Raw genomic sequence first — 144179 nt, 5'->3', positions numbered from 1 at the left:
TGTCAACTGTTACACAATGTTATCAATTGTAATCATTCCAGTCCACCAGAAAAGTGTGAGCCCCCTCCCCAACTTTCTTTTTTAGGTGGGGTCCTTCCTGGTCTACTGGGATGGGGTGTTTTCCAGATCCTGATTCGGGCTGTCCTAGTGGAACAGTAGATTGTCGGATGTGTAATTCTCAGAAAAATAAGTGTGGGCAGTGTTGGAGAAAGTGTTTGCACCCCTAGTATTCTGCTGCCCATCCTGATTTACTGCATTACTGTCATGTTGCTGGTTCTGGGAGAACAGATTTCTATTTGGCTCCTGCAAGCCATTGGGCCTCATTATGAGTGCGCCGGTCCAGAAGAAATGGTGCCGGTAAGCCTACCGGCACCATTGTTTCTGGACCGGCACACTATGACTCTGCAGGCGCCCGCTGAGTTTCATGGAAGCACCGGCACTGTTGTTAACTGTGTCAGTGCTTCTGTGTTCCCCATTTACATCGAGTCCTGGGGAATGACAAAATTACTGGCGCCTGACTTTGCGGCCTCCGGACTCGGAATAGCCAGGTGGCACCTGGAAGTCAGGCGCTGGTAATTCATTATGGGTCTGGCAGCAACCTGCCAGTTTTACCAGCATGGTTACCACCAGACCCGTAATGAGGCCCATTGATACATACTCTCGACCTTCTACTAAGCGTGCCACCAGATCTGCGGAAGCAGCGGAACCTGGCCTTCAACAGGCCGAAAGTCTGCTCAACGGTGCAGCGAGTACGGACATGGGCACGCTTGTACACCTGTTCTTGGATGTTGTGTGGTTGCCTGACGGGGGTCAATAACCATGGCTTCAGGGGATACCCTGCATTACCTGGATGGCAGCAACAGAAAATGTACATGTCAATTACCTGGTTATATTTTGTTGGCACAGGCTTTACAGTGTATATTTGAGACAAATAAAATGCACAAGCACAATTGAGTTTGGCTCGCATTATTTATATTTCGTCTACCAGATAGAGCACTTGGTCAGTATGCATGTGGGTGGTGTGTTGTGCAGTTGCATTGACATGAACCATTCATACACTACGTGAGCTACATCACTTCTCATGCAAGTGACACACATGGAATTGATGTATGTCAGTTATGGGTCACAAATGTAAATTTACTATATGTCCATGTATGTAGCACGGTGCCCTTAACATTACCATGATGTGCAGGTGTGATTTAGTGGTAAAGGGTATGCAGTCTTCATGACAAATTCTCTACATCGACTTGCCTATGTGTTGGGACTCACACATATGGATGTAATGTGTGAGTGTGGTGAGGTCTAGTATGTACAAAGGGTGGGGGAGAGTATTTAGGGGTGGGAGGCATTGGTTTGGGGCAACCATATATTGGAGATGATATATCTTTCAGTGATTTAACATTTTGCAAGTTTCAGTATGAATGCATTGATTTGTACAGTATCCTTAATGGAGACATGTATCCGGTATTAATAAGCTAACTGTACCATTCACATGTGTGTGCAGCAAGAAGATATTTTGGGGGTGGTAGCCTATGCATCCTGTGGCTGTACATCATGAGTTGTGTGTTTGCTTACTGCATTTTTGCTTGTTTTTGTAGTCACAATGGTGTGGTGCATTCTGGTAAATGTAGTCTTTAGTATTTTGGGGTACGGAACAGATGTAGTTATCTATGCACTGTATATGCATCATACATGGTGGCACGGCTGTAAAGGCCTTCCACTCTGGGATGGTACTACTTTGTTGCGCCTTGAGTTACACCTACACACTTGCACATTTCATGCACTCACAATGCTTAGTTGGGTCCTTTGCTGTTTACTAGTCTGACAATTATGAGTATGATTTCAACTTGCTATTATTGTTTGTCTACCTTCCCCATTTTACGCCCTGTGCAGCCTCTGTGCACCTTCACAGGAGTTTGCTAATTGATCCAGAAAATTGCAGTAGGAGTAATGATGGTTTAACGCATGCAGTGTGCACATCCACTGGTCATGGGTGTCATACTGGAACATGAGACAACACAGCACATGGCCTTGTATTTAGCCTCACCCAGCTGCCAGGTATGCTATGCTGGTTACTCCCCCCACCCCCTAATCTACACAGCACATGGTCTTGTAGTTAGCCTCATCCAGCTGCCAGACATGCTATGCTGGTTACCACACCCCCTAATTCTACAGAGCACATGGCCTTGTAGTTAGCCTCACCCAGCTGCCAGATATGCTATGCTGGTTGCTCCTCCCACCCCCAATTCTACACAGCACATGGCCTTGTAGTTAGCCTCATCCAGCTGCCAGGCATGCTATGCTGGTTACTGCACCCCCCCAATTCTACAGGGCACATGGCCTTGTAGTTAGCCTCACCCAGCTGTCAGGTATGCTATGCTGGTTACTCCCCCCCCAACTCTACACAGCACATGGCCTTGCATTTAGCCTCACACAGCTGCCAGGTATGCTATGCTGCTTACTGCCCCCCCATTCAACACAGCATATGCCCTTGTAGTTGGACTCACCAAGCATGTACGATGTCCAGCGTGTCGTGCCATGCACCGAGGCAGCGTGGAGTTCCGCAGCACTATCAAGTCATGTGTTGAGCCAGGAAATCTTGAACAGCAATGGGTGATGAGGTGGCGGTCATCACACGCCATCTGTATGTTGAGTGAATGGTACAGCTTCCTGTTGCAGTTCACTAACTACACAGCATGCCTGGCCACCTGCTCCACATGTGTGCAGTCCACCGCACCAATGACATTAGGCATGCCTGCAAGGGCAATGAATGCTATTTTTGTGACATTCACCTCGTCAGCAGTCCAGGGTAAGTTGATGTGGTCCCGTACGTGACACAGGAGTGCATCAAGCACCTGGAAGAGCACACAGCAGAAGCAGGTTGGGAGTTCCCATGCAGCTGCCCAACTGTGTGCTGATAAGTGCCTGTGGCAAGAAAGTGGAGCACAGACACTACCTTCTGCAAGGGGCTGGGGGATGGCTGCACGGATTTTTAGGAGGCTCACCAGGTCCTCATGTATCAGGTCCACTATAATGGTGATGGTGTCCCTGTCTAGCTGGTACAGGGTGTGAATCTGACCGGGGGTGCAGTTGAATGGGGCGGCCCCTAGGCGAGGGATTGGTGGCTGCCTGCGGGGTACAACCGGCTGCACATTGGGTATTTGCTAGGCCATGATTGCCCTCCTTCTCCTCTTGCGCTTCAGCTGCATCCTCCGCCTCAATGCCTGTTCAATCAATAGCTCTGCAGGCATGGCCTCCAGGTCCTGTACTGCTACAGCTATTGATAGCAATTCGGTTTTGGAAGGGGTGTTGCATGTGGGAGTGGTCCTTTTGTGCAGTGGCATCGCACATTGGGACCAGTTGTGCTTATTTTGAGCACCTGTGGCTTGTTTCTACACACCAAAATCTACTTAACACCTGGTCCATGATGCCGGTGTTTCCGGCATCATTTTCACATTGTTAACGGCATGTCCATGCCGGTGATTGTGTATCCGTGCAGCTCGGGATGTGCACTTACTTACGCCATGCTGGTATCTCAGGTACGGCTGCCGCACGTCTCTGCAGATACCGGCAACGGTGTTGCCAGATGCAGTGGGTAACTTTCGATGCCTGTGTTTCCAGCATCTTGACTCGGACTACGTCAGTCCAGAAAAAGGTGCCAGTACGGATATACCAGCCCCACTTTTTCTGGACCGGCATACTTGTAATGAGGCCCTATGTCCCATAAAGTGAAAACTGCAGAGTTCAAAACTAAATCCAGTGAGATTCTTTCCGATGTCGGGGATGGATTGTTTAGGAGTGTTAACTTCCTGCCTTGAGAAGGGGACATGTACAAATTGAGAGATATAATGTGCAGCGATAATCCTTGGCGGTCCTTCGCCCTCACCTGGTTCCTCTTTCTGTGGCACCAGAGTAGGGGTTACTTCTCTCATGGGTAATTGTGCTGGAGGATTCTCAAACCTATTATGCAGGAGCAAAGTTAGGTCGAGGGACAGTGAAGTCAGCGGGGTGCCATCAGGAAATTAGTGTTTGTATATTGTCATAATATCGGCTGGGCAGAACGATTTATTTTTAAGACATTCGTTTTGCAAATATTCAGCCATAACTTGCAACACTTTCCTTTGAATGGATGGGGAATAGTGAGTGAAAGTGTAGTGAATCTCCATTGCGGAGATAAAGGCATCTGAAATCCATCTGAGAGCATCTTTAGTGATGATGTGTATTTCCTCAGAGGGGAGAGTACTCTTTTGAACATATAGTGCATCTAATGCGGGGTGAGATCTATCTAGGTACAAATCATCCAATTAATTTTTCAGAGAGAATAAGCTGGACACGTGATGACATGCTTTTTTCAATGTAGTGAGGGTGCAAACTGAATAATTCAGTTGCTGCAAGTCACTGGGTACCGCGGTATCAGTGAGCTTTGTCCATAGGTGGGTGAGTGTGTCTCTCATGTGTCCTAATAAATGTCTCTGCTAATCATCAGAAAAGTCAGGCAAATCGTGGAAAACAGCCGCTTCATCCCCTTTCAACATATATGGCCTCATTATGAGTTGTGAATATACCAGCACCTGGCAATGGGGACTTACCAGGGCATTCCAGCCCTGGTGGACCTGGTAAATCCACATTGCTGGGTGCCGGTAATTATTACTCCCCATTCCCATTTGAGTCCCATTGGACTCAATGGGAATGGGGAGGCCAGATGCAGCGGCAATATTTATGAATGGTGCCAGTGCATCCGTCGAGGTCTTCTCGCGGGTGCCAGTCCGTCCACCAGGTCAGACCTGGTGGCCCGAAAGCCACCCATGAGCAGAACTCATAGTTTGCTGGTCCGTTAACAATGGTGCCGGTAGCTTACCAGCACCGTTGTTACTGGACCAGCAAATTTGTAATGAGAATAGTCTTCAGCTTTTGATTCTAAGTTTCCCTTTTCTCTCCTTGTTAGTGCGCTACAAAGCCCTGGCCTCTGGGTGCTGAGGGAGCGTGTATATTGCATAAGAGGAGTATCGGAAGTGGTAGGAGAGTTTGGGGGTGAAGTTTTAGGTGATTCCAGTGTGAAAGGGGGTGCGGGCCACAACCTAGGGTGTGCGTCAGGAGCTAGTGTATGTGGCTGTTCTGGTGCATGCGGTGGTGGAACATAGGGAGGAGGTGGTGCTGAAGGAGGTGCTCGCCTCTCAGTAGTTTGTCATTTAACTCATCAGATGCATGCACATCTTTTGATGGGTATATTTTGTGTACTTCTAATTGGAAGCCTCTTCCTGCGTTTGCTGGTCATGTGCTAAAACATTCTCTGCTTGGGTAATGTGCCTGCGTGCAAATTTCAAAGCAGCAGGTCTAGCCTTTTTCTGTAACAGCACTGACTCTGAGGGCCTCACTACGGGTCCGGCAGTAACCAGCAGGTAGCCATCAGACCTGTAATGACTTCCCGGGGGCACTGAGCTATTCCAAATTCAGTGGGCAGGAAGTCAGGCCCCGGTAATTTTGTTAGTCCCCATTCCCATGGAGTCCTATTGGACTCCATGGGAATGGGGACACGGGAGCACCAGCACCGTTAACAATGGTGCTGGTACTCCTGTGAGAACTCTGTGAGTGGGTGCCGTCCCGCCCAGCAAGTCTGTTACCAGACTGGCACAGTTGTAATGTGGCCCTAAGTGTTGTATTTTAGTCAATTCAAAAGAGCCCTCTTTTCGGCCACTGAAGTTATGGCATATTTCTGGTCAGGCGGTGCCAAATACTATTAAATACTATTGCTCCTAACCCATACTTTATGTACATATCATACACTGGGGAAACGTCCGACAGTGCCGGCTGACCATATTCTAACCCATTGGGCTGTTTTCTATTGCAGCAAAGTGCTGCCTAACAAGTGGGCATCTTACTGAAACCAGGCATTATACTGTACTTGAAAAATTATTTTAACTGGCAAAATATTTTGCAAAATATATAGGCCCTCATTACAACACCGGTGCTAAACAATGGTGCTATTAACAAGTCCGCCATGGTGAAATGGGGAAGTACCACCCCATTCCAAGGTTGGCGGGGCGGTACTTCCCCATTTCACCATGGACCATCCCCATTCCCATTTTTGCCCCATAGGGCATAATGGGAATGGGGAAAGGCGGTAATTCGGTACCGCAAATTGCGGTACCATAATTATCGCCAGGGTCCCTTTGCAGGTCCCTGCAATAACAGCCGCCATTATGGGAATTGGGCGCTAAGGGATTAACGGTACCGGTACCTTTACCAGTACCGGTAATCCCTTAGAGCCAGGGTCATAATGACATAGTTTTTTATATCCAAACAGTTTGAAAAGAATTAATCTAATTCAAAATAAAAATCCATCCCCCATCAAACGAACCCCACTCGTGGCTGGTGGCCTTCCAAGAAAGCAAAAACTCGATCCACGAGTAGCAGTCTGCGAGAAACTTTGTCTCCAATTCGGCAGGGGCTCCCGGTACTCCTTGATGGCAGCGCCCATTTACTCCATCCTTGATAAGCAATGTATCATCTTCAGAAGAGCCCGACGTCCTGGGAACCAATTGTGAATTCCAAATCTGGTACTGCAAATAGAATGAAGAGCCAACAGTCACGAGTCAAATATTGACAAAAGTTCATTTTCTTCAAGTGGACCCAGTTTCAACTATATCTGCGAACAGCCATAGAGAAATTGAACAATTTACATTGTGGTTTTCTTGGCTTATATGCAGTACTGATTTGCTTAGGTTGTCAATTTCGAGCTAGTTTACCGCTTCTTGCAATGTATACATTTTTCTGCAAAATACATACATCTCTTATCTACGTCAGGTTTGCACAAATGTATTGTTCACAGAGTCACAAGGTTTCGACCGTTCCCAGCGCAAAGAGACATTCTTGCGTACCTTATCTTATGTTTGCTTTAACCAAAGGTCATTGTGCATCTGTGGCTCGGCAGTTTGTTTAGAATCCCTCCTTCCTGGAATGTACAGAGCATGTAATGCGTTTGTTAATAATTGGTATGTACATCTGCAGATTTGTGCAATTAACTTTGGGAGACGGGGACTGGCAATTCAAGGTTTGAGGCCTGCACAAACACTGAGCTAATTATTCTTTGCAAAAACATGTTTTCTGAAGAGCTAAGCAACTTTCACGCTGTGATCACTTCAAGCTGATAATGGAAGAAACCACAAAATGGAGGTGAATGTGCAAAATGGAGTCTGAGAGTGAGCAACACATGTGAGAGCTTCAACAAACACAAAATGGATGCTGTTTGACAGCTGGAAACTTGTTTATTGTGCGTTTATAGATAAATTGAACTAACTATATAGCTGACCCGATTAGATATATGTTAAACAAGTCATGCCAATAAAACCTTCATCATGACTTAGTCAATATATAAAAATCAAAGTGCTCTCTTATCATTTTGTCTCGTAAACAAACTAGAATTCCTGGGAAACTAGTGTTGTGTTCCAGTGCAAGGGTGGCCATCAGGGTCAGGTACAGCGAGGTACATTATGGCACCTAAATTAAGAGGATTTATGACTTATTCGGTACACCAGCAGGAAACCTCGGGTAGAGACAGAGCAAACTAGCATGTCAATAGCATTATATAGCATTCTCTGGATTTCCCCGGCAGTACACTCTAGGGTGATGCCATCAAATTATATTAGGGCTCATTCCGACTATGCCAGTATCCTGGCGGTAGAGCTTCCAGGATACCAGCTTCTAGTGCTTACCTTTACTGGCACCCGGTCCGGTGGCATTGCTGCTGAATTACAGGTGCCAGCCAAGGGATGTAAATCCCCATTCATGGAGTCTGATAGCACTCCATGCAGGGAATTGCTGTAATTACTGCCCCTGGAAAGGACTGGTGGCAGTAACAAGGGCTTTTCTAACCTGTTGGATGCCTGGCTTACCTCCAGCATTTAGGTAACCCAGGTGTCCCACCCTCACTCCTGTAGTCAGGCAGACGGTAAAGTGCCAATATCCTCAGATATCAGCACTTTTTTCATCAGACCGCCTGACTCGGAATGAGGCCCATTGTAAGCTAATTTTAGGATTAAGACTCCTCTATACCCATCATCATTGATGCCAATTTTTCAAAACTCAAGCAACTCCTTGGGTGTTCCATCATAATCTTAACTAAGTGGTAAAATGACAGTTTCCAAATATGTGACAGTTATTTAAAGAAGGTAATCCTACAGAATTTCTAACATGCAAAATCATATTTAATGTTGGTGAATAAGACAGGTTTTGCTACATGCAAATCCGTTACTTGAGATCTCATCCAGTAATATGGATGGGCATTGTGTGGAAGACTCACCTACTGAGGTTTTCTTTGATTCACACCTGATTTGCAAATGATACTGTTGGTGATGACCAGCAGAGGGTGGGGGAGAGTAGTGAAATGAAAAGTACACAGCGGAGAAGAAGGCTGCAAAGGGACGAGGGTTAATTTGGTGGGCATCCAAAGATGTCAGTGGTTGAGAGACAAATGGCCATGAGTGATCACGCCTGGTTGATTGATGCAGTCAAGGAGGAGAATAGAAACAAAAGAAAAATCCCCAAACATCAGGGCAGCATGAAGGAAAGACAATTGGACAAGGTCAACCACAAATCATTACTATCTATGCAGTCAAGCAAGCACAGGCACCAGGACCACACTCCTCTCTGCCAGACCCATTCTGCCACCATAAAAATTGTATTCAGATGCACACATCACCCAATTAATTTACAATAGTTATCACAGTCCATGTGATCCCTAGGGAACATATTTTTAGATACATGCCTTAATTATTTCCATGTCAAAGAGAAGGTGGTGTTTAAGTGCCATGTGCAGGCATTAGTAGACATAGAAATAATGTGAGAGTTAAAGGATACCAACGACATAGAAAGAGGAGACATATAAATAATACTGCAAATATCATTAAATATTATTATAACAAATAAACTTCCATGACGGTATGTGGTACTGCATGTGTAATTTTTGCAATTTCATATTTAACCTACCATAAACAGGTTCCTACAAGGGAGAATGCCAATGCCTGCCTGGGGCAATATATGCCCTGCCAGAATTGTTGATTGGCCATATTTGTTTCTCTTTGAATTCACCTGTTTCAAAATGCCTTTGTGAAATTGGACTGAAAGCGTTTATGGCCGTTTATTTATCTATTTATATACAGGGAGGAACGATGCTCCTTTGATTACAAAAGAATGTACAATCGCAGTATTAGTGGCTGGAGATAGGTGGAGATGAATAAGAGATCCAAGCAGTTACCCAAGGTGTGGGTATATAGGTTATGGAGAGCGTGGTCACTAATACCTCTGAGAAGTGGTTAGAGAGGGAAGGTTAAAGTCACCTAAGAGAGGGTGGTGATGTTTAGTGGAAAGAGAATCAAGTTCATCAAAGAATTGTTCAGTGTAACAAGGAGGGCGACAGATGGTGATGATGTGAACCGAGTGAGGCTGAACAATAGTAGAGATGGTCAATTCAAAAGAGGTAGGATAGGACATGGCATTGGAGATTTGTGAGGCATTGTGGTGGCAAGTAGTTGTCCAACACCTCCCCTCTACCAGTCAGACGCGTAGTGTGTATGAAGGTTAGTTTGGAGTCATAAAGGTACCCAGAGTGGCAGTGGCAGATGGAGAAATTCAGGTTTCACTGATAACAAGGAGGTCTATGGGAGGAGACCTAGCGTGAAAGTAGTCAGTAATAAGGGACGTTTTACAGACTGAGCATTCCAGGGTGCTATATTCAGTTGATTTGGCAAGGAAGAGTACAGAAGTTGAGTCTCAGAGGAATAGAGGTGATGTAGATAGGTGATAAGGGAGGTATGGTTAGCTCATTGTATTTGCCTGTTGGAAACTGGTGAAAGAGAGATGGAGTAATGGGAGTTTTGAGATGTGAGCTTTATGATAGGATTAGGAAAGGAGGAAATTGTCAGCATGATTGGCAAAAGTGTAGGGAGAGGTGAAATAGAGGAACAGCAGTTATGAATGTATTGTAGCAGAGTACTGTATTGTGGATAGACATCACAATAATTAGCAAGCTTGTGGCACTCACATGTGCAACGGGGAGGAAGGCAAAGGCTCACAGGTGAAGAGGTAAAAGAGGTTAGTCAGCAGCTGTTCTTCACCCTTCACTGTTCAGCCATTTGGTGGGATGTTCCTAGGGAGTTGTGAAGTGATACCACAAGCTCTCATAACCAAGTCCATCAATGGTTGGTCTCTCTGATTTTGGTCCTGGTGTTGCCAGGATGAGTCGATTAATTCCTGATTGGTGTTCCCAGATGAGTCTCTCCAGATGGGCTTTGTTTAAGCATAATTATATTCAGGTTCTTGACTTATATTGTCTGTCAAAGAAGGCAAAATATCCACTGCGACTGATCATGTCATTGAATTTGATTGTAAATAATGGGCATATGTTGGGTCATTTTGAAACCCCCCCGCATATTATTGGCATTATTTGGCTTGATGATGATATCTTGCGTTCTGTATCTTCATAACCAAGGAACATTGCCTGGAGCTGTGCTGATCCATTTGTAAGGGAAGTAGTTAATTATTAGGGAATGTGCACGAAGATCCCTTCTCTATTGCCACATGCATGCCAATGCCTTGTTGTGGGTGCAACTTAAAAATGGGACAAATCCTAATGTGCATCAAGGCATGCCAGCATGCAAGTGAACAAATCCCATTTGCCTGTACACTCATGGCGGCATTACTAAACCATGTGCACAGGCAATGAGCCCTTGGTGGTGAGTGCTGAATTTACATCACTCAAAATGTACCAGACATTTCAAAGCACAACCCCAGTGTCAGAGACTGCGCTCCTGCCTTTGGCGGGCCAAAGGTTACTTTGGAAGGCCATGCAGATGTTCACAAGCATACAAATTGTCAGTATAATAGCAAATGATCATGCTGCATATAGGCCTTCAGGCGGCAGTCTGAGGACCCTCCTTGGGGTGGCATGTCTAAAAAGGTCTAGAGCCATCCACATATCCTGCTATGTCACTGTGAGAAACACTTTCCCATGTACAGCTCCATGGATGGGCAGAAGCATTACTTCTTTTTTTTCTTTTTCTTTTATTAATGCATTATTTTCAATTTCTCAAATATACAATATAATTCCAATAATTATGGATGATCACATCAAGTCTTAAAATTCAAATTCCAAAACTAGAAATAACATTCAATACCTACATTATAATACATTCTACAATTGCCTAACTATATACATCACAAACTGCAACAACAATCAAGTTTGCCCCTCTCCCAAATCACCCGCCCCATCCATCTGTACAATATAAATCCATTAATTTTCTCCAAATCTTCTGTAATAATGAATTCTTTTGTTCTCTACCATAGATTGTCCTCTCCGTCTCTGCTAGTCTGTCCAATCTTGCATTTTTGGGGACACCCTCGACTTCCATCCTCTCAATTTTAGTTTTTTTGCAACAGAAACCCCCCTAAATAACCATTTCTTTTGGCATGTGCTCAAGTCTTCCAGCAATTCATCGTCCCCTAGAATTAGTGTTTTAAAGTCATAAACGACTGTCTCACCTACGATTTCATTCATTATTTCACATACTTTCATCCAGAAATCATGACCTCTAATCTGGTGTATACAACCTCAGCAGTCCTTGAATCCAAAATACCCCTTTTTGTGTAAAGTTTCTGGGGTCCAGTAGACTATGTTTAAAATGTTGATTTGATGTGACCATTCACTCAAACTGATTGAACACAAGCTGCTGTGACGAAATTTCTCATTGAAGTCTTATACTCCAATCCTCCATCAATGACTCATTCTCCTTGGATCTTGAAACAATTAGCTTGTAAAAAATACTTGCCAAACCTCCCTCCCTCCTTTTCTCATTAAACAATATGGCATTAAAATCTAATAATTTCTCAAAATCTAGCACACCAACTGCTTTTTTTTTTAACCTTCTGTAGTCCATGCATGAGAAGTTATGTATTTCCCATTTGTTCCTTACTTCATTCACAGTAAGAGCTTTCTCATCCTTTTGCAAATTTCCAATACATCTAACCCCTCCCAAAAACCAATGCGGCCAAAATAAAATTATTACATTTTCTTTCATTTCTTGGTTATACCAAATGGAAGCATCTGGGCTCTTGAATGCATTTTCACCTAACCAACTCAAAAGCTCTTTCCATGAGCTCCTCTGAAATTCAGTGGTGGGATTCATCTTACTTCCCGGTCTTGATGTTGTTGACAAAATTGCCCTGGGCGTCACAGGTCCTACAAAACCAACCCCTGCTGTCGTCCAATCATTCAGTACTTTTTCTAAGAATAACTTTAGTCTCAGTGTTTTGTTATCCCAAGGAAAATTCTGTAGAAGCCCATCAAACTCCTCCCAATATCGTGTACCTATTTTCAATGGTAGCTGTAAGAGGATTCAATTCAACTCTACAGCTAAGTCAATGCCTAGTCTGGGATACTGAATGGAAACCCTTATTGATATATCTTTATGTCCAGTTCATGCGTTCTGGATGACTACCCCTATATAACACCCCTCTCTTGGAATCCCCCTGACCCCACTGAGCCAAGAAGTAGTTCTGTTTTGCAAGTTAAAAGGTTTATTTGAGAATTTAAACAATATATATATATATCACACTTTATAATAAATTAATAATTGAATATCACACTTAATCTGAGCAGTAATCAATAATGGATAGTCTGGCACTAGCACACTTGTGAATAGGAACAGAAGAATAAGGTGGTAGAGAATGCTTTATATAAGTTCAGATGGATGCAATGTTGAATGAAAATGCAATACAGAAAATACTCAATATGATTTCAACAAAACAATGTAATCACTTTTCTCTGACAATCCACTCCCCCCTTTATGCAATGCAAGGAAATGGAAGGAAAGCACACAGTTCTCAGAAATGCAATCAAATGTAATTCAGTTCACCCCAGCAAGCTTAGACTACAGAAGTTTGAAACACAGGCCCAAAATGCTTTTATATATGCTGGCAATGAAGTGAAAAATATGCTAAAATGCTTTTAATTCCCTCTAGAGGTTCAGGGTGAGTGGTATCAAGTTAATATTAGTCCAGGCTCACTCTAGCAATGATTCAGGGATGGTTCTTAAGAGGCAAACAAATTTTTAGCAAGGAAAGCAAGGAAGCTGCTGTTTTCACACGTGGAGAAATTTGCAAATCGTGGTAAAATTCGCGAGTGCGTTTTTCGCGATTGCGGCAAAAGTATAGGAAATAGGAATGTGGTTCTAGGTTCGTTGAAAAGCCAAGATTCCCAGCTTTCAGAGGAAAGTTACTGCAACTCTCTAAGACATACGGTCACGGAGATATGAGCGATATGGTGAAGGTCGTTTTTCAGATTGGAAATGTTAAAGTTCAAAGCGACAGGTTACAGCTTGCAACTAGAAAATGACAGGTGACAGCTTTGCAAATGACAGGTGACAGTTAGGAGACAGTTCTGGTTAGATTAAAATAGATTGAATTATATTATTTTAACTAAGAGATTGTTTTGCACAGTTCTGCTAGGTACTCACAATATATTTAGAAATAGAATGGGCCTCGCCACGGATCTGGTCAGGTTTTCTTCACTCGCCACGGACGGTCTCTGCACACAGCGTCGGGGTCAGCTCTACTCTGCTGGTCTGGTCTGGGTCTCTGGTTCTGATCAGGTCTGTGGGTCCGGATACAGCGCTCTCCGGTTCAGCTGGTCTCTCTCTGGATACAACACTGCTCTCTGGCAAATGGCAAGAGTTCTTGCAAAGAATTCAAACAGCTCGCCTGGCTGTGATAATGGCAATGATTTGAGGCCTGTTAAAGAGGGATTTAGCTTGTAGTTGACCTCTCTGCTACAAATTCTGAAGTAAAGTCTTGGTCTCTGAAGGTGGATAGATTGAAGTCTCTATGTTGGCTCTCTGGAGGTTGATGGAGGTAAAGTATGGATTTTCCCGGCAGAGCGTCCCGCAGCAAATGGAATAGAATGTCCCTATCTGTCCTGACTGTCTGCTTTTATGTGTTTTGAAAATGGGTGGAGAGGCTAGCTTCCTAGGCCCTACCCCTCTCCACTTGTCATTGGCCACTTCCTCCTCTTCCCCTTGATTGGGGGAATGAAATGAAGTGTCATCATGATGAGGTCTGTTTATGATACAGAGAACCCACCCCTGTCAACTTTACACACAATCTATATTTGATCAAAAAGACATATTTCATAGCTGCACAGTGGTTTGAAATTACATGCACCCATCATGCATACCACATGAGATATACCCTGTTCAAATCTGCTCTTCCTGGGGGCTTGCATTCAGAAATGGCAACATTTGCACTTTTTAACTGGTTTTGCAATATCGGACATTAACCCAAATTTACACACATGTGCGCAAGGAGTATGGACATTAATTGATGAAGTGTCAGATTTTTAACATGCATACATTTTAAGTAATACCCTCTTAACTGCTAGCTTGCCCCCAGATCATACCACCGGTTATAAAAACCTCTTAAAATGTGGGCAGAAAAATCACAAGAATTATGGTATCATTTAAATAATTATGACAAGTCTGTACTATGAGTTATTCATCTTTTTCTAAAATCATATTCTGGCTGCAGGGGTGTGGTTTCCCAAGTCACATGGTGTAGAAACCAGTTTGTCCAGTTTCTGCCAGGCTCAGAGGCCCTGCCCCTCCCAGCTTCTGCCAAGAGGAAGCTGTTTTACGGTCCCCCAATAAACCATCTGCCTGGGCCCTGGAAGGCCCATTGTTCAAGAGGAAGCCATTTATGGCCACTTCAATAAACCCTCTGCCTGGGTCCTATGTTTAGTCTCTAGCAGTCCCTTGGTAATTCAATCAGAGAAGTGTCATATCCCTTTTGGTGGGAACAGCAAAAGGCAGCTAGGCCTGGGAACACAACTGTTGTGCAAGTCTCAACTCCTGTCGGGGGTAGCTGGTGGGCAGAATTCAGTTCCTTAAGCCAGGCCCCAGCTAATGTCACTTTTAGTTACCTAGTTTTCTGCATTCAAATAAAACTAACCATTTTTACATATGCAGCTAGAATGCTGATTCTAAGTTTAAAGCTATGACATTTAAACAATTGCAACCTATGTGACACTCAAAGTAGGTCACTCATTTCTTTTAAACATTTAGTTTTTTAGTGTCTTTCAGTCCAAATTTACTTAAACTGCTGAAATCCACAGCTCAGCCAGTCTTGTTATAAACCTTCAAGTCACTTCAGAATATAACTTTACATTGTATCCACCCCTCAGTAAGTCTTTCTTTGGCCTGCTTTGGGTTCATTTATTCAGTTTTACACAACAAAAAAAATCTGGTGTTGTTTTAAAACGCCGGCTTTCTGATAGTGGTGAGTACTGGTAATGCACCCATTTTTGGGATCTTTCTTGGATTAATGCATTCTAAACAGGAATGGTTCTTACATGGTAGTAAATAATCCTTGCTTAACATTGTTTTGATGGGGCTCCTTACAGTAAGATGGTTATGTGGAACCCCACAAAAGGGTTGAATCTTTAAAGTGGTCCAATGAGTCACGATTTCAGCAACTTTTTGACATCAGTAACAGTGGATTTTGTTAACAAAGATCTTTCTTTACACTGGTGGGTGGCAAGTTAGGTAACCATTTTGGTGGGCGCACAAACTGCGTGGTTCTCCTGGATTCTGGCGCACTTGTGGGCTTTTTGGCCATCCTGGATTTTCTAAGCCCACACCACCAAATGTTGCAGCATGATAGCTCAAACGTGGGTCAGGGCACCCAACATAGCATATTGAGTACATAGGTTATTTTTGGCGTGGAATTCATTTTTAAAAGCGTTTACTTTCCCCCATAAGGAGAGGTTTAGTATTTTACATCTTTCTAAATTGTTGTCTTAAACCACCACTCAATTCTTTAATGTTTTCATGTACAATTTCCTCTATCCTTGGGGTTAACCAAACTCTTAAATCTCTCAATCTATCCGAGCACCATCTAAAACCAAGAGACGTAACCCACTGCTTATTACAAGTTATTGTCAATGGTAGCACCTCTGACTTTGCCCAATTAACCCTGTAACCCGAACATGATTTAAAATCTGAAAGAATCCTCATCAAATTGGGCAATGAATTCTCTAAATCCTTCAAGACCAACACTAGTCGTCAGCATAGAGCCATAGTTTTTGTTCTACACCCCAGAAACTCACCCCTTTTATAACACTCTCATGTCTAATTGCGATAGCCAGTGGTTCTATCATGATAACAAATAAAAGTGGGGACAAAGGACAGCCCTGTCTCGTTCCTCTTTCTAATTCTAATTTGCCAGATCTAAAGCCATTTGTATTTATATCAGCAGTAGGTTTGGAGAACAATAACTTTATCCAGGATATAACTCTCACAACTAGACCCATTTATTTAACACAGCATATAAATAATTCCAATGTATTTGATCGAATGCTATCTCAGCTTTTAAGGATAGTACCGCAATATTATCACAAGCATCTGAGGTGTGTGACATTGTTTGTACAAGTCTTCGCATGTTACTTGAAGCATGTCTTTTCTGGATAAATCCTGTTGGACTCTCGTTAATTAACTTTGGTAACAGTGTTTCCAATCTCATGGCCAAGATCTTAAATAACACCTTGGTGTCTTTATTTATCAAGCTGATCAGACAATAACTTGACAGTAAAGTCTTGTCTTTTCCTTTCTTTTTAATTGATGTTATCATGGCGTGCCTAGTCGTTTGAGGTAGGATACCATCCTTTAATGACAACATAAACATATCTTTCATTAGAATCAAGACCGTAATTGGCAAAATGTTATAACAGTCAGCTGGCACACCATCTGGTCCAGGTGATTTCCCAGTATTCAATTATTTAAACAATTTCCTTATTTCTTCAATTTTCAGCTCTTCTTCTAGAATCTTTCGCTCCTCCTCCAGTATTTTCGGTGTATCCAAATTTGCCACAAAATTGTCCAGGTTCCCTGTAACCTGCAATACATGTGTTTGTAATATTTCATGAAAACTCCATTGATCTCTGTCAGTTTAAACGTGACTGAACCATCTGGACCCTGTATTGATGGTATTGCCCTGTCTGACTCTAATTTCCTTAAGTGGTGCGCTAGTCAGTGGTTACATTTCTCTCCTTTCTGAAACTAGGTGCACTTTAACTGATATAAACGTCAGGCTTTCCAAATTATTGTACATTTCCAAGCAGACACTTGCCTCATTCTAATTACTGAAAGTTGCTGCTAAGAGGGGAAGAGCAAATGTTCCATCAGTAAAATAGAGAAACATTTTTCCTTCATTAACATGTTAGTAATCACAAATATCACTATTTTTAAATAGCTATTCTGAAAGTCACATATGTCAATCAAAGTATCATTACTCGTCATTTAAAAAATAAATATCGTCTTTTCAGTAAAATTTAAATACTTACAGTTTATGTTGTCAGAATCATAATGATTGTTTTGATGGACTGTGTCAAAGATCTAAAATTCATTTCAAAAGGAAAAAAAATATATTATAATTCATAAACAAGGAAAAAACTACAAAGGCAGAAAATCGGATGCATAAATGTCTATTATATTGCCAAACGAATGATGATGTGAGGGAAACACCTCTCAAAGGGAATAGAGTTAGGTTTTAGATGGAAGCATCAGAAAACCGAAACTATAAATTAACCCTTTGACTTCCCCCCAGAGCTAGCAGAATGCTAGATCCAAAAGAAAATGTTAAAAGTTTAACTTGCAACAAGCCTTTTCAAAAGGTGTATTCTGACACGTGGCCTGGGCACCTATATTCGTCCCCAAAAGATGATCCTGTATGAAATTTATTTTTCAGCTGATGGAATTACTGAGACCAGCACCTTGGCATATACTTAGGTTAGTAGTAAGGTGTCTGTATTAATGTTATGTCATCAATTAAATGCGTTTATACTGCGCCAAATAACCCCATATATTGTTGCAAAGTGCCTGTACGATCCCACCCATTGATATGCAGTCTGCGTCAAGACTTAAAATGAGCAAGGGGTAGATAAGAGAATGAGAAAGCGCAACATCGTCCCTATAGTGACCGTGAGGAAGGGATGCAGCAGGGTAAAGAATATGTTGTGATATCATGGGTGCATTCCAGTCTTCTTAGATGGGCCATAAATGCTCACTAGGGGTGAGAAGGAATGAGTGGGTATATCCTAAGTAGTGTGATAATTGGTCTTTGTTTCCAATTCAGATTTGGCAAACTGTAGTTCAGAACACAATGCAATGTTTAATACCTCAACACAAGCTTCATAATGTGCCAAGCCTAGTAGATGAATGGCATAGAACATATAGATTGTGTATAGCAGTGAAGGTTGTTGGTAACAGAAGGTCAAGGGATGGAATTGTGAAACTAGTACAGTAACATCAGAAAAGCCTGCCACCTTGATCCATAAAGGTTTTTATTAAGAGAGTGTTCCATGTCTTGTCATGCTATTCTTTATTTCAGTATAGAGTGAGACAGAGTGGTGCCTTACTTGTAGTGTACGTTATCCAAATATTGCAATACATATCCATCTGCAGTGTGCAAATGTACTCTGAGTTCCCTATGGAGGGGCTGTGTTCCTTAGAATGCATGAAAGGCATAGGTAGATAGGTAGTAAACAGGTTAGGTAGAGAGAGAAAGGACATACTTCTGCCCTTCTAAATACAGAAACCATATGTTATGTTACTATGATTTTGTACTGTTCTGAATCATCACCTAAGTTTTCAAAGTACCAGTCTTTGGCCTTAGTGGTTTGTGCCTCCATCTGTGGCAGCAAGATCTTGTCTACTGATAAGAAGAACAGAAATAAGAGGGAAGAAAGAGGGAGGGAAGGTGGGCAAGGAGGTTGCAAACACAGGGAGGGAGACAGGCAGGGGAAAATGCTTTATATTAGTGTGAATAACTGTTGTATCACTGTATGAACTATCTTGAAGAGAGATAAGACACAGACGAGTATTTTTTGGGTTAAATGCATTTGGTATTCCAAAGCACTTTTTAGAATGGATGCAGGATGTGTCCAAGGGCGTGTGGGCAATCAACAAGAAAGGCTTACAAACCATGTATTTGCAATCATCCTTCCATTGTTTTAGTAAATGTAATTATCATCACATATAAATACATAGATATGTTAATGTCACTTTCATTTCAACCGCCTGCAAAACCCATGTTTTGTATTACGTGGCATGTGATTCATGCCATTTCGTTGCCAGGTCTTTCCTTTTGTTTTCATTAAGCCTGGTATTCTTGACAATATTATACCCATAATGCAAAGAAAAACAAGAAATTCCAAAAAAGGGCTCAGATTTTGGAAAACTAAATCACCCCCTCCAATGCCCCCATAGAATGGTGTGGTGGGGCTAGGGATTATTGGAGAGGTAGGAGGAGGTTATGGTTGAGACCCTTCCCTTGCATGAAAAGTGAGGGGAGAAAGGACAAAAAAGTGGCCAACATGGCAAAAATAGGATTAGGAATCAAGGAAGTTCTTACAGCACCAAAGAAACGTTTTTTATATAAATCATTGTGAAAGTAAAAAACTAAGATCTACCTAGTTTCTAGTAATCATTGTTTCTGTAACGTCGTGTTGCTTATTTTGCTCTTGTGTGTTACACTGTTTGTAATGTTATTTTTATTTTATTGGTCATTTGTAAAATGGTCAATGAGGATGTGTTTCTTTCAAACACTGCATCAAAGCAGAAGGTTTGAAGCGAGGCGACTTGAGGGTGCTGGGCAAGGATTGCCATCTTGCAAGGATGCACTTGCTTTTTCGATTTTTATTAAATATAAGTTGATTCAGGTAATTCTGTCTCAGAGATGGGGATCTGCTGACCAGACCCCGTCTCCACAAATACCATGCCAAAAGCATAGTGTATACCTTTGCCCTGCTGTATCAGAACCCTGATCTGCTGCACCTGATCCCCTGTGGCACTGAGCAGGTCAAGTAAGCCCAAGTGCCCTCTGATAGCCAAGCCATTGTAGCACAGGGGCTGCATTTAAGGAATGCACTGCTGTTCCCCAAACCATATCATTATGAGAGTTTCTCTCCTGGTGGAAGTTGTACACTTTAAATAGAGAGGTATGTGGATGGGGTCAAGATCATTAACGGTCATTTTATACTTTGTGAGGTCTGGTAACATCTCTTTCCCATGAGCAGGAGCTGTCCTGCGATACTGGAACCAAAGGGGACACCCATCCCAAAAGGAATAGCCTCACACAAGGGTGCAGCAGACCAGAAGCACCTATAATGCCATTGACAAGGGAAAGAAGCAAGTTAGTGTTGACAGCGGGAGATCAGACCAACACATGGAATATTCCACTATCTTGTTTTCTCTTATTATCTCTCTTCCTGTCCCTGCCACTTCCTTCAAAACAAAGCACTTTGGGTATGATGTTGGAAGGCAAAGTCGATTTGTCCCAAGTGCAGGGATTGGACCCCTAAAGCAGGCTTGCTTTAGTCCAATCACCTGTAGACTTTTGCCTTTTAAAGAAGAGTTGAATTTCCAAAGCCCTCTGCCAGTGAGGTGAAGACTAGGTGTCCAAGGTAGAGGAAAGCTCTGATCCCTACCCATCCCCAGGGAACATTGGGGGTGATGAGCTGCTGGCATAATACCTGCATCTCTGCCAGCTACACTGCTGCCCAAGTCCTCATTGAGGTTAATGGATCTTTGAAGTGTGCACCACCCTTCATTGCATTGAAGAGCCTGAGAAGCCAGACTGCGCTTGAACGATTGAGACCCTACTGCGGGACAGCACCTGTGATCCAAGACAGTTGGGAATCCAGTATTTATTGCCATTGAACTGCTTTGAGCTGTGACTGAAGCCTGTTCGAACCAGTTTGGGCCAGGATCCTCCAGAGCTGTTTTTGGCACTCAGTTGACATGCAAACTACTATCTCAACACACTGTGCTGGCTGAACACATCATTGCCACGGCTCATACTTGGAAGTACATCATTTCATCTTCTGCATTTGAAACACATTTCGAACTGCCAATATCTTCATTGCAGATATTCATCGCAGTCACATCGACCCTGCTGGCCTCTCAAGCAGTGATCATGGAATGCTGCACTGACGGGCTAGACTTGAACTGAGATCCAGTGATGAGCATCTTTGCTGTTGAGCTGACCATTGAACTGACACTGTTGGGCTTAAGGATCCACACTTCCTCAAGTGCTTCTTCAGACCAACCATAGAACATTGAAATCAGTCACCAGCATCTTTACAGTTGAATCGACAGTAAACCTGACTCTAGTGGCCCTCATGATCCGTCCTCCTGAAGCACAGCTTTGAACCACAACATATTTCATTTCTTCCCTTGCGTGACACCATTACCTCTCTGAAACAATGCAACAACTGCATTTGAGCCACTTCAAACCACACACAAACCACAGAGAAGCCTGGTTTGCCATTGCCAAAACACAAATATGAGAGAAATGTACTATTGATGGGTAACTGTACCCTTGATCATTTGTTTGGCCCGTTGAACTGGCTATGCCACCATTTAATTATTTTTCCCTCATGTTCATACAATCCAAGTGCGGCAAGTGTGCTGCCGTTAAGCAGTTTTTACTTATTTGATAAACTATGTGGAGATACTGACCCGGTGTTACTTCATGGAAGCATCTGGCAGTGATTAACACTCCTGGGGGATCTGCACTTGCTTGGCTTAGGTTGGGAGCCTTGGCTCAGTGATTGAAGCCTCTTTTCTAGCTCTATTTTGAAATCTGCTGGGAGCGCGAAGCGCACACGGTCAAGTGTGGCAAGTGTGCTGCAGTTAAGTCCTTTTTACGAATTTGGCAAACTGTGTGGAGGTACTGACTGGGTGTTACTTCACAGGAGCATCTGGTGGTGATTAGCACTCCTGGGAGCTCTGCACATGCTTGGCTTAGCCTAGCAGCCATGGCTCGATGACTGAAGCCTCGCTTCTGGTTTCACTTCAAAAACTGCTCGGAGTGTAAAGCACGTGCTATCCAAGTGCGATAAGTGTGCTGCAGTTTAACTTATTTGGTGAACTGTGTGGAAATTGTGAGCGGGTGTTACTTCACAGGAGCATCTGGCAGTGGTTAAATATGCTGAGAGCTCTGTACCTGCTTGGCTTAGCCTGGGAGCAGTGGCTCAGCGTTTGCTGGGAGTGTGGGATGCATGCACGATCCAAGTGCGGCAAGTGTGCTGCAGTTAAGCATTTTTTACTTATTTGTCAAACTATGTGGTGATACTGACCAGGTGTTACTTCAAAGGAGCATCTGGCAGTGATTAACACTCCTGGGAGCTCTAAACTTACTTGGTTTAGCCTGGGAGCTGGGGCTAAGTGATTGAAGTCTTGCATCTAGCTCCACTTTAAAAACTGCTGGGAGTGCGAAGTGCGCTCGATCCAGGTGCGGCAAGTGTGCTGCCGTTAAGCAGTTTTGCAGGGTTGCCGGAGTGGTCAGTGACCCGCTCCTTGACAAGATATAGGAGAATCGCTGCAGAAAAAGCCCTTATAAGGAACAGTGAGTCATGCTTTTTTTAATAATCCATGGCTAGCCCTATGACTTATGTACTCTGTAGTCAAACCACCTGTCTGGTTAACATGGGTGATGGAGGTGGTGAGCGGGGTGGCCCTTCTATGGTGCATGAAGCGGTTTCAACCAAAATTAATGGAGGCGTTTCAGAGGAAGCACTTGTTTGCGAATGATTGCCGAATCTGAGAGATTCGAAATCACCAGGGGGCGGTAGTGATCTGCGGCTGGCTCACTTTTTTCAGGAAGTTATCAAACAAGATTCCATTCTTTAATCCATGAGAAAGTAATCACTCCTACAGTGAGTTTAATAACTTCGATAGCGGGCACATTAAAACTGATTTTCTTCTCACATCAGGGACAGGTGCTGAAATCAGGCCCATTAACTTTATTTATACAATTGCCTTACTGAGACTTCTCATGTAATTACCTTAGCATGATTGGGTGCTGAGAAAGTAGATCAAGTCCAGGCGTAGGACATTTGTATGGAGGCGATGAGGGGTTCTACGGACGGACGTTAACAAACAAAGTCTCCAGACCCAGCTCACCGACTGAGTTAACTGACTTCATTGAAAACAATTACACAGATTATAGGGCGGAAGATGAATCGTGTGAGGTAAGGTTCATGCATCATACTCTTCTGGATGTAGATGCCCGGATCCACCTCACTTCACAAACTATTTCTGCTCTAAATATGGTTTTAAGTTCCCTCATCAATTTACATGACAATATCCAGGATGAAGTGAAAGCTCACACAATACTGTTGAGCAAAATTAACCTGAAACTGGAGTTGTTGGGTAGAGGTTTCCATCAGCCTGCCACAAAGTCCTCAACACTTTTCCCTTGCAGTTTTCCTAACTAACAACCTGGGGAAACTCTTCTCTTATGCTGCTATGTTAATTGTACCTCAGATCAATAAATGAAAATACATAGTACAGAATTGTTATATCCTATTTTAACACTGATTTCCCTAACCAGTCAATATCAGATTTCATTTTTTTCTGTTCAAATCATAAAAGCAATACAAAAACTGTGATACATCGGTGGCAGTACCACAGTGCCTGAAGTGCAGACTTGGGTCGAATTCAATCTTAGACTACGGGCCTGATTTAAGGAATTTTTAGCGTGGTGCAAAGTGACTTTACATTGCTGCAAAGCGAAACATACACCCTGATTAATTTTTTCAATGCAGCAAAACATTGCAGACTAACACAGGTTCAAATCCTGGTCCCGCCAAGTGGATTATAAAAGATGAATTCATAAATATATAACAGGTGGCTGCTTGTGTTTAAGAAGTGTTAACATATGACATAACATTTACAAACTATTGCCATTATTCCATCAGATGAGCACGCTATTTTGGAAGGATTCCACTTATGTTTTTCCGGTCTTTGATATGCCCCTTTACTGACCACTAGTCCTGCCCAAATAGCTATTAAGATGGACTTTGCTAAAACAACAAGGGCACACAAGCAGATGCACACACACACACATATAGAGGGAATCACAGAGAACCTTTGTTTGGGTTATCGTCTAGACAAACTACACGCGAGATGAGACAGCTGTATTACACAGCAAATATGTTGTAGCTTAATAGAAACAAAGCAGTTCCCCCATTACAGAACATATCTTCTTGGATGCAAGCACAGCCAGATACATTAATGCTCTACAACACAGGCATCAACACATACTCACAAACATGTCCTTCTGCTTAGCAGTGATTGAAATGAATGTAAGAGTGAGTGATGCCACACACACAAACATGCCACACACACAAACACACACCTGGGACAGTGTCGGGACCTTTCAAAATGTTCAGTTGACATCAGCCCCGAACCTGGGAGGGGGCCCAAGTAGCTGCCCCGATGTTGGCACTCGTAATCCACAGCAACATATTTATTTATTTCATTACATTAAATGTGCGCTTTGCTACACACATAACAGGCTGTCTTTGCTGGCTGTTGTCACCTTCATTGAAAACTGTAAATATGTGTCTTGCAGCGAGCACATAACAGGGGGCCTTTGCTGGCACCCAGCATCCGCATTGTTGTTATCACCTCTCTGCTTTTGCTCCAGCTTCGTCTGTATTCGCCCTTTGCTGACGAAGAGCAATTACTAACGTTTCAACTCTCCAATGGCTGACTACCCTAAAATAATGTACAGCGATTAAAACCCTCGCCGCGTTCCTTTATATTCATTATTATAAAAGGAGCCCACGTGTGCCTCAGACTGTTTTCCTGAAATGTAGGCAAGGTGGCCCCCAAACATCATAAGAAAATGGTGCCACTCAAGCCCTGAGACCGAGAGAGAGGGGGAGGGAGGGAGAGAGAGGGGGAGGGAGGGAGGGAGAGAGAGGGGGAGGGAGGGAGGGAGAGAGAGAGAGAGAGAGAGAGAGAGAGAGAGAGAGAGAGAGAGAGAAAGAGAGAGAGAGAGAGAGAGAGAGAGAGAGAGAGAGAGAGAGAGAGAGAGAAAATAAATGCTACTAAAAAAAAACTTTGTTAAAGGGACGTTATGGTTCCAAGTAAAACCGAAAAACCCCTGAAATTCCCCAGTTATGGTAAGCTAAGCAACCATAACTCGCGCCACCACTGTGCACTGCTAAGGCTAACACACAGGACATCAAAGATCACATGTTTTACTCGCAGTTTTTTCCTTTAGTGATATATCTTAGACAGTAATAGCTAGGAACAAAAAAATCAAAAAGTACTATATTTGTAGACTTATACTTTAAATATATTCTTACAATAATTCTCTAAGGGTCCACTCACAGCATATAAAACATATACATAGGAAAAATACACAATCAGTAAGGTTATCAACACTTTCTTTTGGTTTTGCAGTTTTTTTTTTAATTACTGTACCTTCTCTGGATGTGCTCATATTCGTATTTGCATTAGTTTCTTTAGGGTGCAGTCACATCATGTGATATTTGTATATAGGGAAGTAGGTTTGAAGCAAATCAACCCTTTCTGTGCATAAAGATAATCAGTTAGGTTGTGAACTCTTTCTGCTTCTACTGCTGCTTTTGTGCATAGTTCACTTTCTCTATATATACTCATATTTGTATGTGTTGTTGTGTCTTTATGTTTTGTATGTAACAATGAAATTATGTAGTAAGTGGTTCCATTAGCTACTTATTACATGTTTCACAGTACAGAAAACTTTTAATAAAAACAGAATTTATCATTTCACTATACAACATTGTAAGATTATGAATATTGCACCTCTATCATGTATGCTGCACACAATGCTTATATTTATACATGAGAAGCTTAGTATAGTGTAAAGAACTTCATAATAGAATGCTACTTATATCAATGAATTGCCTAATGCACTACAGAGCTCAAGATATCTATTCCAGTTATCCATGACACTTTTCTGTCAACATTATAATAAGAATCCCTTGTACAGAGTTGTCATAAAAGTAAATGCACATATGATGTTATCAGTGATGCCAGACATTTGTGATGTCATCTTTGATGTCCTGTGTGTTAGTCGTAGCAGTGCACAGTCGTGGCGCGAGTTATGGTTGCTTAGTTTACCATAACTGGCGAATTTCAGGTTTTTTTTGGCTTTACTTGAAACCATAACGTTCCTTTAACAAAGATTTTTTACTGAATTTCATAGGTTTTTAGTAGCGCAACTTAACCATAACGTCCCTTTAACAAAGTTTTTTTTACTGAATATACATTTTCATGGTGTGAATTTGATAGATGTTTACTAGGATTCCCTTACTTCATACATGTAACATAGAACATACTGAGCCCCCTCTAATGATTTTGATGTCTGTGGACTGTGCGTACATCCGCGAACGGTCACAGATGACATCAACACTACCCAAACACTCGGGGGGTATCTTAAATTTTTCTATCATACCATATAAACACTGCACAAGTTCAAAAAGCAGCACATAAACACAATAATAAATAGGTAGTGGAACCTACATATCTAACACATCAACCATCCATTTAAATACCATATGTAATGAAATGGAATATACCAAAACAAAAAAGATATGCCTCCAACATAATTACCTCACGAAACTGCAGAGCTAGAAGCAACAGTAGACCTATACAACACTACGAATACAACTTACCAGAAACTAGTAAGTAAACTTCATTTTTCTTATATATTTCTAAACTTTTTATATTAGGTACACTAAAATTAATATATTTTTGTTTTTCACACAGAAATGTGCAGTACTTTGGAGTGGCTTGAGGAAAATTTTCCACGTGAGGAAATGTCTGAAGACAGTGATAATAATGGTAGACACTTCTCTATATAAGCAAATTAATAATCATTACTTTATGTGTACTTAACATATATATATGTTTATGTTTTACAGACCATACAAACATTGAAAATAATACACCAAAAGACACATTGGAAAAGACTCTGCAACGCATGGAACAGAAAATAGACAAGCTCAAGGAAAATTTAAATGGTTTGAAACAGTTTGTGGAGGACCACATAAAAGAAAAAAGTAAACACCATTGTCCCACATGCACCTGTTCCCCTTCTCCATGTCCCAGTGATCTATCCCCAAACCCTCAACACCAAGAAAAAAGTTTTGATGAGATTTCCATCCCTTCATCCCCTCCCATCTATCCTCTCCAAACCCCTATTCCCCTGTATTTGTATCAGTTTCTGCTTCCCCCTCTCTTTCATAAATTGTGTATATGTATATAATTAAAAAAAGTGTTTCTTTTAATGAAATTCTTTGTGTCTTATTTTTTTTTTAAAAGCAGTTAAAATGTCCATGGGCAGCGCGCCTGTCTGGGCTGTCCGTAATTAACAAAGTGGGGATGTCCTAAGGACACTACACCTGTCCGTACCATTCGCAGCAAAGATGGAACTGTTCTTAGAACACACACGGTGTCTGGCATGTACGTAAATGAGCAAAACGGGGGTGACCTAAGGACACTATACCTGTCCGTACCGTCCGCAGCCAAGTTGAAACTGTCCGAAGAACATGCGCGATGTCCGGGGTGTCCGTAGTAAAACAAAAGGGAGGTGTCCTAAGGACACTATACCTGTCCGTACAGTCTGCAGAACATCTACGCACATGCGCACCACACCAGTAAGTCCTGCGAACATCGTAACTGTCCGTCTCACTTGTGTCGCACTTTTAATTTGTTTGAGGTCCCGAACACTGTCTGTAGAACACCTGCACGCATGCGCACGACGTTCCCGTGCATTTGGTATCCTGCGGACACCCGTTCCCTTCGCAGATGTGTTCCCGACGTCATCATGTGACTGCACCCACGCTGAGCGTGTATCCTAATTTGAAAACACTGTCCGGTTCCCCAACATTTTAAAAGAACTTATTCAGATAATCCACATTATTTTAAAGTAAAAATTCACCATTGCACATGTCCCAGACAATGACCCTGGATTTCCACATATTTTTTGGAACTTTTTTAACCATTTTGGGTGTTCGATCTGTTCGTGAAGCGCACCCCTCCACCCCTATAAAAGGCCACACCCCAGAGCTGATCTTCATTGTACTTCTGCCTATTGCAGATTGACTTTTGCTGCCTTTGTTGCTCTTGCTGATATTATCTCATCAACCCTGATGGCATCCATAGCTTCTATTGCTACATCTGCCTCAGCACCACCCCCAAACCCTCCACCACAACCACCTCCCCAAGGGCCTGCAGAGGGGAACAGGCGTGAGGATGTAGAGAATGAGGATGAAGAGGATGAAGAGAATGTGGCCGAGGAACTCCCTACTAGCAGCACTCGCCGGGAGTCTTGGGTGTGGCGGTTGTTTATCATTCATGGTAACGTACCAAAAGCATGTGCAAACTAAGTCACCTGTAACCAGTGCAACATGGTGCTGAGTCGTGGGAGACGTGGTTCGTACAGCTTTGCTATGACATCCATGAAGCGACACCTAACATTGTTCCACAGTGCGGACATTCGCATGGTTGTACCTTGTGATAAACGTAGTAGATTGAGTTCCTCTACAGCATCCTCCATTTCCACTCCTCTCACCACAAGAGACACTCCTGTGGGAGAGTGCATCCCTCCAGCTGCTTCACAGGCCATTCACGATGCTGTTGACCCTTACCTTTCGAGGGTCACAATATTGTATATGTACTGAGATGCATTACTCTGCAGGGGGGAGAGTCTTCAAAGTGCTTTCGAGACTACGGTCAAGGAGCACCAGAAGACCTGCTACCCACTTAATTAAGGCCAACCCTACATCTTCCTCTCTCCACCTGCCCTTTCTTATCCCCGTGGTTGATGTCCCTTCCTTACCTTCCTTTCTACTCCTATCCTAGTGTCTCGTGTTTAAAAAAAAATATATATATATATAAAACAACAAAAATCCTCAAAAAAATTGCTCTTTTTAGAGCCGTCTTTCACAGTTTAAAAATAGAAGTGGCAAATAAACAGTGCAGGGCTGTGTGCATTTTTTGGAAGTCCGCGGACAGTCCTAGGACATATAAAATTTTAGGGTGCTGCCCTAGCAAAACCAATGCACTTTTCTCTGGGAGCAAGTGGTGGCTCTGAAAAGAGCCTTTTGGTGGTGTTTTTGTGTGTTTGAAAAACTTGAAATCGTCAACATCTACTGCAAAATAGGTGACTCTAATTCCAAAAAAGGTCACAATGCATTTTGTACATTTCTCAGAAAAATCTGATTGCTGGCATAAGTAAGATGGACTCCATCTCTGCAAAAAATGTATGTACTACGAAACATTATATTTTCATTGTGAAAAGAAGACATGCCAACATCTCTTAGAAAGGCACAAACATCCTTATTGACATTGTGCCTCACTTTTTCCATTTGTGGACCAAATAAAGAAGAACACAGCCACATTTGTCTTTGCGCAATACGAGAAAAGATTACTTGGGAATTTGGAAACATGTCCATGGCCTTCTCAAGTCCTTCTTTCATTGCAAATTGCAAAGAAATTCCAGACACATGTCCTAAACTTTTCCCTCCACAATGAATTATAATTATGTCTGGATGATGCTCTGTCTCTAAAGTAGCACAGAGAAGTGCCAAGTCCAGCCACTTCATTCCACGCACTCCATGCCAGTGCACTTCCACATGAGGGAATCCAAGATCTGCAGCTACTCCACAATGTTCTGCATGCACCTCCAACCAATGTATCTATGACTCTCACAAAATCCAGATAATCTGTTTTCGGAAACACACAGCCATAGCTATCTGTGCTTCTCTCAGGAAAAAGACATTCTGACAAAATCTCTCCTTACACAACACACCCGGTAAACTTTACTGACCAATCCCTAGCTCCGCTCATTCTCATTTGCATGCCTCTCCACCCCAGAATACCTGTATGTAATACACGCTGTTCGCAGACTACCGCCATGTCTTCGACATATCGAAAATCTGAGTGTGGTGAATGTACATTTAAATAGTGTGCCCCATTTCCCCTTTGAGGTGGGCTCTGAAAAGAGCATTTTTTTTGTTTTTTTTGCAGATGCCTGACAGACACCTGTTATTTTGTATTTTATTGGGGGTTTTTTCTTCTTACTTCTTCACATAACCTTCTCCAAAGCAAAACTTACATTCCAAAACAGCATGGAATTTCCCAAAAAAGACAAAGAAATGCCATCTTCTTCAAAATAAACAGCATTACTCGAATCAATATTCTCATTATTACAAAAAAACATACCAGCTCTAAGCACGAAAGCACACATGCTTCGACTGATTGCACACCTTGCAATGTTTTGCTGAGGACAAAAAACAGAACTATTGTCCCATATTGCCCTAGGTAGTAAGCCAGAAAAAAATTACTTTCACATTTGGAAGGATGTTTTTTACTGCTTGAACCAACTGTTCCAAATCTGCCAACAAAGTAGGGGCACTGATGTAGCTCAAATGGAAAGCACCATAGTGCCAAACACAAACTTGTAGAATTCCCTCTACATTGCAATCAGGCACAGCGCTCCACACCACCTTCACTCCTTTAACATTGAAATTGTTTGCCACATGCCTGCATTGAACATACTGCTGTAAACCATGGACAAACATATCTCCGAGCACCAATATCCTGACTTTCTCCACCTCTGCCATCTTCACTACACACACTCTCTTTCTACACAAATCCACAACATCAACATCTGATTGGCTGATTCCTACAGTCCCCTTTCCATACTGGATTTGCTGGAAAACCCCGGATGTGGCGCGGCCTATCCGCGGACAGCCGTGGTGTCTGCACGGCACGTAACTCTTAGCCAGCCCTTCTACCCTTTCCACATCACTCTCGGTGCCATTCGCTCATTGGATACATCTAAGCAGTCACACAACCATCCACCAATCACATCCAAGACCTCTACATCTAACTCCATCATCAGAGTTCCGCACTTCAAATGTACTGTTGATCACTACAAGTACAAGTCTCATATCATTGGAAAGCACCTACTACAAATACTACTGTACAAGTCTCCAAGATTTCTACTTACAGCTCCATGCATATCCACATGCATGAATACAAACTACAGGTATGCATATTTTATTCAGAGTACATGTACAAATCTTATGAATGCATATAAACAGAGTAATGCCACTAAACTTGTATAGCCTATAAATACATGCCATCCCTCCTGATTTAAGCGCGAGACTCCCAATTTTTCATTGAAAAATCACACTATTTTTTACTGTCTCCTGCCTAAATTAATGTTAATCCCAATGCAATCTTATGGGAAAAATAAATGTTCCCGATTGCTGTGGTGAAATCTCCCTCTCAGGTGCTCCCGATTGTTGGCATGTCTACCTATAAAATGAACTTATTGAAATGTTTCCCATCTACTATAATCAACTGTCACTTCCAAACCTGTCTGCTATCTACAACACACCTTTAAAAAACCAAGTGAATTTCATGCACTTAAAATTCTACTCATTTACAAAGCATGCTGAAATAACATATTGTAAATAAAATATAAAGGCTGCACATAGTCAAATGAAATGCATGCGTACACTATGTTTAGATATCAAACAAGAATACTACCACAAAAAACATAAAAATCAACGTCTACATTAACATCAGTGCTATAAACACACAAAATTACTAACTTCTTTCTTTTACAATTGAAGTGAAGACCACTCTCCTGAAAATCAGCAGCATCTGACCTACACACAACATATCCGAAGAAACCTGCTCATTCCACAAAAAAAAGAGTAAGTACAATACTACCAAAACCTGGAATGACCTACCTAAGAATTTACGGAATACAACAAACCACCTAGCATTCAGGAAACTCCTCAAATCATGGCTCTTCAAAGCGTAACCACAACAGAGACGCACTAGAATGCCCAGACATTAAAACAATGATGGAAATTGTTTTAATTTACATCTCAAATTGGACAAACGCTCAACCAAAGAACCAACCACTCGACAGAGCATAGGACATCATGGAAAATAGCCACAAAGGAAGGCTGCAGAGACTGACCACATACCTAGACCCAGCCGAAAGCCCTCAAGTGACTCTCCCACTCGTACGTACCGGACGAACATATCCAGACCGACAGACACACCTACATAGACGTTGGCCTGCGTCACATATGGATATGATTGACTGAAGGATAACATGCCCACGCCTAGAAAAAAAGTGAATGCTAGCATGTGCCACACTTAGAGTTGCGAACGCCAGCCTGCGTGGCATTCGGATGGAGTTGTGAATGTTAGCATGCCCACACCTGGACTGATCTCTAAACTCTAGCCTGCGCCGCATATAGATAAAAGTGCGAATGTTGGTATGACCACACCTGGATGGAGTCCTAGGCACTGGCCTGCGCCGCGTCTAGATGGGAGTGTGAAGGCCAGCAAGTGCCACAGTCAGACAGAACTGTGAATGTTAGCATGATAAAGGTCAGGTAACCCACTAACCAATATAAGCTCAAACTCTGCATACTTATCTCACTCAATAAACTCACACAACCATCTCTCGCACAACAAGCCGCACGCACTTCACAACACTGCAACAACACATAAGCCAGAACAACAGCACACGCGGACTGACTCCGATCCGATACCCGCACCAAAGCTCAGCACCCGGTGTATACTGAGTTGAAGCTGCCAAAAGAACACCACTCCTCTCACTATCCTACTCCCTTCTTCACCTTACTAACCCATCCCACCTTTATCATTTACAGATACGCCTGAGCGCCTGGGGACCAATTCCGTTGGTGACGGTGCACGGTACAAATACCTTTAATATTTAACATTTAACATTTAATATTCTTACTGTTCCTCAAACACACTGTCTGGTTCATTCATGTAATTTGCGTACCAAAAAAAACAGCGATTTCTGAACCATCTGCCCACAAATCCACATTTATTAAACAGAGATTAGCAGGCAGAATGGCACACAAATCCCCATTTTTTTGGAATACAAATAACATACTCAACCCTTAGAATGTTAGTACTACAAAACAAAGAACTGTTTTAATTTTATACCATTACATTTACTATTAATGCTTCTCCTCACCACTAGCTCACTTTCAACTATCATCTGAACCGCAGCTAGCGACACACAAATAGAAGAATAGCCTTCCCAACTAATTGTAACTGCCCAATGCACAATCACACATCACCAAATACATCTTTCCCATCATACTCAGACACTCATGCACACAGCACACATACATTGCAGAACAGCCCAACCCATACCTTCTTTTTTTTTTCAACAGACCCCAAAGAATGCCTACCAAAAAGCAAGTCCGTAGAAAGCAACGCAGAAATAGAGCAAATGAAAATAAAAGTGTCCAAAATAAGCATCCATCTCTTCCAGAGTTTGTACAAAACGTTCAAACAAAACAGCTAATACAGTAATTTAGCGAAACAAAACAAGCTTCTAGTACAGAAACTTTGCCTCCTCTATCAACATGTAAAACGAAACAAAAAATGCTTAACAAGAATTCAGCTAACACTACTGCTAAAACTGCTCTTATAAATCTTGATATACTAGCAAGTAACCATATCAAAAAAAGTATTTTAGCAAAAATGTTCCACCACAGAGTCCTTAACAATCTTATAAAAACAGGAGACAAATCATGCACAACCCTTCAAACCTACCGTAGAAAATTAATCTTAGAAGCTTTAATAGACACTACAATCCTTCTCAAAACAAAGTTATTCATTTTAGTTACTAACTAACTAACTAACTACTAAATTACAAAAAAATAAAACTTCTCAATAAACGGAATGTCAACAAAAATAACTTTTTTTTTTATTTGTATTTAGTTCAATTACAAAGAAAAGTTACTTTGTAGAACCTTTACAAAATCAATTACAAAAAAGGATAAAATATTTACATTTCAATTATCAATTACATTCATATTACAGCATAAAACTTTACGTCATATTGTACACAGATTACACCCAAAAATATAGGGTATTGTGTCATACACTATATATCCTCCAAGTATTAAAATTTAAGCAATTCTTTTTCGATATGCTTACAAAGACTGACTAATTCAAATATGATCGGTTTGTGGGTGCCTTGCATCATGCGTGTTCATAGAAATTGCAAGCAATCTTCAAAATCTGTGTTCACAAATTTCGAGAACCGATTAGTCCGCATTACACTAAAATGTGGATATTCTAGTATAAGATGTTTCATTGTCTCAATCGGTTCTTTGCACGATGGAAAGCGACACTTCATTACCGTAGGTTTCCCAGTTTTAGCCCAATTTGCAATACGTTCTCTTGTGTAGTATAGATTTAACCTGTACCTAATATAGGCTTCTCGGGTATGGTTGCATGGAAATAAAACCACGTGGTCATATCTGGGTATACGTCGTTTTAAGAACGCGCCATACTCCCTGTACATGTGATATGTTGATATATTATCAATTGTGTTCCTCCAATCTTGTTCAAAGAGTTTCTTTTTGGCAAGAGTGGGGCATTGATATACGTCTTCTATGGTTATACCTAAGGAGATCAAAATATGTTGCATGTTACTATTATATTAATTAAAGGAGGCAGAAGAGGAAGATTTCAGCATGCTATTCAAATCACTGTACAAGGAGTTTTTGGGTGCAAAATTAATCTTGTGTGCTCCGACCACAAGTCACTTGCGGTTCCTGTTAGGGGACCTCAGAATCGGGCGGTAGGGGATTTCCGGCACCGGTCTCCTTACCGGTGCCCAGTATCCCCTACCACCCGACTCGTAATGACTGTTTTATGGGACAATTGCCCAGAGCCCATGTGTCCGTACGCAGCACTAGCATTAGGAGTAACATAACATCTTTAATGGTGGTCTAGGCCCAAGTTCATGCCGACGCCCTGGAATTCACTGTGCGACCCAAGCAGTTCCTTTATCGAAAACAAACACTTTGTGTATGGGAAAAGAACAACGTGTGCCTCACGATTAACATTTTCGATCACGAGCGAAGAATCAAATTTGCAATTTGATTGAATATGGGAATAGTCGGATGTTCTCAGAGAGTTTATTGTGAAATAAAAGTACTTTACAAATTGTACAGTGTTATTGTTTCTTTTTAAAGACCGGTTTAATATTTTGAATTGTGACGTGCTATGTTGTTATTCGATGTGTGTTGATTTTCGGGTTCTGCGTCACGGCACGTAGGTGATTATGGGCGTATTTGGCTACGCTAAAGCGGAACGTCAGCGAGAAAGGGCATCAGGTAATAATATCCCCATATATATGGTCGCCGTAAATAATATCGCCGGGAAAATGTTGTGCCGATATTATTTGGGTGACCATATATATGGGGACAAGGGCAAAAAAAAAAAAGAAAAAAAAAGTTTGGGGGGTTGCGGGGGTGTCCCCCGCATGTTCCATGCATTAATGTCGCCACAAAAAACGGGCAATTTTCGGCAATATTTTTGCATGGCGAGATTTTTGTGGCGACATTATTACATGGAACCCGAGAAAGGTGTTGAATATCACTAGGGTTGGTTATGTGAGTGTCAGGGGCCGAGCATATGATTTAGTGACGTCAGGGTAATTTACTTTAGGCAGATGCAGCAATGGATAAGAATAGTACAAGATGGATGCGCCTTGCTGTCACATTTCGTATGTTTCTAAAAGAGGAAAAATTAGGTAAGCTGCATTGGAAATGTTTGCCATAGATCAACCTATGTACAAAAATACATGGTCGAACCCTCGGGACAGTAATATTTTCTGAGCGTTGCACTTGCGAAAATTTGTAATATTGTTTGGGGAGTTGAGGGTGATGATGATGGGTGGAATATTTCTGACGTGAATTCGAATGAGTTTACAAAGTTTGTTGGGATTTTGTGCACACCTTATATAACAAATCATTTGTGTATTCTTTTGACAGTTTTGAAAATATAAAACGTGGGTGGATTTCCAGCAAATTTGCGTAAGGCTCATTGCAACGATCGAAAAGCCTGCTTATGCTAATGTGGCAGTGTTTTCTTATTTGGCAAGTGTCATAATGTAGTTAAAAAAATAGCGGTATAGCTTTAGTGACGGAGGGGTAGGCTGTAGCCATGGGCAGTTGCCAGAATGTCAGGGTCATGGTATAAGGTCATGATCCAGACAATGTGGCTACTGGCCATGACCAGAAGGGACAAAACATAGGATTAAAGTGGCCATGTCCACCTGGGACTGGATTTGTGGTAAAATTATTCAAAATTTGGATACATTTGAAAGGGAAGAAAATTGTGCTTGTGGTAATATGGGCACAGGGTTTTGTTTTTGCCTTTTGCAGGCTGCCATGGAAAGCAAAGAGGGGCCCTGCATCGAAACCCCACCTTCCCTTTCCATGGTGGACATCTTGGAAAAGGAATTTCCTTCCTAAACCGGGACGCCTTTGGCGTCCCGGTATAGGACGAAAAATCCTCTTTTTTAGTAGCACGGGTTATCGCTTTGGAAACCTAGGCTGCTAATGGCATTCATCCCCCAATTTAGAGGCTGGAATGAGGGGTAATGGTCCAGAGACCTCGTTATCCACTCTCGCTTGAATTGGGCTAATAACTTGGGCTGCTGGCACTTTATCCACTGTTCCAGTCCCTGGAACGGAGGATGACCGCCACAATATTCCCATTAGCATAGCACAAAATGCAAAAAATTGAAATGTTGGAAAATCTTATTGCGTCTATGTACTTTACTGAGTAATATAAAGTAGATGGAGTCTATGTGGTTTTTTTATTTCTATTTTTTAACTGTGAAAGGTGGTTCCTAAAGGAACATTTATTTTGTTTTGGAATGGCTTTTTTTGGCAGGAGAGGTAAGAACGAAAGTTGGGGAGGGAACTAAGGGAAGAGGCACCAAACACTAATATGGAGGGCCAGGTGGATGGCGAGGAAATGTTGCGTGTGTGTTATTTCTAAGGTAGGGAGCAGTGTTTCTCATGCTCCTTTATTACAGCAGTGGTGGTGTCTCTTGGGGAGAAGGGATGGCCTTAGCTGATGTCATTTTAAGATAAATAACAGTTATGCTAAAAGTATGTACTGTGTACTAGATTGTTAATGGCTGAGTACGAATAGGTGTTGGAGCTGTGCAAGGGAAATGTTGAAGTTGCAAGTTCCTACATCAGTAGAAAATGTACTTGCACTTTGTCCACGAAGCACAGATTTTATTGTGAAGCGAGTACGGGTTCTCGGGTTCACATACAAAGCTCTCAACCACTTAGCCCCCCCCATCTTACCAATAAATTCACCTGGAAGCAGTCTAACAGGATTACTAGATCTTCCAACACCCTATGTCTCATGGTGCCCAGATTTATCTCTAAAAGAGCCGGAGGCTCTAGTTTCACAGTCCTCGCCGCCCAACGTTGGAACTCCCTGCCACTAAACATTAAGTCGGCCAGTTCCTTCCAGTCCTTCAGGAAACTTGCCATTGGGTGGCTATTGGCACAAAGTCAATTAGTATGCTAGACACAGCTACTATCTGTATATATTGTACATGTACCAGTTATGTCTTAATTTGGCCTTGGCCTGTACTCTCTGTATATAACTTTTGCTAAAAGTTTCACTGTTAATTACCATGTATTGTGATTTGTAACATGTACCAGCGCCCATTTACTCCCAGGTCCGGAGCGCTTTATAAATAAAATAAACAAACAAACAAACAAACGTCATCATGCTGTGCACCACCATATGGTCATGTGGCATTCTCCGGAAGGTGTGCAATGAAGTCAGATGTTGATAGAGATTATGGTTATGTTGCACTACTAAAAACCTATGAAATTCAGTAAAAAAACTTTGTCAAATGGACGTTATGGTTAAGTTGTGCTACTAAAAACCTATGAAATTCATTAAAAAACAACTTTGTTAAAGGGACGTTATGGTTAAGTTGCGCTATTTGTGATGTCATCTTTGATGTCCTGGGTGTTAGTCTTAGCAATGCACGTTGGTGCGCGAGTTATGGTTGCTTAGCTTACCATAACTGGCGAATTTCAATGGTTTTTCGGTTTTACTTGGAACCATAACGTCCCTTTAGAAATGGTTTTTTTACTGAATATATATATATATATATATATGAAGACATTTCTCACACAAACACACACACACACACGATATATATATATTTGAAGACATTTCTAGAGAGATGCATGTGATACATCTACGATTGTAATAACATGCTATTTTTAATCCAAGGCATACTTTTTTCTAATCAATTGAAAATCAGTTTCTCATGCAGCTCTTCAAACAAGAGTTCTTGCATGAGTTCAATCCATAAAGCACAGCAGGACAGCAATCACTCCTGCAGGATGCTGCGTTCTTTTAAAGTATGAGGGAACAATACAGATATTCTGGCTCCATGAGCAACACATCTGCTTAACATGTGACAGGTTTAGAGATGGAGGCATTATAGATAGTACATAATCGAGCTCCTTGCCACGCCGAAAGGGAGCTGTCTATTAAAGCCATCCCTTAGAGTGTTGCAGTGCATCACAATATCTCATTCTGAGATGGCATCTCATACTCTGTATTCTGAAAGAAGCTATTAAACCTTTCAAAGCGTTAAGCCTTTACGAAACCAGCAAACACGCAAAGGTCATATTAGATCGTGTTGATTAGCCTCGTTAGTTTCCATGCCCCTGGAAACATGCAATGCATTCTAGCACAGTAGATGTTTGCATGCATACATTACATGTATGAAAGGAAAATCTACAGAGAGCTTAGCAGTATGCAAACCGTGCATTAGATAGACTTCAAACACTGGTATTGTAATGAGCTTTGAAGCCGGACATAAATACTATTATGCACTTCATTTGTATTTCTTTCAAACGTAATTTTCTTGCAGAAGTCAATATTGAAATGACGTCACCAAAACTGAACATACTATTAGAAATGAATCATAGACTTCAGTCTCGATATCCATTAAAGAAATGAGTTTTGAAGTTTTTAGGCAGGAGTGTAGAGGGAAAACGCACGGTATCCTTGCAATAAAAAGATCTTTACACAGTGGATTAGATCTACAGGATTAGATTGATGCAAAAACATGCCATGCAAGGGTTTTTTGGGGCCACAGACAAATTCCCCCTCCATACCAACACAATAAAGAGAGTGCATATTACTAGTAACACGTCACCATTATGAAGGTTTCCAAGTTTGCTCTAGTTTGTTCAAATTTGCTCTGATTGCGGTCGGATGGCTTCAGGTAAATGTTTTCTCTCGTGCACCATTTTGCAATGAGGTCATTCCAAGGCCTGGTATATTGCAAGCCAAGACATTGAGAATCACTCTAGAACAACTATTCACAGGTTTATCGTACACTGTCCCTTCCATCTGGGTTGATGTGTTACAACTTTTCCTTTCAAAATGCATTTTAGACTATTTCACCTCAACTTGGTCCGATTTTAAAATTCCCCCGTTAGCAAATTGGTTCTCATGTCAGCTCTGTGTAAGTGTGAAAAGGTCTGATTTCCCTCCTGTAGTTTCTTTCTCAACATCTTTCAGAAAAGACCTTGTACCTCGACTAATGGTAGTCCTGAGCGTTTGGGGTTGGAAAAGATATTCTGTCATACGCAAACAACGTGGCTTTAGAATCTTTCCCACCTGTGGTGACCCCTTGAATATCATGTTTCTGTCTTATCATAGGAGCCAACTGTTCAGTTTCCAAGTTAAAGATGTATGGAGAGAGCCAGCAAAAAAATTGGCGCCTTTGTGCAAGTTCAAAGATTACATTGTTCTCACAGATTTTCTCAAAGACCTTCAAATAGGGTGTTCAGAGCAATCCAATAACTTCATCCTCGAAGCCAAATCTTTCCAATGTAGGGCCATGAACACAAAGCCTTTCTTTGCATGAAGGTGAGATGCAATTGTTCCAGACTTAGTTTTAGATCGGATGCTCATGTCTACATATAAAAGAGAGATTTCTCTATCGTTTTCATGCCAACTATGATTATGGAATATGGATTAGAGTAGTCCACTCATCCAAGTAGACTTCATCAATACGAAAATGAAAGATGGTACTTAAAATTGTGTCTCAAGGCATTGAACATGTTTGGTAAAATGCAATATCAAATCCAAGCCCAGGGACTTAACAAGTGTACATTATTTTACTGCAGGTTCTAGCTCAGGTGTTGAGAATGGTCCTTCAAAGTTATTCTTGTTACCCTGATCCAGCGCTGGCAACTCCATTGTTTACTTGCATTCTGGTTTACATAGATTCTCACTGAATTTAAAGAGATAATCATTGATAACCTTTGATGTGCACCCTTCCCCCCAGTACTTCTGGATAGTGGAAAAAGGTTTCTATAAGTGTGTAGGAAGATCATCAATTACATCCCAATTTACCAAGACTATGAAGGCATTTAACATCACTAAAATGCCAGAGTGATCTCAATCAATAATTTAATTAAGCATCATATTGAAGGGCCACACACAATACTAGTTGTTATAAGCAGAGAAGCCCAATGTTTGGGCCCACTAATTGTTTCAGGTCCTAATGTTGATTTTGAGAGGATCTCTGGTCTAACCCACCTTTCCACAGGAGAACGATAGTGACCCTTTAAGGGATCTTGTAAAATATAACCAAAGTGTTGGGAAACAGGGAAGACAAAAGAACTGCTAGAATGGTTCAACATCCTCTGCAGGCAGAGAATACATGATACAACACATACCGATTGAAATTTGAGAACGCTGACCACAGAAAAACCTATCAGCAAGCATTTGGATCACAACCTCAAAAAAATCTGCAAACCATCTTGGACGGGTCTGCAGAGAGGACACACGCATGAGCAAAGAATACATATCAGCTAGGGTTACAGAGCTGGGCAATGAGGGTCCGGAAACAACAATGCGAATGGACCTTCACCTGCACATTCAAACATAGCAAACACCCCCCTAAACAATTATCCCTCTCACCTTAAGAGCATTGTGGAAGGGAGAGACAAGTAACAGGGGCTAAGTTCCTAAAACATGGAAGACAGATGTAGTAGTAAGTAGACAGTGGGAGAGGAGAGAACAAGAGGCTGAAGGAGAGACAAGAGACAGAGAAGATGAGGTTGCCTTAGAGGTGTTTTATAATAAGGACATGGAAAAGCAAAGGTGGCTTGGAAGAGATAGTGAGGAGGAGCCAGGAAACAACTGGATTTGGAGGAAATGGAGACGGCATGGGAGAGGGGGTGACGGAATGGAAGGTGGAGTTAGAGGGCAGGAGGCGGTGGAGAGAGCAAAGACACAATGATGAGAGAACTGGAGGAGTTAAGGGAACAGGAGGAAGCTGTGAAAGTACAGGAAAGGGCAGTGAGAGAGCAGACGGGGCAGTGAGTGACAGGAGGAAGTGGAGAAAACATCAAAAGAAGGAGGGATGAAACAAAAAGTGATACATCAAAAAGTGGATTTGAGATATCAGGAGAGGTCCGAAAGGAGAGGGTAGTGAGGTGAGTAGAATAGATGGTGAGATGCACAGTAGAGTGGTGGAAATAACCAAATTGTGTAATGGTAGCCTGGAAAACCACAGATTTATGCAGTAGCTGTGTAGCATGTAAAAGTCAGACTCAATGATGGAAATAGTCAAAGTGAAATGCAAAATCCAGCTTTATTAACAATCAAAATAAAACAGCGACTTCATACAAGCCATTGGATTGCAGCTCTCAGAGCTCTCATACAAAACAATACCTTATAAACCAAAAACACATCATAATGATGACATCAGGCTAGAAAACCTACGGGACGGGGGGGGGGGTAGCTTAGGGGAATTGACTACATATATACTCTGTATGTTTTAAACATTTGATTGGGTTACACATATCTGAAAGCTCCACCTGCAACCACCTTTAAATTTATAATAATAAATACATGTCATCTCTAAATTAAATGTTTGGCACAACATATAATGAGCAGCCTAGCAATGTGGGTCCTGCTTGGTTGGCATTCTACTGACCAACCATGGGCAACTGACAGGTCATCAACAAATGAACCAAAACGGGAGTTGGGGTAGAGAGGTCCATGGACTGTCTTCCTTTAACAGCCTCTATCTAAATCTGCCTGCCTTTACTCTACGCCCCCTGCAACTTATCCAGAACAGGACTGCGAGACTTGTCCTTGGCCTCAAGCCCAGGGATCGTATCTCTCCAGGACTGAAATCCCTGCACTGGCTCCCAGTGGCTGCGAGGATTAAGTTCAAAACCCTCTGCATTGTACACAAGGCCTTCTGTTGTCTGGGGCTGAAATACCTTCAACTCTATCTTCCTAAATATCTTCCTTCTCGAGCTCTTCGCTCATCGGCCTCCAACTCCCTCAGTGTCAGTCGCTTCTCCAAGCAATGAGTTGGTGGCAGATTACTCTCTTCGGCTGTGGCCTCTCTCTGGAACAGCCTTCCTACCTCCCTGAAACTCGAGGAGAACCATCTCCAGTTCAGGAAGCACCTCAAAATCTTCCTCTTTGCCTCTGCTTTCTCTCCCCCTCTCCCCTGCTGATATCCTAAATTGAACTGCCCGGATTACCTGGCCACCCTTTCTGATTTCTGGCCCAGGCCCCGTCAATTGCCCACTTGCATTGCCTCCCTGGCAACCCCTGCACCTGGGGACCGTTGTTCTGTATCCCTACAGTCCCCCTACCAGCACTTTTATCTGCACTTCCTTGCACTTGCCACCAGCTGGCCGTTTATTTATTTTCTTATTTATTCCACTTTTTCCCATTTACTGAACTTTCCCCTCTCCCTTCCCCCGCACACTTTTTCTTTTCCCCCCTTCCCATGCACTTGCCCGATCTGAATAACACTTGTCCTAGTAGGATCATTGTCTGTCCTCCCTTTGTTTCCCCCCCCTTGCTTCGTCGCGCCTTGAAACACCTGTGTATAGGCACGTTATAAATGCCATATCATATCATATCATATCTTTCAATTAAAAAAGAGGTGTAGGTCTATTTGACTGAATTTATTTTGGTTACTTTTTTGTTTGAAAATGCAGGGGAGCGCCCCCAGCACCATCCCCACTTCCCCCACCTTAACCTATTCCTCACCCCACATCTATATTTAATTAAAATTGACCAAAATTCCCAAAGAATTCGAACAATAGAATTAGGTCAATTCGGAAAAGGTCAAGTATGTATATACCAAAAAAGATACCATCCCTTATTCCGAAGACATGAACCAGAGTTTTTCCTCTAAAAGTTGACTTGCATGGTGCCTTGGGTCTGAGACTATGCACAAGGAGTGAAAGCAGGTGCCCTATCTGTGTCTATTACTAATGAATGAATGTTGTTCTTTAAGTTGGCTCACATGTGATGAGACCACATTTGAATTATTTGAATTATTTCACCCTGCAAGACTGTTTGTTCTTTTAATTAATCTAAGAATATATGGCATGTGTTTTGAGAATGATAACCTTGTGTTCTCTCTGAGCCGTCGGGACCTTCCCTATTTTGACAGTAACCTTGACTTGGTGTGCATATCTATTTGTCTGATTCTGAGCGAATATATATTTTAGTGGAGTCACCATTTTGAGTTCTCGTGAAACCTTGAGGCCTTTCATTTACTTAAATCAAGCTGCGGCTTCCATTTTTAAAAAGAAAGCAGCTCAGTACTGTCATGTTTCTATGTTAGTAAACTATATAGTTCTGTCGTTTCTATTTCATTCAGCTTATATAAGTTGCCTGTGTTAGTATTCTTCATGTGTAAATGGATGCAATCAATATTCTTCGTGTTTAAATGCATTTTTGAACTAGTTTTCATTCTTCATGGTGAGTGCATATGTGCTTCATGTCTAATGCATGCATGTGTGCGGTTTTACTACACACTTGTTTACTCTTGCCATCTTTAGTTCAGATCACTGAGTTTCTATTCTGCTGTCTGTGATATGGGCGCTACGGCTGTCTTAGTGAGTAGTGTGTTTACTTGACGATATAGGTTTGGGGGAGGAGCAGTAGCTATTGATGATGTATTTACCTGTCTCTTAACAAGGGAATGGAGATAAACAATATCACCAGGAGGGAGAGCTGATGGCACCTGTGGTGATAGAACTATTTGGGGAAAGAGAGGAAAGGAATAGCAGATGGGGCAGACTTAGAGAGCGATGGTACCCCAGACAGTATGAATCTAGTGGACCTGTGTGGATGGATTAAGTTACCATTGCATTGTACAGTGACAAGGAGAATTGCAGGAACTCAACGCAAGAAACAACATGAGAGTAACAGTAGAAGGGAACCCAGGCATGTGTGTAGAAAGAAAAGGGAGTTGGGTGTTGGTAAGCAGAGGCTGTGAAGCATAAACTTTGTGCCATCTAATCTCATTCCAGTGGTCATCTAGATTGGGCATCAGATAGGTCCAACATCTGGAATCAAGTTCAGTGACAAGGAGAAGACGTAGAAGGCTCCAACTGCAAGCATTCCTTCTAACTCCATGATGATTGCCTGAAGGGACTCAGGCTTTTCAACTGTTGAATTTCCTGTGGTTTATTTAATTGGGCAGTAATAAGAACAAGAACATAAGAAATTAACTTGGGTCAAGGATTGTATCAGAGGAGGGTGTGCCCTGACTGTTCTTCACATTTACATCCTAATTATTATTTTTTCCCTATTTGGTTATAACAAATCCTGCATAAATGTCATGCACTCAAACAAGATATGTCTGGCTGATGATTGATTCATGATATATGGTGCAAAATGTGGGATCAATCCACATCAACATTAGGGCTAGCAAATGATAGGGATGCCTAAAGCCCAAACAGTGGAACCTGGAATGAATAACATGTGTTGCACCTCTCATAAAGAATTGCAAAGTGCCTTGACTAAGGTGTTCCTTTGAAGGCAGTTGTGTGTGATGCCTCCAATGGTCAATCAATTGTTTGGAGAATATAATGATAAAGTACCTTCACCTTGCATGGTTTGAGGTGGAAAACTCGAGGAACCTCCAAAAAGTTCTGTAATATTCAAGCATCAGTCATCATTGCAGTAAATAACAAACCACAATGCTGGTTAAAATGAAGAACAATTCACAACTCACTGATAGTGCTTCAAAACCTCTTTCTTACGGTATAATTCCTCACACTACACAAACAAATATTCCTGGGAAACGTGACATGATGTAGCTATTACTTCAAGGTCTTAGGGCCCTGATCGAACACTAAACCGTGTCCTTAAGATTACGCAAAAATGCCTGTGCCAACATTGTAATACATATTGCGTTTAATTATAGATATAGGCCTGATGTGTGACCTGGAAAGTAATACTTTAATAGTATGATTGATAAGACAGTGACTAAAGTATTAAATGCAGAGTTGATAATCTAGGCATACACATTAAACCCTGTCCAATAAATTATGCAATTTAGCGAATCATTTTCCAGTCTTTGATTTACTTCCAAAGAAAGTCCCATCTCTTTATGCCATAGCACCTTAAATGGAGCACACTTTCAACATAGTCCAAGGACCTTAAGTGCTATTAGAAGTTTGCTCTAACCCAATGTTCCAAAAACCCAAATTCTAAAGTCTTTCTACACCTTCTGTCTAACTAAAGGTAAATACATAACAACAACATTAAAAAAATTATAGAACCCAAGCATTAATAAAATAAATAGAAAGCTCCCTTATGTATCCTCTGCAAAACCTGATTCCTGGACTGCAGGAGATTTGCTGGATGCTTCTGGAGGCTGTTGTCAGTGCAGGCCTGCAAGGCTATGACAGCTTCATCAGGTAAATCTTCTGGCTTTGAAATGGTTCAGGTGGTAGCTTTGCATGTTGAGGAGATTCCAGGCACGGGACAGAAGGTTTTCTCATCATTTCTGAACCGACTACTTGATTCTTACTCTATGCCTGGCCTTTATTCATCAATGATTGCTCTTGATATGATGTCCTGTGGTGCCATATTTTGTTCTCTTATGATACTCACAGGAGGCCCAAGGTATTACAGAGGTGAAGACATGCCACAGTGCAGGGTCCTTTCCTCTTAGGGATTGTCTTTACTCTATAGAAAGGTTGGGACATATCTGGCTCGTTTCCACCTACTGGGACCACCTCTGAAGCAAAGGAAGGTCAGAAGGGACAAATGCACTGTCTTGTTAAGTCATACTGCAGCAGAATTGTTGAACACCAAACCTGTTATATATATTCACTTTTTAGAGGCAGTTTTACCTGACGAAACATTATTTAATTAGCCCTCTTGTGAGTATTGCGATGTACTCGTGAATTATTATTAACATAATTACTATCATTAATAGGGCTCCTACTCCCCATAGACCTAATTGCATTTCTTCATTGCACTTAAATTTTAATTTATAGGCCTATTTCTAACTTCGTTTCTTTTGGTCATTCTTCTCCTTTGTATTGTATTGCTCGCTGTTACTGTACGTAAGTTTACACTGTTTTATCAATTTTATGCTGTAATAATTCTCTTTTATATGTGACTCATTTTGAAAAGTTGATGTCTTCAGCTATATCAAAATAAAAAAAAAAAATAAAAAAAAAAAATATGAGATTAATTGCCAATGAAGTCCAGTTAGAATGCTAGCAGGGAAGATTTTACACCTTAACATCAAAGTACATTACAATTCAGTGTGTACATTTATATTCATATTTGCATGATTATTTTAGATACACAACACCCTGTGATAACATTATTTCTTTTTAAAGATGCTGAAAGAAACACAGTAAACCTTATTTTTAGGGGGATACACACATGTTCAAGACCATCCTCCAAAGACCACACAGAAAACTGAAGGCCTCTTTATTTGAGACTGTCAAAATTGAACATGCACAAGAGCCAGCCCTACAGTTATCTAGAGAAATGGTTTCTGGAATAAATTTCCAATACTCCCTGTGGCCGGATGAGTGCTCATTACCAAATGTAGTCTTTCAGTCTCCAGGCCTGATAAAGCAATCCCCATGTGCACTCCCACGTCCATGCAAGTGAGGCCACAACTATCTGATGGAGCTAGTGAAATCTAATGAGAATTCAGATGTTAGTGGAATTCGAAAAGACCCATCTAAGGGTGGGGAGATGGGGGGCGATTTCTTAGAACTCTGCAAAAAGTACCCCAGTGCAAGTGGGCCTAAAGGAAACCATGGAGCCTAAAGGTGGAGAATAAAAGAGCCTGGGATTATCTTCTCTTGAGAATATATTGGAAACGCTGGTAACAGGTCATCTAAGTCATTAAGCACTTAAAGACCACAGTCTCCAGCCCACCTGTATGTATGCCAATTTTGAGTGGATAGAAGAGGCAACCAAATTGGACATCGCTCTACTTCTTACAGTACACCTTCAAGCTGCACAGCTGCACTGCAGGCAAACATGTTGATTAAGAAAGACCATATGTGACTTTGTAAAATGGTATTTGAGATAGTCTAGTGTTTGACAAGGAAGATCACTTCCATTATCTGCAAGATGTCAGGCTGTTGCCCAGAGAAATTCCTGATCAAATGAGTAACTGGAATTGGTACATAATGAAGAAATGATTTGTGAAAGAAATCATGGAAGAGATAAGGGAAGGTTTGTCATTCCAGTTTGCATATGTTATGTTAAGTTATTCAGACTTTTACTGCACACCGCTGCCATTTTTCATGCTCTCCAGGTGCTCAGGCAGATCTGAAAAGGAAGGGGGTTGGGGTTGTTAGGATTGAGAGGGAACAGCGCTATATTGCTTTGATGTGCTGTTAGTATCTTCACGTGTGTGTTGTTTTGTGGGTGGTTGTATGCAGGTGGTTCAGATGTGTGTTGAGTGTTGTGGAGAGTTGGTAGAGTGTCTGTACTTTGAGAGTTTTGTGATAGAGGCTTGTGTCATTTAATTGTGTAATTGGTGGAGGGTATGCAGAGTGTTAGAGAGAGTTATTACCAGAGTTAGACTGGGTTGCTTTGTGATAGGTTAGCCCTTTGGCTTAGTCTTATTCCTGTCGGGTACCGGTTGATTTCAGGGGGTCCAGTCTAGTGGAGTTCTCATGCTTTGTGGTGGCTGGATTGTGTTGCTCCAAGATTCTCTTCAGCTTGGAGTGTTAAGGAGACATGTTTTAACAGCTTCCTGAAATTGACATGATCCTCTGTTGTTGGTATTTTCTTTGGGACGGAGTTCCAGAGTTTCACTGCTGTGTAAGAGAATGCTGATGCACCACATGTTTATTTTGAGTATTGTTTCAGGTCGAGGTGATTGCCGTTGTTGGATCTTAGCATTCGTGTTGGTTTATAGATGGAGATTTTCTCATGTATGAATTCCGCTCCTTGGCCCTGGATCGCCATGTAGGTTATGCAGAGAATTTGGAAGATTTGGTTTTTGATCGTTAGCTAATGCAGCATTCTTAGAGCTGATGTGAGTGTTCTCTTCTAGTGAGTTTATGGAGTAATTTTGTAGCTGCATTCTGCATTCGATGTTGCTTTCTCAAAGGTATTCTGGCATTCTGAGGTAGATACTGTTGGCGTAGTCTATATGTAACATGACAAGAGAGATGATGGTGAGTGTTCTGTGTGTGAAGGAAAATACAGGTAGTATATTCTTGATCGTGTGTAGGTGGAAGAAGAATTTCTTAACTAATGCGTTGTTTTGTGGTTCTAGTGTCAGCTCGTTGTCCATTAGGATTGCAAGATTTGAGACTACCATGGATAGGTCTGGTGAGTTTCCTAGCTCAGTGGGCCATGGAATGTGTAGACTGTTCATAAGGTCATTGGGTGTATTCATGATTTTGGTTTTGTCCGGGTTGAGTTTAAGGCTATTGGTGCTCATGCATTGGTTTATTTCGGTGAGGCAGTCTGTGAGTGTTTGGTTTTGTTCTTCACTGGCTTTGATTTTATTGATGATTTGAGTATCGTCTTTGTCATTGTAGCAGGTGAGGCCATGTATTTTTATGAGGTTATTTAGGGGTGTCATGTAGATGTTGAATAGTAGCTGAGACAGCAATGAGCCCTCTGGAACTCCACATGTTGTTTTTCGAGATGCTGATTTGATTGGCGCTAGCCAAGTTGTTTGTGTTCCTTCTGTCAAGAAGGATTTTAGACAGAGGAGAGCTATGTTGCTGATCCCAATATCTTCTAGTCTTTTGTTTAGATTGCTGTGGTGACTGTGTCAAACGCTGCTGAGAGATTGAGTAGTATTAGTGCTGAATTTATGTTGGAGTTGGCGTTGGTCTTAGATCATCCTATATAGATAGTAGAGCAGTTTCCGTTCCTCTCATGGGTCTGAAGCCTACATATGCCTGATCTAGCAGCATGTTGTTTTCTACATATCCCAAGATTTATACGTAGATGTTGCTTTCTAGTAGCTCAGCCAGGTATGGGATATTTGAAATTGGTCGGTAGTTGGGAAGGTCTTCCATGTTTCCTGATGCATCTTTAACGAGTGGCCTGATGTAAGCCGATTTGAAGGCTTGCTGTACTGTTCCTGTTGCCAGTGAGAAGTTGAAAAGGTTGATGTATTATTGTGCATGTGTTTTCTAGGTGAGGATGGTTTTGTAGATTTCTGTTGGGCAAAGGTTTGTTTGGGAACCTGCTCTGTTGAATGTATCTTTCGAGATCGGTGGGAGATCATTTAGGGGTCGATTCATGGAAATAATGTGCGCCGAAAATCCCAGCGCAGAGGTGCCAAAACGTGCAAATCGCAGTAAAAGTGCGAAAATCGCAGTGCAAGTGCGAAAATTGCAGGGAAACCAGCGCACATCGATTCATGGAAGTCCGTGCGCGAGAAAAACATTGGATGTGCGCTAAAAATGAGCGCCGCGCACGCCGGCGCACAGGTCATCCAACAGCGTGCGCCACGGCCACTGCGAAATCGCACATAGCGCGGCGCACATCACAAAAGTAGGCGGAACACGGGGCGTAACACTCGGAATGGGGAACAACGCGTGAAAATATGGGCGTCACGGGGGAAGTACAGGAGGCAAGTGCGCGGAACGCCCACACGCTCGCCTACAACCTGTATTCATGGAATCGAATAGGGCAAACCAGCGCACGGTCAAAGACGCGCACAGGGCCAAACAAGTACGCCACAAGAAAGCAGGCGGTAGCGCCCCTGCGACTGAAAAAAATGTGCGCCAAAATGTGCGCTAACAAAAAGCACCCATATACAGCCATGATGAATGGGCCATACAGTGGCCCCCTAGGACAAATGAGGTGCAAAGGGGCACCGACAAACACGGACACCCGCTGTGTGAAAAATAGCGTGTGTGCGTGTTCCTGGGTGCGCGGGAAGTTCCACACGCGATTGGCCTGGGTACGTGTACGTCGGGGTACGCGGGAAGTTCCACATGCGATTAGCCTGGGTACGTGTACTATGGGGTGCGCGGGAAGTTCAACACGCGATTGGCCTGGGTAGGTGTACTTCGGGGTGCGCGGGAAGTTCCACACGCGATTGGCCTGGGTACGTGTACTTCGGTGTGCGCGGGAAGTTCCACACGCGATTGGCCTGGGTACGTGTATTCCGAGGTGCGCGGGAAGATTCACACGCGATTTCAGCAGGGTACGTGTATTTCGGTGGTGCCGGGGAATGCTACACGTGATTTGGCCATGTGGGTCCTCCCAGGTGTTCCCTCTACACCCTCCACGGCCCCTGCAGGCAGCCCACACCACAGGGTACTACCCTGCACCCCTGCGCATGTCCCACAGGCAACCCATCCACCATGGCCATGCCCACCAGCCAACCCACATGTCACCTTGCACTACTGATCACCAACACATGTCTCCCATCACCCCCACCCCCCAGCCACCAGGCGCAGCCTCCACCAGGCCCCCACTCATATCTCCCACCACCCCCACCCCCCAGCAGTGCAGGGGCAGCCTCCACCAGGCCCCCACTCATGTCCCCTATCACCCCCACCCCCAGCCACCAGGGGCAGCCTCCACCAGGCCCCCACCCATGTCTACCACCACCCCCACCCCCCAGCAGTGCAGGGGCAGCCTCCACCAGGCCCCCACTATTGTCTCCCACCACTGCCACCCCCCAGCAGTGCAGGGGCAGCCTCCACCAGGCCCCCACTCATGTCTCCCATCACCCCCACCCCCCAGCAGTGCAAGGGCAGCCTCCACCAGGCTCCCACACATGTCCCCCTGCACCCCCACCCCCCAGCAGTGCAGGGGCAGCCTCCACCAGGCCACCACCCATGTCTACCACCACCCCCACCCCCCAGCCACCAGGGGCAGCCTCCACCAGGCCCCCACTCATGTCTCCCATCACCCCCACCCCCAAGCCACCAGGGGCAGCCTCCACCAGGCCCCCACCCATGTCTCCCATCACCCCAACCCCCAGCAGTGCAGGGGCAGCCTCCATCCGGCCCCCACTCATGTCTCCCATCACCCCCACGCCCCAGGCACCAGGGGCAGCCTCCACCAGGCTCCCACACATGTCCCCCTGCTCCCCCACCCCCCAGCCACCAGAGGCAGCCTCCACCAGGCCCCCACTCATGTCTCCCATCACCCTCACCCCCCAGCAGTGCAGGGACAGCCTCCACCAGGCCCCCACTCATATCTCCCATCACCCCCACCCCCAGCAGTGCAGGGGCAGCCTCCACCAGGCCCCCACCCATGTCTACCACCACCCCCACCCCCCAGCCACCAGGGGCGGCCTCCACCAGGCCCCCACTCATGTCTCCCATCACCCCCACCCCCCAGCAGTGCAGGGGCAGCCTCCACCAGGCTCCCACACATGTCCCCCTGCACCCCCACCCCCAGCCACCAGGGGCAGCCTCCACCAGGCCCCCACTCATGTCTCCCATCACCCCCACCCCCCAGCAGTGCATGGGCAGCCTCCACCAGGCCCCCACTCATGTCTCCCATCACCCCCACCCCCAGCCACCAGGGGCAGCCTCCACCAGGCCCCCACCCATGTCTACCCCCACCCCCACCCCCCAGCCACCAGGGGCAGCCTCCACCAGGCCCCCACTCATGTCTACCACCACCCCCACACCCCAGCTACCAGGGGCAGCCTCCACCAGGCCCTCACTCATATCTCCCATCACCCCACCCCCCAGCAGTGCAGGGGCAGCCTCCACCAGGCCCCCACTCATGTCTCCCATCACCCCCACCCCCCAGCAGTGCAGGGGCAGCCTCCACCAGGCCCCCACTCATGTCCCCCATCACCCCCACCCCCCAGCAGTGCAGGGGCAGCCTCCACCAGGCCCCCACCCATGTCTACCACCACCCCCACTCCCCAGCCACCAGGGGCAGCCTCCACCAGGCCCCCACTCATGTCTCCCATCACCCCCACCCCCCAGCAGTGCAGGGGCAGCCTCCACCAGGCCCCCACCCATGTCTACCACCACCCCCACCCCCCAGCCACCAGGGGCAGCCTCCACCAGGCCCCCACTCATATCTCCCATCACCCCCACCCCCCGGCAGTGCAGGGGCAGCCTCCACCAGGCCCCCACTCATGTCTCCCATCACCCCCACCCCCCAGCAGTGCAGGGGCAGCCTTCACCAGGCCCCCACTCATGTCTCCCATCACCCCCACCCCCCGGCAGTGCAGGGGCAGCCTCCACCAGGCTCCCACACATGTCCCCCTGCACCCCCACCCCCCAGCAGTGCAGGGGCAGCCTCCACCAGGCCCCCACCCATGTCTACCACCACCCCCACCCCCCGCCACCAGGGGCAGCCTCCACCAGGCCCCCACTCATGTCTCCCATCACCCCCACCCCCCAGCAGTGCAGGGGCAGCCTCCACCAGGCTCCCACACATGTCCCCCTGCACCCCCACCCCCCAGCCACCAGGGGGAGCCTCCACCAGGCCCCCACTCATGTCTCCCATCACACCCACCCCCCAGCCACCAGGGGCAGCCTCTACCAGGCTCCCACACATGTCCCCCTGCACCCCCACCCCCTGCCACCAGGGGCAGCCTCCACCAGGCCCCCACTCATGTCTCCCATCACCCCCACCCCCCAGCAGTGCAGGGGCAGCCTCCACCAGGCCCCCACTCATGTCTCCCATCACCCCCACCCCCCAGCAGTGCAGGGGCAGCCTCCACCAGGCCCCCACCCATGTCTACCACCACCCCCACCCCCCAGCCACCAGGGGCAGCCTCCACCAGGCCCCCACTCATGTCTCCCATCACCCCCACCCCACAGCAGTTTCCACCACACATAATACTGGACCTGGTCAGTGAGTGGGAGGATTACCTCACATCACCCACCCTGTGCTCCCAAGCACTCAGCCCCCTGGAGAAGGTCCTCAATGTACTGCACTTCTTGGACACAGGATCATTTCAGCGGACAAGTGCCATAGTGGGTGGGGTGTCACAGGCCACGCAGTCACGCTGCCTACACCAGGTCTTGAACATCATCACTGCACGTCCATCAGTCCGTAGGCACATATTCCTGCCCAGGACACCTGCAGAAAGGCATGCTGCCGCCCTCGATTTCTACGGTGTGGCACAATTCCCAAAAGTGCTAGATGCCATTGACTGCACCCATGTGGGACAACGTCCCCCCAGGGCATCTGAGCACATCTATAGGAACCGCAAGCACTGGCATTCCATCAACGTGCAGGTAGTATGTAATGCCAAGGGAATCATCACCTCAGTATATGCCAACTATCCAGTGTCCACCCACGACAGCTTCATTTACCGAATGTCTACCCTAAACCGGGACCTAGAAGCTGGGCGGCATGGCGATACATGGCTGCTTGGTGAGTATGAATGCCACTGCACATGCATGCATGTCAGATGCAGAGTTATGTCACTACCCCTCTAATGATACCCATCACCTCCTCACCAGGGGACAGTGCCTACCCTCTGAGCACCCACATGATGATGCCAATTTGGAACCCCATCATGCCTCCAGAGGTAAGATACAACACAGCCCATATTGCAACCCGGGGCATAGTGGAGCGCACATTCGGAGTGCTCAAGTCACGCTTTCGCTCCCTTGACCGTTCTGGCGGGCAGCTGTTATATGTGCCCCCAGTAGTGTGCAGGATCATAGTGGCAGCATGTGTCCTGCACATTGTTGCAACACACCGGGGCCTGGCTGTGGACATGGTGGTGCCCCCACATCCCCAACCACATGCACGCCCGCTGCGCATGGGAGGGGAGAGGGCACGGGGTGAGGCAGCCCGTACGCAGCTGGTGGCTAATTACTTCACATAGAAATCACACCCCAGTGGAGTGCACACAGGCCTGGCACATACCATCTGATAAGCAATGATGACTCGACCTGACAATTAAGACGAACAAAGGGACAGTCAACTGTCAGAACCATAGCAGCCTGAGATTGTTCATGTGGAAGTGTCACAATGTGTGCATCCCTACCTACACAAACACCACCAATGCAGTGTCATCAAAAGACACTTCCATGCTGCAGAAATGAATACCCACTCGCAAAATACTACATGAAAACAGTGCCATGTCACCCAACCACTCCCCGGCACGGCCACACAACACACCATGGCATGTCATGCAATGTGAGAGGAAATAAATTAATCCCCACAACATGCCCCAAGTGTCACCAGCTACAGTGTCCCTAATGGAAACATGTCCACACATGAAATGCAGACAGGAATGCAGGACTTACAACACACATTACCAAATACTTACCAAGAATACCAATCACCTACACAACCTCCAACCTACCTTAAATATGACATTACAGACTTAAAAATTTGCTAGCCTCACTACCTGATGATGCCAGCCCTCCCAACACTTCCAAGTATACAGTGTTAGCGCCACGCAAGAGTGTAGGTGCACTGCTTCAACATGGACTCCAGTTCCAAGGTGGACTGCATTGTGAAGACATGAGGAATGGACCTGCAAATTAGGAGGATGAGATGGATGCAGAGGCACATATCAATACACCATGCAGTGTACAATACAACAACAATATGCACTATGAATGTATACACAGTATTGACTACAGACTGCCCACACAGCTCATGGGAGTCCAATGTCACCATGTACGGCAATGTCACTTGGGCACACCCTTTGCAAGCCCATGGAAACGGGAAGCAGGAAGGGTGTTTGTCATAAAAACCCAAGCATCTGAACCAAATTCATGACAAGCCTGCATGTGCCCAGCCACAATGCAGTGTATGCCCACGGGAGCCTCACAAGGCAACACACTGTCCCAAAAAAAATAAAACAATAAAAAAATGGCCAATAATGGGCCCGGGGGGGTGGAGGAGGCCACCCAGGAGGTCCGAGGACAGGGTGCACACCAAAACCCACCTGTGTGGATCTTGCGGAAAAAAAACACCTCCATGGGCTCATGGCCTACACGGCTACCCTATTGTGGGAGTATCACTGCTGTCGCTCTCCTCACCCTCTGCAGCTGCATCAGGGGGTGGTGGCACTATGGGAGGTAGCCCACGCAAAGCCCTAGTCTGTTCCTCCATGGCTGCAAGCATGCGGGTGTGGTAGGTCTCGTTCTGGAGGATAAGTGTGCGGAGGTCCCCATGCAACAACTCACAGGATGCCCGGACCTCCGCCCTAGTTGCCTGCAACTCAGCTGCGAGCGTACATGTGAGACGCTCCAGATGCTGTTCTGTCCTTCTGTTTGTTGAAGCCTCAAGCTCAACAAGAGTCGTCCTGAGGTGAAGGAGTTCCACCCTCAGGGCTTCCCTGTGGCCCTGGGACTCTATGGAAATGGCTTCCTGCAGAGTGCCGCCCGCATGTCCCTGTCGGACGCCAACATGTCCTCCCTGTGTGACTGGCAGATGGAGTCGGTTGCCTGCTGTAGTCGCTCCATCAGCCTTTCGAGGAACAATGGAAGTCGCCACCCTATCCATGGCCTGAGCCATCATCTCTGATGATGCTGCCTGTTGGGTTGCCATACCGTATATGGATTGCTCCCATGCGGTATTGCCAGGTGGCTGACACATGCTGTGCCGGCACTGCCTGAGGCTGCAGGACTGCATTCCCCCTCTGATCTGCTGGCCCAGGAACAGGATCAGATGTCGCGGAGTGTGACCCTGCATCCGTAACCACCAAAGGCATACCTGCCAACACTGACATCCCCATTGAGGGTTCTAACCCTGGTGCAGGTGGGTCGGACAGAACAGAATCCCTCCCAGGAACACTCACCTGCGACGGCACATATGTCTCATCATCCGAATCGACACCTGAATACAGCTCGGGGGAGGTGCAGCCAGAGACACCCCTTGAGAGCACGACCTGCAGCAGTTGTGGGTTCTCACCCACCACCACACCACGACTGGTGGTCGGTCGGCCCTCAGACCCCTCCTGGGTCTGCACCATCTCCACAACCCCAGCAGTATCAAGTGCGTCATCCCCTGCAAAGACATAAAAGAAAACAAATGGAAACAGGCATTAGCACTATGGCACACAATTAGGGCTGAGAGGCTACAGAAACAGTACTTGATTGACACATGACTAAAACCCTTTCATGCATGCACCATCACTGCGTGTGATGGGGAGGCAGATGGCACACATTGATGACACCAAGATGGAAGATGAACGCATTTGCTGCATGCTGCCTAGCAGTGGCATCACACATTGGCCAGTGATTGGCAGGTCAAATACACATGCCATCACACAGATGGCATGTATCCTAGCCATGAAGTGAAGAGGGAGAGGAGGTCACCAATTGTTCATTCAGTCCAGTTTGCTCATATAATTGATTTTTTCATTGAAATGGTTCAAATGTTTAACCTGCAGCTGCCAGTCCAAAATGGTCCTATAGCACAGGGACATGTCTAAAATAATCATGTCCAGGAAACTAAGCCAGTCCACTGTACCATAGCCATGTCAGACATGTGACAATAGGACTGAGAAATCCCGAGTAAAAGTGGTGGTATGCAAACAATCTGCCTGAATAAACAGAGGTAAATAAGCAACAATGTTGTGGCAAGATGACACTCCAAGGGCAACTGGCGTGGTGTTGGGCTGGATGTCTAATGTTGGCAGAAGGGATGCTGCTATACCCAAATGCTGGTGCCAAGAATGTATAGGAAGAGGCACATGGGTGACACGAACCACTCAGGCACACACACCCTCACCTGGCACCCAAACAGAAGCCCTCCCACACACACCATGCACATGGATGACACACACATGCATGTGCACTCACCGGACAAGGCCTCGTAATCTGCCAGTTCTCCCACGCCTTGGATCTGTTCCTCCGGTGACGTAGGTCCCAGCAACCTGCTCATGTGGAGTGAGTTCTATGTCGTCTGCTGGAGACCCACCTCCAGTCACTAGAGTTGCGGCATGACTTGAGGCCAGCTTATTCTTTGCCCTGCGCTTCAGGTCATTCCAGTGCTTGTAGCATTCATTAGCTGTGCGCCTCACGATTCCAAGGGCACTTATGATGTCCGCAATGGTCTGCCAGTGTGCCTGACGTTGTGCAGGTGTGGTCTTGGATCCTGCAACAATCACCATTTCGCGGTCATGTGCGGACACATACTCTACAAGTGCATTCAGTTCGGCCTCATTGAAGCTGGGCTTCCTTGACGGGCCGGACTGTGTAGCTGTGTCTGGGGCATCACCCTCTACTGGACGAGCACTCTTCCTCTTCCGCTTGGAAGGTGGTGGGGATCCTCAGTGTCCTACGCCGCTCTGGACACTAGGGGCAGGAGCGTGGGATTGCACACTCAGCATGGGAGTTGGTGCAGGCATTAGCTCAAGTGTGATGGTGTCAGGGGGAATGTCAGCATGATGGACTTGGACCGACACTGTCCTGGCTGGGTGTGTGAGAGGTGGGGTGGATGGAGCCGCAGCTGCCCCTGCAGCCTCCCCAGCCTGCCTACGCGGGGCAGCAGATGACCTAGCTGCCCCTGATCCACGTGGCCTGATGACACCAACGTTAACCGGCGCACGTGGCCTAGACCTGCTGACCTGGGAGTCAGCCATGGAGTCACCCTGTGCCAGGTCTGGTTCCACAGTGGGCTGGTCCAACAAGGGCTGAGCATTGATGGTGTCATCCACGTTAACCTCAACCAGGGGGGGGGCATGGGTGTCCCTGACTGCTCCTCCACACATGGGGGGCTAGGGGTACCCTGCAAGTCACGGCCACGTCCCCTACTGGATCCACCACGGCCACCACTTGGGGCTCGGCCACCTTTGCCACCCTTACGGCTTGGTCGCCTCCCAGCCATGGCACTAATGTTATTGTGCGTATGGGAGTCGATGTGAACTATTGTCCTGGGCAATTGGGGGTCAAAGGGGTTGGGTACCAGATGGTAATCGTACCCTAGTGCTCTAGCAAGGCTGTATGTCACCCCTGGGGAAAGATGACGGGTCACGCAACACACAGGCACCCCAAAAAAGGGAAGTAAGGTGCACGCAACCCCTCCTAGACCACGTGCGTGTAAAAATAAACCTGCACTACGCTGTGGCACCCAGAAACACAAGAATGAACGTATGCGTGTCACACGAAGCCTAGAATGACCTCTGAAGCGGTACGCGACACACGGGGCAAGCACAGATGTTAAATACGTGCGCGACTCACCGTGTGCCAGGAACAAAAGCGTGAAAAATATGCGCGTGTGCGCGTTGGCAACACCCACGCCAAAAGAAGAATTGTACGCTGTCTGAGGAGACAAGACAACAGTAGAAGGGAACGCTGTTTGAGGAAACAGGCCCAGGAAAAAGAGGAAAAGAGAAAAAGCTGTCAGAGGTAACAGGGAGTACGAACTGGAAACGCCGTGAAGTAAATCGCGTGTGAACCGACAAGAAGTACAGATTTCACCCACTCGCTCTCCACGAAAAGCACGTACAAGGAAATGGCGTTCTATACGTACCTTTTATACACACGTCACAGACGCGCATACGCGATGAGGCCATTTCCACCAATTACGCGCTTTGACACTCGGACGTGTATCTCTTTATTTTTACACGCGCCATTCTCTACGGCCATGCGCGTGACGTCACGGCTGTGCATGGTGGCCTTTGGGCCAATGAAATCGCATATGCAAGCACACGTGGTAAAACTGCATGTCCGAGTGTCATCGAGTGTAATCGGAGGGAAGTGAGCGTACATGCGATTGGCCTGGGTACGTGTATTTCTGGGGTGCGCAGGAAGTTTCACACGCAATTGGTCGAAATCCACGTGTGCTCTGTCATCACGTGTAATGAGGGAAACACCCGCGCGCGTCACGTCACAGATGCACTTACGCGCTAAGGGCCTTTGGTCCAATGAAATCGCATATGCGTGCTGACGTGCATACGCGCTAAGGGCCTTTCCGCGATTTACACGCAGACGTGCAGGATTTTCACGTGCCAAATCACTCCGTATCAAGCTGGCCACGCGTAAGCACACGGAAGACCACGCTCCTGCCCACAAGGCCGAATTACTGCCCCTCAGAGCCCCGAGCACACTCCCATCTGCCATCTGCTGCTGCCTGACTGCCTGCTGCCCACGTGCCCTGCCATTTGCTGCCTGCACATCAGCCAGGGGTGCTGTTGCTGTGACCACCCCTGCTGGAACTGAAGACTCCCGACTGGGATTCCATCGCTCCACAGCCCAGCCCCAGGACCCAGTTGCCCACCCACTCCTGCCTCTGGGCTTGTCATGTCGGGCACTGCAACATCTGGCACCACTGACAACCCCCGGCCAGAGAGGCAGAGGGAAACCAGCTTCAGTGCCAGGGAAGTTGGTGTCCTGGTGGAGCAAGTCCTGGGGCAGTATGATGCCCTCTACGGAAGTGTGCGCGCCGACAAGGAAGGACGGACTCGGATCTGGATGGACATCGTGACTGCCATCAACGCGGAGGGGGTGGCAGTCCGCGACTTCCAACATGTCAAGAAGCGCTGGGAGGACTTCAGGTCCAGGACCCTGAACAAGGCCCTGCGCCTCTTGAAGGCAGCGGATGCTAAGGGGCGCCGGGGCCACTTGTCGGAAGATCAGATGAGGGTCCTGGAACGCATATCCCCAGGGCTCCACGTCCAGGTCCTTGAGAGGCAGACCCGTCTGGAGTCGAGCGGTAAGTGTACATGCATCATGATTGTGAGCTGTGCGTGTGGTGATGTGCCAGTAGTGTGCCGGTTGCACATCTGTTTGTATGGGGCCGAGTATGGGTGGGGGTGTACAGGACCGTGAGGCTAACACATGCGAGGGCTGTCATGTGTCAGACATGGATGGTGCTTGTGTGTGTAGGCTTGCATGCCAAATGCAGTTGTGTGGGCACACATGTTTGGATGAATGTGTATGTAAGTGGGCATGTTCGTGATGTCACGCATGTATGTTGTTTTCAGCTGCATGTATCAGCACTGTGTACATGTTCATGTGTGTGTGTATTTGACAAGGGTGCAACAGTGACGCAACATGGATGCATGTGACAGCGGGATGTGGAAGCGTGATTGGCAGATGTGACATGGATGCCCATCGGAACACTGCGACAGTTGGCTGAGGTGTACACATGCATGCAAGTGTGGTGGTGTGCGTGCATGTGTAGTGCACTCCCTGTGTTGCATGTGATGTCTGGCTCACCTTTGCCTGCTCATGCTGTTGTATGTGTATGGATGGTGCTGGCAGTTTCGATGTGGCTGTGGTATGGCTCATGTGTGCAAGTTGAAATGACATGTGTGTTTCCGATTGTGATGCCATGTCTGAGGTTTGCCAATGCCACTCATGTGCAACTGTCATGTGTGTATGTGTCCATTGTACAGTGCCCTGATGCCTGTGTTTTATTTCTCCCTGTCTGCAGCGTTAACTGATGAAGAGGGCGGAGAAGGTGCTGTGGAGCACAGCGGCGGGGATCACACCGCCAGCCGGAGACGCAAGGCCCGGCTCCCCTCCCAGGTTGTGATCTCGTCGGGGAGTGACGAGTCCGGTGCCGCATCCCAGGCCGCAGCTGCCGGGGGGAGGTCCAAGTGGCGGAGGTCGGAGTTGGACTCCTCGGCAGCAGAAGGGGCAGCTGGGACCCCACAGGGCCCAACGGGGGAAGATGGCACTGAGTCATCCAGGTTGGTGGGTGGTTTGGTGGAGGAAGAGGCCGTGCAAGCAACAGAGACGGGGTCTGGAGGTGGGGATTCCACTGATGCTAGTGGTGCAGTGCAGGACCAGGGACAGGAGGCAGCACAGGTCGCCGCGGAGATGCCTGTGTGCAATCCTGTCCCTGATCCTGTCACTGCATCATCTTGCACCAGCAGGGATGCCTACGTCCAGACCCGTTTTCAGGCAGGGGATGAGCTCACGACAACTGGCCTTCCTCTGCCTGCGGACGTGGCTATCCGGGTCCGGGTTGAGCCTGTCCTGACTGGTGTGGCGTTGCGTCAACGGGCCATGCGAGGTGACCTGCAGTCTTTTCATGAGGAGACTGCACGTCATCTCGAATGGCTTGTTGACCACGTCGGCCTACTGGGACAGGTCACCCAGGCCGGATTCCTCCGTTTGATGGGGCTTGCTACGACCCCCTCCTCAACTGAACCCCCTATGCGCCAGTCGTCCTCCGTGCCATCTTCCTACCCATCAGTCACCTGGGTGCCCTGTGGAGCTGCGTCTGACGGTGCGACCAGGCTGGTGGAGGAGGCATCCCTGCCACAGTCGGGAGTCGGACGTCCAGCAGGGTTGGCCACATCAACGACTGCACCCCAGCCAGCGGAGGATGTGCAGGCAGCAGGAGGCAGTGCACGTGCAGAGGCGCAGCAGCAGCAACATGGTGGGAGCCATGTTGGCTCGGGGCCTTCCACATTGGAGGGGCAGGCATCGGCCGGAGGGCAGGAGGACCCAGGACGGGAAGTGTCTTCTGTGTGGCAGCGGTTGGGCCACGCCATAGATGCGGAACGGCAGCGGGCGGAAGAGGCACGGCTCACGATGGTCAGGGCGGAGAACTCCATGCGGAGGGCCCTGAGGCGTGCCGAGTGCCTCGAGGCAATCCGCAGGGAGTTTGGGGGGAACATGTGGACGGCCCTGCGGACCCTCGGGGCCATGGAGGAGGAGCGCCTCCGGGACATTGAGCAGGAGTTCGATGATGCCCTGGCCCGGAACATCCCGAAGTGAGCCGTCAGACTAGCCTGCTGCCCTTGTAAATAGTTATATAGTTAGTGTTAGGTTTCCTTTGGTTTAGCATTTTTTTTGGACCTTTTGGACAATGGGCCACATTTTTGTATATAGTTATTTTTTTTAGGTAGTGTTATTAGATAGGTTTCATTTCTTCGGTTGCGCTCATGGACCCTGGATTGTTTATCTGTACATAGTTCACTTTTGGATTTTCAATTTTTATTATGATTTCGCCATGGAGCAATGGTTTTCGATTTTAATTTTCCATTGGATTTACTTTTGTGGACTGTGACTTTGGACACCTTTCCTTTGCATTATGATTTGTGGTTTTGCATTATTTCACGGACCTGCTGTTTTTTTTTTTTTAATTTCTATTATTGTTTGTTTATTTTTGATTCAATTTATGTTGCTTTTAATACATATTTGTTCTTCAAAGTTCAATGTGTAGTATCATCTCATTGGTTTCATGCATATCATGATGTGGGTTTTGACATTCACTGACACCCATTGGGTGTATGTGAGGGACATGTGTTCATTTCCAAACTTGCAATAGGGCTTCTATCATGTGTTTGCCATTTCTAAGTGGGTGGATGCAATACTCCGGTGGGTGTTTGCCATTTGGAGGCTGACCATAAGGGCCAGGGATCTACATTGTGGTGACATGTTGGCTGGGAGACATGAGTGGGGGCCTGGTGGAGGCTTCCCCTGCACTGCTGGGGGGTGGGGGTGGTGGTAGACATGGGCGGGGTCCTGGTGGAGGCTGCCTCTGCACTGCTGGGGGGTGGGGGTGATGGGAGACATGAGTGGGGGCCTGGTGGAGGCTGCCCCTGGCGGCTGGGGGGTGGGGGTGCAGGGAGACATGAGTTGGACATGAGTGGGGGCCTGGTGGAGGCTGCCCATGGTGGCTGGGGGGTGGGGGTGATGGGAGACATGAGTGGGGGCCTGGTGGAGGCTGCCCCTGGTGGCTGGGGGGTGGGGGTGATAGGGGACATGAGTGGGGGCCTGGTGGAGGCTGCCCCTGCACTGCTGGTGGGTGGGGGTGGTGGTGGACATGAGTGGGGGTCTGGTGGAGGCTGCCCCTGCACTCCTGGGGGGTGGGGGCGGTGGTAGACATGGGTGGGGGCCTGGTGGAGGCTGCCCCTGGTGGCTGGGGGGTGGGGGTGATAGGAGACATGAGTGGGGGCCTGGTGGAGGCTGCCCCTGGTGGCTGGGGGGGTGGGGGTGCAGTGAGACATGAGTGGGGGCCTGGTGGAGGCTGCCCCTGGTGGCTGGGGGGTGGGGGTGATGGGAGACATGGGTGGGGGCCTGGTGGAGGCTGCCCCTGGTGGCTGGGGTTGCAGGGGGACATGCGTTGGTGGGCAGTAGTGCAAGGTGACATGTGGGTTGGCTGGGGGGAATGGCCATGGTGGATGGGGTGCCTGCAGGACATGTGCAGGGTAGGCCCCTGTGGTGTGGGCCACCTGCAGGGGCCGTGGAGGGTGTAGAGGGAACACCTGGGAGGACCCACACGTGCAATTCACGTGTGGTGCTCCCCGCGCACCCCTGTAATACACGTACCCCGATGGAATCGCGTGTGATACTTCCCGCGCACCCCTGAAATACACGTACCCTGCTGATTTTGCGTGTGATACTTCCCGCGCACCCCTGAAATACACGTACCCTGCTGCTTTTGCGTGTGATACTTCCTGTGCACCCCTGGAATACACGTACCCTGATGGAATCGCGTGTGATACTTCCCACGCACCCCTAAGATACACGTACCCTGTTGCTTTTGCGTGTGATACTTCCCGCGCACCCCTGAAATACACATACCCTGCTGTTTTTGCGTGTGATACTTCCTGCGCACCCCTGGAATACACGTACCCTGATGGAATCGCGTGTGATACTTCCCGCGCACCCCTGAGATACACGTACCCTGCTGCTTGTGCGTGTGATACTTCCCGCGCACCCCTGAAATACACGTACCCTGCTGCTTTTGTGTGTGTTACTTCCCACGCACCCCTGATGCACACGTACACAGGACAATCGCGTGTGGAACTTCCCGCGAACCACTGAAATACACGTTCCCCGCTTGGCGTTTGCTGTTTGCCAGCCTTGTGAACTGGTCCAGGGTTAGCAAAGCCCTTTGCCATTATTTGGGGATTTTGAAGTCTTTTCCTTGCGCGAGGGCGTTCTTGGGGGCGTAACTGGCGCTGCTGCAGGGTCGCTGCGCCACGCTGCGCCACGGCTGGTTTTGGATGCGAAAATCTATGAATACGCTGTGCGTGGAAATCGATTTTAGCACACGCGGCTGGCGCAGAAATACGCACGGGCACGCTGTGCGCCAGCCGCGTGCGCCACTTTTGTGTGAATTTCTATGAATTACCCTGTTAGTCTATTCAGTGGTTCCGAAGTTGGCTGGTTGAGGTGGTCAATAGTGCATTTTGGCTTGCTTCCTATGGTTTGCTGGATGTTGGTGATTTTGTTCTTGAAGTGGTCAGCAAGGGCGTTCTATAATTTTTGTCTCGGGGCTGGTGTGCTGTTGCACTTGGATGGGTTTTTTATCTAGTTTATGATATCCAACATTTTTTTCCTGGGTGTTGCTTGCTTTTGTGACCCGTTCAGTGTAGTATCTCTTTGTTGCTTTGAGTAGTTGGTGTAATCTGTCTTTGGTATGTGTTTTTTTGTGTTTTTTTAAGCTTTTCCTCCATTCTTGTTCTAGTTTTATGTTGATTTATTTCAGAGCTTCCAGATTGGAAATGAACCATCTTTCCAGTGTTTTCTATAGTGATGGGGTGAAAGGTTCTTCTGGTGCAATGTCATCTATTGTTTTCATGGTCCATTTTAGGATTGGGTCTGTTCTTTTTTCTATAATGGCACCATCTAAGATGGTGAGTGATGGTTATAGATATTGGTAGCAATTGCACTAGCAATCTTCAGTGTTTGCCATTCAAAAGGCTCACAAGCACCAGAAGGCTCAGCAGTACAATCTGATGCAACCAGATACCATAACCAAAATTCAAAACCCCCCACTGGCTCATCCCAATTAGTTCTTGTGGCTACATTCAGATTCCAAGGTGCATTCCCATGTCTGCTGCAAAGCCCAACCTCCACACAAGTTCTATAGGTTACCCATCAAACACAGGAACCAGTAGCAATTGTAGACCCATAGAACCAATGGTTCAATGTGAAATGACCTTGTTTTAAAGGTCTCAAGAGAAAAAGAAGGATTTACTTTGACCGATTTTCTGTTTGATCATAAAACCCTAATTGAAAAGGTCTTTTTCTCTTTCATTAAAATGTGGTTTTCCCATTTTTTTTAAAATATTTGGCGTTTTCTCCCCCTGAGGCCCCCATTTATCCCCCCTCCCTCTCCTGTGGGATTTCAGCCCCAGCCACCTCCCTCACCCCTACCTGCTCACCCGCAGGGGTTCTGCCCCATCCCCACCCAACCCTCTAGCCCCACCCCCTAAACCAAAACACATACATACAACACACACACCAACACACACATGTACAAGCACACACTTACCCATTCCTCGCCCTCTGCTTCCTGGTCCAACAGAGACTGTCAGCTCCTGAGTGCACATGTCTGCAACAGTGGCATGACAGTACGCTTTAGACATACCGTTCCATGCAGTAAAGGAAGGGTCTTTCTGAAGTGACCTTTTAGTGAAAATATCTTTGTAAAAAGATCTTTTCGCTGGGAATGGAACCAATGGGTGCTAGCTACTGTGTCCGAACATTAAATGAAGTCCAAAATGTTCACACATTAGGATATCACCTATTCCCTTTTGACTAAGGGCAAGTGTATAGAAGAAGTACACAGGCCACTCAGGGTAAGGAGTCTAATGTGACTAAAACCCGTTTAAGTATGATATGATATCATAGGTTATTTATAATGTGCTTAATACCCAGAGGTTTCTAAGCATGGACCCGGGGATCGAACTTGTGTTGCTCCGTCTTGTCTTGCTTTCAAGTTGAGCACGTTGCCCCTGAACTATCCTCCTGAGACTATGAAGGGGCAAGGGGGTCTATCAGAGGTTACAAGGGACATAAAGGAAACAAATTGATGGGGGCTCACATTGTCATTAAGAGAGTCCATAATGCAATTGAGGGAGCTCAAGGGTCAACGTTAGCACTGATATTGGTTTGACTTCTGTATGCTGGAATGTTAGAGGATCTTCTTTCTTGTCTATGAATCCTGACCTCTGTCGCTATCTACAATTTTTCTCAATCATATTTTTACAGGAGGCTTGGTTTGTAGCTGCTCCCTTGTTTGATGGCTGTGAAATAACGTCAGAACCCGCAATTCAGGGTCCAAGGGGACGTCCTGCGGGAGGGTTGCTTATTGCAATTTGGAATGGTGGGGGCTTAATGGAAATGGAACATCACAAGGTCACTGAGGATATATTAGCTGTGGTGATGGAGCCAAATGAAATTGCCCACATCAGGCATATATTTTCAATAAATATTTATTGGATCCTCCTGGTAATCTGGCCCCCACAGTGAAAGAACTTAACATGATTTTGGAAGACTGGTTCATTACACCTCCAGCGGGCCAGGTCATTATTGCAGGGGATTTCAATGCTGATCGTAATTCTTTTAGCGCATCAGATCTTGAATATCTCCAGTGTGAGAATTCTGACGATCTGATGGACACTTCAGTAAATCCCCAAGCCCTGAGAAAGAAGGTGCATGTTTCTAGCAGAAAAGGATACAAGGACAAATATGGCACCATAATCCAGAGGGTTGGGGCTTGAACATGGTGAATGATCTGCATGAAAGCAGTACTATTAATATGCCAACTTGGTTCGGCAGGAGTGCATCATCCTCTAGAGATTTTATTTTTGCATCTAAAAAGGCTGTTCGATCTTGTAATTCATTTTAAAATCTTGGCCAACATATTTAGTGATCATGGTATGTTAAGTATGGTATTGGGCTTGAAGAGGAGGGAACAGGTTAGTCAATTTTATATCCCACCCTTATGTATTAATACTCAATGTAACTGATTAATCTTGCATGACGGGAATATAACTAAACTTAACATGGTCTTGTTAAAGGATTTTGAAAGTTTTCCATTTGAGTCCAAACGAACTGCATATACCCTTGGAACATATAATCCGTATTTACAAAATGTGATTTTAAAATTCTAGGAAATTGGATTAAAAGTTCAAAAAAGGTATACTCACATATGAATAAGTTTGACCCACTAGTACAAGACATGAAAATGTGTACTTGTCGACAGATACGATATGTTAATAAAGCTCCCATCAGCAATGTAAACAAAGTTTAAATAATGGGATGAAAATTAATCGATATTGCATGTACCAAAGGGATCCATAGTCTATGATGTTGACATTGAGATAATGTAGCTTTCATAAATTCTGGACCTTAATTAACAGACTAGAGACAAGTCAAATTTTGATACAAACCAATCTCATCTCTGTGACTACTTGGGGGTGTTACTTTTCAGACTTTTATAGGGCAGGAGTATTACCAGAAAGTGATTTGGTTATCCACAAGTCTCCTGCTTGGCCCATGAGTTTCAGTTGAAGACATAGAGAAGCAAATACTTAGAGCCAGTACCTCCAGGGCAAGTGGCCAAAATCAATTAATGAATGCAATATTTAAAAATAATATTGAACTCTGGTCAAGATAGTTATGGTTGTTGTTTACGTATACAGTGACCTCTATGTCATTTCCCAGTTCATGGAATACTCCTTATTTGATCCCCATTCATAAAAAGGGAAATATGTTGTCCCCATTGAATTATCACCCAATTGCCCTGATGGACGCTGACTCTAAAATATTTGCTTCACTGGTACTGGAGCACATTGGTGAATGGTGTGCCCATAATAATATTCTTGATATGTATCAGATGGGCTTTAGAAAAACATGGGTATGGACTGTGAGGGCCTTTTGTTGTGTACCCTTCAGCAACTAGCCTGGAAGGATAAATCTCAACCAATATATGTTGTCTCAATGGATCTGGCAATGGCTTTCGATTTGGGGAAACAGACAAAATGATGGTGCACACTTGATGAATTAGGTTTGCATGGTGGACTATTAAGTAAATTGATTCATCTACATGAGGGTTCCAGCATTCAAATTAAGTTATGCAGCGACAGATGGTTGACACAACCCATTTCTACTTTTAATGTACTTAGACAAGACTGTATGTTGGCACCCTGTTTGTTCAATTTGTATGTTTCGGATGTTGGCAAGGCTCTATCGAAAACTTCATTTGTCCCACCTAAAATAAGGGAATTGAAAATATCATGGGCAGCGTATGCAGATGATTTTAATTTTTTGACCACACCCCATTAGGACAAAATTTGGTAGTATGTCCCTACCCGACAACTGCATTCACCAGATAATAATTTGCTTCAGATTCCACGCACCAGGTGTGTGAGTAAAAGGGGACCAAAGATTTGGAGTTTACGGTCCAAGAGCATGGAACAAATTACCCAGAGAAATCTGCGAAATTACAAATCTTGCAGCATTCCGCAGGGCAGAAAAGACCTACCTGTTTTGCTAGACCGTATCTGAACCAGTAGCCAAGCATAAAGATTACATCTGCACCCATATACGATTGAATTCAAAAGGTGCGCGTTTACAAATGCTAAAAAAATCAAAAATAAATCAAATTAGGACTGCAAAGACTCCTAGAGGCTTTTAATCAATATATTGTGGCAAACAATCTGTGTATTAATTCGCAAAAGTTTGTAATTCTAAAGATGCACAAAAGAAAAAAGTTGAAGTCATACTCACGGTTTATTAATCAATCTAAACTTGAAGTGAAAAGGGGGATGACTTATCTAGGCTTTCCGATAATTACTTATCCCACAAAGTGTTTCTACAGGAATTACTTAAGAGAAAAAATGGTCAAGCTTAATGTTCAAATGAAAAAAATTGACAAGAAATACAGCGAATTGTCTTTACTTCGTGTCATGAACCTTTACACAGCTAAAGTGATTCCACACCTGTGTTATGGACTGGAAATGTTTCTGGTCTGGTGTACATCAGAATTAAGTAAATATGAATCTCTGATTTGGTGCGCAGTATTATACTTCATTCCCAAATGTGTTATTTATTCCACAATGAACTGGGGCTCCAGTCTCTACAAGGTTTTGTAGAATGGAGGAGACTGTCACTTTCCAGAAAATGTTATGTGAGTCCTTTTAATAGCCTATACTCTACAATAAGTAGAGAGGTCAGGCAGGGTAGATACACGTGGGGTTGGTTTATACTTTCATGTCTGATTGTTTTTGTCTGCTATATAAACTAGGAACCACTCTGGAAACCCTATTGCAGAATCCCCTGAAAGTGAAGAAGATAATGCAGTGGAATTATTGGGCTTTTACTAATTTTTACTAATAATACAGTCTGCAGATCTTGTCTATTTGCTCAGATTATTTCTACTCCAAAAGGTTTATGCATCATGGAACCCTACCTGAAACTCTTCCCAAATAAGAAAATGAGAAACAATTTTAAGCGTTTCAGGTTTAACGTTTTGCCTACTAATGAAATTCTATCTATTAGAGGTGGTCTGGCGGAATCCTCGGCTTGCTGCCAATTTCGCTACTGCGTGGATGAAATAGAAACACTTTTGCGTTTGATCACATGTTGACCAGTATTGAGAACGCAAAGGGTAGAGCATATTAGTAAACATGTAATTAGCATCCATTGGGTTTCCTTGGACTATCGCTAGTCGAATATTATGCACAGTAAATCTATTTCCAAGTATTTGGCAGTTCTTAGGTTTTTAAACGATGTGTGTAACCTTTGTTAGTATTATTCTGTTAAGGTTTTTATATGAAGTATTGTCTCTATGCATCATAATGTAATTGTATGTTTTCTTGAATGAAGGAGTCCTGTATTGTAATGAAATTAATGTGTCAGACATGATGTAGTTCTATTGTTTTTAAATGGAAATGTTCTTAATTTGAATTCTATTTTTGAAAAAGGTTTGGAAAATACCAATACAAATAAATAAAATAAAAACATAAATTAGAGGGGCGAAGAAGAGGAGGAGGAATGGTTGTTTACTCCCAAAATCTATGAATGTCCAGAAAACTTTGGTGAATGCGATATGTGGGCACAATGCGGTCGAGGTGGACTATTATGTTCCTCTAGCATTTGGGGTAAACTCAGTTTGGGGCCTCTTGGACTAAGGAAGGCAGTGGACTGTGGTAGGGACAGACCTCATACACCTGAAACAATGGCTCCCTATAAAGTCTGATCCAGTAACCTTGGTGAATGTCCAGGAAGGTGTTCCATACTTGAAATAGTTATTTCTGGTTTATTTGATTGAACAGTAATGGAAATTGGTTTGTTAGTAGGCAAACAAAAGAACACAACTTGAGTTTAGAACTGCATCAGAGAAGGTGTTATCCTGACTGTTCTTTCCATTTACCTCCAGTTTATTGATTTGGATCTTTTCTTTGAAACAAATCCTTATTTAACATTAAGCAACCTAACATCATATATCTGTGTAAGGATTGATCAATGCCCTCTTTGATACAAGAAGATGTGTTGTAGGTTGTTGATTGTGGGTACAGTGACATTGATAAGGTATTTTAGGGGGGAGGGGGCAGAGGGGAAGGTCAAGGATTAAACTTGGCCAGTAATCAAGTTTGCTGAGCAATGGGTCGAGATTATCATTTTTAGCGAGTGGTGAGTGGGCTGGGCCAGATTGTCCTCATACGAACCTGTAAGCAGTACTGTACTGTAGGCTTTGTTCTCTGTGACCCTTGTCTGAATGAGCGGGGAAGTCACAAGGCAATCAGATGGCAGATGCTACAGTGTGGTTGGCATTGAAGGCAGAGGAAAGGATTACCTTTGTCTAAAATCAATCAGGAATGTAAAGTCTTCTAGTTGTAGAAGGAGTAGATGCAGTTTGTTATTCATTCAAAGAAGGCAGGGGTGAAGGAGGTAAAATATACAAATATCTCAGTGTGGTCAGCAAAGAGGTGGCAGAATGGATGACCGTTCCCAGGGAGGAATTGCCTAGTTCTAACAAAATGACTACTGCTCTGCATGAGACCAGAGATGTGTAGTTGCTTACCTGCCTGCTCTGCCCCACACTACTATGTAACCAGCAGTGATATCAATCATAAAGAAGAAATATGAACAGGCCAAAGTGTATACCTCCTTTGCCCCTTTTGCTAGTGCAGTTTTAGGCTAGGCTAGATATTCAGGAGGGTTGTGATTGGATAACAGTAACAGTTTCAGTGCATCATTCAACATTTTTAAAAAAGTCCAATCAAGGTTCTATAAAATTATAAGAACTTTAATGAAACCATACATGCTACAAACTAACTAAAACATCTACAAATCCACCCTGCTAAAAGAAAGACATATATTGCTGAACTTGGTGTGAAAGGGCACTGTGGGTTGATTTTCAGGGGTGTTCTGGCAAGAGACCTGGCAACAATGGCAATACTTCAAGTATAGGAAACCCACAAAACCTGGCTGTTTCTCTCTGACTTCCAGATACCCCACCTCCCTGCATCCACTCCCTGCCTCTAGCAAACATGTTTCATCAAGCAGTCTGCACATCCCCATCCCCGCAAATCCCCCCTTCCTGCCCTTCTCAGTTATCAACCACTTTGCTTGGCCACACAACCTCCCTATAGGGAAGCCAAGCACACATGTAGGACTCATGTAATCACTCGAGCAACTTGCACCTGTAACAAATCCTGACAGTGGGCCAGGTAATGTACTCATATGGGCTTGGAGGGTGGGTAATGCATCGCACTTAAAATGCACCTTGGGACAATTCTGCGGATCATCCCATAGGAGGACAATCAGGCACCTCAGACCCCACGCTTGTGGTTGGCACTACAAAGCACAGAAGGGTTTGCATCCTCTCCGGCACCTACACAGCCAGCAGAATTCCAAGCCTCCACGAGACCATGAGGCATTTGAAACCTCAAGATCACTGTAGAACATCAAAGGTAAGTACAGCTGTGCTTTTTTTGAATGAATGTGGGCTTGCTTTGAAACAAAATATTTTGCTAAAACCATTTTGCAAAAGCCCTCGCAGGACAAGATTCCCTCATCCATTCCCCCATGCGTCCACTCCCTGCATGGATTCCCCGCAATTCCTGATCGCGTGCTCTCTCGTTGCTTCCATCCTTGCTTGTTCAGTCGGCGTGTCCTCAGTCCGTGTGGTCCCTCACAATTCTTGATCACGTGTGCTTCCGTGCCCTTCCACCCTTGGCTATGCTCATGTCTGCACGTCCTCAGCCTGCATGGTCTCTCGCATACCTTGATCGCTTGTACTTCTACGCCCTTTACATCCTTGGCTTTGCTTGCGCATGTGCGCCCTCAGCCAGTGCGGTCCCTTGCAATCCTTGACCACAAGTGCTTCCGCGCCCATCCATACTTGGCTATGTTCATGCCCGTGTGTCGCAGCCTGCATAGTCCCTCACAATCCTTGATCATGTGTGCTTCCGTGCCCCTTTCATCCTTGGCTTCGCTCCTGCCTGCACATCCTCAGCCCATGTGTTCCCTCGCAAACCTTGATCACGCGTGCTTCCGTGCCGCTGCTAGCACCCATGCGCCCTCTATGTGTTGTTGCCCCTGTGCAGGCCCCCTCTGCCTTCCTCCTCTTTCCCTCCCAGACCTTGTTGATACACTGTGCTGCTCTGTGTTTCTTCTTCTTGGCCCCTTGCTTATTGCACTGTTCCTGTTTCTGTTTTTGCTTTCTTGACTTCTGTTATGTGTACTGCCTACCTCAATTTATTTCTCTCACTCTTCGCCCTAGGTTCCCTTTGATCTCTGCTCAGATATCTAGTCCTAGCTCTTCCTGGTTGTTCCCTGCTGTGTCCTTCTCTTTCAGGTGCCCTTGTCTTAGCCACATATAGTACTGCCTACTTCTGTATGTTTATTCATACTTCTCCTTAAGTTCCTCTGACCTTTATTTTCCAGCCCCTGTTCTGCCTGGGTGTTCCCCTGCTGTGTCATTTTTACTTAGGACCCTTCATTCTTACTCTGTTAACTAGTTTGTGTTCAATTCTATTTGATTACTCTTCTCTTTGTCCCCATGAGCCCTTTGTTAATCAGCGTATTATTTATTACTTATTCTTGTCTTGTTCCGTCTCATCTGCTTACACCCCCTTGTGTCCTCATCCAGTGTCTCCCCCTTTCTGTTTTCCCTCTCCTTGCCTACCCCCACTTCTTCTCTCCTCTTTCCCCCACCTCTGCATCCTCTGTGGTGTTCTTTATTTCTCCTATATTCTCTAACTGCGTTTCTATTGACTATCCTGATCCTGCTCGTCTCACTAAGTCTGGTAGGAAGAAGTAAATATATAAGGATATCCTGCTCTCCAACCCAGGTCTCCCGATCGCTGATATCTATACCAGCACTTCTTCCAGGCAGACCTTCACTGACATCCTCTTTGTTGTTCCTTCACCAGACCTATGGACTCCTCATATGGTCTCTGTGCTCTCTCCTTTTTCTTCCTCTCCCATTAATGGTGGCACCCGGTGGTAGGCCCTCCTGGCCCCCTTCCACTCCTCTAAGGCCATCATTAATATTTACCTGAATGGCACCCTATTGGTCCAAGGCCCTCAGGCTAACCTCCTCCTCTTTCATGGATGCTTCCCGTGCCTTATCAATTTCCTTTCCTCTACCGCTGTCCCTTCACTACCTTCTTTGGCTCCCTTGCCTCCTCCCTCTGCAACCACTCTGGAACCCTCATGCTCCTCCTTGGCTATCTTGCCCTCTCCTCCTTCCTCTTCCACTGTTCCTCGTGCTCCTTCTAAACTTCTGCAGGGATTATTTCTGATTTCTGCCCTCCCCGGAAGTATTTTAAAGTTGGCAACCTTCTCCACCTTGCCACTCTCAGCTCTCACTCAGCTGTCAACACTCCTCTGACATCTGACATCTTCTGGAAGAAGATGTTCTTGGTCTCACCTTGACATGGGTCACGGCCAGCTTTGTCACGGCCAGCTCTTGACACTTTCCTCCCTGATGGCTACACGGTTCTCTCTGTGCCCAGACCTAACCGTTCTGATGGGGGTGTATCCTTGATCTTCCTGGAGTGGATTCCTGCCTCTATCATTCCTATGCAGGCCTACTCCTCCTTTGAATGCCTTGTCTGCAGGCTCTTTCTCTCCTGGTTACTCTATCACTGTGGCTACTATTTAGCAGTCACCCTGTCAGATAGACTTCTTCCTATCCAAGTGGGTGGATTGCTCCTCTTCCCTCCTGGCCTCAACCACTCAACTCCTATTCCTTAGAGACCTCAACACCCACCTGGATGCTGCCTGTCCTTCCTCCTTCACGACCTCTGCGACTCTCTCTCTCTCTCTCTCTATTCTTCCCTTTGGCACGACTCACTCTGCAGGGCACACTCTGGATGTTCTGATATTCTCAGACCTCCCCCTCTCTAACCCTATCACCACTCCTCTCTCCTGGAGTGACCACTTTCTCCTCTCCTCTTATGACTCTCTCCCTACCCCTCAGGCCGAGCCAAACCCCACACTGCCACCCACCTTCTCGGTCATTAAAACCATGAAGCGTGTGTCAGTTGAGGTTTTGCCACCACCTTCTCTCCTCCCCCTACATCTCTGGCTGACTCACATCCTGAATCAGCCCTTTCCAACCTCCACTCTTCTAACTCTGATACTCTTGATGTACTTGCCCCTGTCATGAGGATCCGTTTGAAGCCCAAAGACAAGTGAAACTCTTGGTACAACTCAGACCTTGTCACCCTTAAACTCAAGTGTAGCGTGGCTGAGAGGAAATGACTGGCCACCTCTGCAACCTCTGACAAACTGGCCTGCCGCCTGCTCAAAAGGCAATATCGACTCTGTCCTCACCGAGAAGAGAGCTCACATCCAAGCCTGCGTCTCTGCAGCATCTAACAACTCGGCCAAACACCTTTAAAATCTGCAAGGAGCTAGCCAATCTTGCTGCAGTCTCTACCTCTACTGACCCCCCCCCCCAAGGCCCTCTGCACAGCCCTGGCTTCTCATTTGATCTTTAAAACCGAGGACATCCTATCCAACCTCCCTTCCTCTCCTCCTTCTCCCTACAATTTCTCCTTTACCTCTAGCCTGCCTGCAGCTTCCTCCCTTCCTCGCTTCTTTGCCTTTCCTCTGTTCACCTCTGGCAAGGTTTCTAGACAAGTCCGATCTATAAAAGTCTTGTCAAAACAAGTTCTTCCCTGTTCTTCCAAACCCATCAAGGACCACATGACACCCTTGCTCCAGCCTTGGCCGACTTCTGCAACCACTCTCTCGTTACTGAAACCTCCCCTCCCCCTGAAGCACTCTTTTATGCAGCCTCTTCTCAAGAAACCCTCAGCCGACCCCTCCTGACTATTGCCTGATCTATATTACTCCTTTCCTGGGAAAACTCTTGGAAAAGTTGGCCATCCTCCAGCTTATTCTTCACACTGAATCTGTTGGTTGTCTCCATGACCATCAGTCAGCTTTGCTGCATCCTCCTGACTTTAACTCAATATATCACATTAAGCAGACAGCCTACTCTCCTGACTGACACAATCTTCACCTTTCCAAGGCCCTCCGACCCCTGCACCGATATCTTTCCTCCTCATTCTCCTTACTTTTGAAAGCTTCCTTTACTATGAATCCTGCGCTACTTGTAACTTGAACCCTACTGTGCACTAAACCTGCACACTGTTGTTTTTTGCTACTTTCTAGTGTTTAGCCATCCATTCTAATCTAGATGTGTCTCTAAACCTGCACACTGCTGTTTTTTTGCTGTTTTCTAGTGTTTAGCCAATCATTCAAATGTAGATGTGCCACTAAACCAGCACACTGTTGTTTTTTGCTTTTTTCTGGTGTGTTTAGCCAAATATTTGAATCTAGATGTCCCTCTACACTTGCACATTGTTTGTCTGTTTGGGTTCTTAAAACTCCTGTACCTTTATGCACATCTTGCTTAAAGCACCACCTTCACCTCTGCCTGACCGGTTATTACGCCACCTGGTGAGCCTATTTGCGCACTTTGCAGTGCCCCTGTCTGCTGTTGCTTTTCTTTCCCTGTTACTCCTATGGCACTATACATCTTTCCTGACTATTCTACCTGCTATTCTATCGCTTACCCTAGCTCTCTCACAAAGTCTGGAATAAAAAGCTTAAAAAATCTCTCCTGGTCTCTAACCCGGCCTACCTATTGCTGACACCCACATCAATGCTACTTCCAGGAAGACTATTACCGATATCCCCTTTACTGTCCCCTCCACAGACTTCTGAACTTCTCACCTGATCTCTACTCTCTCCCCCTTTTCCTCATCACCCATCAATTGTGGCACTAGATGGGAAGTACTCTTGGCATACTTAACATCCTCTAGGTGCATCTTTAATGTCTATCACAATGGCACTATCATGGCCCAAGGCTCTCAACTTATTCTCATCCTACTTGACCGGCGCCTGCCCTCTCTCGTCAACGTCCTCCCTTTTCCTGCTACTACTCCTTCCTCCTCTCCTCTAACTTCTCCACCACCACTGATGGGAGTATCACCTCCCTGTACCCACACTTTCAAAGCTGGTAATCAGCTTTATGTAGCTACCCTGAATGCTTCTTCTGCTGTCAAACACTTTTCTGACATCTTCCTCCTTTTTGAAGACTTTGACCTTGTCGTCTTCACCCTTACTGAGATGTGGTTCAGTGCCAGCTCTGTCACTGCTCTTGACAGTTTCATTCCTGAGGGCTACAAAATCCTCTCCAAACCTAGACCCAACAGGCCCGGAGGTGGAGAGGTCCAGATTTTCCCTGAGTGGGTCCCTGCTTCTATTACCCCTACTCAATCCTATTCCTCTGTTGAATTCCTCATCTCTAGGCTCTGGGTCTAGCCTACTCTCTCTCTCACCCTTGCTACCATCTACAGGCCCATGGGCCCTATTTATCTCTTCCTGTCTGAATGGGCTGACCCTGCCTCCTCCTTCTCAACCTCCTCTTTCAAACTCCTCCTCCTTGGTGACTTCAACATCCACCTTGACTCCCCTGAAACAGCCACCTCCGTGTCCCCTGTGACTCCTTCTCTCTCACTATTCTTCCTTTTGGTCCGACCCATTCAGCCGGAAACACTCTGGATGCCCTCATCAATGGGGACATCCCTTTTTCTAACCTGGTAACCACCCCTCTTTCATGGTCTTACCACTCTCTCCTCTTCTCTGGCCTGGGGCCCCTTGGCCCTCTATCAGAGCCACACCAGCACTGCCTGCCTCCTTCGTTGTCATTCGACAGATGAAGTGAGTTCCAGTCAAAGCTTTTGGTTCCAACTTCATCCCCCCACCCACGTTTGCCTCTGACTCTTCCTCTGACTCTGTCCTTGGTAATGTGCACCTGTCCATCTCTAACAGACTTGAAATCCATGCCTTTGTAATGAGGATTCACATATATCCTGCCTCCAAGCGCAATGGCTGGTATTATGTACCATCTCTGAAATATAACTGCAGAGTTGCTGAAAGGAAGTGGCAGACCTCTGGTTCATCTTCTGACAAACGGGCCTGTCGACTGCTTCAAAGGGAATATCCTTCCTCTATCTGCTCCAAAAAGAGGGCCCACATCCAAGCCCACATCTCTGGAGCCACTAACAACATGGCTGAACTCTTCAAAATCTGCCAGGAACTTGCCAATCCAAAGGCAGTTTCTACTCCTCTCCTTCCTGCCCAGGCTCTCTGTTCTGCTCTAGCCTGCCATTTCTCATCTAAAACGCAAGACATCTTGTCCTCACTATCCTCCCCCTATCTCAGCTGGCTGTCCTCTTTCCTCACAAACCACCCTTCCCAGTTGCAACTGGGCCCTTTCTCCCCCACCACCGCACTCTCTACCTGCAGTGTCCCCCAGGGCTCTATCCTATCATCGTGGCTCTTCAATATCTATCATGCCCCCCTTGCCCACCTTGGTGCCTTACCCCACTCTTCTATTTCCCACCTCCATTGCCCTGTTGAATTTGGCAGCAATCAATATTAAAATCACAGGCTACCACCACCACCCCTCCCGGGTGCCTTGCTCTTCATGCTCTTAGGATTCTCGTCATAGTATCCATGATTTCTGAGGTCAAAGCTCCACCAGGGGGGTCATAGAGGGTCACCATTAACATTGGTAGAGAACTGTCGATAGGGTTCACAATGGCTGCTGCCAGGAAATTTATGTGTAGCGGACCCGGAGTAAATTACACCATATTGAGCATAACTTTAACCCCTAAACATAGGCCACCTTTTGGTCTGTCCATTACAGGAGGCTTTGCCAGGTGAAAAACGAATGTGTATCCGTCCAGTGCAAAAGTGTCACAAAGCCACGTTTCCTGGAGTCTTCATTGAGTCAGCATTACATAAAAATGACCCATACCCTCTGGAATTCCAAGATAAAATTGACATCCCGTTAGAACGTGACACATACTTCTGTTAATGGAAGCATGTGGGGATGTCTTCCCAAAGACGCTGTTGCCTCCTAGGATTTACCTTTGAAGGAATATTCTCAGTGCTGAGCCTCCATTCCCTCAGAGATGTTTCTTTATGGTTGGTCAGTTTATGGGCTGCAGGGATAAATATTTGTGTCTCAAACCCAAGCTGTTTTAAAGTATTCTTACAAATCCTATCCACAACTATTGGGGAAGTACAGGTCATCACCACCCAGTTGTCCATGCTATCAAATTTGGGCAGTTCTAGTTTTACAAAATCTTAAGAGGTAATCAAGGCCAGGTGTGGTATCATATGAAGTAATTCCAAGAGACACTTTGTATTTAAGAACGGGTTATTTGTTGTCACATTTTTCTCAAGCAGTTAAAATAGGTTAAGTCTGTACAACACCAATGATCCTTCATATGGGGCTCCTTGATCGCAGCTCTTGGTCTTAGTTGATCCACCCATCCTGTCCATGTAGTGGGTGGTCCTGTCTCCTGGACTCTTCAGCCGGGGGTTTGGGCAACCATTGACCATTGGGGCTTTAAGCCTGTCACTGTTGTTCCTGCACTTGGCCCCAAAAGAGCAGTTTTCCCCAAGGTCAGATCGATAGACGCAATGACATTTGTGATATCATCTTTGATTTCCTGGGTGTTAGTGTTAGCAGTGCACGGTGGCGCGAGTTATGGTTGCTTATCTTACCATAACTGCCAAATTTCAGGGGTTTGTTGGTTTTACTTTGAACCATAAAATCCCTTTAACAAAGTTATTTTACTGCATTTGATAGGTTTTTAGTAGCGCAACTTAACCATAACGTCCCTTTTAACAAAGTTTTTTCACTGAATATATATATGTATATACACGTGGGGGTTTGTAATATAATGGTAATATGGGAGGGTGCGGGGGCTCTCCCCCACATAAGTATGTGGTGTAAGGGGATTAAAAAAATGGACACAAAAGAAGTCAGCATTTTCGGCTGTCATAATAATAGCGGTCGCAAAAATCACATAGATCCTCCATAGGACTTCTTAATAGGACTTTTCTAGTATCATCACCTTCCAGGTATATGGTTGTAATTCTGGTTAGGGATTTTCCCTTGAGTTCGATTTTCTATTTAAGACTAGCTTCCGACTTGGCTTTCTTCTGTGTCGATCTTGACTTGGTTCTTTGTCTGCTCGAGTTCTTTATACATCGATACTTTCTAGGTGGTGATTCGGGAGCATTCAATGAGGATAGTTCTGCAGAGATTGCTTCTAGTGCCCCACTATCAGACTAAGCCACCACATATACCCTTTCTTGCAGAGAATCATGCTTTCTGGGTGAAGATGTAATTGTCCTTATATGGTTGTTCTTTTGGTTACCCGGCTCCTCAATAACAGGTGCCTTGAGGTTTTTCAGTAGGAAAACTATTTCCACCATTTCCTCCATTGCAGATGTTTGTTTGGATGCCATATTGGCACATAGCTGAAAATGGGCTTCAATCTTGGACTCAAGGGCATCCAATCCTCTCATCCTGTAAGCAGAGCATCTCTCCTTGGCATGCTTTTCACTTCCCCCCACTGCCCCCATTTCCCACTCCAAGTTTGCCCCCTCACCATTAGTTTCATCCAGTGCTATTTAGAAGAAGTCATGAAATTTTCCAGGTCAGGAGTGCCGGATAAATTAGGGGATAGTAAGTTATCAGGCTCTAAGTCCCTGGCATCATAGAGTTCCATCTGGACACTTAACATAATTTGAAAAGTGACCCATTGTTATCTATGGAGATTATAGAGTCTTGTTCAGCTGTGCCAGGACAGGATCCCAGCAGCTTTTTTCAGTGTAAAAAAGACTTTATTTTTTGTTGTGAAGTCAACGCTGGTATAGAGCTAATGCTAACCGCCTTTTTTCCAGGGAGCTATATTTGCCCCTGCTTTGTTCATGTTTGGGCTCCTGTCCCTTTTCCTCTGTGTTTTCATGGTTTGAGTGTTGAGTAGTTGCAACCAACCCTTGTTTTCCCCTTTTCAAACACCAGGCAGTTGACAAACTCAAAGATGTTTCGTCCACAAACGCTCGGCTGGGTCCGCCTTATTATGTGTATGTAAGCAAGATGTCAACTGGGACTACTGATCCCATAAAGTGGAACAGACAATTACACATATCTAGGAAACCTTTATCAGCGTATTGATTAAGGCGGTGGCTCGATCCACTTCAACCGCTTGCATTGGAATGTGGCTACAAGCCCCTCCCACGGTGGATTCAGCTATACTGCAGTACTCATCGTCCCGGGATATCAGCTAATAAACATGAGCTGTAGTCAAATACTGTTATGTATGCCAGCTATTCTCAATGCTACGCACAGTTCATATATATCAATACTGGAGGACTTACTTGGCTTGCACTCGTCTGCTCGACCACTGTACACCCGAACATATCCAAACACTTCTGCCACACTTCCGCTACGCTGCGTGTAGCACAGAGGTTTTTAAAGTAGGCAAGTAGGCAGGTGTCTATTTCATTAAAGGAGCTACTTTGCTTTTCCACCAAGGCTCACAATGCAGTAGAAAAAAACAATATTATAGCACCAAATAGCAGGAGTCTTGTGCAGCCAGGAAGAAATTATTTGAGCCAACAGCCAGCAGCCTCACATCGAAACACTCCTGCCACAATTCCAACAGGCCCCTGGACCCTATTTCTCTCTTCTTCTCTGAATGCACTGACCCTGCCTCCTCCCTTTCAACCTCTTCTTGCAAACTCCTCCTCCTTGGTGACTTCAACATCCACCTTGACTCCCCTGAAACAGCCACCTCACAGTTCCGTGTCCCCTGTGACTCCCTCTCTCTCACTATTCTTCCTTTCGGTCCGACCCATTCAGCCAGACACACTCTGTATGGCCTAATCTCTGGTGACATAACTATCTCTAAGCCAGTCACCACTCCCCTCTCACGGTCTGACCACGCCCTTCTCTCCTCTGGCCTGGGGACCCTTGGCCCTTTATCACAGCTGCCCCCCCCAACACTGCCTGTCTCCTTCACAGTCATTTGACCGACAAAGCGAGTTTCAGTCACAGCTTTTGGTTCCATCTTCATTCCCCCACCCACCTTTGCCTCTGACTCTGACTCTGTCCTTGCTAATGTGCACCTCTCCATCTTTAACAGCCTTGACATCCATGCCTTTGTAATGAGGATTCACCTAAAGCCTGCCTGCAAGCACAATGGCTGGTATTATGTACCATCTCTGAAACATAAGTGCAGAGTTGCTGAAAGGAAGTGTCAGACCTCAGGTTCAACTTCTAACGAATGGGCCTCTCGACTGCTTCAAAGGGAATATCGTTCCTCTATCCACTCCAAAAAGAGGGCCCACATCCTGCCCACGTCTCTGGAGCCACTAACAACATGCTGTGCCACTGGTTGTACAAAGAAACCTTTCAATGGTTTTATTTGTTTAGATTCTTTGTGGCCCTTTGTGAGACACGTGTTTTGGCACGTCATGTGCCTTTTTCAAATTAGGGCAATATATGTATATTGATATTGGAGAGCCGACGTCTAGGATCAAGAACCTGACACTTTTCAGGAGGCATTTAACCCTGGAAATATGACAGCCTGATGACCATAAACTCAAGAACTCGTGTGACATGCTAAGAAGAGAAAAAGGAATATGTGAAAATGTAACATATATTGCCCTGATTCGAAAAAGGCACATGACGTGCCAAAACACGTGTCTCACAAAGGGCCACTAACAATCTAAACAAATAAAATCTTTGAAAGGTTGCTTTGTATAACCAGTGGCAAAATATTTTGTGTGAAAGCCTTGTTTTGACTGAACTATTACGAAGTTGGGGACTCGATTCTCTGTTCTCTTTCTCGAGCATGCGACACAGCAAAAACCAAATGATTAGAAGAAGGCGCAGAGCAATTCAAGCTGATATTCTTCACCCCACCCAACAAAACCCACTAACAATGTGGCTGAACTCTTCAAAATCTGCAAGGAACTAGCCAATCCAAACACAGTCTCTACTCCTCTTCTTCCCTCCCAGGCTCTCTGTTCTGCTCTGGCTTGCCATTTCTCATCTAAAACTCAGGACATCCACTCCACAGCCTCCCTCTCCCCCTCTTTCCATCCCCCTCACTCTGCTCCCTCCTGCCCATAGCACTGGATGAGGTCTCTAAAGTTGTCCGCTCTGTGAAGGTCTCCTCCAAACAGTTGCTGTCCTGCCTTTCCAGAACCATTAAGAATAACCTCTCCTCCCTCACCTCAGCTCTTTCTGACGTCTGTACGCACTCCTTCACCACCGGCTCTTTCCCTCTATCCCTCAAGCACTCCATTGGGTACCATCTCCTAAAAAAGCTGTCTGCTGACCCCTCCTGCCCAGCTAACTATCACCATGACTATAACCCTTCCTGGGTTAATTCCTGGAGAAGTTGGTCCTCCCTCAACTTACCTACCACACTGAACTTGTTGGTTGACTCCATGACCATCAATCTAGATTCCGGGCATCCAGAGGCACAGAAACTGCTCTCCTCTACATCTGTGAAGGCATATTTGCAAATCATGATTCTAACTCTCCTACTGTTGTCATTCTGCTTGATCTCTCCACAGCCTTTGACATGGTCAAACACTCTATCCTCATAAAATTACTCTGTGATACCCTCGTCATCATGGACCAGGCACTGGAATGGCTGACCCCTTTACTCACTAACTGCCCTTCCCAGTTGCAGCTGGGCCCTTTCTCCTCCACCACCACACTCTCTACATACCGTGTCCGCCAGGGGTCTATCCTATCATCGTGGATCTTTAATATCTACCATGCCCCCTGGCCAACTGATCTCCTCCTTCTCTCTTAATTTCCAGTGCTATGCTGATGACACACAGCTTTCCTTCAAACTTCCTTCTATTTGTGTTGTATTTTATAAAGCCCTCTAAACCAAAGCGCTGTACAATGATTCTTAAAAACTGTACAATAAAATGAGAATACAAGCAAGAATAGAACAACAATCAGCCTTGTAAATCAATTTGCAGTAAATAGGTCTTCAATGAGGAACGGAATAAAGATTATGAAGAGGTAGAGTGAAGAGAGAGTGGGAGAGAATTCCAGTGAAAACGTGCAAATAAAGTGAAGGAAAGAAAACGAGAATGAGCACAGGGAGGACGGGAGACTGCAAGAAGAAATTGTGACTGAGAATGGAGAGAACAAGTAGGGATATGAAAAGAAACAAGAAAAGAAATATAAGTATGCGCAAGACTATAAAGAGATTTAAAGACTAGACACAGCAAATCAAATTTAAGACGAGAATGAAAAGAAAGCCAACTGTAGTCTAGAAAGAAGAGACAATTGAATCACCATGAGAGAGAAGATCAAAAAGACACATAGGAGCATTGACAACATATTTCAGTGGAGCAACATAAAACAGGGGGAGATGAAATAAAGTGACTGAAAAATAAAAAAGAAGAGCAAAAATGAGTCAAGATCAGATCAGACATTTTGTTGCATCGAACGTTAAGAAGGGACAAGCTTTACAGATAAATTACAAATGATAATGACTGGCCCGGGAAGATAAAGAGATGTGATGAACAAAAGATAAATCAGAATCAATGTAAAGTCCCAAGTTACAAGCCATAGAAGAAACATGAAGAAGAGAAGGAGGAAAAGAAATGCAGGAGGGAGAGGATATGGAATAGTATTTGCAGGGAAAATGAGTACGTGAGTTGTAGCAGCATTTAATACCAAGAAATGTTCCGTCATCCAATAGTTGATGACAATGAGACATGTAGAATGTTTATTATGAAACTCAGAAGTGAAAGAAGAGAAAGGCAAGAAACGTTGAGTATTGTCTGCATAAAAGTGGTAGAGAAGACCGAACAAAGAAATAAACTTGAGCCAAGGGAGAAGTGTAGAGAGAGAAAAGAAATCGGCCAAGGACAGAGTCCTGGGGAAATCAATGGACCAGCGGAAGTCTGTTAGAGGTTGATCCAGCCCAAGAGATGGATAGTTATGAGTAAAACCACGAGAACCCTAAAGAAGAAAGATAAGAAAGTAAGAGAGAGTGATCAACATTATCAAAAGCCGCAGACAAGTCTAACAGAATAAGCAAAGATGATTGTCTGCAATAACGTACAGTAAGTAAATAGTTAGAGGCAGAAAAGAGAGCAGTTTCAGTGTAATGAAGAGGCTGGAACCCCAACTGAAAGCGGGGAAGAATTGAATGATCTGAGACAAAAGTGGAGACTTGAGAATAAACAGGACGTTCAAGTAATTTAGAAAGATTGGGCAGAAGAGAAATAGTATGAAAATTGGAAGCCAAAGTAGGATTAGAAGAAGGTTTATTTTGAATAGGATGGACAGAAGCATTTTTAAAAAAGGCAGGTAAAACAGAAGTTGAAAGACAAATGTTGAAAAAAGAGGTTAGATAAGAGACAAGGGAAGAATTGATTTTAGGATTAAGCACTGATGGGATATGGTCAAGTGGAGATGCAGTAGTATGAACCTTAGTTAACACAAGAGAAGGCTCATCAATCAAGGCAAATGAAAATCAAGCGATAGTAGTATTAAGAGGCAATGTTGAAACAATATTGCCAATAGTAGAAATAGAAAACTCAATGTCGGTGTGTAGAGAGGCCACCTTGAGGAGAAAAATAAAGCAAGATAAGAGGCTGATAGAGTAGAGTTACAGGATTAATCAGGGGTGGCAGGAGAAAGAAGACATGTAAAAGTTGGAAATAAACCTTTAGGGTTAGATGACTTAGGATGTAAGAGATCAGAAAATAAGAACGTTTAGCAGAAAGCAAAAGACTGTCATAAAGTTCACGGTAAGAAGAATAAGACAAATAATCCACTTCAGAACTGGACTTGTGCCAATGATGCTGGTAAAGGCGTAGTACACATCACATTGTGCGGAGGTGAGATGAAACCCAGGATTGAGGGGGTTTATGGGAAGAATGGAATGTTATTGTTGGGTACAGTGTATTCAGTGAAGAAATACAAGAAGATGACAAAGTAGTAGCTGCCTCATCAGCAGATAAGTTAGCAAAAGAAGTGTGAGAGGGAAGAAGAGTAGTGCATGATGAAACAAACAGGGGAGTATTGAAGCTGCACATATCCCATCTAGAATAAAATGTTGTAGTGGGCGGAAGAGAATCAGATACCAGTGGTGCAGAAAAAATAGAAAAAGAAAGAAGATGATGATCAGAGTGATAGACCAGAAGTGCGCTCTACTACGTCCTCTTCCTCTTCTCCCTTCCCAGATTGTCTGACCGCCATCCAGCAATGGTGTGTGACTAATGATCTCTGTCTTAATGCTATTAAGTTGGAGATCCTTCTCATTTGGACACCTGCACCCGGTTTTCCTCCTACCCTGTGGCCACCCTCCTTGGGCCCTCTTCCCTCAACACCCTTCGAGGCCAAAAACCTCTGGGTCATCTTCAACTCTGCTCTCTCCTTCACCCCTCACATCTTGGACCTTGCCAAGAAGGCACACTTCCAGCTTCACCTCCTTAGTGGCATTGTCCCTTTCCTCAGCTTCCCCCAAAAGCTCAATGGGCATCATTACGAATTTGGAGGTATCAATGCAATTTTTTTCAGCCACATGGCTACCCCCAAATTCGGGTCCGGGACCCGCAAAAGGGGACTTACCGGGTCATTGCGATCTTGGAGGGCCCGGTAATTCCCTTTCGTGGGACCCTGACCCGGTGGGTCCCCATTCCCATTTGAGCCCCTGTAGGGCTCAACGGGAATGGGGAGGATGCTAACAACAGGCCCGTTAATGACGGGCCCGTTGTTAGCATCCTGTACTGCTAGCAGGTCCCGCTCTGCACGTCTGGTCTGGCCAGGCGGCCAGAGAGGGACCCGCTGCAGACCTCGTAATATGGCAGCCTGGAATGAACAGTGCCAGTCCCTTACCGGCACCGTTCATTCCGCAGCTGCCAGCCTCGCAATGAGGCCCATGTCTCCAGAGTTCTGGTCGTCTGGAAATAGATTACTGAAACAGCCTCTTCCACAATCTTCCCCTTTCCTCGCTAGGTCCGCTTCAGCTAATCCAGAATAGGGCGTCAATACTTATCCTTGGCATCAAGCCCAGGGACCGTCTCTCTTCAGCCCTAAAATTTCTCCACTGGCTCTTGGTGGTAGCAAGGATCAAATTCAAGACCCTCTCATCATCTACAAGGTTTTCTGGGGCCTGGGACCACGCTATATCCAAGTTTTGCTCCCTAAACACTCCCCTGCTACAGCCCTCTGCTCCTCTAACTCCAACTCTGAGCCTGTTAATTGTTTGGGACAGGCAGACAATGTCATAGTCAATTTAGCTCAAGTGTTTTGGATAGCCCACCTTGAGATTTACCTTGAGGGGGTGGGGCTTGTCTCAAGCTCCTAACACGAGACCATGATAACCTATGGGGGCATGATGTGGTTGGCCAGATGATCCTCTCCAAACCACCCTCAGCCTGTGATTGGGTAAATTAGATTACAGTAATAGCCAATACATGGGACTATCTAAATATGAAAGTTGTACAAAATAGATCAGCAAAACTAATTCATGCCATCTATATGTTTGTCCTACCATCCCAGCTGCAAACACTGTAAAATGGTTACCGATGGTGGAATCATACTCAAAACTCTACGTGCTACTCACAAAGGAGCCAGAATACCCATCCTATCATTCAACCATTTCAACCCAATTAGAACACCTAAGACCTCACCAGAAAATAAACTGTAATCAAAAAATGTGCAACCAACAGAATATTTATTTATCAAGGCCCCCTTCTCTGGTACAACATCACAGCTTGTTTAGGACAATAACAACTCATTAAACATTCAAATGAGTCCCTAAATGGAATAAGGTCAAAGAAAAGTACAAAAAGGCTTTGTGTATCCAACCTTCAGAAACCTTTAGTTGATATGAGGAAGGCATTGGCTCTACGTGTTGTCACCCTAAGGATTGCCTGTAACCTCAATGTATTTCTTTGCATTCTGTTTTAAATATCTGTAAATGTACTGAAATGAAGAACATTTTCATGTTGCACTTTCTATAAATCACAATAAATAAATATATAAATAATATATTGTATGCCACGCTACATGCTCATGGCAGTCCAGCACTATTACACTCGAGTGCAGTCATCTTCAGAGCTCAAGCAGCATCCTGTGCAGCAACAATGGTCTCTGAGCTGTAATTATTGCTGCTCCGGTAGACCCATATGCTACTGGTGGCATTTAAAAATAAATGCTTCCAGTTACATGACTCATGCTAATGTTATTAGACTTTTAGGCACTTTTGTTTTTTTCTTTGCTTGTTGACAAAATTGGATAATCCTCCAATGCGTTTCGATGACAACACCAACCGCTTATTATAAACCACATTTCTCCCCATGTCATAGCTCGCTTATTTACCAGCTCTTCAAATGCCTCATCAAAATATATAGTAAAACCATATATCAAACTCGATAGGTCATGCCGTTCCCGAGATAACAAACTTTTTTGATTTTTCGGCATAACATTTTTTTGGTTTTCTGCGTGCCATCTACAGGTCATTTGTAGAAAGTGTTCATCTGTGCACTGTCTGTGCTGAACTGGACTTGCGTTTTTTTAGTTTTCTAATTCAGTGAGTGTGTCTTTCTTTCATTGATATCTTTTGCAATAATCTCAATATCTCAATACATGTTAATTTCACTAATTAATTCAACACCACATTTTAATTTAACTCTGATTAAAATTCTGACATGAATATCATATTTGTATGATTATTTGCAGTGTGTGTTTAGCAGCGAAAATGGCCACCACTGTACACAATACAGCAAATAATCATATCAAGCATACAAATATGATATTCGTGCTATTCATGTGAGAAATTATGTGAGAATTTATGTGAATGTATGATATTCATGTGATATTCATGTGAGAATTTAAATCGGAGATGAATGAAAATGTGCTGTTCAATTAATAATGAAATTAACATGTATCATGTTTTCCCTTTGTGGCAAACAACAATATTTGTTCATCTTGTTCAGTGGAATATGAAAATAATCTGAGAAAGGACATCCCGGGTAAAGCCGGGCACTTAAGGTAGTCATATTATAAAGATAACTGTTATGAACGTACTCTTAAATACTTTAAGTATGTTCTAACCTTGCCCAACACTACACAACACAAGTATATAATAGGGACACTCATGAAGACCCAGAATTCTTGGAAACAGAAGGAAACGTGCATCTTATTTTGGATTAATTCTTTCTGCACTGATTTCCAGGATCTTGTAAATCTGCCCACATGGGCCATTTCACTGCATCTGTTTGTGGTATGTTTACAGAATGGGGAAATCTCTATACTCTATTTATACTGTCCCGTCATCCCAGAAGCCTCAATCTCCCTCTTGCACTACTCCTTTACCCTGTATACCATCGAAGGATACAGCAACAACATGTTCGAAAATGCCTCTTTGTCAGATGTGGTAAAATGATGTGGCTAGATGAGAGGATACTAAATTCCAGTGTCTGTAGTTTTATTCTGGTAAATTCATTTTCATGGGATCATGCTTTGTGAGATAAGCTTCTGCTGTTAAGGGCACATCATACGTGTAACTTAAATAGCAGAGAATGTCATTCTTTCATGTTTACCTGTCCAGCCTTCTCCTTTGTCTTGGCAAACAGTTTATGCTTATCATTGCTAAACTCAATAAAAGCATGTTCCTGTACCAATGACACCAGGGAACCTGTCATATTTCTTGTAGCGATGCACTCATGATTCCTTTCTCCAGAATCTATTTTTTCATTTTTTATTTATTTAAAGTCATTTTGGTTGTCTAGCAACCTTTTCACTCTGACATGTATAAAAACACAATTACACTTGTAATAGCATACACATAAAAACGTAAAAAATGCCTTTCATGGCATTAACACCATATAAAAACAGAATATCAAATCAGTATTATATTCCATCATCATTTGTTATCATAACTTTCTTACATACTTCTTCCCAAACATACATTGCCACTGTTGACAGCACTGAGGAATCGGCTCCAAAGAAGCTACTCCAAAATACATCTGAGGCAGGGTTTTGGTACTTATCATCCGTCCGTAAGTGCTTTCCAGCATTTCACATTGGGTTAGCACGTGGCAAGCTGATTTGATCACTTTAATAGTCTGCACAACCTATTAAGGTATCGGATGCCTCTCCATGCCCCCGTATTTTCAAGCACCTTTTATTGTCTGGAGCCTGATTGCGAGGATAAACCTAATCGTCACATGGTAACATCTTCTTATCAGATAAGGCTTGGGGCTACCTATGACAAAGTATTGTCTAGCATATTCGCAGAACTTCTTCAAGGAGCTGAGATGTGTCAGGGCCATCTCTGTATCATGGGCCCTAGCTTTTGCAGGGATCTTTGCTAGATTGAATCCCAACTATGTATCAGGAATTTGAGTGACAGCAATATCGACCAAATAGTCTGTTACTCTAGACGACGAGAGGGCCAATCGATTCCTCCTCTGCAGCCTGCACTTTACCAACGATATGTACAAACAATCAAAGTAGATGAAAAAGCGTTGACTCAATTTCGGCACACGATGGCTCAAGTGAGTAGTGGACGATGAATTTATTATGTTTGTTGGTATGTAGGATGATGGTCTGCATAAATAAGTATTCTCTCGATTTATTTACAGTAGTGTATTGAAAAGGTTTCTTCATGAATGGTTTTGAGCTTTTGGTGTTTGTTTACATCAAAGTTGTATTACTCCAGTTTCTATAGTTACCAGATTCAACAGAATGTTCAAATGTTTCACCTTAATATACTTCATCTATGCCCACTTTCTGGAGCCTCTAATAAATCAGTGAAATGTGACCCTTAGTAAAAAACATCCATAGTTGCATAAAGTTTTCGAAATGTGTTGGTTGACATATCCTTCTTTACTTAGAGAACACTGATGGAAGCACAGACCGTCATCAGTGACAAAACCACTGACACATCTAGTATCCCAAAGGTGAGCCCTACCAATTTGCACAAAGTGATATTTTAGAGCGTTGGATGTGGCCATATTTCTAATTCTAAGTTACCTTTCCCATTGTACTATTTTCTGACAATGTGCTGAAAATGAAGGAGCAAGATTCTGCATCAATTACTTTTCCAGAGTCAACATCAACCTCACTCGCCTATCAAGTAATTATATTGTAATAGTCCTTTATATCCGATTGAACTACATGCATGTGTTAACGCTTGATTATGTATGAAATTGGTTATTTACACAAAGTGGCATGTATGGGTGTCTCTCTGTAGGTACCATCATCTGCATCTCATTTTGTCTGTTTCATTTCACTTTTTCATCCATATTAAAACAAGTCCTGTGTTATAGGGGGATGCTTGAACTTCGACTACAATCACTTCTTCCTTTGCAACAGGACCACAGTATGAGGTATGTGTCCTTACAGTTCCCTTGCTAGAATGAAAGTCAATCCTACAAATTATATACTTTGAGACTGAAATGCATGTAACCTTGCACTGTTTCAAACTTGTATGATTTTGGTTCTAATGTTCTAACTTCCTCCCTAATGCAGAATAGATTACAAAGGAAACATTACAAAGCAAACTACATTTGAAGGCAACATTATAATCACTATGTTTTGCAGGGTGATCTCAGATCACGCCCATGTGTCATCTTGGAAGGTTGTCAGATGAAATCTAAAATGTCTAATATGATAAAATCATGTACACTGTTTTCGAGTTTGCATACAATGAACATGCATTGCAATTGCTTGCAGACCCTTTGACACAATCTACATCGCCTGAACATTTTCCACCCAACAAACATTCAATGTTACCTGTTTCTCCAATCTGTGTGGAAATATCACAGCTTGAACTAACAGAGGCTGAAGCTTCAACGCAATTGACTGAGGAATTTGCTCAAGATCTCAACTTCAGTTTGCCTACTTTGGGGGAATTGTCCACCACCGTCGAGTCACAAAACACAGTACTGCCGGACGATTGGCTATTAAAGGAGCAAAAATACTTTGTATTCGACAGCTGCTAGCTAGATATTGTACAAATGCTGAAATGTGGTCATACATTAAGAGTTAACTTATGAAGGGAGCCATTGGTCAAGGTGTCTTGTGTATTACAAGGCACCAACCTGAAAACCCGGCCAGCTGTGTCCACATCCATAATACATTTTCAGGGTCTGATCAACCGATGCTCGTCAAAGTGCCTGCTGGAAATCTATTTTGTTGAACAGCTTTACTCTTCAGCGGATCGACTTTCAGTAAGATTTGCAGTTTATGTCAATTTGTGGTACTTGAGTTCGTTGCTAAAACCCAGTACTACAAATATCAAAGAGAATTCTTATTCCCCGCTATTAGTCATGCCTGGAAAGTCGAGCAGAAGTCAATGCACACTACATTCTCTGGCAAACATTTCAGGCTATCAGGTGACGGACAGTGTGACAGTCCAGGAGTTTGGGGATCGTGCAGGTGTCTCAATGTACATCGTCTGTGGCCATGGAGAAACATAGTTTCATTAAATCCATTGAACATCTGGTATTCAGGGGAATGCACATAGGCCTGATAGCCACTGACAGGCACGTTTCAATAGCCAAGGCCACGCGAGAGCAGTTTTCACACATTTGGCATCAATTTGATGTATGGCACATTGCCAAATCAATCAATAATGAAATTAAAGCTGCTGGTTAAAAACAAGATTTCCGAAAATATTTTAAAGTGGTGTCAGTCTATCAGCAACCATCTTTGGTGAGCTCCAAAACTTGTGATGGATCTTTTGAAATTCTAGTTGAAAAATGGCATTCATTGGTGCACCATTGTTTCAACGTACACTCATGGACAGAAAACCAACATTTCCACAAATGTGCACACAGACCTTTATCGAAGGAGCAGGAACGCAAGAAAAAGTGGTTGGTGCCATGTTCCCCTCCACAAAAAACACTTGAGAAGATTGTGTGTAATAAACACTTTCAAGAGACCTGAATGGACTCACAGAATTCTGTCATACTTGGGATTTGGAGGTGTTCCATAATATTTGCCTAAAGTACAGGCCCAAAAGGTTGCATTTCGGCATAGACATTATGTAGGCCAGAACAAGGCTAGCTGTACTTGCGAACAACTAGAACGTCGGTAGGGAACTAGTGAAAACTGCAGGAACATTTGTGATACTTTGTTACCTCATTGCCTTTACAAATGGGGCAAATAATGGGTGGCCAAGCCCATATACTAGGAAATGGATTTTGAATTGTTATAGGGGGTTGCTTGAACTTCGACTACAAGCACTTCTTCCTTTGCAACAGGACCACAGTATGAGGTATGTGTCCTTACAGTTCCCTTGCTAGAATGAAAGTCAATCCTACAAATTATATACTTTGAGACTGAAATGCATGTAACCTTGCACTGTTTCAAACTTGTATGATTTTAATATCTAATGTTACACTTCCTCCCTAATGCAGAATAGATTACAAAGGAAACAATACAAAGCAAACTACTTTTGAAGGCAACATTATAATCACTATGTTTTGCAGGGTGATCTCAGATCACGCCCATGTGTCATCTTGGAAGGTTGTCAGATGAAATCTAAAATGTCTAATATGATAAAATCATGTACACTGTTTTCGAGGGTATGCTCATACAAATGTTCTATTTGTGTTGCAACACCAATCCTTATAGTATATGGTTTTTAATCATTTTAAAGTACTTTGTGCGGAAGTGCTTTGTGTGATGAACAATCTAAATTTTCAGTAGGATTGACTTTTTTTTAATGATTATTCTATTCAAGGAATGGGTTCAAGATGTGGAATTAGAGGAGTCACATGGACCAGAGGTGTGCATAACCTAATATGAGATTCAATTGGGCATCACATTGTATTAGGAATACAACTTTATAATTTTGTAATGTTTTCAAGTCCATCAAGTTGGTTCTGTTTGTAGATATGTACATATGTGTACATATGTGTGTTTGCGTGGAAATTAAATTTGCTTGATTTAAACCATATAAAATGCCTTTTTTTTTAGCTTGATGTTGCGGTTGGTAAAGTGGCTGGAAAATGAATAGAATCTCAGCTGCGATCCGTACAAAGATACCATGGACCATTACTATTTTGTGCAAACTCGACCAGATGAAACTGAAGTCAATGAAAATGCATACAATGAACATGCATTGCAATTGCTTGCAGACCCTTTGACACAATCTACATCGCCTGAACATTTTCCACCCAACAAACATTCAATGTTACCTGTTTCTCCAATCTGTGTGGAAATATCACAACCTGAACTAACAGAGGCTGAAGCTTCAACGCAATTGACTGAGGAATTTGCTCAAGATCTCAACTTCAGTTTGCCTACTTTGGGGGAATTGTCCACCACCGTCGAGTCACAAAACACAGTACTGCCGGACGATTGGCTATTAAAGGAGCAAAAATACTTTGTATTCGACAGCTGCTAGCTAGATATTGTACAAATGCTGAAATGTGGTCATACATTAAGAGTTAACTTATGAAGGGAGCCATTGGTCAAGGTGTCTTGTGTATTACAAGGCACCAACCTGAAAACCCGGCCAGCTGTGTCCACATCCATAATACATTTTCAGGGTCTGATCAACCGATGCTCGTCAAAGTGCCTGCTGGAAATCTACTTTGTTGAACAGCTTCACTCTTCAGCGGATCGACTTTCAGTAAGATTTGCAGTTTATGTCAATTTGTGGTACTTGAGTTCCTTGCTAAAACCCAGTACTACAAATATCAAAGAGAATTCTTATTCCCCGCTATTAGTCATGCCTGGAAAGTCGAGCAGAAGTCAATGCACACTACATTCTCTGGCAAACATTTCAGGCTATCAGGTGACGGACAGTGTGACAGTCCAGGAGTTTGGGGATGGTGCAGGTGTCTCAATGTACATCGTCTGTGGCCATGGAGAAACATAGTTTCATTAAATCCATTGAACATCTGGTATTCAGGGGAATGCACATAGACCTGATAGCCACTGACAGGCACGTTTCAATAGCCAAGGCCATGCGAGAGCAGTTTTCACACATTTGGCATCAATTTGATGTATGGCACATTGCCAAATCAATCAATAATGAAATTAAAGCTGCTGGTTAAAAACAAGATTTCCGAAAATATTTTAAAGTGGTGTCAGTCTATCAGCAACCATCTTTGGTGAGCTCCAAAACTTGTGATGGATCTTTTGAAATTCTAGTTGAAAAATGGCATTCATTGGTGCACCATTGTTTCAACGTACACTCATGGACAGAAAACCAACATTTCCACAAATGTGCACACAGACCTTTATCGAAGGAGCAGGAACGCAAGAAAAAGTGGTTGGTGCCATGTTCCCCTCCACAAAAAACACTTGAGAAGATTGTGTGTAATAAACACTTTCAAGAGACCTGAATGGACTCACAGAATTCTGTCATACTGGGGATTTGGAGGTGTTCCATAATATTTGCCTAAAGTACAGGCCCAAAAGGTTGCATTTCGGCATAGACATTATGTAGGCCAGAACAAGGCTAGCTGTACTTGCGAACAACTAGAACGTCGGTAGGGTACTAGTGAAAACTGCAGGAACATTTGTGATACTTTGTTACCTCATTGCCTTTACAAAATGGGGCAAATAATGGGTGGCCAAGCCCATATACTAGGAAATGGATTTTGAATTTGTGAAATATCTGACATTGACAGTGTTGGACATGCATACTCATGGAATGGATTCTGATTGTGTTGGTCATGAGGAGATTGTCTTGGCGCATTCTGTCAAGTATTTGTGGTATGATGAGAGACTTGGGCAATGCATTGCTCACAATGAAGTTGATTTATTGGTTGGTTTGATGTATTGGCTTTCTTCTTTGTCTGGCAGTGGATATCTGGACAGGAAATCGTCTGGGTTGCTGTCCTTACGTGGTTGATGAATTATGGTGTAGGAATATTCGTACAGGCGGAGTCCCCATTGCGCAATGCAAGGCAGCATTTTGGCTGTAGGTTTTCCATAGATGGTCGTGAAGGCTTGGTGGTCAGTGATGACAGTGAAAGGCGTCCATAAAGGAACAGGTGGTAGTGTTCACATGCCCACACTACTGTGAGACTTTCCTTCTCTGGTTGCGAGTATGGACACTCAGTTGCTGATAAGCTATGGCTTGCATAGGTAACTATGCGACGTGCAGATGAGGGTGGGGCTCCCGGCTTTACTTGTACTAGAATTGCCCCTAGGTTGACAGGGCTAGCGTCAACTATTAGCTCAGTTTCTAGGTCAGGATCATAGAAGGCTATACATGAGGCAGATGCAATGAGCTTCTTGATTTCTTGGAACGCACCTTCACACTCAGTGGACCACACACAATCTTGTCCTTGAGTAAAAGGAGGGGCATTACAGAGGCAAAAGTAAGTACACATTAGGTTTTAGGAATTCTAGCACTTCCAGTTAGTCTGCTCAAAGCACCTATGTTGATCCAGACTGCCAGCTTAACGCCGTGAGAAAACCGCTGCGTATGAGACGCTAAGCGGCAAGACTGAAGAATAAAACCAAGAGTATCCCAGGTGCATTAATAAGAAAATCGTTATACCAGAAGAGGTCTACTTCCTTGAAATGAGACAACCATAGCAGAGGCCAGATCAAGGATCAACATAGGTTCTTTGAGCAAACTAAGTGGAAGTGCTAGAATTCCTAAAACCTAATGTGCTACGTTATTGCACACAAAACAGATGAACAGGTACGATTATCAGTACCTGAAATGAAATAATGTCGTACACTCAATGGTGGTGGGGTGTGGTGAAATAGCCCCTCTTTAATGTCACAAATTGATCTCTCTTTAAAAATCAAAAAATGAATTATTCTACACATGAAAAACAGTATAAAATGCCATACACTCTACCACAAATGTGAGAGAAGTCACCCTGACTTTCTCTTATTTTGCCCCACAGAACATGTTGAATCTCCCTCTCTGAGAGGCATGGAGATTGGGTCTAAGAAAGAAAATAATGGGACCTGAGGAAGATGATATACGAAAAAGACAATCATTGAAACTGGTCGACCAGAAATGTAGATGTCACCTGACTAAGAGTGACTTGTGCAGTTTGAAAATGTTGAATTGATGTTGTAGATATTGCAATTTATTTTATGTATGAATTATGCGCTCTCGCACAATTTAACTGTGTATGTACTCCAAAGAAAGAGCCTAATAGTGGGTGCATTTTCACTTGTCGAGAGTGTGATTTTGACATTTATATTCTTAAAATGTTTTAGACATTACACTTGGGACAACCAGACACACCTCACGGAGGGCAAATAAATTGTTTGAAACTCTGACGTCCAGTCCCACGTGAACTGTCTGTTTGACCAAAGTGTGCAGCCGGGAAACTTGTTTTCCCGTAACTGCAACTTTTAACTTGTTTGTGCCAAAATAAAAATGGGTTGAATGTAATCTTTGTGAAAAATTATACTTTGAAATTCATCTCATTGCATGTAGGAACAGGGTGAGCACTGCCCGCATGTACCCCCCACTCTTAGTCGGTGCACCAGCGCTGTCTAGGGTGAGGAGCATCATAAAGGGCTAGGATAGTGTGTCCTTTTTAGGGAGAGTGTTAGGGCTGCATTGATGGCGCAATAAAGAAATTAGCTCAAGTGAAGCTTTCTGTCCTTCTTCTGTTTTGTGTGTTACATACCATGACCCAACATGAGTGACCACTGACGGATGCCTGCATTACCCACCCATGTAGCAAGCAATGTGATTGTCCAAACTCAACTGCCTATTACCCTCTAATGTGTAGATGAGCAATTATACAAATGTATGCATGATGCTTCTCAAACCATCACTCATCCCGTCCCTCTCTTCGACCCTCACAGGATCTGACCATGACAACGAGGTGCGGGACTCACCCCCACAGCCAACCACACCCCGGAAGAGGGCCTGGGATGAGGTCAACAGGCCTTCCACCTCAAAGGCCCAACCCAAGGCCTGCCATGCACCACCACGGAAAGCACCTACAGATGCCACGGCACTGCTGCCGCCAAGGGCAGTCGAGATGGAAGCCACAACCCCTTTCCCACTGCCACAGGACACAGCTGATGCTCCACACTCAGCTGAGTCCAGCTCAGTGGGGGAGGTGGCAGCCACAGCACTCCTGGCTCAGGAGGAGGTGCATGAAGAGGTGTGGGTGCCTGTGGAGGATGAATCCTCTGAACAGCCCTGCACACCAAGTCCTTCACCATCCCCCCAAATCACATTATTGGAGTCATACCAAGCCACCACCCCGGAGCAGTCTGGGGGGGAGGGTTACCAAGGAGCCATGAGCCCCAAAGTGGAGCCCATCCAAGTCCACCATGACACCCAAGCACCCTCCATCGGTGTACCGGCAGGGGTGCAGCATCATGAGGAGCTGACTGCTCTTGTGTGTCAGTTGGTGATGACAATGCCCAGGCAAGGCAGGAGTGGCGGGAAAACATCGCCTCTCTGGGCAAGACAATTACTGATAACACCACCTCCCTAGGCAAGATTTTTGCAGACAATACAAGCCGACTGTGTGAGGCGGTATCTGCCCTGTGGCAGGTCCTCAGCCGCATCGCCGATGCCATGGAGGCAGAATGTCCGGCACCCTAGATTGAGCAGGCGGCCACACCATCGTCCTCAAGCTCACCCCAGACCACCCCATTCCGCAGGTCATCGCGCACCCTGTGCCGGCCAGACATACCGCCACCTGGTCCAGGGAGTGCAAAAAAGTAGACTGGCCAGCCTGATGAAGGCATTAGACACTTGTTGGGACATGTTTGGGGGAGTTGTGGGGGAGTTGTGGGGGAGGGGAGGGTGGTGAGGGTGGTGGGAGGTTAGTGCACTTTCGTTTACATTGCATATTTCAATACACCCGTTGTGTTAAAAGAAAAACTTGAGTGGACATTCATCATTGCGAATGTGTCATTTATTCATATACAGTGCATAGTGTACATGTACCCCCACACCTAGTGCCCTCTGTCCAACTATCATGTCACCCTCTGCATTTATGTGTGTCAGAAATATTGTGCAATCACTGACTGACGCACAGCACATCCCTCCTGTGCATTGGCACTGCGATGATGGGCAGCCACTTCTTCTTCATCCCCTTCATCATCACCAGGTGGTTGCAGTTCAATGTCAGGGGGCAGGGGCATGTTGCATCAGATAAACAAGTTGTGCAGCATGAAACATGCCATGATGATCTTGGCCACCTTTTCATGCCTGTAGAGGAGTGCCCCACCCGACGGGCTAAGGCAGCGAAACCATGCCTTCAACAGGCCAAATGTCTGCTCAGTGCCCACACGGGTACGGGTGTGGGATCGATAGTAGTCCTCCTCGTGCCTGTTCTGTGGGTTATCGGACAGGGGTGAGGAGCCACGGCATCAAGGGATAGCCACTGTCACCTGCATGGGAGGCAATAAAAGGTATATGTCAGTCGATTGATGATGGACAGCTGTACTAGTCACGCATGCCGGCAGATTATCATTGGTCACATGCACATGTCCCTGGTTGTATGGATGCCATTTTTATGCCCTCAATGTGTCCTGTGCCATGGAATAATGGTGTGGGTTGCATCTTTAAGATGATACACGGTGTGCTCTGCCGTCTTGTGGCTCATGCATTGTGTACGCATACAGCTGTGTCCGTGACAATTTAGTGATGTGTTGTGTTCTGTAGGATTTTCTGATTGGGAGCATTGGCAGTAGGCTCTGCATATTGGGCATTCAGCGCTGATTTTTCCCATGGTGACATGCAGCATTCCTGTGGTTGTGGCAGCCCTGTGACAGACAGTGGATTCCCTTGGTGGTTGAGTCCAATGCTCTCCCATGGATGCTTTTCCTGTGTGGTGATTTGCTGGAGACAGCAACATAGTGCATATACACTGCATGTTGCTGGATGGTGTTATGGAGGGTGAGGTCCACTGATGAGTGGTGCACATGTTGAGGGATGTGGGCTGGTTTACTGTTAGTCATGTTGTGATAGGGGTCGACCTTACTTCATTCCTATGGGATTTGGGTGTCATGTTCTGTTTGGGATGCTTTGGGGCACAGTGTTTAGCGATGTGCACATCGTGCTGACACATAAACATTGACACCATGGTGGTGTGTGCATCTCTCCCCCCATTTCACTGCCATGTGCCTATCATGCAAATTACCAAGCACCCAGTCACGTCATGCAGCATGTTGCTCTGAGAAGCATGGTGGCATGGAGTTCCGCAGGACCATTGAGTCACGAGTTGTTCCGGGATATCGGGCACAACAATGTGTAATGATCTTGCTGGAATCGCATACCATCTGCACTTTGATGGAGTGGTATTGCTTGCGGTTGCAGTACACTACTTCCATGGCATGCGGGACCAACTACTCCACGTGGGTGCAGTCGAGGGCCCCTATACAATTGGGCATGCCTGCCAGTGCATGGAAGCCAACTTTGGTATCAATAATCTCCTGGGGAGTCCATGGTAGGGTTATGTAGTCCCTTATGTGCTTGAGGAGGTCATCCAGCACTTGGTTCAGATTGCGAGACAATAAGGGTTGTGATATGCCATGCATGTACCCCACTGTGTGCTGTTAGGTGCCTGTGGCAGGGAAGTGGAGCACCGACACCACCTTCAGTAGAGGGGGGATGGCGGTGCGTATTTCAATGAGGCTGACAATGTCGTCATGTATCATGTGCACGATGGTGGTGATGGTGTCCCGGTCCAGACGGTGCAGGGTGTGGTTCTTCTCCGGGGTTAGGTTGAAAGGACTGGCTCTGATGTGGGGGCTGCCTGCGTGGTGCTGCTGGCTGCACTGGTGGGGCATGCTGGGCCTGTCTCATCCTCCTTCTCTTCCTGCATCTCCTCTGTGGTGCCTGCTGTTGCTGTTTTTGTTGTTGCTGGTGTTGCAATGCAAGCATGTCCTCCAGCTCCAGTATTGCTACTACTATTGGATTGATCTTGGTGTGGGAAGGGGTGTCGTGTGTGGGTGTGCTCCTTTTGTACTGGCCCAGACTCCATTGCCTCCACCTGTGCTGATTGTGTTCATCTGTTGCAGTTGGGACCACTGCACATAGCATTTTATGGTTGGTTCGAGATGACGGTATTACCGCCATGCCGGTATGCTCTATTTGCACCTTCATGATGCCGGTATGTACTTGTCCGTCTGACTTGTGATTTCCTCCGAATTGCGGCATGCCGGTATTACCGGTATAGTGGGCCGCGTGCCCGCGCCCATGCCGCCTTTAGAGGCACCGTTATTTACGGTGCCGCTAATAGCGAATTGGCAGGTCGGAATAGCCCAGAGCGGTAAGCGATGCCGGTAATCCTTTACCGGCACCGTTTTTCCCTCACCTCCAACCTCGGAATGACCCCCATTTTCCGAAACTCAGACCACTACCTGCTGCATCAAAACAGAACGGCTCCAATTTGCAATCACAATTCAAATAAAGCAGGAGTTGAATCAGATGCTTTTTTAAATTCCCCTCATGCATGCACACCTTCTCTGATATCGGGTCTTTCAATCCAAAAGAAACGATGTAGGACTCGGAGGATAAATGCCGTACAAAGAGGAATTGTTCATACATTCACTTCCGGCCCCAACTACAAGAGGACTGGAAGTGAACCTGACCAGGGGTCGTGCCAGTGGGCTTACTGCTGGGAATCAGACATCCAAACAATGTTTGCAATATCAATTACGCTGCAAGAATATATTAATGCATACCTGCAGTGTAATGTTTGATTTATTGTATCCAGTCATCGTTTTTTTTGTTGCATTTTGGGAATTGCAGTCCTGGATTTATCCTGGGAAAAACAAAACTACAAGTTCCATAATGCAAATAAATATCGAGAACTGGATGAGCATCTCTAACATGAAGGGGTACATTGGTATGTAGACACAAAGCATTCTTAGAATCTAAGTCAGATAGCTCAGTGAGGAACAGCACTTGGTGCTACAGTCAGAGACTGTAAACCTGCTTAGTTTGACTCAGATTTACATCCTTCTGAGGTTGACAAATTGAGTGTCATTACATGTGGTAATAGTAACATATTTTTGGACCACTAGAAGATGACAAATGCATGGCTATATATAGAAACGCTGACAAAGCCAGTAGGTCTAGCTTACTTTTATTGTGAAAAGGTTTTGTAGTTTTACTGTGAAAATGTCCTAAGCAAGAGCCAGGCTCTGCTCTTTATTTGTTCCCAAAAAGGACATTTGGAGTACCAGTTTTGGACTTTTTAGGATCAACATACACGACAGGCATTTCTTTGGAAGGGCACACGAAGGTCTCATTAAAAGCAAAACATATCTGGCATGGTAGTGAGGTGTATTTTATCTCCAAATGGCTGCTCATTTAAAGATACATTTATTTGCTGTTGTTGGATGTAATGGAGGTTCCAAATCAGGGATTCTAAAGATATATGATTTGCTTCACATTCAGCTAATGATTTAATAATAAGAGATGTACGTGTCATCCAGTGAGAATCATATATCTAAATGAGACCCCACTGGTTGGTTCAAAAAAAGAAACATTGCCTATTACAAATAGTGCATTTATTGAATAAAGGAGCGGCACTAAGGGTACAAATGGTGAAGAAACAAAGCAAAATGAAGGACACACATGAGGAACAGTGACTCACACAAGAAAAGGCAAAGAGGGTGATACAAAACTAAACCATGCAGGGTAATAAATGAGAGATAATTATGTCACAAATGGACATAGACCAATTAAGGCCATTGAGGGACAACTAAGTTCATACATGAGTGATACTGAGGGTGCACATGAAGGACAACGGATGTGGTATATTGATGACTTTAAATGTTGAAACAAGGAATGCTAAGAAACAAAAGACTAACGCTAAGGTTACACATACGGGAGTCTAGTGCACATAAGAAGGACCTGGAAGGGAACACAAGTTCAGGCATAGGCAAGAGACACCAATCCTATCCGTATGGCCAGACTGGGTCAAAATCCTTCAGCAGGTAAGCAGACCTGCTCACCGTCCAATAATCCAGCTCAACTGAGTGTAGGAACAGGGTTATTATCATTATTATTAGTATTATTATTATTATTACTAATAATGATAATAATAATATTATATTAATAATGAGTAGTTACTGAGTGTAGGAAGCAATGGAGCTCTTTACAAGTCATAGGGGGAAGTTAATGCAGTTGGAAGCTTCCAATAAACCTTCCCAAACTTTTTCATCCTCTAATTTCATTAATCAACTCATCCAGTTAATTACATCAATATAGAGGAACCCTTTACAAAGGCTAATTTATATCAAAATGTACAAACCCATAATCTGCATACAGATATCTACTGTAAAAAATATCACTGCTTCTGCTATTCTCATGGTTAGACATGTTCAAATGTCCAACTGATGAGGGAGATATAAAATAACAAAATTGACAAGTCTAAAATGACAAAGCACCATGGCTACCCCCTTACCGCATACCGGGTCCGGGTTCCCTGAATGGGGAATTACCAGGCCATTCCAACCTTGGATGACCTGGTATTTCCCCATTCTGGGAACCCATCCCCATTCCCATTCGAACCCCCATAGGGCTACATGGGAATGGGGACCATGCTAACAACGGGCCCCGTTGTTAGAATGCTGGTCCTTTAGCGGATCCCACTAAGGGCGCCTGGTAAAGCCAGCCGCCCTTAGCGGAACCCGCTAAAGGACCTCGTAATGCGGTGGTAAGGGGTTAATGGCACCAGCACCCTTGCCGGCGCCATTAACCCCATACCGCCAGGGTCATAAAGAGGCCCAATGCCACAAAATATAAACAATGGGCACAGGGGCATTAGCTAACACAATAATTCCCATCTGGCACAGAGCTTTTTGTCAAATAATAATTTTCTGCAACACAGATGTGCAATTTATTGCACACTTAGACTGAAGAGACAGTAGTTCCCCAAACCCATGTGTAAATTCATTTCTTTACATGCTTTTCTTCTTGAAAAGTAATATGTGTAAAACATATAAGTGTTTACAGATTTAGATATTCTTAAATCTGCAAATAGAAATCTGTAAGAGGGTAAACAATACTTTATCAAAAAGCAAGCTCTAAATAACACAACAAATGCACTCTCTCAGAGTTTCCGCTGCAAATAAAGCTGTTAATAAACTAACACTTACTATCTGCTTATCCAAAACATACACAGATGTTCAGAGTAAGCATATGCACACTGTGACTTCTGCAAACATACCTACATTTTTATTAAGACATTCAAATGTCTTATAACCACACATATAAATTATATTACATCTAATGCCATACGTGTTTCATCTATGTATCTATGTAAACATAATAATTTTGTTTTTTAACCCCTTCACTGCCCATGGTTTTCCTTTCCAGTGCCAAGCCCTTTTTTGGTGATTATGGTATGTCGCCATTCAATCCCTTTTAACTTTTATGTTACACATAATATCTCAGCCAAATGTAGCCCCTCATCTTCTGACTAACCAAGAAGAGAGAACGTTTTGTGTTTTTTAAAATAAATGCCAATACAATGATGTACAATGAAGCCTGTGGTTTTTTTCCTTGTAAGATTTAGGAACACATGGTTTGCTGGTCTGAATTTGCCATTATTCAGGCATTCAAGAACAGGTTGAATGGAAACAAAAAAAAGATATTTTTATACAGCTACCTTTTTCCAATAGGACATGCGTGGATGGAATGGAAGAGGAGGGCAGGAAAGCTGAATGGGAAGACAGAAAGGCATGCATTTCTGAAGAGTAGACAGAATTCCAAATTTAGGAAGGGGTCCTTTGCCCGGGTCAGGCAACAACTATGTAGGTAAAATTCTCATAGTTTGGGGAAAAATTGGAAAAATTACAGAAAAAAAGGTATGTGCTGGACATTGTTGGACCTGTAAGGTAATGGCTTCTGTGAATATTGAGAAAAGCAATGCATAGCTACATTCCACCGACTCTTCTAGTTAGGAAATAACACATGTTTTGTAATGTTTCACAAACCAAGCATTACCACAAGCCAGAAACTGAGCCATGGTAGACAGGATGTTTATGCTGATGGCCTAAACAGACCTACTAAGCATGTGTAAATAAGGTATACAAATGTGGTGAGGAATGGCAAGCATACATATTTTGAAAGAGCAGAGGCTGACCTTTTGAATGGTAAGTGGCTTGTGCAGGTTACAAAAGAGTACAGTGCCTAAAGTAGCTACTAAATGTAGGTTACATTTGGGGAATTAAAGGGTTGTGTAACAAAGTGCAGTAGCAAATGTATGAAAACAACAAATGTCCTACCTTATATTTCTGAAAAGAATATACCCATGGGAATCCACAGAGGCATGACTTACGTGAATCGCCCTAGAAGGTATTACCCACAAGTCTCAGCAAAGTCCAACATTTAGGAAATTTCAGACATTTCCAACTGCAGAAACACACCGCCAACAACACATGTCCTTCCTTCCCGCCCTCCCACTCATTTCCCGACAAAAATGGTACCTCACATGTATGGGTGTACCTACCTCGGTGCAAGGGGAAAAGGCTAAACCACTGGTAACCCCAAGTGCTTTTGGGGAGTAGATTATTCAGGAATTTGCTCTTGTGGACAACCTACAGATTTGGGCCTGGGGTGTCGCAGCCTCCAAGGAAAACAGGGAACAGCATGCATTTCTGTTCACTATGTTAAATAGATTGGCCTTGAGATCAAGCAAGGCCATCTCCATGCCATGACGGGCTCTGAAGCCAGACTGGTGAGTCCCTAGGGCCTAGGATGTCGTTCTGTTCTAAGAAACACTGGAATTGGGAATAGGCTACTTTATCCAGGATCTTAAGGAGAAACTGGAAATTAGTAATGGGGCGATACATTTCTGTCCCTAAGGGGTCAAGATTGTCCTTCTTCAAGAGAAGGGTGATCCAACCCTCTTTCAGAAGTGGAGGGACAGATGCCTCTGCGAATGAGAGGTTAATAAATGTGGTGTCCCGCACTCCAGGTACCCGAAGGCTTAAGGGCGCAAACATGAGACAAACAGAAAAAAAAAAGGGAGGGGCACGTGGCTTCAAGCTCATGGGCGGGGTGGATCACAAGTTCCAACATTCTATCAAAATAGGAGTGTTTTCAGATTCTTCTTAAACAGGTCTCTGAACTTGGTATTCCTAAGGTCTGGGGGACAGACATTCCATGCCAGTGGAGCTGCTATGTTAAAAGCTCCCTTGAGGGCTTTGGTTGTTTTGCAGCATACTGTTTTTAGACGATTGGTATTGTTGGATCGTAAGGATCTGGGGGTCTGTTTTTTCACAATAGCTTCTGATAAGTAGGCTGGCATGTGGCCCGTGAGACATTTATGTGTGATGAGTAGCATCCTAAAGTGTGCTCTGGCTTTAACGGGAAGCCAGTGTAGGCTGTGTCTTGCCTTTGACACATGGCGGTCATTACAAGGTTGGCGGTAAGGGGTTAACGGCACTGCTAATGGTGCCAGAGCCGTCAACCCCTTACCACCCCATTACGAGTCTTCTTGTGGGACCCGCAAAGGGTGCCTGGTAAAACCAGGTGCCCTTAGCGGGTCCCGCTAGCAGACTGGGGAGCTAACAACGGGCCTGTTATTAACGGGCCCGTTGTTAGCTCCCTCCCCATTACCATTGCGCCCTATGGGGTCTCGAATGGGAATGGGGATGTACCGGGTCTGGGTTCCTCGAATGAGGAATTACCGGGTCCTCCTAGGTTGGAATGGCCCGGTAATTCCTCATTTAAGGAACCCGGAACCGGTAACCGGTAAGGGGGTAACCATGCCGCAAATTGCGGCATGGTTACCTCCAACCTTGTAATGACCCCCTTCTGTCTCAGACCTTTCACCACCCTCACTGCAACATTCCGAATGACATGGAGGCATTGAAATCTACTTGTGTGATGCCGACTAGGAGGTTACAACAATAGTCAATTTTTGATCCAATATTAGCCCTGGCTATGGTCTTAGTATTTGCTTCTGATATAAGTGGACAGAGGTGCCTGAGTAACTTGATTTAATATGATGAAGTGGAGAACAAGTTGCTCAATGGAGCTTTCATGTTCAAGTTCCTATCCAGAGTACCACCCACTTTTTTTACTTTTTTCTTTACCTCGATGTTACAGTTATCAATAGCAAAGCTATTGAAAATTGGGCCTAATTTAGCAAGCTTAGTTTTCTTGCTTATCAATGCCAGGCCATTCAGTACCATCCAAGTGTGGATAGAGTGATATACTTTATTGATGTTATTTTTGTCATTACAATGTGACCCTGAAATAGGGATGACACTTATTGTGTGTCATCTGCATAGTTGGCGAATGGGATGCCCTCTTGTTCTAGCATATTAAAAAATGGTACCATGAAAATGTTATAAAGACACAGTGATACAAATGCCACTGAGGTTCCCATACAACAAAGGAACCGGTTCGCCTCTGCTTCTCCACTAGCAACCCTCCCCTGTCTTCTGTTCAGGAAAGAGGTGATCCATTGCGTAGTCTGGTCCGAGATGTGGGCAATGTCCTGTAACCTGGTGATCAAGATGGAATGATCCACCAGCACAAAGGCCATAGAGAGATCTAAAATCATGAGCAAAGATGTTTGACCATTGTCCGTGGATTGAAGCAGTTGGAATTTCAGGGCAGGAAGAGCTGTCTCTGTCCCATGAATTTGCCTGAAACGGATTGGTATTTGTGCAGGATCTATGAACTATTGAGATGAAATGAAATCTGATTATAGGCGAATTTTTAGAAGAAACACAGTGTTGGTGATAGGTCTGTAATTTGTCAGGGTCAGAGGGCATAGATTGTTTTTTTTTAGCAAAGGAGTGATCCAAGCGCTTTTGAAAACTTTTGGGATGCAATTTTGGGAAAGGGAGGTGTTGAAACATTTCGTGAGAGCTGGGATGGGAATGGGAATGGAGAAACACTCCTTAATAATCATGGCGGAACATGGATCCCCCTTGCAGCTAGATGTTTTAAGCTGTGAGATCAGTTTGGTTAAATCTGCTTTGGAAATGGGTGAGGAATTAAATGGCTGTTGCGCCTCGACTTCGACTGGGGTGTGGCAGACCCTGCCACATAGTCTTTCTTGAGGGAAAGTTTTTTTTTTCTTCAATGATCTCTTTGATCCATTCTAGTTTACCAATCATGGCTGTCTGGATATTGGTGCACAATATCTCATTTGTTGTATTGTGTCTTTATTAGGACTTTTCGGCTGTTCCTGTTCCTTTAGGATTTTGAATAGCTCCTTGTTATCCGAGGTTGCGTATAAGATTCTGTCATTAAGCAATTCCTTCTTAGCTGCTGGATGTGCTAATTTATAGGTCCTAGCTGTTTTTTTGTAGGCATCCAAGCTGAACGGGCCTTGGCTCTTTCTCCATGCATAAAAGGTTTATATTTTGTTGGCTTTAAGTTCCACAAGACTAGCATTAAACCAGGTATTACATCAAAGATTCTCCTGAAAGGGTTTTCTTTCAATGGTGCTAGTTCCTCTGTGATGTCCCTGAAGGATTCTACAAGAGTGTTGGTAATGTCTTGTAGTCATGTAGTCTTCCTGAGTTGAGAATCTCTGAAGCAAGGGTCAATGCCCTTGGTTTTAGGTTCTCTAATTTAAATGTTGTAAGGTTTCTAACTAGTCTTGATACCTTGGTGTCATCAGATTGTTTAGTAAAGTAAACCATACAGGTCTGGAAATAGATGCACAAGTGGTCCGACCAGGGGCAAGGCAAAATTTCAATGAACTTGAAACAGAATTCCATTATATCAGTACTTGAGACACATTTGCTGTAATTATATGCTGATATAGCAAAGCATCAAAAGCTATTCACAATAAGACGGGAAGCCATTGTTTATGTAGATCAAACAACATCACACTGTTCTAACAATGTAAAGGTCAGGCAATTAATCAAATAAGAAACCTCTTCTTCAAACCTGTTATCCTCACACATTCTCATTTTCAACACGATGGACGTTTGTACATCTCAAACTCCAGGGCGAATTCATGTGCATACATTCGTTTTGAATTTTGGAAAGGAAGGTTATAAGTTCATCTGCACATTATATTGTGTCATGAAACATATTTTCTGGAAAACGTCATTAAGTAATGCGGTTGGTGGCAGAGTCCAGTACATTCATTTTTTGTAAGATCCTGACAGTAAGTCCATCAGATGAAAACCCTCGTTCATAAGAACCTTTTATTTCATGAAAATGTAGATTCTGAAACAGCAATACCTGATATATTTGTAAAAATCAACATTCTGATGTGTTACTCTAGTATAAAAACAACACTTCTGTAGACAGTGTGAAAATTACCCATACAGGAAATAAAATAATGTGTTTCGTTTTCCAGTTTTGTTTTCTCGCAGCCTGTGATAAACATTCAAAGAGAAACCACATTCGCCATTTTATAGCTTCTAGAGGTATCCCAGTAGACCCATAAAAGACTGTGTCGCAGGTAGAAAATCCATTATCATGCATGCTAAATGAATCTTTCTGATGAGTGCCTTTCCCTTCATTATGCTGGACAAGTTCATCCAAGCGACAGCCTGAAATCATGTCTCGTCAGCATTTGAAGTCAGTCACAAAGAATCATTTCCCAGCAGGTTACTGGAATTATTCATACATTATACTTGGCAGCATTATCTCCATTTGCTTTGTAGTCCCAACTCTGCATTCTTAAGTGTATCGCCTGCACATTTCTCAATAATTTTAAGTTTCCAGTTGTTATGGCTTTTTCACATAGTGTTAGCTTTGCATTGCTCCTGTGAGAGCATTTATGTTGCAGAGACGCATTTTTAATTACGTTATTGTTGCCCCTCTAAAAATACATTACGAATTGGCCTTAGATGTGATTGTGTTATTAATATTTCTGTAGATTTTTGTTTGGAACTTTTTTTTATTTATTTGAGCTTCAATCACAACTTTAGTTCAAGCAGATGTATTTAATGTTGTTCTGTGGCAACACATTTTTTGCCTTTTTCTCATAAATAGTGATCTGTTCACCTAAATGTTTCTTACATTGGAAGATTGAATGACCGAACAGGCTGCATCTTCAGACTGCTGGAACTCTCAGTAAATCTCCTTTTCCAAATGTGAACACACAAACTTCTCAGTCCCCAACAAAGTCAGAACCTTTGGAACAGCCAATTCAAATATAATGATGCCATCTATACATTAATACCCATAGTCAAAAAAGGGACTGATGCTGAATGTGAAATTGTTTAGAAAATTATGCCCTGTTTAGTAAATACTGGAGAACATCTCTCAGCAGTAAGATCCATCAATATAAAAATGTGACAATTTCCTCTAATGCCATTAAAGCGGTTGGCATTTCTAATAATCCTGGCATTCATCCTGCTACTGTCCCATTGTAAGTTAATTTGGGTCCCATAGAATAAAAACAAGAATTTCCCCTGAGGCCGCTCTTCCCAGTGAATTTACTGGGGCATCGCCTATAGCTTAAATATGGGTGTGTTATGTATTGTATCTCAGAAGGAGCATTTCGAGATATTCCAAATTAACTTAAAATGAAATCCTAGTTATGTTACAAGCAGAAATTAAAACAGCACACACTAATGAAAAGTCAAATTGGGATTTGAATGTGTTGATGTCCAAGGAACAGAGTACGTTGTGATTTCAAAATGTGAAAAAAGCGGGGATCCAATCAGGAATGCTGACCTAGTTCGAATTCTGGTTAAACAAATGAGGCCCTTAACACAAAAACCCCAATATCATTTCAAACTAAAAGCTTAAAAGGGCAACTACATAGTTATAGAATCATTATTACAGCAGGGAATGATTGCTCTTATGACTAACCCATGTAATACAACAATGTTTAAAATTGTCTTTAAAATCTGCAAGGAGCTGGCCCATCCTGCTGCAGTCTCTACCTCTACTGTCCCCTCCCCGGCACTTTGCATGGCCCTGGCTTCTCATTTCATCTCTAAAACTCAGGACATCCCGTCCCCTTCCTCTTCTCTGCCCCCTCCACCCTTTACTCCGTGCTCTTCCACTGGCCCTTCCTCAGCCACCTCACCTCCCTCCTTTTCTGCCTTTCCCCTGTTCTCCCCAGACAAGGTTTCTAGACAAGTCTGATCTATCAAAGTCTTGTCAAAACAGGTTCACCCCTGCTCCTCCAAAACCATCAAGGACCAAACTGACACCTTGGCTCCTGCTCTGGCTGACTTCTGCAACCACTCCTTCACCACTGGAGTCTGCCCTTCCCTTCTGAAGCACTCCCTTGTGCACCCTCTTCTGAAGAAACCCACTGCCGACCCCTCCTGCCCGGGTAACTATATCCCAATCTCCATCACTCCTTTCCTGGGCAAACTCCTGGAAAACCTGGCCATCAACCCAGATTAATCTTCACACTGAATCTGTTGGTTGTCTCCATGACCATCAATCTGGCTTCAGAGCTTCCAGAAGCACGCAAACTGCTCTCCTGAACATCCGGGAAGACCTGCTCTCCAGCCTTGATTCCAACATCCGCTGTGTCCTCATCTTACTTGATCTCGCTTCTGCCTTTGATACGGTCAACCATGCTATCCTGCTCAACAATCTCCGTAATAATCTGGGTATAACTGATCAGGGCCTGGCTTGGCTGACTTTCTTCTCCGGTCGACCCTCCAAGATCCAACTTCGGTCCTTCCTCTCCTCTAACTCTATCTCTACCTGTGGTGTTCCCCACGGGTCTAACCTCTCTCCCTGGCTGTTCAACCAATACCTGGCACTTCTTGGCCACCGCATTGCCACTCTCTGCCCCAACTTTCAGTGCTATGCAGATGCCACTCAACTCATTTTCAGGCTCCCGGCTGCCACCTTGTCTCCTTCTCTCATCTCTGACTGTATGTCTGCTGTCCAGGGGTGGCCAGCAATGATCTCTGCCTTAATGCCAGTAAGATCGAGATTCTCCTAATCGGCACACATGCTCCCTCCTTTCCTGTCACTTTCTGGCCGGCCTCTCTTGGCCCTCTTCCTGCTCCCACCTGTGAGGCTAAACACCTCTGGGTCATCTTCGACTCCACACTCTACTCACATCTCTGACATCTCTAAGAAGTCACACTACCAGCTGTACCTTCTCAGAGTTTTTCGTCCTTTCCGCTCCTTCCCCCAGAAGCTCACTCTCTCCAGAGCTCTTGTTCTCTCTAGGCTGACTACTGCAACAGCCTCTCTCTAAATCTGCCTGCCTCTACTCTCCGCCCTCTCCAACTCATCCAAAACAGGACTGCGAGACTTGTCCTTGGCCTCAAGCCCAGGGATTGTATCTCTCCAGGACTGAAATCTCTGCACTGGCTCCCAGTGGCGGCGAGGATTAAGTTCAAAACCCTCTGCACTGTCCAGACCGCCTTCTGGGGCATGGGGCCTCAATACCTTCAAATCTCTCTTCCTAAATATCTTCCTTCTCGAGCTCTGAGCTCATCTGCCTCCATCTTGCTCAGGGTCAGTTGCTCCTCCAAGCAACAGGTTAGTGGTAGATCTCTTTCTTCTGCTGGGGCCTTCCTCTGGAACAGTCTCCCTGCCTCTCTGAAACTTTAGGAGAACCATCACTGGTTCCGGAAGCACCTCAAGACCTTCCTCTTTGTTTCTGCCTTCTCTCCCCCTCTTCCCTACTGATGTCCTGGCTAAAACTGAAACTGAACTGGTTACCTGGTTACCCTCTTATCTCGGGCCCAAGGCCCTTCCCCAGCAGTTACACACATTCAATGCCCCCCTGGCAACCCTTGCAGACTGTTTTCTGTATCCATATAGCCCCTTACCTGCACTTGACACCTGATGTGTGCACTTACCCTTGCACTTGCCACTTGCTGGCCACACTTTTAGTTTTGTCTTCTGTATTTTACTGTTTATACTATGCACTGGCCTGCCCCCTCCCCCTTCCCCATGCACTTTTCCCCTTCCCCCCTACCCTAACTAGGATGTACTGACCAAAGACTTGGTTACCTCCCAATATCTAGCACACCTTGGAAACAACAACTAGGATGTACTTGTGCAGACTAGCTTCAGTTCACTGTTTATAAATTCACTCTCTAAGTGCTAACTAGGATGTACCTTAGTTAATTGTTTATAAATTTGCTTTCTAAGTGTTATGTGATCATAGGGTGGCTTTTCTACAGAAACATGGTTTAAATGTGACTTGTATAGAGGCTACCCCCATTAGCATTTATTGCGGAACTACTGCCCTGCATCTATATATATGTATTGGCATCCCTATGTTCACTTATGAGTAATTTGGATTGATTTCTATGTCTGTTCTTTCTGTTTTTCAATATGTCTGCCAAATATTAGCCAGGTGTTGTCCCAAAAAAACAAAAAAACTATAAAATATTATGGGAAACCAAACCCATGTTAATTTGACATCAGCTAAATAAATAGGCTAATGGTCACTATATATATATGTGTTCTTGCTTAACACCTTCTTAGCTTAAGTATACAGCATCTTTGATGCTTGGCATGTTAAATGGTACAATCTTTGCAGTAAATGTGAATGTAGAGTAATAATCATAAGAATTTGTGTGGCAGGACACCACTGCCTATAGTCTTTGTCATCCCTAAAGAATTTACGGCATTTTTGAAGTTTAATTTCATCCTTATACTCCTCCAATATTTCATGCATTTTTTTGAAATTTTTCTTTTTTGTGGCTTCTGGATTGGGCATTTTAGCTATTTCTTCTTTGAGTGTGTCAATTAGTTCAATAACTCTTTTATGTTCCCTCTCAGCATGTGTAATTAGAAGTTGTAACATGTTTTTAGAACTAAGATTCAAATTGGCTTCCCATTGGTCTGCTAAATCTAATTCAAGTTGGTTTGTGTTTAGCGCACGCATCGGACTTTGGTCTGTCACTCTCATTTCCTTTTGACATCATAAGATATAACACACTTGTACAAAGACCAAATTCGCAGGCAGTCAAGGTTGCATTTCTAGATGTAAAATGGCACTTGTCAGCAGGCCAGATCATGTGCTGCCTGATTACAAAAAGCCTTTTGTACTGTCATGAAACTAATGATACACATATAACCAAATGCAGCAAAGAAACAGTGTGCTCAGAAAACTGTTAGTTGGCAGTATGCCCGTGCCAAGGAGCAAGGGAATAAGAAGGAGATTTACATAGTGCAGTGTTTTTATTGTGGGAAGATGTTATGGAGGGGACCTTCTCATAAGCCATCTCAAAGTTTGGGAACCTTGACTTTGATCCAGCAGCTTGTTCTGGCCCATTGGGATGAGGTGGAGGAACCCTATAGGAAGGCTCATTTTCAACACAAGGTGAGGTTCCATGGTCTACAATCTGCAAGCTGGTATCTGCCATCTGTGCCACTGCCATGCACTTCTATTGCTTCTTATTTTTTTCCCAACCACCTCCCAACATCATCCTATCCTGCCTGCACCCGATCTACTGGAATGCTTGGTTAATGTGTAAAAGATGCCACAATTGGATGGTGGTGGGAGATTTCAGCCTAGATAGTTGGGGAAGGGCCATTTCAGAACACCAGGCCAATTGCCACCACTAGGAGTATATATTTAAGTGGCCATTTTTGTAGCCCTTTTTAAATAAAGAAAAACACCAAAAAATTACAAAACATAAAATGTAAAAAAATACCCTTTGTCATATGTGTGAATCCTAATGTTTTTCCTTCCCAGTTCCTTTTCTGAGCCAACTTTTCAGTTATAAAAGCAGACAATAAAAACACAGACTGTATAAATGCATCAATGATCCTTAATTTATCCTTTTAATACAGTGTGTGTTAAAAAGAGGCACATTTGTTTATATATTTTATTATAGCCGTGGCTATCCGTCATGGTACCCGTGGGTACAACCTCTAGTCATTGCTGTGATAACCTGTGCCTGTAGTTTAACCAATTGCCTCCTTTATCATAGCTGTGGGTAGAACCTCCAATCATTTCTGTGATTAATCACACCTGGATTTCAACCAATCTCATCGTTCATGGTAGCCGTGCGTACAATTGAAGTGAAGACAGTAGTCACAGCTACAATGATTGTCTCTGGGCCCAGGGAGCCTATTCTATATCATCTCATGTGCCATGACTGTAAAACATGTTTTATACATATGTAGATATATGTGGGGTAGGTAGTCCTGCAAAGTTCTATTTTAAGATATAATATAACTGTAAATATTGTAAAAAGTTAAATAAGTATGCAAACAAAGCTGAATTGGCAAAATAGACTCCTAAGGGAAGACGAGATTCTGCAATAGGAAGTCAAAATGTCTTAGGCGAGCCAGTTATTCAAACTGATGTTGAGCTCGCCATGGAAGAAGTAGAATGTGCAATGCAACAAACTAAAGTTGTAGATGGAAATTATGATACATTAGTAAGTAAATTCAATGCAAAGAAGAAGGTTGTTTATTGTAAAATCACAGATAGGTGCTTACATGGTTTACAACATGATAAGCATGCATGCGCTTGTGTCCAATACACATGTCTATTGATGTATGTTAGTGGACAAGCAGGAACAGGGAATTCTTTTTTTTATTCATGCATTGAGAACCAATTGCTTTCTGTCATGTATTGTAACAGCTCCAACAGGTCTGGCAACATTCAACATAGGAGTTGTTACTTTTCTTCGATTGTTGATGTTACCAGTGGAGCATTACAATAAAATAGATTGCTGAAATCTTGTATGAACTGCAGCACAAGAAGTAGGAAAAGATCAAGAAAATGAAATACCTTGATTGTAGATGAAGTAAGCATGGTGTCTAACGTGATGCTACCTTTCAATCACTTGCGAATGCAAAAGGTCTTGAAGACTGAAAATTACATGTTGTTTTTCAGGTAAACAAGTCCTTGTTTTCAGAGATTTGTTACAATTAACTCCTGTGAAAGGACAGCCAGTTTACAAGATGCTGCAATCAAAGGATAGTCAAACAACTATAAGTAGCATTAGTCATTTTAAACTTTGGAATTGTTTTGAACTCCAGGAAATTGCCATTCGTATGAGGCAATCTACAGAAATGCATAATAAGATTTGTATAGGTATACTTGAGGAGTATATGAAAGCAGCCTTAAAAGGGAGACTGTGTTCTATCATGTTGTTTCATGCAGGTTGCACTGTGCTTGATGTCATGCTTACTGTTCAAGGAAAACATTTATTGTGTTGCTTCGATGTGCAAACTTGGAGAGTGTAATAAGTTCACTCTACAATGCTGCTCTCTAAGAAGCAAGACATGGTGCAATTTTTTAGATGCCAATCTTATTTCAATAGAGTTAGATAAAAGAGCAAGGATTGATTAATTCATTTAGACAATTATATTTCTAAAGCAGCAAGTCTAGAATCATTTTAAAAATGTGCATTACGGTATAAGTAATGTTAAAGAGGAACTTGAATGTGGAAATTGTTCTAGGTAATACAGCAATATGAAGAGTGGTCGATGTTCGCAATTTTAGTCACAGTACAAATATTTAACATATTCGTAACATTTGATCATGTAGAGGAAGCTTATTTGACTTCTGTGCATGCTTCATGCTTTTTAAGCATACCTTTGTGAAAAGAGGAAAGGCATATGCAATTTCTATTCATAAATCACAAGGGTTGACTTTGGATGCAGCACTTATTGACAATGGTCATACAGTGTTAAGAGAAGGAATGTCAATTGTAGCCCTGTCACATGTAAAACATATTGAAGGTTTATTTATCTTAAACTATTATTACTAATTATTTATTTATTTTTAATACACATTGATGAAACAAAAGTGATATCTGACATTTCTTGCATTGAAAAATATAATAGATTACTCTGAGATCTGGAATCAGAATATCCTAAGTTTACAAAAAGATTGCTTTCATAGCTTTGAGAAATCAATGGCACAAAAAGAGGATTTTACAAAGCAAACACATATTTATTATAACCTATAACAGTCAATAAGCCCTCATAACAATCCTTCTAAAGAATATTTTGTAGAACATGTACTAGTACAATTAAATAAACCAATTATTTTATTTAAATTGTTAAATTACATAACCACAGCTATAACTCTGGTTACACTGAGAAGACCCTCCCATAGCTGCAGGTATACATACATTTCTCAAATGCACTGAAAACCACATATTGCAAAGTTTTCAAATTTAAATCACACATACCTTGAGGTGAGAACATCCCAACAGAAAGGTAAGGAAAAATATGTGTTTAAACATCCATAAAATAATATGATGACTGCACCAAAATACAAGCAGCTATAACCACAGGTAAAATTAGTGGGTTTATACCCACAGCTGCCAAAGTCTGCCACAAAGTATGACATCCAATTGGATCATGGGTAGCCATGGTTCCAGTCAACTGCTAGAAGATGTGGCTATCCATGATATTTTCCAAGATTCAAAAAGACACATTAACCAAGTGTGAAAATGTAAACAACAAAAAAGGTACACATGAGGGCATCGAACCAAAAACACATGCAGAATTGTGTAATGTAAAATCCATTAAAAATCATGATCAATGCACAAGAATTGGTACTGTTGTACCCGTGGTTAAGGCAATAGTTACAGCTGCAGCTGCAACTGCCAAAAATATATGATCCCATTTGCTCGGTGGTACCCGTGGCTATAACCCCTCTGACAGGGCAAACTGTTTCATTGGCTGCTGCCTTAACCACAGCTATTAAAAAAAGGCATTAAGGGTATTTTCTTTTTCCAATATGCTTAAAAGGTTCTCTGGGTGGCTCTTAAAAAAGCCTTTGGATTCTTTTCAAATAAATAACCAAAACATATATTTTCAATCAGAGAAATAATCTTTACCTCTATTATAATTTCAAAAATCTTGAAAACATTTTCTGTGTTCTTTCTTTAAATTATTAATTCATTTTCTTTTCCGGACGATAAAAGACCTGTTCTCCCTGTCAAAAACATTTCTCCACAATTGCAGCATAAACCTCTAATATGTCTAAAATAATATTATGGAACCAAAAAAAAGTTGTAAGCCAATGCTTTGACAACACATCACCTATGTCCTCAACATCACTATGAACCCCATTCTCAGAATTCTCAAATTCTCCAGTCTTGTGAACAATGAAATTCCTCTCCTTCTGAAATTGGATCCATGTTTCAAATATCCAATGAAACAATAAATATACCTCAATAATAGCACAATATATTCAAACTACAGTTCACTCTCAAGCAATAACAATGTAGAAACACTCTTAATATAATGAAACAATATAATGTACACTTTTATTGGCATATACAAACATCACTCAAAAAAGTACATTCTCTGGGTTCAACAGCTGAACAGCATCTGAGGTACTTGACATCCTATTAGCAGCCATCCACCACACAAGCAATGGTAAGCAAAATTGGAGAGCAAGAGAATATAGGGTGCAATAATAAAATGTGGAATCTGAGCTTCTGTGAGTGACTTCAGCTTTATCTCCATAAAAAAGCTAGGTGTGAGCAGTGGTTGTGCAGAATCAAACTACACACATTAAAGGTGTCATCAACAGCCAGAGACTTGAAATACCTGCAGCAGTGGACTCCATTTTAAGAATCATCAGACATGCTAGAGAGGTTCACAAAGAAGGCTTTTCATGAACTATCTACATATGTGCTGCTCCCATCTCCAGCAATACCACCATGTTTTGAATATAGGCTGTACATTTAGGGAAGTTAACTGTACAACATCTGGTACAAGTCCACTGGGATGATGACAATGATGAAGCTACAACCAAAAACTAAAATAAAACATGAATATAATGAACTTCAAAAACACCATCATTGTACTACCTCAAAGAAAACTCAAAACAGCTGAAACTACTGCATAGCTAAACGTGCATTAGAATGACAACAAATACAATCAAACAAAGGTTTAACCTCAGTATAACGAATACAAAAACAAAATGCCTGCATATAAATGCCATTGATTCACAAATCTAATTGTGTAGGACCATGTTAGTGAAAGTTAAAAAAAGACAATAACAACATACTTGCCACAAAATCACAGCAGATAAAAAAAACTATCATGAACACCATCTGATACCAGTGTTTAATATAACTAACACACACAACACTGTAAATAAACCTTCAAATATGTAAATATTAATACTTACTTTCACATCAGCCACCCTCCTGCCATGTGCACAGTGAGAGTTCTGCCATCAAAAGGATGCAACTGCAGAAAACGTTAGCTTTTATACTTTCCAAAATAAATACCAAAAAAGGACTATATACAAATAAAACTACTAAAATGGATGACCCATTTGACCACAACCTGTCACAGACATGTACACAAATAGAAAAGTAACTACAACCAATAACGAACAATGAAACTTACAGACATCTATTTTTGCCCCACCCCGACGACGTGGCTGCAAAGCTTGCTTTGTATCCGCGGCTACATGTAAATATTTTTTCAAGCCCAAAATCAAACTAAGCCAGCCTTAGAACACCTAACCTAAGCAGATAAAATAACACACATAAATACAATTCTGTGCTGTGGCATCCACATAACAATTATGGTTATTGGACAGAAAATGTATGGTTTATAGATGCAGCTTTAAATATAACCACACCTATGAGTACAACTAATAAAATTATGAAAAGTGTTGACATGCCTATGCACATGCTTTTTTATAGACACAGTTATAGAAAAATGCTACATGGCAGTTTGCTGGTAGCCACAGATATACTAAAATGTATTTCCACTCCCCCAAACTCTATACAAGTGTCCCTAACTTCCCTACAAGCCCCCCTCCACTACCTATGGTCCTGCCCCACTCCCCTAGTCTCTCCAAATACCCCAAAACACTTGATGCATCTATGATGCTACTCCACCCAAAATGTTGGATAGCCGTGTCTACCACACATCCACAAACACACAATGTGCCATTTGCCAGAATATAACCTGAACAGGGTGCTAATTGGGTGCTGGAGAGATGCAGGTAAATACCTCAGTCGTTGTTGCTCGGTGTGATCCTCAATACACCTATCACTCCCATTTTTGTATAGGCACAGCTATCAGAATTATTTTTTTTAACGAAATCTGAGCATGGAATATAAACGACAAATTAGACAGTACTGATACAATAGTCCTTAAAAGGTTTCAATTCAATAAATGACTGCTCATTAAGTTAATTAAAGTGAATGATGATAAAGTATACATAGTAGTTATGAAATAAAAGTTGGGGTTAGGTAGGGTGTATAGAGTTCAAAAACAGGTAAAACACGAGTTGACACAAACAATGAGAATATAGTGCATACAGAGTTCTACAAACAGATGGACAAAACTACATAAAGTCTTAGCTTTTTCGCTTTCCAAAATCAAAATCACAAAAAGATGACTATATTTACTAACCAAAATACAAAAATGGCTGACACATTTTGAGTGTAACCTATCACAGTCAAACACATAATTACAACAGTAACATCAACCAGTTACAACCACCAAAACACACACATCATACATAACCTATTCATAGAAATTACTAGCAATTCAAACTGGGAATCATTTTCCCGTAAACAGAGAAAGACTGCAGATATCATGGCTTGTTTGAAAACTGTGGGCTGATCGGAGACAGTTGGGTGTTTTGGATACTGTTTTTTTGTGAGAAACAAAGTATTAACATGGACCTTGGTTTGAGAGATTTTACATTTAAATGGTTTGGATTGCAGGGAATGCGTTGGTTCCATGTTTTTTCACAATTGTTCAGTCTGAAAAGTACAGGTCACCCACACATAATACTAGTTCATTGTGGAGGCAATGATTTGGGGAATGTACGACGTGTGTCCCCTACTTAAATGATGAATCTAGATTTGGAAAAACTAATGGAACTTTTCCCTCACACCCTCTTTAACTTTTACAATCTGAGTATGAGGGGAAAAAGGAGATTGGCCACCAAATTTAGTGGTACAATTGAAAAATCATGGAGAAATGTTAATAAAGTAGTTTCAGCATTCATGAGAGACCACAACCAATTATGGATTTCAAACAACAGCATACCGTTCTACATGGCCAATTTCTATAGACATGATGGAGTACACCTAACCAATGAAGGAAATACTGTGTTCCTTTAAAACATCAAAACAGTACTATAAATGTGCTAAAATACTACACTCAGTAGTATAAATACACAAATACAATGAAATAATATCCCCGCATTTTGTTTTTAATAACCACCAAGAGAACATTGACTTTTCTTTATAACCACAGTTACAAATTGTTAGCTAAAGTGGGGGATCACTTTGGGGTTTATAATATAATAGAAGTTAAAAGAATAATACAGAACAACACTGCTCATGTACTTATGTAAGGTAGATGAAGATAAAGAAAGCACACACATGACAGTAAAGTAGGTGGGGATGCATTTAGTAGGTGCAAATACACAAGATAAAATAGCACGGGTGACAACACACAGGCTAGAATTCAGTGTATGGACATCCAAAACTAGAGTAGGGTGGCTCCATTTTGTATTGATTTTTTTAACAATGTTATTCTGTTTTTCTCCACAGTCTCACATGTAAAAATATCTGAAAACACACAGCCAGTATAGATAAGACTCCCAAACCTACCGGGTCACTGACCATGGCCTCAGGCCATGACCAGTGATTTTTCACCCCGACGTCACTATACCTATAAAAATAACTTTGAAAAAGAAATAAAACACAGGCACCCAAAATGTATAGCTGCGGGCACAGAACTACTCTTACCCGTGGGTATCTCTAGTCCTACATAGCCTAGGATATTGCCTAAAATATAGAAAAAATGCTGGAAGAAAATGCATTCCTGCCCCCCCAGGCCCTCACCAAGTACTCCCCTTATCTGTGCCAGCTCCTCCCACCCCCTAGATGGCCTCCTCACCTCCCCTGCCCTCTACTTTTCCTCCACAACGCACACTGTATCTGTGACACAGTTTTCTTTGAGATGTCGGCTATTCGAATCTATAGCCACAGCAACAGAAAGCTTTGTGTTGCAAAATCAGACCCTGGACCTCCTATAACTCCCAAATGTCACTTGGTGTCCTCCAACAACCTCCCCACCTCTAGACTAAACTCATTTGCAAATATTTTAACCTGCAAATCGCTATTTAACTACTTTCCTTGCCCGTTATTCTTGGTTATAACCACGGTTATCTCTCGCATCGAGAGAAAAACAAGATGGTGGCTTTTTCTTTTCTAAAAACGCTCGGGATTGGGTAGATCCCTGAGATATAGCTATCTATTTTTGAGTAGGGGGCATCGAATTCACTGTCAAATATTTAATTAACTAATGAATGGAATAACCCCAAACCATTCAAGGATCGTGAGTCAACGCGTCATGCCCAAGTTGTTTTGGCACTGGTCCAAATCCGTACAGCGACTTGGGTTCTGCGCTTTCACAAACGTTGACTGCGTTTGAGTATGGGAAAATTAAACGGAAGTAGGCCGCACTTTTGGAAAAAAAGTTTTTTGACTTCTTAATAACTATTTTATTTTTTAACAAATCTTTATGAAACTTTGCAGTCTGGGAGGTCCTGCGAGTCATTAATCACATTCAAAATTATGGTAAAATCAGTTACTCAAATCAAAAGTAATTAACAATTGAATTTTGAATGGTTCCTATGGGAGTCTGACTCACCTTAAATATAGGGTGGCTATTGTCACCTTATAAGCGACCCTGTAGTTATGGTTAAGTTGCTCCACTCATAGAGGAACTTCTTTTGGGTGACTTATAACATTGCCCCCCCCGGACAAATCCTATCCAACCTATGCAAAATAAAGTATATGGCCCCCTCAGAAGGATTTTGTGAAGTTTGGTGTTGTTTTTGTTCCTGGAGGCAAAGTTATTGGGGGGAGTCCCAAAATGTGTTCAAATCCTCACAGATGCAATGGAAAAAAATGTTGCCCAAACCGCTGGATGGATTTTCACCAAATTTGTGCCAGGAGCAGCAACTTGGTCCCTAAAACATGCTTTTGCAAATTTGGTATAAATCCATTCAAGTGGTTTTAAAAATGGTGAAAAATAATAAAAAAAGAAGTTAATGATATCTGAGTCCAGTCCACCTCACTCATTTCCTGATTCAGAGTCCGTAGACACCTCTTCAAAAACTGGAGAGCAGTGTGATGTCCAAGACATCATACATGCCAGCTGATTGGAGGTTCTAAAATGTGAGGTGCGTCATACTTTTTGAAACGGTCACCAAATTGGATCCATGAACAGCCGCTGGCATCCACATACATTGCAATAAAAAAATAAAAAAAAACATTATTGCACTTGTCACACTAATCATACAATCTCTGGGGAGGTGATGGGTAATGAGAATGGGATGGGTTGGAATATGGCCATAAAAAGCAAAAAAACAGTTGGTTTTTCATTTCTGATGTCCAGGAACATCTTGGATGTTGGGTACAGTCCTGCGATATCCGCGAACATCGCAGATGTTCGGGTATATCCATTCATATTACTGCATTACAGGGTTGGTGAAAAACTGTGTTTGAATGGCCTATAACTTTGATGTCACTCAATGAGACTATAGGGCTCAGTGGGAATGGGGAGGATGGTAGCAGCAGTACCGTTCATCACGGTACCGTTGCTACCATCCTGTTTTGCTTGCATGTGCCGCTCTGCACGCCTGGTCTGACCAGGTGTGCAGAGTTGCACCCGCAAGCAGAACCCGTAATGTGGCGGTAGAGTGAAAACAGCGCCAGCAGCATTACCGGTGCCGTCATCACTCTATCCCCACTGTCGTAATGTGCCCATTGTCTAGCTAAACCTTGCTCCAGCTTCATCCTGAAAAAGAATATTGAATTCCTACCAAGAGATACAAACAATAGCCACAAATGAACCCAACAGCCACGACATTTAAAAAAATTAAATATTAGACACATACTACCCAAACAGAAGTCCTACTTTGGAAATGATATCCCTCTACCACATAGCCCAAAAACTACTCCTACAAAAATAATGTGACACCAGATGAGACAACTGGCAAATATGTTGTCTCAACTTGTGAAGGAAGCCTAGTCAAACTTTCCAAACCCAGTCTAATTAAAAATAATAATATACAATTATCATTAAAATCTCTGCAACATAGGGAACTTTATTACATGGCCCTACTGCAACTTTGTAAACCACGGAGGAAAGAAGAATTATCAGGTTGCGATGAAGCTGCATTCAATGCAAATGAAAGCAGTATAGCAAATGTCAATTTCAAGCAATACAAAGAAATGTTGGATAATGAGCGCCAACAAGATGGAGAAGTTGAAGCTCAACTAGATAAGGACACTCCTAGGGGCAGTCAACCTTCCCATACAGGAAGCCAAGAACCACTTGGAGAACCACTCATTCTAAATGAAGCAGAAATAGCCATGACTGAAGTAGAAAGCACCATGTATCACTATAAACAATTGGGAGACTGTTCAGTGTTCAAATCACAGCTAAATGATGAACAACTCACCATTTATCTAGAAGTCACTGAAGAAATTGAACATGGTTTTAAACATGAAACTAAAGGTTGTGGCTGAATAAATGACAAACCTCTGCTCCTGTATGTAAGTGGTGAAGCCGGTTCTGGAAAAACATTCTTAATTAAAATAATCAGCATATTTCTATAAAACTTAACAAACAACAACCTTTTCGGATCTTGTAACAGCCCCCCAGGTTTAGCTGCCTACAATATAGGAGGTTTAACTGTACACTGGCTACTGCTCCTTCCCTTCCAGTAGAGCACCAAAGCAAATTAAAACACTACAAACTATCTTCTGCTACTGAAGTTAGAAAAATTCTGAAACAAATACAAGTGCTCCTGATAGATGAAATAAGCATGGTTTCCAACCTCATATTGGCTTTAATTTACCTCAGGATGCAAGAAGTCCTAAAACTGACTAGGAACAACTGTTTGGAGGAAAACATATTATTATTTTTGGAGACCTCCTACAGTTAACACCAGTAAAAGGTCCACCTGTTTTCAAAACATTAGGACACAAGCAATTCCGCAAAACTCTCATCAGCATAGGAAATGTAAATCTTTAGCAACATTTTCAGTACAGAGAACTAACTGAAAACATGTACCAGTCTGCAGACCTCACCCATGCTAACATTTTTAAAACTATTAGAACTGGTCTGCTTACTAAAGATGCAAAATCCACCTTAAATAGTAGACTAATCCATGAGCTGTATGGGCAACACTCCTCTGCTTGTGATGTAATGGAATGGAACAATTAACTCAACACAATATACAATGCATGTCCTTAATGCCAACCCTAGCAAGCTGTAGTCAATTCAACAAAACAATGTTAAAAAAAGAATTGCAACACATATGGCATATTGGTTCCACAGACAGACTTCTAGTTTGTCTGTGGAACATTGTTTTTTAACATTGTTTTGTTGAATTGACTGCAGCCACAACCTTTAGTTTCATGTTTAAAACCATGTTCAATTTCTTCAGTGACTTCTAGATGAATGGTGAGTTGTTCATCATTTAGCTGTGATTTGAACACTGAACAGTCTCCCAATTGTTTATAGTGATACATGGTGCTTTCTACTTCAGTCATGGCTATTTCTGCTTCATTTAGAATGAGTGGTTCTCCAAGTGGTTCTTGGCTTCCTGTATGGGAAGGTTGAATGCCCCCAGGAGTGTCCTTATCTAGTTGTGCTTCAACTTCTCCATCTTGTTGGCGCTCATTGTCCAACATTTCTTTGTATTGCTTGACATTGACATTTGCTATACTGCTTTCATTTGCATTGAATGCAGCTTCATGGCAACCTGATAATTCTTCTTCTTTCCTCCGTGGTTTACAAAGTTGCAGTAGGGCCATGTAATAAAGTTCCCTATGTTGCAGAGATTTTAATGATAATTGTATATTATTATTTTTAATTAGACTGGGTTTGGAAAGTTTGACTAGGCTTCCTTCACAAGTTGAGACAACATATTTGCCAGTTGTCTCATCTGGTGTCACATTATTTTTGTAGGAGTAGTTTTGGGCTATGTGGTAGAGGGATATCGTTTCCAAAGTAGGACTTCTGTTTGGGTAGTATGTGTCTAATATTAATTTTTTTTAAATGTCATGGCTGTTGGGTTCATTTGTGGCTATTGTTTGTATCTCTTGGTAGGAATTCAATATTCTTTTTCAGGATGAAGCTGGAGAAAGGTTTAGCTAGACAATGGGCTCATTACGACAGTGGGGATAGAGTGATGACGGCGCCGGTAGTGCTGCTGGCACTGTTATCACTCTACCGCCACATTACAGGTTCTGCTTGCGGGTGCAACTCTGCACACCTGGTCAGACCAGGCGTGCAGAGTGGCACATGCAAGCAAAACAGGATGGTAGCAACGGTACCGTTATGAACGGTACTGCTGCTACCTTCCTCCCCATTCCCACTGAGCCCTATAGGGGCTCAAATGGGAATGGGGATGTACCGGCTCTGAGTCCCATGAGAGGGAAATTACTGGGCCCTCCAAGGTCAGAATGGCCCGGTAATTCCCCTTTTGCGGGACCCGGAGCCGGTCCCGAGTTTGGGGGTAGCATGGCTGCCTTCAACCTCTTAATGAGGCCCAATGTGTTCAGATTTGCCATATAAGGCTGTAACTGTTAAACGGTCGGCACCTTCGTAGCACCTGCTTTCTCTATGGAAGAGCATTGTTATATTGAAGCTGTACAAAGTTTGTGACAGTGTTTTGTCAGATGACATGTCAACCCAGAGGCTGTTTAGCTCTGTTTTCTCAGCTTTGGTTAGACATATCCTGCAACAGCAGTGGAATTGTCTACAATATATTGTATGTCTTTATTTGGATTCCACAAGCGGGCAATGATTGCATTGTGATCATTGATGTAATTTGATGCTTCGTCCCTTTTAATTTTGTAAGTGTTTTTATTTGATTTTCGTTTTATACTGTGTCCAGCAGAAGACGTCAAGCTATTTACTTGTCCTTTTTCCAAAACTGGTGTAGGGAAGGAAAAGAGACATGTGGTATAGTATTTACCTTTGTTTTGTATATCTGCGTTAGCAGTATTTTCCACGCTTATGTTTTTGGAAGCATAAGATGTGTATACGTATGCCACTATGTGTGGTTTCTGAAGGGATGTTGCAGGTAATGTATTTTTGAATAAACTGTAAAATAGTGAAATCACTGTCATGGTCAAATTTGGGAGCATCTTTTATCCACAAAAGCATGTGGATGTGTGGTGTTCCTCTGGATTTGTAACAATATGATTTTCTCCATAAGAAGTGTTGTGGATGGGTAGTTTTATTGCAGATGAAGTGCATCATGGCAATAAAGCAATTCATATTCTGTACAACTAAAGTAACAAACCATGTGGGTTGGCCTAGGTTCCTTAGCATACAATGTAAATCAGTGTGACATTGGAAGCAGTATTCTTTTGAACTTGCATTCTTGTGATCTCTGATAATTGACTGCAAAACTTCACCCTTGTCTTTTTTCTTTTGAAGCAGTTGGGTAGCGGACAGGTTTAAAAAAATGGGAGCCTGTTTTTAATGTGTATGCAAAGCCATAACATATAGTTGCTAGTTCACTTTCAAAGAGGATGTGGAAAATGTATTATATATTTTGTAATGTGGGTTCTTCAGAATATATTCGTAAAGACTGATATTCTGAAACAATTATTTATATGGATCTTTCATCATATCTTCCGTCTTTTCCTGTAGGAAAGAGTAGAGGAAAGGAACATGCTTCTACACTTTTCTCCCATATGCTCATTGGAGATTATTTGACTTGACGCATATGTTTCTGATAAATCGTCCTTGGTGTCTTTGGAGTGTAGTGGGTGAATTGTATACTGGTCCAAAATGTTGGCTTCAGTAATAGGATCTGCATATTCAAATTGGCCAGTTGGCTGTGTACCCTGAATTATTTGGGTGGTTTCTCTTAGGTTCTCCTCTATGTTTATGGGCCTCATTACACGTTGTGCGGTAACGGAATACCGGTACCGGTAAAGATTTACCGGTACCGTTAATTTCCTAAGCCAATCACGACCCGGACCCACCGCTATCAGTGCACCCGTTAATTACGGTGCCACTAATAGCGGCAAGGCCGCGGGCGCGTGACCCCCAGGCCGGAATTAGCGCCATGGCGCTAATACCAGGCCATCACAAGCCATGCGGACATGGCATTAGCGGCATGGAAAACACCCAAAAACCCCTTACCGGCATGGCACTAATAACGGCATCGAAAAGCACCCGTTAAGAGACCTGAGCAGTGTACCCATCTACCACAGGTGGACACAATCAGCACAGGTGCATGCAATGGAGACAGGCAGCACAAAAGAGCACACCACACCCTTACCCACACCCCTTCCCACACCAAGATGGTCCCAATAGCAGCAGCATGATATGACGGGCTTGACTACATGATAGCAGTGCAGCACCAACAACAACAGCCCGCACCAGAGGTGACCCGTAACAGGTACCCATTCCTCACACCATACAGGCGATGCCAGCTATCCACCGAGGAGGTGGCTCCCAACCTCTGTACGGAACCCACAGAACCAGCAGGAAGAGGACAACAATATTGCACATCCCTGTACCTGCGTCGTGATAGAGCTGGCAGTCAGCCTTCCAATGACAGTGCTCCGCTGCCTAAGCAGCCTGTGTGAGGCACTCCTGTACAGCCGTGTCAAAGTGGCAAAAATAACCATGGCATGTGTAGAGCATCAAAAAATGTGCATATGATGGAATATGCCAATGGCACCTGCAATTGACATGCAACCACCAGAAGAGCATGATGGGGATGGGGATGAGTACGGGTGGAATGCCCCGGCAGGACATGCAAGAGGCAATGCCAAGGAGGCACACGATGTGCCTCAGCATCTGATTCTGAAATCCCATCAGGCACAAAGGTGAAATAGCATGGATGGAGATGGATATTGTTTCCCTGGTGCATGTTTGGAGTCCCACAAAGGACCCTGTCCAAGATAAATGACACATACGCAATGATGGAGACCACGCTTGGGTTTCAACTTCATAACAGTGTGTATTGAACAGAATGTGATAAGAAGTGCAACACCCCAACACACCCAAAAGCAGCCTTACCCCCCTCCCCCCCAAAACACCCAAATGCACCCTTACCCCCCTCCCCCCCAAAACACCCAAATGCACCCTTACCCCCCTCCCCCGCAACACACCCAAATGCACCCTTACCCCCCTAACCCCCCAAAACACCCAGGTGAGTCTTATGGTGTCTATGTTTCCTGCACCACATGTGCCACCTGGTCCTTGGCGGAGCTAAGCATCAGGGCCTCCACCAACATTGGGTTGGTGTGATGTGGGGCGCCTCAGGTTGCGCAGGGAGTGGCGCAGGGGACTGGTCTGCTGGGAACCCACTGAGGAGGAGGTTCCCGGTCGATCCTGTGTTGGTGGTTGGTGATGCTGCTCCATGATGTCCCCAATACGTAAAATGGCCTGGCGGAGTTGGCCCATCTCCTGGCATATCCTGTCAGTGCAGGCCTCAATGGCCTCCTTTGTTTGCCCTGCATATTTTTGGAGGTCATCCCTTAGACGGCCTGTCTCGGCCACATGCTGGGCGACCAGCGCAGTAATGTCTTCCTGCCTCCGGGTGATGGTTGCAAGGTCTGCCAGGGTGGTAGGTGCTGCTGGGCTGGACGGTGCGCCCTGGTCCATGCTTCCGGCATCCGGAGAGGACAGCTGAGGGCTCCATGCACCTTCTACAGTGTGGGTGTCATGTGCTCCCTGGGTAGCAGATCCGGATGTTGCCCTTGGACTCCCCTCAATGGACCATGTTGGGCTGGGGTCATGGATGAGTTGTAGGACGTCGATTGCGTCCTTCTCGTCTCGTCAGTGGCCGGTGCGGTGGCTGCTGCCTCCCCAGTGGAGCTGGTGGCTGCAGAGTGCGTGCCCTCCGTGCTCATCTCAGCAATGATGGGGCACACTTGCGTGGGTTCAGCTACAACAGGAGCCGTGCCCTCAGGCTGTGATGTGATGGTGCCCCTGCTGCCCTTGGCCCTCTGCAGATGGACTGTCCTCCCAGTTCCCCTGGAGGTGGTGGCGGTGTCACCTCTCTCATGCATTCTGGCTTTTTTGGCTGCTGGGGGAGTACGTGTTGCAGTGCTTGTGTCTCCAGTGTCTGTCGGTGATCCTGTGGAGGACATAAATAGGGTACATCATTGTTAATGGGTCTAGGTGCCTCATGCAGAATGTTCACGTCATGCTGCTCTATGCATCGGGGCCTATTCATCAGTGATTCTTGTAATGGGGATATCGGGTTGGTCATGCATTGATGGGTCAGTATTGCACGTGTATATGGTGATGCATGCATGTATGTGTGTGGCAGGATCAATGGCCTGGTCATCGACACATGTTTGGGGTACCCCCTCACCCTTCACTGTGCATTGTTTGACGTATACACTCACCTCCATCAGATGAGATGGCCACACCATGCTCCATGTCTCCGACCCCCTCTATGGCTTCGACTCCGATTGTGGAGGCACATGTCTCCTCCCACTCCTTCATCTTCAGAGGTGATTCTGCGCCACCTCCTGTGGAAATTGCAAGGTTGCGGTTGACTGATAGGATATTCGCACACGTAGCCGGAGGTCGTCCCACCTCTTGCGGCAGTGCTTCACACTGCGGGTGGTAGTGCCCACCGCACTAACTTTGCGGGAAACTTCGTCCCAGATGGCCTTTTTCTTGATGATCGCCTCCCGGCGCATATCATTGGCAAAGACGACTTCGGCATTGGCTGCAAGTGTGCTAGTCAGCATTATGAGCTTCTCTGGTGTGAATTTCTCTTTCCACTGTCGATCAGAGGTTTTTTTCAGGGCCTTTAACATCTTCAGGCAGTCCTGGATGGTTTTTGGTCAGAGTTCTCCGGAAAGATGTCCTGGATGCAGAGGATGGCAATGGATTGTGTTTTTAAAGATGGCCGCCGTTCTCTTTTCCGTTCCTGTGCGATGACGCTATTTCCGGTTCCGCTTTTTAACGGTGTCCGCTAATAGCGGTGACCGCTATTTGCATGTTGCGTGAGGGAGGTCGAGGCCGGTAATGGGCATTTTGTGGACTTTTGCGGCATGGCGGTAATGTCATTTACAGCATGGCGCTATGCTCGTGTCCACGAACTCGTAATGGGACGCTATTAGCGGTCTTTTGCGAGGGCGGAGACGCTAATAGCGCCATGCCGTAAAATTCCGATTTTTACCGCACAACGTGTAATGAAGACCTATATCTTTGTAGTATTCATTGTTTTCTTTTAGGTATTGTAGGGCTTGTCTAACCTTGTTTAAATCAACTAGCTGTTGCCAAATCTTTTTTGTCTTTTTGGTACACCATTAACTAGTACAATCAAATCAAACAAAGATTGTTCTATTGCCCATTGTACTCCTAGAGTTTCTACATTTTCTTTAAGATCTAATGGCAAATATACTACTTTGCCACAAATGTCTTTTAGTAACTCAGATGGAGACAATTTGGCTGTTTTCAGTTGAAGGCGTATTATATCTTGAAATTGGTGTACTGTTTGGATTATAATGCTCTCATACGTGTTAAGTTGTTGGAGAGCCTTTGGAAGTGAGAATATTTCTAAGTTATTAGTGACAGCATGTGATAGCATTTGGTTATTTTAAAGCTTTTTATTGCAGAACGTTCAAACTATCACCGAGTCAGTTATTTTGTATTTATTTTCTGTTGTTAGATATAAAGCTAATTGGAACCATTGGTATTCCTCATTGTTCTCTATTTTGTAGGACATATCTACTATTTTTGAGCTGTTTTTATAAAGAGTTCTGCGACAACAGACACACACTTGGTCTGGTATTTCAGCAGATGTGTTTTGAAACTTTCTGTATGTGTTTGTTAGGAGGTTGGTGTTTGTAAGGTTTTCTCTAATGTTTTCTGAAGGTTCTACATTTTATAAGTACACTTAAGTTCCAAAATATTATCTTTGCATGAGCTCTATTTCTTGAAGGAGTTATTTGGCTGTTCCATGCAGGAGGATGTTATCAAAATGTTTCAGATGCAGAGCAGGACTTTTGCATAGTGCAATCTATGCACAAGATTCCGTATAGTGGAATGGGGAATTGCTAATATTTTGACGTGTTGGAATGTGCTTTGTCAAACAATTCCCAAAATGCAGGCTAATGAATGTCCTCAAAGTAAAGTTTGGTGGCACACTGGATGGGAGTACACAGTTTATTAAGTTTTCATTCTACCTTTGTCTTTTAGTTTCACTTAGTGATTGAGGAATTGTCGTATAGATTTAAAGGATTGTTGATGTATGTTGCACATTGAGCTGAATGCCCATTTGTAAACTGGATGGATTGTTTGGGCGAATAGAACACTTGGTTCAATGTTTGTTGGTATTGTTTTTTTCTATAAGGGTTTCTTGTGCTATAATGGTGTGTCCTACCATTTTATACCCTCAGCCATTACTGTCTTTGGCAATTGGGTGTTGTTCTTGTTTATAGGCCTCTTCATTGAAATGTGTTTATTTTGCTGCTCGTGTGAGTCCATTCACCACCACAGAAGTTTGAAAAGGTATCTATCTTGACATTGCGCATGTTTAGAAATACTTTTTTAATTTACTGATTCATTTAGTGGTTTCATTCTATTTAAAAGTGATATAAACAATTTTCTTTTCAGTAGAAATGCACTGTCCATTAGAGCCTTGAGGATTAGTCTTCTGCAGTAGCTTTTAATGGAAGATCGTGACTTTTCAGCTGTCTTCGTAATATAGCAAAGAACTCTACGGTGGAATTTTTTTTTTCAAAATAAATGTTGAATGCTTAACTGTGGCTACGTTAACATTGGTAGTTATAGTGTTAGGTTCATTAGTAGGTTTGGCTTTGTTTATACATTTTTTTTAGTTTTAGTTTTTGGAAGAGGGGCCTCACTGTTTTTAGTGATCGCTGGTTCAGTTTTGCTGAGGGACGTTACTACCAGCTTTGTTTTAATGTTTTCTGTACATTGTTTTCGATATGGATGACTATCGGGGTAATTCATAGATTTCAGCGCAGAGGCAGCGCACGCGAGCAGCGCAGAGAGGTAGTGTGCGCCAGCATGCGCCAGCCGTGTGCACTAAAGAGCATTCTGGCGCACCGCGTATTCATGGAATATCAAAGCCATTTTGAGCACTAGCGCAGAGAACATCCCGCAGTGCCAGTTACGCCCCCCAGAATGCCCCTTGCGCATGGATAAGGCATTGAAATCCCCAATGCAGCACAAAGGGCCGCGCTAACCCTGCACCAGTTCACAGGGCCGGTACAGTGTACTTGAGGGGTGCACGGGAAGTTCAACACGCGATAGGCCTTGGGCGAGCAGGGTACGTGTATCTTGGGGGTGCGTGGAAAGTTCAACAGGTGACAGGCCTTGTGCGAGTGGGGTACGTGTATCTTGGGGTGCGCGGGATGTTTCACACACGATAGGCCTTGTGCGAGCAGGGTACGTGTATTTTGAGGGGTGTGCGGGGAGTATCACATGCGATAGGCCTTGTGCGAGCGGGGTATGTATATCTTGGGGGTGCGTGGGAAGTTTCATATGCGATAGGCCTTGTGCAAGCAGGGTACGTGTATTCTGAGGGGTGCGCAGTGAGTATCACATGCAATAGGCCTTATGCGAGCAGGGTACGTGTATTCTGAGGGGTGCGTGGGAAGTATCACACGTGATAGGCTTTGGCCGAGTGGGGAATGTGTTTCTTGGGGGTGCGCAGGAAGTTCAACACGCGATAGGCCTTGGGCGAGCGGGGTACGTGTATCTTGGGGGTGCGCGGGATGTTCCACACGCGATAGGCCTTGTGTGAGCGGGGTAGGTGTATTCTGAGGGGTGCGTGGGAAGTATCACATGCGATAGGCCATGGGCGAGCGGGGTACGCGTATCTTGGGGGTGCGCAGGAAGTTCAACACGCGATAGGCCTTGGGCGAGCAGGGTACATGTATCTTGGGGGTATGCGGGAAGTTCAACACACGACAGGCCTTGTGCGAACGTGGTACGTGTATCTTGGGGGTGCGCGGGAAGTTCCACACGTGATAGGCCTTGTGCGAGCGGGGTACGTGTATTCTGAGGGGTGCGTGGGATGTATCACACGCGATAGGCCTTGGCCGAGCGGGGTACGTGTATCTTGGGGGTGCGCAGGAAGTTCAACACGTGATAGGCCTTGGGCGAGCAGGGTACGTGTATCTTGGGGGTATGCGGGAAGTTCAACACGCGACAGGCCTTGTGCGAACGTGGTACGTGTATCTTGGGGGTGCGCGGGAAGTTCTACACTCGATAGGCCTTGTGCGAGCGGGGTAGGTGCATTCTGAGGGGTGCGTGGGAAGTATCACACGTGATAGGCCTTGGCTGAGCGGGGTATGTGTATCTTGAAGGTGCGCGGGAAGTTCAACATGCGATAGGCCTTGGGCGAGCGGAGTAGGTGTATCTTGGGGGTGCGCAGGAAGTTCAACGCGCGATAGGCCTTGGGCGAGCAGGGAACGTGTATCTTGGGGGTGCCCGGGAAGTTCAACACACGATAGGCCTTGGGCGAGTGGGGTATGTGTATCTTAGGGGTACGTGGGAAGTTCAACACACGACAGGCCTTGTGCAAGCGTGGTACGTGTACCTTGGGGGTGCGCGGGAAGTTTCACACGCGATAGGCCTTGTGCGAGTGGGGTATGTGTATTCTGAGGGGTGCGTGGGGAATATCACACACGATAGGCCTTGTGCGAGCCGGGTACTGTATCTTGGGGGTGCGTGGGAAGTTTCACACGCGATAGGCCTTGTGCGAGCGAAATACGTGTATTCTGAGGGGTCCGCGGGGAGTATCACATGCGATAGGCCTTGGCTGAGCGGGGTACGTGTATCTTGGGGGTGCACGGGAAGTTCAACACGCGATAGGCCTTGGGCGAGCAGGGTACGTGTATCTTGGGGGTGTGCAGGAAGTTCAACACGCGATAGGCCTTGGACGAGCGGGGTAAGTCTATTCTGAGGGGTGCGCGGGGAGTATCACACATGATAGGCCTTGGCCGAGCGGGGTACGTGTATCTTGGGGGTGCGCGGGAAGTTCAACATGTGATAGGCCTTGGGCAAGCAGGGTACGTGTATCTTGGCGGTGCGCAGGAAGTTCAACACACAATAGGCCATGTGCAAGCGGGTCACGTGTATTCTGAGGGATGCACGGGGAGTATCACACGCGATAGGCTTTGGCCGAGAGGGGTACGTGTATCTTGGGGGTACGCGGGAAATTCAACACGTGATATGCCTTGGGCGAGCGTGGTACATGTATCTTGGGGGTGCGTGGGAAGTCCAACACATGATAGGCCTTGTGCGAACGGGGTACGTGTATCTTGGGGGTCCACGGGAAGTTTCACATGCGATAGGCCTTGTGCGAGCGGGGTACGTGTATTCTGAGGGTTTGCGGGGAGTATCACACGCGATAGGCCTTGAGCGAGTGGGGTACGTGTATTCTGAGAGGTGCGCGGGGAGTATCACACGCGATAGGCCTTGTGTGAGCGGGGTACGTGTATACTGAGGGGTGTGCAGGGAGTTTCACACACAATTTTGCTGGGTGAGCGGGGTACGCTTATTCCTGGGGTGCACCAATGCAAATTGGCAGTGTGTATCCTCCCAGGTGTGCCCTCTCCCCCCTCCCCAGGCCCTGCAGGCAGCCCACAACACAGGGGACTACCCTGCACCCATAGCCATGCCCCCCAGCCAGCCCACATTTCACCATGCACAAGTGAGCACCGACACAAGTTCCCCCTGCACCCCCAACCACCCAGCAGTGACAGGCACCTGCCAGCAGGCCCCGACTCATGTCCCCCACCCGCTCACCCACCCAGCAGTGACGGCACCTGCCAGCAGGCCTCGACTCATGTCCTCCCACCCACTCTCCCACTCAGCAGTGACAGGCACCTGCCAGCAGGCCCTGACTCATGTCCCCCCACCCACTCACCCACCCAGCAGTGACAGGCACCTGCCAGCAGGCCCCGACTCATGTCCCCCCACCCACTCACCCACCCAGCAGTGACGGGCACCTGCCAGCAGGCCCCGACTCATGTCCCCCCACCCACTCACCCACCCAGCAGTGATGGGCACCTGCCAGCAGGCCCCGACTCATGTCCCCCACTCACTCACCCACCCAGCAGTGACGGGCACCTGCCAGCAGGCCCCGACTCATGTCCTCCACCCACTCACCCACCCAGCAATGACAGGCACCTGCCAGCAGGCCCCGACTCATGTCCCCCCACCCACTCACCCACCCAGCAGTGACGAGCACCTGCCAGCAGGCCCCGACTCATGTCCCCCCACCCACTCACCCACCCAGCAGTGACAGGCACCTGCCAGCAGGCCCCGACTCATGTCCCCCAACCCACTCACCCACCCAGCAGTGACGGACACCTGCCAGCAGGCCCCGAATCATGTCCCCCCACCAACTCACCCACCCAGCAGTGATGGGCACCTGCCAGCAGTCCCCGACCCATGTCCCTCCACCCACTCACCCACCCAGCAGTGACAGGCACCTGCCAGCAGGCCCCGACTCATGTCCCCCCAACACGTCATCATGATCCACACTCATGGCCCTCAAGGCCACCCGCATCCCATTCAAAGCCACCCCAGTCCAAACACCCAAACAAGTATTCCATCCACTCCACATTGAAATCACCATGTCATGATAGATCCTAAATAAGAAGTATGCACATCAATACATGTCCATCAGACAAACACAATGGGGGCAAGTGAATGTGAAAACCCACATCGGGACATGCACAAAACAAATGAGAGAATGCCACACAAATGAAGTATGAAATCAAAATGTATGAAATACAAAATCAACGGAATGAAAGAAAATCACACTAGAAAAAAATTAAATTAAAAAAATCCTGGATGTCCAAAATGAATAAAAAAATATGAATGCAGAATCCAAATAAATCCAAATGAAAATGGCTCCAACGGGTACGTCCATCAAACCAAATCCAAAGGTTAAAAAAAAATGTAAAAACCATTGCTCCATGGGTAAAAAAAATGCTAACAATTCAAATCCTTTCCAGAACTATGTACAATTAAAAAATCCAGGGTCCATGAGCCCAACAATCCAAAGGAAACCTACAAAAAAAACCTACCTAATAAATAACTATATACAAAAATGTGGGGCATAGTCCATACGCCCCAAATGAAAGAAAAATAGAAAGGAATCGTAACACTAATTAACTATATACAATGGTGGCGGACATGTCCAACGGCTCACTTGTTGATGTACCGAGCAAGGGCATCATCAAACTCCTCTTCAATGTCCTGGAGGCAGGACTGTTCACTGGCCCCGAAGTCTTACAGGGATAATGCCATGTTCACCTCCAAATCCCTGCAAATTACCTCAAGGCACTCAGCCCGCCTCAGCGCCCTGCGCCTGGAGTTCTCCACCCTGACCATAGTGGGCCGTGCCTCTTTGGCCCGCCGCCGCTCTGCATCTATTGCCTGGCCCAACCGCTGCCACACGGAACACACTCCCAATCCAGGGTTCTCCTGCCCTTGGGCCGATGCCTGCCCCTCGGATGTTGATGGCCCGAGCCATCATCGCTCCCACCTTGAGCCTGCTGCTGCCGTGCATTTGCCCTGCCTTGTGATGCCTGCATGTCCTCCTCCTGCTGGTGTCCAGTTATTGGGGTGGCCACCCCTGCTGGACCTCCGACTCCTGACTGTGGCAGGGATGTGTCCTTCACCACCCTGGCCGCTGGCTCAGGGGCAGCTCCACAGGGTTGCCTGGTGACATTTGGGCAGGTAGATGGCACAGAGGGCAACTGGCGCATAGGGGGTTCAGTTGAGGAGGGGGTCGGGTGAATACCCAGCGCATGGAGGAACCCAGTGCTGGTGACCTGTCCCAGTAGATTGACACGGTCAATGAGGATTTCGAAATGACTTGCATTCTCCTCACGAGAAGCCTGCAAGTCATCCCGTAATCCACAGTGATGCAACGCCACACCAGCTAGGACAAGCTCAACCTGGTAACGGATTGCCACGTCCGCAGGGAGCAGAAGGTCAGTTGTTGTTTGCAGATCCCCTCCCTGAGAACAAGTCTGGATATTGGGATCCCTGGTGCTGCGGGATGATGCAGTCACAGGATCGGGGACATGATTACACACAGGCACCTCTGCGGTGGCCTGTGCTGCCTCCTGTCCCTACCCCTGGACTGCACCACTAGCACCACTGGAATCCCCACCGCCAGGCCCCATGCGTGGGCCTTACACGGCCTCCTCCTCAACCAAACCCTCCACCAACCTGGATGACTCCGTGCTATCTACCTCCATAGCCCCCTGTGGGGGCTCAGCTGCCCCTTCTGCTGCCGAGGAGTCCACCTCCGACCTCCCCCTCTTGGACCTCCCCTCGGAAGCTGCGGCCGCAGATGCGGCACCAGACTCCTCACTCCCCACAGAGATGACAACCTGGGAGGGGAGCTGAGCCTTGCATTTCTGGCTGGCGGTCGGATCCCTGCCGCTTTGCTCCACAGCACCGTCTGCGCCCTCTTCATCAGTTGACACTGCAGACAGGGAGAGACAAAACACAGGCATCAGGGCACTGTACAATGGTCCGATACACACATGACTTTTGCACATGTGTGGCAGTGTCAAACTACACAGATGGCATCACACTCACCAACACACATCATTTCAACCCACACACATGCGCAAGTTAACAGGACTGTTGCATCTGGCAGCAGCATCCATACACATACAACAGCATCAGAAGGTTAGCCTGATGTCACATGCAAAACAGGGAGTGCCAAACACATGCACACACGCCACCAGACATACATGCATATATACATCTCCACTATCTGTCGCAGTGAAATCATTGCCATCCATGTCACATCTGCCAATCAGCCTCCTACATGTCGGTGTCACATGCATCCATGGGGTGTCACAGTGGCACACATGTCAAATACACACACACGCACATGTACATTGTGCACATACATGAAGATGGAACCAGCTTCCATGTGTCACACGACATCCATGCCACAGTACATACGCATAATTCAAAGTATGTGTGTATCAACACATGTATTTGGCCACCATGCATTTCTACACATACACCACTGATGTGCCTCACACATGACTGGACTCACATGCGGCAGGCACATGTCCCTGTACATACACATCCATACATAATAATTTGGCAATTGGCATTTGGCACATGGCCCTTCCAAGACATATGTCCAACCTGCACACTCCTGCCACACCTCAACATGCACTGCGTCCAATCAGTACGCATGTACACTTACCGCTCGACTCGGGTACGGTCTGCTTCTGGAGAATCTTGCAGTGGAGCGCTGGGTTGGTGTGTTACAGGACCCTCATCTGGATGTTGCTCAGGCGGACCCATCACCCCTCTCTCTTCAAGAGGCGCCGGGCCTTGCTGAGGATCCTGGACCTGAAATCCTCCCAGCGCTTCCGGACGTGTTGCATGTTGCGGGCTGCCACCGCCTCCACGTTGATGGCAGCCACAATGTCCTTCCAGATCCCCTTCCATCCTTCATTGTCGGCACGTGAACTTCCAAAGAGGGCATCATAATGCCCCAGGACTTGCTCCACCAGGATGCCAACTTCTTTGGCAAAGAAGCTGGCAGCCCTCTGCCTCTCTGCTGGGGGGTTGCCACTGATGCCAGATGGTGTTGTGTCGGACATGGCAACCCCAGAGGCAGGTGTGGGTGGGCAACTGGGTCCTGGGGCTGGGCTGTGGAGCGATGGTATATGAGTTGGGAGTCTTTTTTTCCAGCAGGGGTGGTCACCTGAAGATGGCTGACGTGCAGGCACCAGATAGCAGGGCACGTGGCCAGCAGGCAGGCAGGCAGCAGCAGATGGCAGGTGGGAGCATGAGAGGGCTCTGTGGGGCAGGAAAATGGCCTTCAGGGCAGGAGCGTGATGTTCCGTGTGTTGTCCCGTGGCCAGCTTGATACGCAGTGACTTGGCACGTGAAAATAGTGCACCTCAGCATGTTTTTCGAGGAAAGGCCCTAAGCATGTCTGTGACATTACGTGCGCATGCGTTTCCCTTGTGACGGGTGCATAGTGAATCAGCATGTGAAGAAACAGCACATATGCGTCTTAATGCGTGTAATTGGAGGAAAGTCCCTTAGCGCGTACACGCGTAAGTGACGTTGCACGTGTGGGCTGTTTTAGAAGGTACGCGTAGGACGCCATTTTCTTGTAGGTGCTTTTTGTGGAGAGCGAGTGGGTCATTCTTGTACTTCTTGTCAGTTCAGACATGATTACTTCACAACGGTTCCAGTCCGTACTCCTTGTATACTCAGACAGAGTTCTATTCTTCTTTTGGCGGGGCCAACACGCACACGTGCATATTTTTCATGTTCTTTTTCCAGGCAGACAGTGAGTCGCACCTGCATTTTCCAACTGTGGTTGCCCCCGTGTGTTGCATACCCATTCAGAGGTCATTGTAGCCTGTGTGTACCACGCGTAAGCTTATTTTTGTGTTTCTGGGTGCCACAGCGTAGTGCGGGTTCTTTATTCCATTCACGTGGTCTACCAGGGGTCGCGTGCACATTACATTTTGTTTTTGGGGTGCCTGTGGGTTGCGTGACCCACTTTCTTCCCCCATGGGTCACAGACAGCCTTGCTAGAGCACTAGGGTACGTATCCATCTAGTACCCTACCCCTTTCACCCCAATTGCCCAGGACAATTGTTTACTGCAACTCCCATTCACACAACAACATCAGTGCCATGGTTGGGAGGCGACCAAGCGGTAAGGGAGGCAAAGGTGGCCGACCTGCAAGAGGTGCGCGTGGTAGGGGACATGGCCAGGATGTGCAGGGTGGCCCAAGAGGCCAGTGTGTGGAGGACCAATCAGGGACACCTATGCCCCCCCAATGGGTCAGTGAGATGCAGCTGACACCATCCCAGCTCAGGCCTTGTTACCCCCCCCCCCATATTCCCAACTGAACCGGCACAGGATGACTCCCAGGCTGACTTCCGTGTCACCAAGTCAAAGCCACGTGTGGCGGTGAAAGTTACTGTCACCAAGCCCCATGGATCTGGGGCAGCAAGGTCATCTGCTGCCCCAAGTAGGCAGGGTGAGGAGGCTGCAGAGGCAGCTTCAGCTCAATCCACCCCAGCTCTGAGTCTCCCAGCTGGGACAGTGTTCGTCCAAGTCCATCACACCGAGGTTGGTCCTGCCAACCCAGCAGCCAGTGCCTGCAGTGAGACCTTTTGTCATCGTGCCTTTGGATACTTCCAGTGCCCAGTCCACCTGCGCTTCAGCCACTCAGGGTCCGCACCACCTTCCAAGAGGAAGAAGGGTGCTCTTGCGGTACAGGCTGGGACCTCAGACACGGCTACCCACTCCGGCACATCAAGGAAGCCCCTTTCAATGATGCAGAACTAGACGCACTTGTGGGCTACATGTTGGCCAATGGCCGCGAAATGGTGGTGACTGCAGGGTGCAAGACTACACCTCCTCAACGTAGGTCCCACTGGCAGACCATCGCGGACCACAGTTCCTTTGGATTTGTGAGGCACACAGCTGATGATTGCTCTAAGCAGTGGAATGACCTGAAACACAGAGCAAAGAACAAGCTGGCTTATGACCATGCCTCTACTGTGGTGACTGGTGGTGGGTCTCCACCAGAGAAGGAACAACTCACTGAACATGAGTCTATCGCTGGAGCCTTCATCACAGAGGATCAGATCCAAGGCGTGGGAGACCTAACAGTTCTTGTAGCATTGTCCGGTGAGTGCCCATGCAAGTGTGTGCAATCCATGTGTATGTTGCTTGGGTGATGTGTTCTGATTTAGTGCCAGGTGAGGCTGTGTAGTCATGACTGCTATGGGTCACCCATGTGGTGCTTCCAAACCATTCCCTGGCCTTGGGTTTGGGTTTCAACGTATCCCTTCTGACCGCAGTTGACAATTTGCACCTGATTACTGCACTTGCCCTTCGACTGTCATCTTGCCACAACATTGTTCATACTGTTTTCCTGTTCATTCTGCCTGATTGATGAAATCCTTAGCATTTTTAACACACATTTTTGTGCCGTACTGCCCCAAATGTAACATACTTCAGTCATAGATTATACCCCACAATGGGCCACATTTCTTACCTTATTATAGGAATGAGTTCACCAATCAGGCTGATTGAATAATGTGCACCTACACATGGCCTGCACACAATCATTTTGGGGCCCTGTTTGAATGTTGATCATGACAATTGTCTTCTGTCATGTCGAAGTGAACAACCATTGATGTTTCCATGTGCCTGCATCAGTGAACACTGGCTTTGTTGCAGCGTGTGGCACATGCATGTTTTGTCACACTATTTTGCATGTTTTATTTCATGATGTCCATCTCACATGGATGGGTGGCAGTACTGATTTGCTACCATCAGGGTGTCCTTGTGAAATCTGCCATGGCTATGCTATGTGCCATCTGTGTGCTGGCATGCGTCATGTATGTGTATTGGCCATGCCACTCACAGGCTAATGTGATGCCAGTGCTATCCAGCATGCAGCACATGTGTTGGTTTTCCATCTTGGAGTCCTCAGTGTCTGCTTTTTGCCTCCCCTTCCAACTCATGGACAGTGCATGCATGCCAGAGTTATTGTCATGTGTGACATGTGTATTTTATGTACTGGATGTCTGCCTCGTCATGCCTATCTGTGTTTGCTTTGGTGCTCATGTATGTTTCCATATGTTTCCATTAGTTAGGTTTCATGTTTTTGCAGGTGATGAGGCACTTGGTGCTGTTGAGGAGGAGGAGATGGCGCAGAGCCAGGAGTACTCACAGCCACAACCGGCCACCAGTGGAGGATGTGGGGTGGTGGTGGATGAAAACCCAATCCTCCTACAGACCATACTGTGCACTGGTGTCTCTGGGTACACCTCCGGAGACCTCTATGAATCATGTGCTGAATCGGACATTGAGACAAATGTTCCGTCGCAGGTGAGTGTTTCTGGCAGGGATCTTGTTCTGTCCAACCCACCTGCACCGGGGGTAGACCCCTCTATGGGGATTTCAGTGTTGGAAAGTCCACCTGTGGCGGTTACGGATGCAGGGTCACAATCCACAATATTTGCGCCTGTTCCTGGGCCAGCAGATCAAAGGAGGAATGCAGTCCTGCAGCCTCAGGCAGTGCCAGCACAGCAAGGTGCACATCACCTTGCCCCAAACAGGTGTGGTGCCTGCCAAAGCGGTGGCCGTGTGCCACCAGGCAATACTGCGTGGGAGGAAATGATGGCTCAGGAAATGGATAGGGTGGCCACTTCCATTCTCCCCCCTGAAAGGCAGATGGAGCTCCAGCAGCAGGCAACAGAGTCCATTTGCCACTCACACAGGGAGGGCATGTTGGCGTCCAATAGGGAGCAATGTGCTGGACTGGAGACTCTGCGCACAGCCATATCTGTAGAGTCACAGGCCCACAGGGAAGCCCTGAGGTTGGAACACAGCTCCCTCAAAGATACTCTGTGTGAACTTGAGGTGTCCCGGAGTACAAGGGCAGAACAGCAGCTGGAGCAGCTGACACACACACTGTCAGCTGAGCTCCAGGCAACCTGTCAGGAGATCCGGGCATCACGCGAGGCCATGCAGGCAGAAATGCGTGCTTCCCATGAGGTGCTGCATGGGGATCTCCATACCATCATCCTGCAGAACCAAACCTTTCTGACCCGCATGCTTGCTGCCATGGAGGAGCATGCCAGGGCTTTGCGTGGTCTGCCTCCCATATCACGCCCACCTTCTAATGTACCACCAGAGGGTGATGACAGCAACGGCAGTTCTTCCACTGTAGCATAGCCGTGCAGGCCATGAGCCCATGGAGGTTTTTTTTTGTCAACATCCACGCATGTGGGTGTTGGGGTGCACTCTGTACCTCGTCCCTCCTGGGTGGCTCCCATAAATTGTGTGGACAGTCTGTAGTCAAAACTGTGTATACATCTCTAGTGGGTATTGTTGTAGTGATCTCCACTGCATGGTGGATTTATGTATAGTTCTACATCCATTACTTTTTCCTTATATACATGTACCTTCTTCATGTCTTAACAAGCCCGTCTACTTTGCAGATGCAGTTCATGTTGTATGCAGTACACTGATACATTTGACTTCCAGCAGCACTCTGCAGTTGGAAGGGGTCGATGTGCTGCCGTAGTCAGGTTGTGACACTTGCACTACTTTCATTTATTTTTCTCATATATTGCCACTGTTTGATCAAGTACTGATGTTTTCTCTTGGTGGTAAGTATTTGTTCGTGTGTGTTGTTTTTTTGTTCATTATTGAGAGCAAATTGTCTGTGCCGTGTTTCCATTTGGGACAGTGCACTTTGTGACACTTGTGTCATGTGTTGTGCATTCATTTGGTTGCTTTCACATTGCATGCCATGCCATGGTGTTTTGAGTAGGTGAGATGGGGAGGGGTTGGGTGACATGCCACTTTTTGATGTGGTATTTCGCAAGGGGGTAGTCCTTCATGCTGCATGAATTTGTGCCTTTTTCTGACACAGCATTGGGTGTCTTTGAGTAGCTAGGGATGCACACAATGTAGCACTTCCAGGTGAACAATCTCAGGCTGGTATGGTTGTGACAGTTGACTGTCCCTTTTGTTATCATCATTGATTGTGAGCTGGTATGTGCCAGGCCTGTGTGCACTCCGCAGGGGTGGGATTTTAGGTGAAGTAATTTTCCACAAGCTGGCTACGGGCTGCCTCACCATGTGCCCTTTCACCTCCCATGCGCAGCGGCCGTGCATGTGGTTGGGGATGTGGGGGCACCACCATGTCCACCGGCACGCCCCACCGGGTTGCACCGTTGTGCAGGACACATGCTGCCACTATAATCCTGCACACTGCTGGGGGCGCATATAGCAGCTGCCCACCAGAGCGGTCAAGGGAGTGAAAGCATGACTTGAGCACTCCAAATGTGCACTCCACTATGCCCCGGGTTGCAATATGGGCTGTGTTGTATCTTACCTCGGGTGGTGTGGTGGGGTTCCGAATTGGCATCATCCTGTAGGTGCTCAGAGGGTAGACACTGTCCCCTGGGGAGGTGGTGATGGTTGTCATTAGTGGGGTTTTCACATTTCTCTGTCTCTGACATGCGTGCATGTGCAGAGGCATTTATATTCACCAATTAGCCATGTGTCGCCATGCCGGCCAGCTTCCAGGTCCCGGTTTAGGGGTGACATTCTAAATATAAAACTATCATGGCTGGACCCTGGATAGTTGGCATATACTGAGGTGATGATTCCCTTGGCATCACATACAACCTGGACATTGATGGAATGCCAGTGCTTGCGGTTTCGATAGCTATGCTCAGTGGCCCTGGGAGGACGTAGAGCCACATGGGTGCAATCAATGGCACCTAGCACTTTGGGGAAGTGTGGCACCC

Source organism: Ambystoma mexicanum, chromosome 1q (assembly GCF_040938575.1).
Source record: "Ambystoma mexicanum isolate Mex_15411 chromosome 1q, UKY_AmexF1_1, whole genome shotgun sequence".
In the NCBI taxonomy this organism is placed as follows: Eukaryota; Metazoa; Chordata; class Amphibia; order Caudata; family Ambystomatidae; genus Ambystoma; species Ambystoma mexicanum.
Note: the sequence above shows the minus strand (reverse complement) of the source record.